The following is a 142,537-nucleotide window of genomic DNA, read 5'->3' on the forward strand; positions in this document are numbered from 1 at the left end:
ACCCCGCAGCCGCCCGGGCCAGCTCCGCCGGCTCTGATAACTGCGCCTGCGCCGCGGCACCCGGAACCGCCTCCCGCCGATCCGCCCGTGTTGCCAGGCAGCGCGATCAACAACAGTGATTCCCCGGCTGTGCTGCTGCTCCCGCGAGCTGCAGGAGCTGCCTCCGTGTCTTCTTTCTCTGCATCCCAGCCGGCAACTGAATTCGCAACGGTGCAGGCGGCGCCTGCGCGGGCCGACCCCGCTCCGAGCCCGCCGCCCCCGCCTGTCCCGCCGCTCCCTGCCGATCCAATTGCAGTGCAAGAGCTTGCTGAGAATAGTGCTGAGCCCACGAGACCGCCTCAAAAGTCGACACCAGCGCCCGTGCTGCCTGCACCACCCACCCCAGTTGTCCCGCAGGTTTCCGAAACTCCATCATTCACATCAAACCCTGCGAAAAGCCTATCCTTCCGTAAAAAAAGCATAACCCTCCAGCTGACTGCAGGAGCAGTTCGGCTGGCTGTGTTCAAAATCAATATAGTTTTTAAATCACTTCGCGTATAGTCGAGAGCTTCTCCCTAGAAGTTAAAGTGCCTGCCTTCCCCCGAGCGCCCCTGCGGCGTGGGGGAGTTGGCTCCTGTAACATCTACCTCTAGTTCCCAACCCAGTAGAGATAAAAGTAGTGCCAAAAAGCAAAAAGCAGAAAAAATAACATTTACCTTACAAAAACAAGAGACACAGAGCAAAGCAAGCACTGCTCGCTTGCTCTGGAGACAAGAAACCCTCAAATCTAAAATAACAATTCCTGAGAAAACTTCTCTTCTCCAGCTGCCAGTGTGCACCAGTGCTTCTAAAAAAAAAAAAAACATTTCGTCATTTCTACTCTCAAAACACTAGCAGCATAGTCCTACCAAGTTCTGAGCGTGCAGAGCCCGCCTCACAAGCTAGTTCTAAGCCGTTTAACTCATTTCCCTGGGCCGGGGCCATCGCCCCGTCCAGTGCTGAGTTCAAAAACTTTGCTTTCCCCACAAGAACCTAGGCCACCATTCTGTGAGCCAAGTCTGAGTTCTCTGGTCCGCCCACCAGGACCAGAGCCACCCAAGGGTCCTAGAGACACTCTGCTGCTGCTACTCTTCTTCTAATGAAAAAAAAATAAATAATAATAATAAAGAAAAGTGGAAAGAGCTAGCAGCTCAAAAGCATTGAAAAGCCAAAAATTAGCCTCAGCCCAAGCGGTTCAATGAAGGGCTGTGGCCAGGGCATTCCAGAAATTTTCTCTGAATTGTTTCATGACTGTCAATGAATTGTTTGCTAATTCTTGTTTTCTTTAGCAGTTCTTTGTTTCAGAATTCTGCAAGCCTGTTTCAGGACCAAAGGGGACTTCCAGAGATGTCAAAAAAGAACATCTTCAGTCCATGGACTCTGTCCTGAAATTCAGCTGCTTGGACTTGAAACAATGAACTTTCCTTGCATGAGTTTTTGCATTTTCTTATTTTTTAAGATTGTTTTAGTGATATGATATAATTAGATGTTTGATAAGTGAAGAATTTCCCTGAATGTTCTACAGGTGAAGAATTTCCCTGACCATTCCACATCAGCAAATGATTGAGATTTTGATTGGCAACAGATCAACCTCAAGAGGTGTTGTTCTCTCTTCTACAAAGCCCTAGTAGAAGAAATTGCAAACATTTCTTTTTCTATTTAATTTAATAATTTAAAAGGGTGAGATGTTGCCATGATAATTTAGGGAAAAAGCCTCTGCTAGGACTTTTCCTGTCCTGAGGAGCTGAGAGCCTCAGGAAAGAAATGTAAACAATGGCTATCTGCTGCTGTGGAATGCCACGGGTGCATCTTCCATTAGTTCATGTAGATTGTTTTCAATCAGTGACCAATCACAGCCACCTGTGCCAAGGCTGTGAGCAGTCACAGGTTTTTGTTATTGATTCCTATTCTATTCTTGTCTTGGTATCCTTCTGATCTTCTTCTCTCTGTCCTTTTAGTATAGTTGTAATGTAGTATTTTAGTATAATATATAACATAATAAATCAGCCTTCTGATGAAAATGGAGTCAAGCCTCGTGTCCTCGTCCAAAGGGTCGCAGTTTAAACAAGAGAGCCTCACACTGTTTTTGCTTTCAAACTAGGACACAAATCCATCTCTTTATTTGAACACAGGAATGGGCCATTGCCTACCCTGCAAGCGGGAGTTGGAGGGGCGGGGAGGGTGGGGTGGGGTGTCACCTTCTGTGGTAATCGGCGGAAGAAATGCAGCACTCAATATGAGTGATCAGCAAATCTCAAAACTTTATTGATAGGCACATACATTTATATTGGTGTTAATGAGGCTAATACATATTGCAAAAAGCGAGCTCATTATTGGTTAGTTACTTATCAGCTAACTACGCCTACCTTATCATTCTTGAGGCTACTATGCTGCAGCTGTTTACATATTTTCTTCATGTTTCTAACTAACGATCCTCTCCCCCATCCTGATGTTGCACCAAGGGCACAGTGCCCTTGCCAGGTTTGGACACTGACTGCTGACTCCTATCCTCGTCTCCTTCTTGCTTAATTAACGGTATTATGTCAGTGTGACCTTTGTTAGCTAGCCAGCTGTTCACAAAATCCTCCACACTTCCCCTGTTTTTCTGTTGCACAAGCATAGTCTGATTAGATGCAGCAAATATCATTCTTTGAACCATGTTCTGTAAGCACATGCAAAAACAAGGCAAAACTAACACTACTAACAAAGCCATAATGCCTACTATAATAATGACTCTAACAATAGAGCGTAACCATAATCCCAAGCCTAATGATTTGAGCCACTCATCAATGCCAGAGTCCGATTCTACCTGTAAGTTTCCAGTTAACCTTCGCAGCTCAGAGAGCTGGGAGTGAATGGACTGGGAATGATCAGAGAGGTTCATGCAACACATGCCCTCAAAATCTTCACACGCATGGCCCTGTGCCAGTAAAAGGAAATCAATTGCAGCTCTATTCTGAAGCGTTGCATGGCGAATAGAATCAACATCAAGCAAAAGGCTAGAAAGTGCTAAAGAGGTGGCATTAGTTTGTTTAGCCAGCCAGCATCCTAGCTTGTTTAAAATGGCATGGGCACCTGCTGCCGATACCCCTGGAGCTAAAAAGGATGCTGCCACTATGACCCCTGGGGACCAAAATTTTACATCATCTTTGCAGTCAGCAGTAAACGAATGGGCCATTCTTTTAATTCTGTGATAGCGGCGGCTCATATTAAGGATCATTGACGCATTGGGTGTGAGGAGAGACAACTCTCCAATTGTACATGGCCCCCCGCTCAGCATCGATGGGACACCGGGCCACGCACGATCCCCACATATTAAAAAGTAACCTGCTGGTAATTGAATAGGGTCGTTTGATGAGATCGACACCCTCTTTGTGGTATAATTGCACCAGGTTGTTGCCTTACGGTAAATGGCCATGCTGGAGGTTACAATAGTAGAATAGTTTTTGGCCGGCAGCTGACTTTTATGCTTAAACCTAAGGCAAGCATCCGCCATCACTGAGCCTAACAGTTCCAACTCTTGGGGTTCCTGCGGTGCTATAGGAAAATGAGAAATCCATTGGTCCCAGTTATTTACACTGACCCTGGCGTCATTGGTTTTGCAGGTGGGTATTTTCGATGGGCATGGCCAGGGATCTGCCGGCAGTCCAACCAAACAGGTTGTAAATGGATTACTGGGAGAAGATAACGACAAGCAAATAGCCTCCTGGTTAGTTAAATTTGCCATGGTGATCCAAATATTAGTCTTGGGCTGAGGTGGGGCCCATGCTTGGTGGGTTCCCACTCCTTTGGCAATGTCTGGGCTGTCTATTAAGAGGGCAAATATGAGTAAAACAGCAGCATAAGTCTGCCACATCACCCTGATCTTCCCGGATGCTGTTTTGAACCATCCAGACATTTAGGGAATTAACAGGTTGCCCACAAACCGTTAAGAATGTCTCTTCCTTCCTCTCCCCTTTTTCTTTCTTGAGTCACCCAGACTTAATCTTTTTAGAGCCCTTAAACAATCGTCCCACGCTTGGTTAGGATCTTGATCCCTCAGAATCGGACCTACTACATCTAGCTGGGAGAGGGGAATGCCCCGACCACACTTAGACTGTAAGATACACGACTGAGATTGCCCTAAAGCGCATCTGGCAAAGTGCTGGGTTTCCCACCTAAACCATGCGAGAATTTTCTGTTCTGGGGACTCATACAACTGTAACCCTTGGCGGCCAGGTAATCCTGTAAAGGTCTGAAGTTCTGCTTGCCAGGAGTCCCGCTGCCAATAAAATGCACAGCTTCTGCACCACAGTTCAGGTAACTGTGACTGATGCACCCACTTAGTTTGCTGACACCCCCCGCAAAAGAACAATATCCATGCAGCACACTGAGTATTTTGACACTTAATACAAGCTAATCTCTTAGGCCCTCTATAATAAAATGTATGGAGCGCCGGAATCAGGCTTAGTATACTGTCCAGAGATTGACACCGATCAATCGCTTGGTCAATGGCAAAGCTACAGTGTCCTTTCAGCTTGAGAACTATCAGTCAAATGGTGATCAGCAGCTTTGCCTCCACTCGCCGACGGTCCTCTTCGCTCAGTTGTCTTGGGTCTGGTTCCATCTAACACGGCTGGTGGGGTCCATTTAGCAGCTACCCACAAGGATCCTGTAGGGGTAGAAACACAAAGATACCCGCGGCCCCAGTATAATACCTTAGCAGGACCTTGCCATTGTCCTGTCTTGGGGTCTCTATACTTTACCCATACGTCCTGCCTCACACTATCTTTCTCTGTTACATAATGACGAATTACAGCAGGAACTTTGCTTTCCCCAAAAACACACAGGTGATTTAAGACAAATAGACACTTTAGCAACCTTTCTTGCGGCTCTCTAATATCTTTGTATTTACCTAGATATTTTTTCAAAGTACCATTAGCTCTCTCTACAATCGCTTGTCCTGTCGGAGAATTAGGGATGCCTGTCACGTGTTCAATCCCCCACATTTGCATGAACTGTTTTATTCTTTTGCTGCAGTAGGCAGGCCCATTGTCTGTCTTAATATGTCGTGGCACTCCCATTACAGCAAAGCAGCTACTGAGATGCCTCTCCACGTGCCCTGCTTTCTCACCAGTTTGTGCTGTGGCCCATATAAAATGACTGTAGGTGTCTATAGTAACATGCACATACTTTATCCTTCCAAACTCAGCAACACGTGTGACATCCATTTGCCAGGTCTCATTTGTATTCAGCCCTCTGGGGTTAACTCCTAGACCTAACCCGCAGCCCCCGTTATGATGACTACATGTGGGACAGGCTTTGACTATTGCCCGTGCCTCTTCTAGAGATATTTGAAATTCCCTATGGAGGCCTTTTGCATTTTGGTGAAACATGGAGTGTGCCTCTCTGGCCAAAGTCTGCCTGGGAATTGGAGTCACATGTGTGATTGAAACTAGCTTATCTGCTTGTGCATTACCCTCTCCCAGACCAATATCCCACTTATGACTTCTGATATGAATGACAGAGAAAGGATACTTCCTCAGTTTAATTGCCCTCTGTAACTGTATAAACAGCTCATGTAACCTCCTGTTTTGAACCTCTTTTATAGAGGCATCTTCTATTCGCTCGCATACTCCAGCGACATATAAAGAATCTGTCACTATATTGAGGGGCCCAGAAAAATGCATCATGGCCCAAACAACAGCCAATAACTCCATCGTTTGTAAAGTATCCAACTCGGAGGCCTGGAGAATCTGATGGTGCCATTGTCCCTTTTCCTGCCAGGTCACTGCAGCAATTCTGGATTTTCTTCCCGCATCCCTGTAGGCTGTTACAGCATCCGACAGGGGTTTCTGTGACCTTTTTGGGCATTGAATCCAACCCCGTTGCCCTATCCAATTCAACGGTATATTGGGGATATCATCAGTGGCAATCACACTTCCAGCTCCCAACAGTGCCTCTTGTAATTCCACACTGTTTAACAGGTACCAGGTCAATGTATCTTTCTTCATTGGTACCCGTATCTGATCAGGCTCCTTTCCCATGATCTGTAGTGTCCGTTCACGACCCTTTTTGAGCAACTCAGCCAAAATTTCAATTTTTTGAAGAAGGGTTTTATGCTGTTGAAGTGGAGGAGATATCCATTCCAAAGCCCACACCTCCCCCGTTTTTCTGTTTTGCTGAGTAAGTGCACCTAGTAAGTATTTAGTTCCACACCAAACTGTCAGCTGTATATGGAGGTAAAGGTCTCGTCTCCGGACACTGCCTTGTGTCACACAGTCCAGTATCTGTTGTAATGTCCTAACCTGCTCAGAGGTTATATGAACAGGCTGTGCCGGATCAGTTCCTTTTAGTAAGGGTCGAAGTTTATCTAATAGCTCATTCGGGATGCCCACAATAGGACGCAGCCATTGTAAATCACCAAGTAACCTTTGGGCATCATTCAATGTACGTATTTCAACGTTTAATTGCAGTTTCTGGGGGGTAACAACCTGACCAGTAAGTGTCCATCCTAGATACTTCCAGGGTGCAGATAGTTGAATTTTTTCAGGAGCTACAACCAACCCATGTAGTTTCAGAGCATCATGTATTTTTTGAATTTGTTGACCTGTAAGAGGTTGCTGCTGAGCAAATAGAATATCGTCCATATAATGATAAATGATGGTTTCGGACCAGGCTTGCCGTAAGGGTTGTAAAGCATTGTCAACAGACAATTGACATAAGGTGGCGCTGTTTCTCATACCCTGTGGAAGATTAACCCATTCAAACCTCTTATCTGGCTCTTCCCTATTTAATGCCGGTAAAGTAAAAGCAAACCTTCGGGTATCTCTAGGGTGAAGAGCAATAGTAAAGAAGCAGTCCTTAAGATCTACAATTAACAATGGCCAGTCCTTTGGCAACATTGCTGGGTTAGGTAAGCCTGGTTGTAAGGCTCCCATAGGTTCCATTTGTTCATTTACAGCCCGTAAATCATGTAGCAAGCGATACTTTCCTGATTTCTTTTTAATGACAAAAATAGGTGTATTCCATGGGCTGGTCGACAACTTCAAATGACCTTGCTTATATTGTTCTTGTACTAGCATATGTGCTTGCTCCAGACTTTCCCTTTTTAGTGGCCATTGCTTAACCCATACTGGGACATCCGTGGTCCAGGTCAGCGGGATCGGGAAAGTCCACGCAATGGCCACTAGCCCAAAGGGTGCTCATTTGTCAACACTATTCCCAGTTGAGCCAGAATGTCCCGACCAATGAGGCACTGCACTGTAGGGGGTAAGGGTACAATTGAAAAAACATTCCGTAAAGTTTTTCCATCAATAGTTACAGACAACATGGGTGACTTTCTAGCAAGTGTCAGGCCCCCAACCCCGGTAACTGTCATTGTGGTTGGCTGTAATGGCCAGTTGTGAGGCCAGTAATCTGGACTAATAATGCTGGAGTCCGCACCAGTATCTAATAAACCTTCCAAGGTTTGTCTCCCCCCCAGATGCTCTATTGTTACAGTGCGCTTAGGCCGATCATTCAAATTCATTGTTAATAAAGTAAGTCCTCCAGTGGAACCAAAGCCTCGTTCTCCCCTCGACTGTAATTGACAAGGGGGCAATGTTTTAGCAATCTGCTCCAATGGAACCAATTGGGCTATCCTCTGCCCTTTCTCGATTTGTATCGGTGGAAAAGGAGTATGTACCATGACGTAGATTTCTCCCGTATAATCAGCATCTATTACTCCAGGTAAAACAAATAATCCCATCATGGTGGCCGACGATCGTCCCAGAAGCAAAGCTCCCATAGGTTGTCCATTAATGATGCTTGGTCCCTTTATTCCAGTCGGCACCTTTTCCGGTTGGGTGGTCATCAGTGTTATCGCTACTGAGGCTGCCACGTCCAGCCCGAGGCTCCCGGCAGTGGCTGGCTGGAGTGCAGCTGGGCCGAGGTGTTGGCAGCGGCTACTTGTGTCTGGGCGCGGCGGCTGTTGAACGCGCTCGTCTTTATGTTTCCCGAGCGGTATCGGCAAGCTCCGGTGCTGTGGGTATCCGAGCGACAACTCTGGCACCAGACGCCAGCTGTCTGACAGTCTCGTCGCGTATGTCCCATGTCTCCGCACCGGTAACATTTAAATCGGCCAGTAGATGGAGCCCGTGGCTTATTTATAGCCGCCGCTTGTAGGGGTGCAAGAGCAGCTAATACCTTACTCTGCGAAGCTGCCGCTTGTTTTTGCAATCCTACACCTAACTCCTTAATAGCTTCTACTAACATCAGCTGATTCCCTATGGGCATATTTGCCAATCGTTCTAACGCTTCCTCTATAGACCAATTAGCTCCTAAGGTATTTAATACGTTCCTTGTAGCCTGGTTACTATTCTGGAGTGCACATTGTTTCAGTAAAGCACCTGTCATAAAGTCAGGGACTCCCGCCCCTTCGATAGCAGCGGCTGCCTTATCTATAAAAGATCCAAATGATTCATCTCTTCCTTGCTTTATTCCCATATAAGAGGGGACCCCGCCTGGCTCTTTTATCCTGTCTATGGCCATTCGTACTAAGCGCATAGCCTCCCGACATTTTTCAGGACCAATTAATGCCTGCTGCTCTGTACGAAGAAAAGGTCCTGAACCCATTAGCTCATCCAGGGTTATTCCGTGTAACGGGTCGCCTTGCTGCCGTTGTGTCGCTACATATTCCTGGCAAAGTGCCTGCCAGTGTGCATTAAACAAGAGCTGCTGATGCTGAGTGAAGATAAGCTTCGCTACTCCTCTGCAATCAGCCGGCAGTAATACCTGAGTCCCCCAGATGTAATCAAGTATCTCTTTTGTGGGCTCACCGGTCACCCCAAACTGACTAACTGTGGACCGTAATTGTGACAGCAGCTTCCAGTCCAGCGCTGTAATTGTGGCTTCATATCTGTTCCCCTGCACAGGCGAAAATACCACCGGACAAGCAACCTCCACCGCTGCAGCTATAGCTCCACTATCCCCCGAATCCATGATCTCTTTTGCTACCGCCGCCCATGCCTCCCTTCGCTCCCTTGCGACAGCCCCCGCTAGGTCACTTTTTGCCCCAGGGATCGGCTCATTACAAGGAGGAGGAAACGGAGGGTCTGGCCATGGCACAGGCGGTGCGGACGGTGCTGTTACAGCATCCGCGGGGGGTGAGCTGCTGCTTGAAGGAGGAGCCGATGTTGGTGGCAAAACGACTGTAGATGTGGTAGGGGGTAACGGACAGTCGTAGCAGTCCCCATGACTCTTATTCTTATCATATGCTACGCTAGCTTGCTGCGCCGCTTTCTTTTCTACCTGATGTTGTAATAACTCATTGTGCACGACTCGCCATAGCTTTCCTAACTTCCTTGCAGTTTTATCCTCATCTATAGCTGCCTCCCACAACTTGTCCCCGAGCTTACGCCACTCTGTTAATTCATGCACTGTATGAGGATTTTGAAAAACTCCTTGTGCATACCCATAGGCTAACAACTGTGGGAGCTCTTTCTGCAAATCTATGCCCTTAACCTGACGCTTTTTTAAAAAGCAAGTAAATAAATCATATGCTGCTTGCCTTTCCATTTCCATTTTTGAGAAGGTCAGCGCTGTTGCAGCCCTTCAAGTTTTCGGCAGCACGTATCAGCCGGGCTCTTCTATAAGGTCACCCAGGGCACGGCGCTTTTCGCTTTTTCAGCAGTGCTTATTCGCCGTCCTTGCTGCTGTAGGACCCGAACTCGTTCACCGATCCACCGTGGTTGCCATTACCGATATCACGTCCGGGGTCACCATTTGTGGTAATCGGCGGAAGAAATGCGGCACTCAATATGAGTGATCAGCAAATCTCAAAACTTTATTGATAGGCACATACATTTATATTGGTGTTAATGAGGCTAATACATATTGCAAAAAGCGAGCTCATTATTGGTTAGTTACTTATCAGCTAACTACGCCTACCTTATCATTCTTGAGGCTACTATGCTGCAGCTGTTTACATATTTTCTTCATGTTTCTAACTAACGATCCTCTCCCCCATCCTGATGTTGCACCAAGGGCACAGTGCCCTTGCCAGATTTGGACACTGACTGCTGACTCCTATCCTCGTCTCCTTCTTGCTTAATTAACGGTGTTATGTCAGTGTGACCTTTGTTAGCTAGCCAGCTCTTCACAAAATCCTCCACAACCTTCAGTTTTGCCCAGAGGGCAAGGCCAGGGGGCTCAGGGGCAGAGGAAGGGATGTGTTGGTCTCAGGAGGTGCTGGAAGGTGCTGGGCTGGTCCTGGGGTCCCTAGCGGAACTCGGGTTGGCTGGGATGGGACAGACGGAGAGAAAAAAAGGAATAAAGGAAGCTTGGGGAGGCCCATGGGGAGAGCAGGTGGCAGTGGGATCTACGGGGCAATAAGAGGCTTCCTTGTCGACGGTTGTTCTGGGGTCCTCTTCACAGAACACTTGAGAGGGCTGTCCGGGCCGTTCCTGCTGCTGGAGGAGCTGCTCAAGCTCTCTGGGTGTGAGGTGCAGCCACCGTCTTTCAACTCCTGTCCCGAGGTGCTCCTGTGCAGAGAGGAGGTGGCTGAGGCCCCAGCTGCCAGGGGCACACAGGGACCCTCGTGCACAGCAGGGCCCAGAGCTGGCAAGGCTCCCCAGCACAGCTGGAGCTGCTGGCACAGCTGGGGCCAGCTGGACAGCTGCCCCTCAAGGCCCCGGCCAGCAGGGCCCGGCTCTGGGCAGGGTCCCTGGCCAGGAGCGGGCCCCAGAGCGCCTCTGCCTTTCAAGGGCAACCTCGGCCCTGCTCTTTCTCCTCCCCACCTCCCTCTGCCTCTGCCCCGTGCCCCTGGGGCTGCTCTTGGCCAGGCAGCCTCAGTGGGAGCCAGCACTGGCTGCAGCCCCAGCGGGGCCCCCAGGACAAGGCCCAGCAATTGAGAGGCCAATGGAAGCACTGGGCAGCAGCAGAACCCTCAGCAGAGTTATTTGGACAATCATGGACTGGCCACAACCCCACTGCAGTCTCAATGGGAATGTTCCCTGACCACGTTAGACATTCAAAAGAAGCTGTTGGAGGGGGAGAGCAACAAAACACTCACTGTTTTCTCTTCCCGATTCCAAATACCCAATTCCAAACAAGCACAACACGAAGACAAGCTCCAAACAAAGCAGAAATGCCAGTAACGCTAGCCAGCAGCCGGTTCCCTGACAGAAACCCCTTCCGAGGCCATCCTGGGCATTGGGAACAGGTCTTGTGGTGCCGGCTGCATCTGTGGGAGCAATGGGGAGCGTGAGCCCGTGCTGTGCTGCACTGCTGAGCTGGCAGCACGGTGGATACGGGCAGGACGTTCTCTGTTTCCCCCAGAGCTGGGGCCTGCAGGCACCTTGCCGGCCCTTGGCACAGGCTGTGCCAGCCAACAAAGCCCAGCAGGCCGGGAGGAGAGCCCGGGGGCAGCGCAGCTGCTTGGGCAGCGGCTGCTGCCAGGGACACGGGCCAAAGCCATCCCTGAGCAGCCACTGCCAGCCCTGGCCCTCCCTGCCCCGTGACAGCTCCCCCAGCCCCAGGGGACAGGCTCAGGCCCTGTCAGGACCCAGCGCAGCCCCTGCCCAGTCGGGAGCCAGGGCTGGCTCTGGCCCTGGGCTGGCGGCAGGGCTCCCGCTCGGGGCTGCTCCTGTGCCTTGGGCCTCTGGGCACTCAGGGCCAGCTCCGCAGCAGCTGCAGCGCCAGGGACGTTGCTGCACCAGTCCCGTTTCCCTGGGGCTCTGAACGAGCTCCAGAGGCCTGGAAGCCAGGCGCCTCCAGCTTTGGCTGCTGCCGGGCCGGGCAAGGGCAGGCCCTGGGGGAAGAGCTGCTGCCACACAGCCCCGGCCAGGGCTGAGCCCGGCACAGCAATTACCTGCTGTGCCTGTGCCCGTGTCTGGCATTGCCTTCCTTCCTGCAGCTGAGGCTGCCAATGAGCCACTGCTTCTCCCTGAGTGTTCCTCCTCCTGAACAGCCTTTTGTTCCATCACTTGAAAAAGGAAAAAAGGGACAACTGGATCAAATGGAAATATTCCCCACTGGGGAGGTGGCACCTTCATGAGGCAATGCTTGTCTAAGTCACAGGTAAAGATCAAGAAAAAGCCCAGGTAATTGGGGCTGGGCCAGTGCACTCCCTTGTGCAAACAGCTGCACCTCCTGATCTTCTCAGAGACTGGGAAATGGCAGGTGATCTCAGGCCCACAGTACAGTTGGGGCACCCTATCAGCTAATGCCAAATTCCATCCTGCAGAGGCTGGGGAGGAATTGCAGCCAGGCCAGGGTGGGAAACAGCCCTGCAGGGTGTGAAAGCAGCAGCGGGGCAGCGAGGCTGCCATGGATCCCTTCCTGCTGCGCCGGGCACGGCATGTCCAGATGTGCAGCCAAAGGCACCGGCTGCTGAGTCCCAGGGGAAGCATGAGGGAAACGCACCCACCTTGTCCTCCGGGTGCTTCCTTCTGTGTTTGTCTCCAGAATTCATCTGAGTCATGAGACGTTTTGGCGGCAAAAAATTGGGTCTTTCCTTTTGGAGGACCTTAAGAGAAAGTAGTTCCATTTCCCAGGAATGGATCCCACAAAAGTGGGACTCAGCCTGTGGGGTCAGCAGGGTCACACTACTCACCCATGCCATGGGAGCTGGGTTGGGGCCAAGCATCCAGCCCTGGAGCTGGAGAAGTCCTCCCTGCAGACACACCTGTAACTCAACAGCCACAGAAGCTTCTGCCATCTCTGCTGATCTGCACGGGCACCACTGAGCCGCAGCAGCGGTGAGGGGATCGTGCAGGGCGCGGGCACACACGTGCATGGTTCTGTGCTGGCACCTGCAGCGCTGCCTCCCTGGCCCAGCTTTGGGCTCTGAGCTGGCAGCTCTCCCAGGGGAAAGGCCTTGACCTACCCTCAGCATCTCCCAGAGGCTCAGTCCTGGATGTGGGGCCTTCACCGGCAGGTTCAGCTGCAAAGAAAGGCAGGACAGAAGAGCTCCTGTGGCACTGCAGGAGATCCTCAGGCTGCCCACAAGGCTCAGCCCCGGGGCACAGCCCTGGGCCTGGCCCCTTCCCTCTCTGCTCTTCACTGTGGCTGCACAGAGCACACGGAAGGACACACTGGCACAGCACATGGGAGGAGGACTGAAAGCTAAATGCTCCTTCCTCCCACTGACAGTGATCCTGTGGGATCCCTCAGGGATGCAGAAGGGAGCAGGGAAAGATTCTCAGAATCCTTCAGCCCTTACATAATGTTAAGGGAAATGGTTTATAAATGAGCTTTGGTTGCATTGATCCTGATTATTCACTCAGGAAAGGCAGAATGAAAACTTGCCTCCAGCATCCTCCAGGAACTTCAAACCATCCTTCATCAGGACTTCCTGAAAACCCATGTCACGACTCCAGTCTAAAAGGGAGCAGAGATCAGAACCATATCTGTGGCATGCTGGGATCCCCTAATGCGACAGGGAAAAGGGCACTGCAAGGGGGTCGGGTAAGGCTATGGGACCCAGATGGGAATAGACATGGCCAAAGGTGCACAGGGGCCTGGGGAGCTCTGGGCTGGCTCCTCATCACTCTCCACACTCTTTCACTGCCCTCAGCAAAATCCCAGGGAGGGGTGGCTGGAGTAGCCCAGGGCCCTGGGGCTCTCTCCCTCAAACTCACAGAAAATCCTCCCTAAAGCATGGGGGAAAACTGCAGCAGGCAGTGCCACAGCTATCCCTCCCTCCTACACTCCCTCCTGCCCTACTTCTGCTGGGACAGCTCCCAGATCCCAAGGGCAAACAGCCAGGCCCTTTCAGGACACACTGGAGCCTTGCTCTCCCCCTCTGTCCTTTCCCCACCATGGGCACCCCGTGCAGTCGCTCCCAGGTTTCAGGACATGTCTCCCATGGAGGGACCCCAGCAGGACTGCTCAGTGCCCTGAGCCTGCTCGGGATAATTCCCCTGGGCTGTGCTGCACTAGTCCAGGCTGTGCCCGCACTGCCAAGCAGCAGAGAGGGCAGCTCAAGCCTCAGCAGGGCTCAGGCCCAGAGGCACAGCAATTACCTCCTGTGCCTGTGCCTGGCATGGCCTCCCTTCCTGCAGCCGAGGCTGGCACGGAACCACTGCTTCCTCCGGGAAATGCTTCCTTCTGCACAGGCTCTCCTTTCATTTCTGGAGAATGCAAAAGAGACAGCTGGATCAGATGGAAACATTCCTCACTGGGAATGGGGAAGGTGAGGCGTCACTTGTGAAAGGAATGGATAAGGATCAGGAAAACACCCAGGATTTTGGGACAACCTAAGGCTGCTTCCTTCCTCAAACAGCCCCAACATCTGATCTGCCTGGACATCAGGAAATTGCAGGGGATCAGAGGGTGGGCATGGACTGTGGTGCAACGGGGCTGTCTGTCAGCTGATGCCAAATGCCTTCCTGCAGAGGCTGGGCAGAAGCTGCAGCCAGGCCAGGCTGGGAAACAGCCCTGCAGGGTGTGAAAGCAGCAGCGGGGCAGTGAGGCTGCCATGGATCCCTTCCTGCTGTGCCGGGCACGGCGTGTCCAGATGTGCAGCCAAAGCCCCTGGCTGCTGAGTCCCAGGCGAAGCATGAGGGAAATGCACCCACCTTGTCTTCTCTGCAGACATTCCTTCAGCATTTGCCACATGATTTCTAATGGGTCCTGGAATTTCTTGCCTACCATGTCTTTGGTCTCTCCTGTTGGAAGACCTTAAGAGAAAGTAGTTCCATTTCCCAGGAATGGACCCCACAAAAGCAGGGCTCAGCCTGAGGGGTCAGCAGGGTCACACTACTCACCCCTGCCATGGGAGCTGGCCTTTTGTGCAGCATCCAAGGTAGGAGTTGGTGAGGTCGTCCCTGCAGACACATCTGTAACACAACAGCCACAGAAGCTTCTGTCACCTGCTACTTACCAATCAGTCAAACATTACGCCTTGGTGGGACAGTGAGAACATACCTGCAGAATGCTCAGAGGGCTTCACAACTTCAGAGCGCCAGGCTAATGGAGAATCCTTCCCAGCATCCCAGTCTGGAAGCAAACCAAGATGAGAACTGTTTCCATTGTGTGCCAGGGCTGGCTCTGGCCCTGGGCTGGCGGCAGGGCTCCCGCTCGGGGCTGCTCCTGTGCCTTGGGCCTCTGGGCACTCAGGGCCAGCTCCGCAGCAGCTGCAGCGCCAGGGACGTTGCTGCACCAGTCCCGTTTCCCCGGGGCTCTGAACCAGCTCCAGAGGCCTGGAAGCCGAGGCGCCTCCAGCTTTGGCTGCTGCCGGGATGGGCAAGGGCAGGCCCTGGGGGAAGAGCTGCTGCCACACAGCCCCGGCCAGGCCTGAGCCCGGCACAGCAATTACCTGCTGTGCCTGTGCCCGTGTCTGGCTTTGCCTTCCTTCCTGCAGCAGGGGCTGGCACCGAAGATGGAGTGCTTCCTTCAAGAAATGCCACCTTCCACTGAAGCACTATGTCCATCTCTTGACAAAGGAAGGGAGACAGCTGCATCAGATGGAGCTGTTCCCCACTTGGGTGGTGGCATCAGAGGTAATATTTGTGAAATTTATGGAGCAGGAAAATGGCCAGAGTCCAGTGGCATAATGAGAGCACTTCCACCTCCAAACAGCCACCCTTTTCCTAATCTGCAGGGCTGGATATAGTGGGGGATCTCAGGGTGTGTTACAGTTTGGGCATGGCCTGTCAGCTGATGCCAAATGCCTTCCGGCAGAGGCTGGGCAGAAGCTGCAGCCAGGCCAGGCTGGGAAACAGCCCTGCAGGGCGTGAAAGCAGCAGCGGGGCAGCGAGGCTGCCATGGATCCCTTCCCGCTGTGCTGGGCATGGCGTGTCCAGATGTGCAGCCAAAGCCCCCGGCTGCTGACTCCCAGGGGAAGCATGAGAGAAATGCACCCACCTTCTCTTCTCTGCAGGGGTTCCTTCAGCTCTTTCCTCATCTGTTTGGATGGTTGCAGGGACATCTTATCTGTTGTATCTTGGATTTTCCCTGTTGGAGTACCTTAGAGAAAAATTTTTCCATTTCCCAGGAATGGATCCTACAAAAGCAAGGCTCAGCCTTTGAGGTCAGCAGGGACACACTACTCACCCCTGAGATGGGAGCTGGGCTTGCGTATAGCATCCAAGGTAGGAGCTGGAGAAGCTGGAGAAGTCCTCCCTGTAGACACATCTGTAACACAACAGCCACAGAAGCTTCTGTCACCTGGTTCCTGCCCGCTTGTCTACAATTCTTCCTTGGTGGCACACTGACAACATACCTGCAGGAGGCTCCAAAGGCTTCAAAACTTTCTTCATCCAAGCTGATGGAGAAGCCTTCCCAGCACCCTCATCTAGAACGGAGCACAGATGAGAACACTTTCCAGGGTGTGCTGGGATCCCCTTCTGCCACAGGGAACTGGGCACTACAAGGGGGGTCGGGTAAGGCCGTGGGAGCCAGATGTGAATAGACATGGCCAAAGGTGCACAGGGGCCTGGGGAGCTCTGGGCTGGCTCCTGGTCTCACTCTCCACACTCTTTCCCTGCCCTCAGCAACATCCCTGGGAGGGGTGGCTGGAGCAGCACAGGGCCCTGGGGCTCTCTCCCTCAGACACAGAGGAAATCCTCCCTAAAGCACGGGGGAAAACTGCAGCAGGCAGTGCCACAGCTATCCACCCTGCTCTCCCTCTGTCCCTCCTGCCCTCCTTCTGTGGGGAAACCCCCCAGATCCCAAGGGCAAACAGCCAGGCCCTCTCAGAACACACTGGAACCTTGCTCTCCCCCTCTGTCCTTTCCCCACCGTGGGCACCCCGTGCAGTCACTGCCAGGTTTCAGGACATGTCTCCCATGGAGGGACCCCAGCAGGACTGCTCAGGACCCGAGTGCCCTGAGCCTGCTCGGGAACAATCCACAAAAACTGAGGAGTTTTTGGCTTAACACTGTCCTCAAATAATGGGATGTGTGTACTGAAATCCTTCCATTTAATGTAGGATTTGGAGTGTCTTCTAATAAGGTAGCTGTGGCTGCCACAGCTTGAATACAGGCTGGCCACCCTCTTGCAACCACATCCAATAATTTTGACAGATAAGCCACCAGCTTCCTGCTTCCCCCCCAGCCTTGGGTTATAACTCCATATGCTATCCATTCATTAACATTAACAAACAGATCAAATGGTTTTCTTCAATTAGGCAGACTCAAAACTGGGGTTTTCGTCAATCGAGCCTTTAAGTCTTGGAACCGTTCGGTATCCTCCAGAGTCCAGACTACAGGTTCTGTGCTTGTTAATTTTTCATACAAAAATTTTACAGCTTGAGTATACTGATCAATCCATAATATACAAGAGCCCATTAGACCTATTAGCTTTCTTACATCTTTTTTAGTCTTGAGTGGTGGTATTGACAGGATCCCCACAACTCTTTCAGGACTGAGCTTTTTCTACCCTTTTCCAATTAGATGTCCCAGGTACTTTATGTCTTCTTCTACAAATTGGAGGTTTTTCTTTGATCCTTTTAATTCTTTATCTCCCAGAAAGTTTAGTAAACTTATACTGGCCTGTTTGACTTGTTCTTGATCTTTGCCTGATATTAGCAGGTCATCCACATATTGTAGAATTTGTATTTCTTCCCCAGGTACAGAGGATTTTAAAGGATCCTCTAAGGCTCGTCCAAATAGGTTAGGGGACTCTGTGAATCCCTGTGGGAGGCAGGTCCACCTGTGTTGTTGTTTACATTTGCAGTGTGGGTCTTCCCGTTCAAAGGCAAACAAATTCCTGCTCCCCACCTCTAATGGACGGGCCCAGAAGGCATCCTTCAAATCTATTACTGAGAACCATGCATGCTCTTGTGGAATTTGACTAAGAAGAGGATATGGATTTGATACTATTGGCTATCTGGAAATTGTTTGTTAATTTCCCCCAAATCCTGCACCAATTCATAGGTTCCGTCAGCCTTCTTGACAGCTAACATTGGTGTATTATGTGGTGACATGCATGGTTCTAGTATGCCTTCTTCCATGAGTCCCTGTATCACAGCTGTTAGTCCTCTCTGGCCTTCAGGGGAGATGGGGTATTGTTTATCCTGAGCAGGGGGAATTTCTGACTGCATTTCTGTCTTAATTGGTGGGATGTTTAACAACCCTGGCCCTCCTCCTTCCGCCCAGACTACTGGGTTAATTTCTCCCAAATCCTGTCCAGTTAATAACATTATTTGGGGTACCAAATACTCCCCTCTTTTGGCACTACTGCAATTCCCATCTTTACTTGCAAGCCTCGCCCCAGTAAGTTACAAGTTATTTTTGGGATATAAAGGAAATCATCCCTACATTCCTTTGAATTGCCTTTTATAATTATGCTCTCTGTAACCTGGGCTCTGAACGGTTCCCCTTTTGCTCCCCACATTTGGCAGATCTTTTTGCTTAGCTGAGCCCCTCTGGGAAGCTTTGTCACACAGGATCGATCAGCACCCGTGTCCACTAAAAACTCATATTCTTCACTCTGGGGACCAATTTCTAAGTTTATCAGGGGCTCTATCTAGTGTCCAATCTCATCCCCCACAGCGTCAACCTCTGACACCCCTAATCATCATCTCCTCTCAGAATCTTCTCTAGGATGTGACATTCATATTTTCTGAAAAATCCCTTTGCCCAGGGTTTTTCTCCTGGGAAGCTGAAAGGTAGTGAGAGAGGCCTCAGAGAAAAGGAAAACAGTTCTTATCTCCTTTGCTGCTCCTGTGTTGTGCTCGTCTGGAATGTGTTTGGACATTGTTTACCCAAGGGTGATTGCCGCTTTGGACTCTGGTGTGAGTTGTTTTGACTCATTGGCCAATTAGTGCCAAGCTGTGTTGGGATTCTGGAAAGAGTCACGAGTTTTCATTATTATCTTTTTAGCATTGAGTAAGTATCTTTTCCGTATTCTTTAGTATAGTACAGTATAGTATTCTTTAACATAATATAGTATTATAAAGTAATAAATTTGCTTTTGGAGAACATGGAGTCCTCCACGTCATCCCTGCCTACATTGGGGCCCTTTGTTTACAATACTAGTGTGTCCTGTTCTTTCTCAATTGCTTCATCCATTTGTAATTTTTCTACAGGACTGCTTAACATGCTTTCTTTAGCCACAGTAATAGCAATACACATAATCTAATGGTGTTTTTTTCCATTTACCCAGCTTCTCTTTATTTTCTGCTCCCCCTTTTGGCTCCCCTCTTCCCACTTCTAGGCTTTCTCTTGTTACTGCCACCATAATTTTTGCTTTTGTTCTGTTCTCCTCATGTCTCCTTAAATAAATTTTCAGAGTTTCCCAGATCCTTAATTCCCCTTTCTTGCCAGTCTTCCAATTTTTCCAGTCTTTTAATTTTTCTAATTTCTGCCTGATGTCAGGCCAACCTTTGGTAACAAACCATACTTTTAATAATACTTGGCCCTCTGGTCCATCAGGATCAATGCTGGAATGTAACTGAAAATTTTGTTTTAATCGATTTAGCCATGCCCCCGGGGACTCATCCTTTTCTTGACTCCCATCAAATGCTAATTGCTGCTTTTGGGTACAGAATCTTTTATGCCTCTTATAATTAGGTTCCTGTAGTCTTGCATGTTTCCCTGGCCCTCTTCCTGGATGGGATTCCAATTTGGGTCCACTACAGGGAGTTTTTGCTCACCTGGGGGTCTGGTGCAGTTTTCCTTCTCCCAGATCTTAACCCTGCTGGCCTAATGAGGCATATTTCCTCTGGGGAGAAGAGGATGTTCATAACAGAATCCAGCTCCCCCCAGGTATATATATTGGGACCCAGGAACTGATCTCATTGCTGTGCTGTCCCAATGGGATCTTCTACCAGGTTACCCAGTTCCTTTTTCAAGGTTCTTTCTTCAGAGGCTGTCAGGGGTGCATTTACAAACCTATTCCTCCCACGCCCCCTCCTAGAGGGACTTCCCTCAGGGGAAACAGCTTGTCCAGATTTACCTCTGGCCTTACACCCCTTTTTGATCTGGTATTACAGTAAGGGCCAGCATCTGAAGGGTTATTCGACTGGCTCACTAATTCTTTGTTATCATTTTCGGAAAGGTGCAGTTGTTAGGTTGGAGGATATATGCAGAGGCTTTTTCTCAGGGAAAAGTGTTGTATTCTGACTTAGAGGTTGAGCATGCTGCAGGTTAGTGGGTGTAGGGGGCAGCAGAGGAAAAGCATCAAGGGGTGGATATATATGGGGGAGTGGAGTTGTTGGAGGGGGTAAAAATGACATGGAGATTCCCTGAGGAGACAGAGGAGAGGCGGGGATCACTGGAGGGGGTAAAGGTTGGTTTTGAGAAGCAGGAGGCTGGGTGTTAAGCAGGGGGGGGTGGCTTGATAGTTGGGAGGAAGAGTTGGTGGGGCTACATAATCAAGGGGATCCCACCTCTTTTGAATAACTCTCTTGTTTTCTTTATCCTTTCCCTCAGATTTCTGCTCTTTATCTTTTTTTTACTTTGTATACCTTTGAATCTCCTTCTAAGAATTTGACCCAGCAAGTAACTAACTCTACTTCTGCATTAGGGCTTTCTTGGTTACACACTTGCTGATATAATAAATTACATAACCACTTGCGAAAAATGCCAGTCACTTGTTCTAAAATTTTAGAAGTTTAATAGTAAATAAAATAGTTTTAAAATGAGTAATAAAAATTAGAGCAATATTAATTTGGACAATCAGAGTTAGGACAATAAAGGAGAATAAAAAGCAATTTTTTTCTTTTTATTCTCATTTATTGTCCTAACTCTGATTGTCCAGATGCTTCTTGGGCACCAAGGCCCAAAAAGCATGGCTTGCTAACAAAGGATTAACCCTTAAAAGCAATACCCTGTTGTATATTCATATATCTCATACATGATTCAAAAATTCTTTTCAAACAAAAGGTGTCTTCTGCTTAACTTCTGCTCCCCCCTCATCTTGTAAATCAATTCCTCTGCCTCTTTTGAGTCTGGAAGAAGTCTGGTTCTTCCCGATAAGAAGTTAATAATTCTTCTCGTGGAATTTTGGTGTCTTGGAGCTGTTATATCTATGCGCAGAATTTCTTCATTCTCTCACAGATTCCTTGAGCTAGTTACAAAACATATCTTACATCATATAGGGTCTATTTTAATATTATGCTGTAGATGAAAAACTTTATTTACCACACTACTTAAAAGGATTAATACAACATAACTTTCTAACATAACACATATAGCATTCATTTTAATAATTGCTGTGAAAAACGCCAACCACTTGTTTTTAAAATTTTTAAAAGTTTAATCATAATAAAATGGTTATAACAATAGTAATATAATTAGAGTAATAAAAATTTGGACAATTTGGATTCAGATAATATGAGACAATAAAAACAAAGAGTTACAGACTTCCGTGTACCTTTTTCTGGGCAACACAAGCCCGAAAAAGGACACCTGTTAACAGAGGATCAACCCTTAAAAACAACAGCCTATTGCATATTCATACATCTCATACATGATGCATAAATTCTATTCAAACACAGGATTCTGTCTGTTCATCGTCAACTTCTTTGTCTTAATGCTAATGCCAGCTTCATGTCTGAGTGAGACAGGAAGAAGTTAGTTTACTGCTGATAAGGGAACAATAAATTCTCTTTCTCGGAAAGTTGTAGGTGTCCTGTGGCTGCTACCTGGTGCAAGTCCTTTCTTTAAAAAAATGTCATACATAGGAATAAACCGTGGCAGGGGTGACTCCCACAGCCCCTCGGCCAGGCAAAGCGGATCTGGAGCCCCCCTTGGCAGACCCCGCTGAACAACTTCAGAACAAGATCCAACCACAACTTGTTTGGAAGAGGAACAGGGCGCAGAAACAGCAGCCCTTGTTTTGCAAACCTTCCCCAAACTCTCATCTCTCACACCCGTTTGACTCCCAATCTCCCCAGAACACGACTCCTGACCCCCCAAATTCTCGCAGCACAACGAAAATCCCGAATGCTTTCCCGGGAAATCCAGGGGTGGATGATTTTGCGGAGGAATGGAGGATGCCTGGTCGCAGCATCAGAGACACAGGGAATCCTGGAAGAAACAGAGGACACGACCGAAGCTGGAAGCTGATCTGATGCCCCCTTCGCGGGGATTGGGATGCTGTTCACACTGCCTGGGGAAACCCCAGACATGCCAGGAGAAGGGAAAGAGCTACAAACAAAACCCGAGATCCTCCCAGAGATGGACAAAGACCTAGCACCACTCGGAGTTAACATCTTAGAACTAAGTGTTCTGTTTTGGTGTTTGAGAAAGTCTCTGTTACGATCATTCTGTTTAAAGCTCTATGATAAAGCTCTGGAAACAGGTTTGATTAAAGTCTCTTCCTTTTCAGAGAGACTAGATTGTACATTTTCCAGTTTATCCAGTCCCAGAAATCAAAGGTAAAAGCAGACTTCAAGTCTATATTTTGAGTATTCACTTTTACCCAGATTAATAAGTCTTTTAGTTCATGTTTTGAGCTGTCTGAATGTCCTTTTTCCTGTAAAATTGTCTGAAGCCGGTAAAAGACATCCCCTCCTGTTTTAGATAGATGGTTTCCCATCTCGTTGCCCAGGAGCCCCTAAAGTTGCTACTTGTTACTTACAAGGATACCAGCTACAGACAACAAAGGGCATGATCCATTCCTCCTTTTAACAGCCTGGGCCTCAGGCAATAGCACTGTCCACGGTTTTCTTTTTTATTTTTTATATTCCTCTAGTCTACAAATCCTCCTCACTGAGGAGCACCATTTATTGCCGGACGGGGGGGTCTACGTACAAATCACGAATGGGATGGGACTGCTGGGGAATGGGTCTCGAGCTGTTTCTTTTCCAGCATCAGTTCCATTACATGGCTATGACAATGGGAAGATGCCAGCAGCTCACATCCCTGGCAGCAGACCAACAACTTAATATTACAACTTACTTTAAAAGTTTTTTGACCAATCACACAAAGCAAAAGCATATTGACAGTAGTTCTATCTGTGAGAAACAACTGCTCACTTTGAAAATTTAAAAAAGGTTTATTAAACCTTAACAAAAATACAACAAAGGACTATATAAGGAAAAATTTGCAGCGCTGGGAACTGGCCTTGTGGAGACCACGTTGCTGGTTCTTTTTCAAGATTGGTGCTCAGCCTGTTCTACCCCTGAGTGTTGCATCAGACAGCCCTGGGCCCTGCCAAAGTCTGTCAGTCAGCTCTTCTTTGCCATTTATCGGTGGAGATTGCTTTCTTGTAACTTGATGGGAGATCAGGTATTGCCATGCTGCACCCCCTTGGCAACAAGCTTCTCCATTCCCAACTGCCCCAGGTAAGGGACACGTGCACGCCTTTTTCTACCCGGCCTTGACAACCCCGGCTGCCTGATGGTAACAATACATGGGGGGAAAGGGAACTATGGGGAGAACAGAGGACATCTAAACTACAATAACATAACTACACATCACTGTTGCTTGGCCCAGCTGGATGGTGACAGGGGGGCAACAATCCCCCTCCCCCGAGCTCCACTAAATCCCAGCTGCCAGTGATGGCACAGCATGAAACGAAGGAACAGCAACACGGGTCCCAGAGTAACTTTATTTGATGGTAAAAGTTCCCCTCTTCATCATCCCAGGACCCTGAACTGAGGGCAAACAGTAACTTATAGACAGGGGCAGGTCCCAGCGGGAGGATACAATCTTTAACAAATCAGGAAAATTGGGAGTAAAAACAAGGCGGGAAATACAATGTATAAACCTATAAAGAAGTTCAAGGGAGGAAAACAGTTTCAGTGAACAAATAAAGTTTGAAGAAATACAAAACTGAAAATTCTCAAGGGGAGGCAAGCTCCGGGAGAAACCAGCATCTAATAACATTAAAGGAAAAATGCTGAAAGTTCTGGGAAAAGGGCAGGGACAAAAGGAACAGCATAAGGAAACCACAAAATTACAAATCAAACTAATAAAAGAAAAAACACATCACAATACACAGAGCTCCATTATTAAGCTTCAGACTTCCTAATATTCAACTAGATGTAATTTTCCATTCCTTTAATATTCGTTGGTCTCAGGTCACATAGTTCTTAGTATTTGTTTTTCTCCTGAAGCCAGATTTCTTGGCCTCTGATGTTAATAAAGTCCACCCTCCTTGATTCTCTTCTCAACCTCTTCCAGACCAGGTGTCTCCAACTATGCCAGGGGGCAGTGTCTGGGGCAGATGTTCCTTGATGTTTGCTGATGGTCATTGATGTGTTCTTGATGGTCATTATCTTTTTGGGGACCTTTTGGGTTATTCCCAGTTCATTGAGATGTTCAGCTCATTTCCCTTGAGAGTGGTGCAAGATCCCTTAAAAAAGCCATGAGAATTCCTTTCCCTAAGGCAAAGGCAAACCAAGCCTGACTGGAGACATGAAACAAAAATTCAACTTGGTATATTATCCAACACACGTGTGCAGCGCAAGTGCCCAGCTGCTGAGGGAAATGCACCCACTACGCCCCCTCTGCAGCTCACTCAGCGTCTGGTGCAGAAGTTTGGATGCCTGCAGGGGTTGCTTGTCTCCTCTGGGTTTGTTCTTCCCTCTGGGAGGGCCCCAATGGAAATTAGTTCCATTTCCCCTGCAGACCAGAGTGGCAGTGAGTCACTGCAGGCTGCTGATAGTCTGATACAAGGAAACAGGTGTGCATAAAAATCACGCTGTGAAAAGCCAGTGTCCATAAAGGAGCCAGAGGAGTCCTGTAGCTTTGTTTGAACATAGGGAGCGAGTCCATTGGGACATCCGCTTGTGGGGTTGTCTCTCTCAGCTAGTGGGGAACACAGCCTCCTTTTAAACCCCCGGCCACATATTGCCCTCTTCCTTTCCTGGGGCAGGGGACTCCAGGGACCTTTGTACCCTCTTTTCCTTTTGCCAGCTATTAGTTCTGGTCTCCATTCAAACCCAGTCCAAAGGTGGGATGAGCGTGTTAGTCCTGACAAGGATGGGCTCCCTGCACTCCCAGCCCCTCTGCAGCCTGTGCTTTTCCGTGCCCCACTTGGCTCTTCAGGTGGCAGATGGCTTGGGGCAGGTTACTCCAGGCACACAGCGGTGCCCGTGGAGGCCCAGTCCCTAAAGCTCTCCCAGAGCTGTGCTTGGCTCCAAATCTCGTCTGCATCCACCTGATTTTAAAGACTGTAGCACATCTGCAGTTTCAGGAGGTAGTACAGCCAGTGCTGCACTCTGAGAAGTAAGTCCACAGTCTGAGATGTTGATATAATTTAACTAATTTGTGGCTCATTGTGATGATGATGATGATGATGATGATTGTATCCCAGAACATTTCCTTTTTTTTCCTCCCCCAAATGAAATGGTGCCATTCAGCTTCTGGAGGAAAGAACTGTCAAAGGTGCTGTTTGTCAGTCATGGAGGGGGAGGTGCGGGGGAGTAAATTATGGCCTGGAAGGATGCTCTGGTGGGCTCCAGCATTTTAAAAAGTTCCTTTGATACACAGACTGGGTAATTTTCAGTACTAAATGGCTGCATTAAAAGGTTTTCCAGGCTGTATGCTGGCCAGAAAGCATTGAAAGCCCATGGGAGATTAGGCTCCATGAGAAAGGTAGCAGCAGTTCCTTTGCCAGGTGAAACACAGCATTCAGAAGCTCAGCTTGTGTTTCGAGAAGCCACCAGCCTAATGTAAGCAGGGCCAGAAAGCTTCTCCAATCCAGCTGAGCGGCTGTGGCAGAGCTGTTGTGTTTTACAGCAGCTCCATGGCAGTGCAGCAGCTGCAGGAGAGGGCTCAGGACAGGCTTGGGGGGAGCGGGGCGGCAGGAAGCTGAGAGAATCCTCTGCTCTAGAACTGAGGCAGTTCTTGGCAGAAACAAACAAAGATGATGACTTGAGGAGATTCCTACTGTGCTCAAAGTTTGCCTCTGGAGACTAAGAGGTGAGCATGTCAGAAATCCCAGAAAATATGAGGGAAAAGGTTCTTGGTTAGTTGTGAGAAGATATAAATCTGCCCTGGGCAATGAGCCTCTCCAGTAGACTATGTTTCTTCAGTGAACTTAGTTCTTCCAGGAATAAAGATTACCAATTCAATGCAATTTTTTTTTTTTATTTTATTCTAGAAGTGTGAAAATATTCTGGTTTTCCAACTACTAAAACTACGCTGAGAAATATAGAACTGTTGTGGGAAAGGGGAAGAACTATTAGGGGAATATTCTATGACAAATGTTCCTAAATTTTGCAAAATTAAAAATAAATATATTAGATCCTAGTGTCAGGAGACACATGCCCGGCTCCTGTCTGCACAAACCTGGCGGTGCCCAGAAAATCAGCACAGGCAGGGCTGATGCTACCACCCAGAGAGCAGAGGTAAAAGACGTTGATCAAGCCCTTCCCTGGCAGGAGGGTCCCACCTTCAGTCCTGACTGGACACCAATGCCAGCACGTTTAGGGCCAGAGGCTCCTGTTCTGGGTGGTGGCAGCATGTCCCTAGCAACAAGCTGGTAATGCAGCCGTGGCAGGGACTTTGGACACTGGCATAGAGAAGGCTGATGAGAGGCGCAGGTGCAGGTGGCAGTCTCCCTGATGGAACTCTTTGGCCGGTCTTGTGAAGCTGCAGAGGCGCTCCTGTGAAGAGAGGAGGTGGCCGAGGCCCCAGCTGCCAGTGGCACACAGGGACCCTCGTGCACAGCAGGGCCCAGAGCTGGCAAGGCTCCCCAGCACGGCTGGAGCTGCTGGCACAGCTGGGCCCAGCTGGACAGCTGCCCCTCAAGGCCCCGGCCAGCAGGGCACGGCTCTGGGCAGGGTCCCTGGCCAGGAGCGGGCCCCAGAGCACCTCTGCCTTTCAAGGGCAATCTCGGCCCTGCTCTTTCTCCTCCCCACCTCCCTCTGCCTCTGCCCCGTGCCCCTGGGGCTGCTCTCGGCCACAATTGTTAATCTGTGATTGTTCTGTCAGCAAAGGGACATGGAGAAGTTGCCTCCAGCATCCAGCATGATCTTCACACTGTGACTGGCCAGGACTTCCAGTCAATCCATCTCTCGATCCCAGTGTCCATGGGAGCACAGTTCAGAAGTGTCTCCATGCCGTGCTGGCTTGCCCACGTGCTTTAGGGAAGTGGGCATTGCAAGGAGCTCCTTCCTCAGTGGGAGCAGGCACGGCCTCAGCTGCAGCTCCGGTGCCGCCTGTGGCGCAGGGAGCGGCCGTGGCTGTCCCTGTGCTCGGCTGCAGCACAGGGCCAGGCCGGAGCGGGGCCCTTGTTGTGCCTCCGCCGCTGCTCGGCAGCGCCGCCAAAGCCCGGGGCCGCGGCCCTTCCCCGCCGGGGCCGGGACCTGCCCGACAAGGGCGCGGCGGCTCCAGAGGCCCCACCCGACCCCCAAGGATGGGCTCCGCCCGCCCGCCGGCCGCAAGGCTTGGCAGGAAGCTTTCTGCCCACTTTGCACAGCCTCCACCCAGAGTGGCCCTTTGCTGCGCTGAGGAGACTGACAAACCCCGCTGTACATCTCATGAGGGATCCCTGCACACCTTCGTAGAGATCATCAATACTCCTTTGTGCCTCCTGAGGGATCCCTGCACCCCTCAGCAGAGACCCCAAAATATCCCTGTGTGCCTCACAGAGAATCCGTGCTCACCAATGCAGAGACCCCAGGGCAGCCTTGTGTGCCTCACAAAAGAGCCCAGCCTCCTGCCCACCTTAGGAAGGACTCAGCTCCTCTCCAGGCCTTGACGGCAAGCACTAAACCACCACGTTAATCACGAGGTACTCAAGCCCCTGCCAGCCTTACAGATATCTCCAGTCCCCTGTACGCCACAGAAGAGATCTCAAATCCCCTAAGAACCTCACGAGGAACCCCAGCCCCGTGCACCACTTACAAAGGACGCAAAGCCCTGCATGCCTTCCTGCAAAACCCAACACCTACAAAACCCCCCCTCCAGTTCGTGTGCCACATGAGGGACCCCGGCCAAGTGCCATCCTTACAGGGGTCCCCCAATCCCCTGCATGCAATAGGAAAGCCAGGCTTGGCATTAACTCTAGCCAGCAGTGTGTTCCCTGGCAGAAACCAATTCCCTTCTGGGCATCGGGAAGACGTGTTGTGGTGCCGGCTGCATCTGTGGGAGCGATGGGGAGCGTGAGCCCGTGCTGTGCTGCACTGCTGAGCTGGCAGCACGGTGGATACGGGCAGGACGTTCTCTGTTTCCCCCAGAGCTGGGGCCTGCAGGCACCTTGCCGGCCCTTGGCACAGGCTGTGCCAGCCAACAAAGTCCAGCAGGCCGGGAGGAGAGCCCGGGGGCAGCAGGAAGCTGCGAGAAGCCCCTGCTCTGGAACTGAGGCAGTTCTTGCAGAAGCAAACAAAGATGGTGACTTGAAGAGATTCCCACTGTGCTCAAAGTTTGCCTCTGAAGACTAAGAGGTGAGCTTGTCAAGAATCCCAGGAAACATCTGGGAAAAGGTTTTACATAACGTGGTTGTGACTAGGTACAAAGTTCCTGTGGGAAAAGATCTTTGCCTCTGCAGCAGGCTGGGTGTCTTAGGGTGCCTTACTTCTTTGCAGAGTAAATATTACCACTGAAATGCCACTTTATTTTTTATTGTATAAGTGTAAAAAATTTTCCAGAACTGTAAAACTACTTTCAAAAATAGAAACATAATGTGGAAAAAGGGATGAACCAGCTGGTGAACTGTCTCTACAAGAAGCATTTCTAAATATTTCTAAAAATTAGAAGTGAAGATAAAATAGGGTTGCTTTTTCAGGATTCTAAAACTGCTTTAGGAGTGAAGTCCTTAGTCCTTGAAAAATCCTTAAATTCTGTAGTACTCAGGAATAAATATTTCAGGAAATCTCTCTACAGTAAATACATTTAAAAATATTTCTAAAACTTTCTCATTTCTAAAAATTAAAAACAAAGGCAAAATGGGGTGGCTTGTTCTTAGGAGCCCCATGCTGCTGCCTGCCCCCTGGGCTCCCCCATCCCCTCGGGGCCCCGCCGCTGGGCACAGCAGCCCCTGCCTGGCTCCTGCCTGCCCACACCGTGGCCATCCCCAGCTGCCTCTGGGCATGGAGCTCAGCCAGTGCTGGTGCCGGGTGGGCTTTGCTGCTGCTACCTCCCAGACACTGGGGTGACAGCTCCATCTCTCTATTGCAACAGAAGAAGGGGCCATCACCTACCGATTCATAGAATCACAGAATCACAGAATTTCAAGGTTGGAAGAGACCTTTAAGGTCATCGAGTCCAACCCATGTTCTAGCACCTCAACTAGATCATGGCACCAAAGTGCCACATCCAGTCTTTTTTTAAACACATCCAGGGATGATGACTCCACCACCTCCCTGGGCAGATGATTCCAGTGTTTGACCACTCTTGCTGTGAAAAACTCCCTCCTTAAGTCTAGCCTGTATCTCCCTTGGTGCAGCTTGAGACTGTATCCTCTTGTTCTATCTGTTGTTGCCCGGAGAAAGAGACCGACCCCCAGCTCACCACAGCCACCCTTCAGGAAGTTGAAGAGAGTGGTAAGGTCACCTCTGAGTCTCCTTTTCTCCAGGCTAAACAATCCCAGCTCCCTCAGCCGTTCCTCGTATGGCTTGTGTTCCAAGCCCCTCATCAGCCTTGTTGCTCTTCTTTGGACACACTCAAGCATCTCAACATCCCTCCTAAACTGAGGGGCCCAGAACTGGACACAGTACTCAAGGTGTGGCCTCACCAGTGCCGAGTACAGGGGAAGAACGACCTCCCTGCTCCTGCTGGCCACACTATTCCTGATACTGGCCAGGATGCCATTAGCCTTCTTGGCCACCTGGGCACACTGGTGGCTCATGTTCAGCCGACTGTCAACCAGCACCCCCAGGTCCCTTTCCACCTGAGCACTGTCCAGCCACACCGTCCCCAGCCTATAACGTTGCAGGGGGTTATTGTGGCAAACGTGCAGGACTCGGCACTTGGATTTATTGAACTTCATCCCAGAAGATTCTGCCCATCCATCCAACCGTTCCAAGTCCCTCTGCAAAGCCTTCCCTCCCTCTACCAGATCCACACATGCTCCCAGCTTAGTGTCATCTGCAAATTTACTAATAAAAGACTTTAAACCCTCATCCATATCATCAATAAAAATATTAAACAGAACTGGCCCCAGCACTGACCTCTGAGGGACACCCCTGGTGGCTGGCCGCCAGCTGGATGCAGCACCATTCACAACCACTGTCTGGGCCCGGCCATACAGCCAGCTCCTAACCCAGCACAGAGTGCTCTTGTCCAAGCCACGGGCTGCCAGTTTATCAAGGAGTATGCTGTGGGAGACAGTGTCAAAGGCCTTGCTGAAATCCAAATAAACAACATCTACAGCCTTCCCTGCATCCACTAGGCGGGTTACCTGGTCATAGAAGGTGACCAGGTTGGTTAAACATGACCTACTCCTCCTAAACCCATGCTGACTGGGCCTGATACCCTGGCCATCCTGTAAATTCTGTGTGATGGCACTTGATATAAACTATTCCATTATTTTGCCAGGTACTGAGGTCAGGCTGACCGGTCTATAATTACCAGGATCCTCCTTTGCACCCTTTTTGTGAATGGGTGTCACATTGGCCAGCTTCCCGTCATCTGGAACCTCACCAGTGAGCCAGGACTGTTGGTAAATGATGGAGAGTGGCTTTATAAGCTCATGTGGCAGCTCTCCCATTACCCTGGGGTGGATCCCGTCAGGTCCCATAGATTTATGAACATCCAAGCATTTCAGTAGTTCTTTGACTGCCTCCTCTTGGATAATGGGGGGGACCATTCTGCTCCCTGACACCATCAACCAGCCGAAGCGGACAGGTGTCTTGAAGGCAAGTCCTCTTCCCACTAAAAACTGAGGCAAAGTAGGCATTAAGCACTTCTGCCCTCTCCTCATCTGCAGATACTGAGTTCCCTCCCTTGTCCAATAAAGAACAAAGGCTGGTCTTACCCTTCCTTCTAGCATTAATGTATTTGTAAAAATATTTTTTATTATCCTTTACAGAAGTCGCCATTCTATGTTCAAACTGAGCTTTGGTCTCCCTAATTTTTTTCCTGCATGCTCTAGCAGCCCTCTTGAATACTTCCTTAGAGACCTGACCCTCCTTCCAAAGCTGATACATCCTCTTTTTATTCTTAAGTTCCTCCTAAACCTCCTTGCCCAGCCAGGCTGGACGTTTACCCCACTGACTTATCTTTCGGCACACAGGGACAGTCTGTTCCTGTGCCCTCAAGATCTCTGTTTTGAGGCATGCCCACCCTTCCTGGATCCTTTGTTTTTAAGGGCTGCCTCCCAAGGGACACTCTGAATAAGTCTCCTAAACAGGCCAAAGTCTGCTCTCTGGAAGTCCAGTGCAAGAGTCTTACTGGTGCTCCTCCTGACTTCACCAAATGTTGAGAACTCTATTATGTCATGATCACTCTGCCCCAAGCGACCTCCAACCACCACATCTCCCACCAGCCCATCTCTATTTGCAAACAGCAGATCTAACATAGTCCCTCTCCTGGTGGGTTCACCCACCAGCTGCGACAAAAAGTTGTCCTCCATACACTCTAAGAATTTCCTGGACTGCCTCTTTACTGCTCTATTAAGTTCCCAGCAGATGTCTGGTAGGTTGAAGTCACCCACAAGAACAAGGGCTGATGATCCTGAAACATTACCTAGCTGCTTATAGAATAAGTCATCTACCTCTTCTTCCTGCTTGGGTGGACGATAACAGACTCCCAGTAGGGTGTCAGCCTTGTTGGCCTTCCCCTTAATTCTTACCCATAGACATTCAACTCCAGCTTCCTTAGTTTCAATTTCTATGGCATCAAAAGTCTGCTTAATATAAAGGGCCACCCCTCCACCTCTTCTTCCTTTCCCGTCTCTTCTGAAGAGCTTGTAGCCATCCAGTGCAGCACTCCAGCCATGTGGGGCATCCCACCATGTTTCCGTGATGGCAGCTACATCCTAGCTCTGCAGCTGCACCATGGCCTCCAGCTCATCATGTTTGTTGCCCAAGCTGCGTGCATTGGTATACACGCATCTCAGCTGGGCTACTGACTTCATCCCTAACTTAGCCTTGCAACCCTTGGGCCTGCTTCCAGACAGCCCAGCTGCATCCCCTTCCCCCTTCAAACCTAGTTCAAAGCCCTCTCAATGAGCTCTGCCAGTTCATGAGCTAAAAACCTTTTGCCCTTAACAGAGAGATGTACCCCATCTGGTTCCAGCAGAGCAGATGCTGTAAAAGTTTCCCCATCATCAAAGAATCCAAAATGTTGCCGATGACACCAACCCTTAAGCCATTTGTTGGTGATGCGGATTCTCCTGTTTCTTTCATCATTTTCCTCCGCCACCAAAGGGACTGAGCAGAACACTACCTGTGCTCCTGCCCTATCAACTACCTGACCCAGTACCCTAAAGTCCTTTCTAATTGCCTTGACACTCCTCTTTTCAATCTCATCATTGCCAGCCTGGAGTATCAGCAGTGGATAATAATCAGAGGGCTGAATCAGCCCAGGAAGTCTCTCAGTGATATTTTGTACCCGGGCCCCAGGGAGGCAACAGACCTCCCTGTGGGATGGGTCTGATCGACATACGGGGCCCTCAGTTCCCTTCAGAAGGGAATCACCTACTACGATTACCCTTCTTTTCTTCTTGATGTTAGAGGTAGTGATCCATCTTACAGATGAATCATAATTGGGGGGCTCACTGGGCAGACAGTTTTCTTCTAAATCATCTAGTTGGGTCTTTAGTTCCAGGACCTCATACCTATTCTGTAGTGGGACCTGCCAGGATGATGGGGATGGGGAGGAGTTTTTGTTATTACCTCCCCAAATGGGGACCCATTTCCACTCCTCTTCATCCACCAGGTGCCCTTCTATGGCCTGACAGCGGGAGGCATAGAAGTCCTCAGTCTCTCGGTCAGAGGCCTCCCTTAAAGATGGAAGGGCCCAGCTCCACCAACCTATTTCCATTTCACTTTCCCTGATACTCCTTAACCTTTCAACTTCCTCCCTAAGCTCAGCCACCAGTGAAAGGAGGTCGTTCACCTGTTCACACCGCAGGCAGGTCTCCTCCACAACACTCCCTGAAGCCACCGATAAGCTCAAACATTCTGGGCTCGGATGGGTCTGTACAGACACATCCTTTTTGGAGGGCTCAACTCACTTACACTTATACCAGCCACAGTTTGTGACCGTGTAGAAACCATTACTAACAGACACCTCAAACACAAGCAGGCAGCAGAAAAACCTCAAACAACACAGAGGACTCCTTACTAGCAAGAAAGTTGGCAACCCTGCCTGTTTGCCCTGCCTGTGGGAACTGCCGTGCAAACTGCCTTGTATAAGCCCCAGAGACTCACCACACCCCTGTTTGCTCGCTCCTGTTCGCCCCGCTCCCCAGACACCTCTTATAATCAGCCACTCAGCAGCAGCTCAGGTAGCTGCACCCCTTGCTCCTCACTGACTCACAATGGCCCAATGGCGGGGCAGCAGGGCTTAACTCCAGTGTTGTTTAGAGGGCAAGGCCAGGGAGCTCAGGGGCAGAGGAAGGGATGCGTTGGTCTCAGGAGGGGCTGGAGGCTGCTCGGCTAGTCTTGGGGTCTCTAGAAGAACTTGAGAAATGGCTGGGACAGGATACAGGGAGACCAAAAAAGGGATGAAGGCATCTTGGGGAGACCTATGGGGAGAGCAGGTGGCAGTGGGATCTACAGGGTAGGAGGAGGTTCCCTTGCAGATGGCTGTTCTGGGGTCCCTTTCACAGAGCACTTGAGAGGGCTGTCCAGGCCCTTATTACTGCTGGAGGAGCTGCTCACGCTGTCTGGGTGTGAAGTGCAGCCACCGTCTTTCAACTCCTGTCCCGAACTGCCCCTGTGGTGAGAGGAGGTGGCTGAGGCCCCAGCTGCCAGTGGCACACAGGGACCCTCCGGCACAGCAGGGTCCAGAGCTGGCAAGGCTCCCCAGCACGGCTGGAGCTGCTGGCACAGCTGGGCTCAGCTGGACAGCTGCCCCTTATTGCTGGATCTGGATCTATGTAGAAATCACAAACAGGACAGTACTACTCAGGAATGCGCCTTGAGCCGTTTCATTTTCCAGCATCAGTCTCATTATATAGTTATGACAATGGGAAGATGCAAGCATTTCACATCCCAAGCAGCAGACCAAGAACTTAATGTTGCAACTTACTTTAAAAGTTTCCCGGCCAGTCACAAAACCCAAAACCTATTGACAGTAGTTCCATCCAATTAATGTAAGCACACATTCCTTTGGTTAAAGCAATGCTTGCTTATTTCAAATACAATATCTGCTTAAAATACAACGCACAGAGCTCCATTATTAAGCTTAGAACTTCCTCACGTTCAACTAGATAGACTTTTCTGCAGGTTAGGGAGTTGTTTTAGACAAGTGTTAATACATAGACCATTGCTCTCTAAGTCTTTACTTGCCTACCTCTTATACAATTTTTCTGCTGACAAATCTTATGATTACTTTTTAGCTCTAATTGCAGTTCTGCTGTCACTGAGGCTTGCCTTTTGCAGCTTTCCCAAAACCCTCAGATTCTATGGATTCCCACAATTCCCCCTCTTGGTTCAACTAAAAAGAAACTTTCCTAACTGTCTCCTTTATTAACTCCCTTGCGTTTTGTAGATTTCCTATAATATATCTGCTTGTTACTTGCTTAAAGCTTCCTTTTTGCTCACATTAAGTATTGCTATACTAAAACACAGCAATTTTAATGCTGTGAAAGTCCAGTCAGTTCAAAGGGCATAAGTCATGTCTGATAATAATTACAAGTCATTGTTCAAAAAATCTCGCCTGTTCTAAGTTTAATTCAAAACATTTTTCTATGGCTATACCTTCATCTACCATCTCTGTAAGATTTTGACAACTTTCTGTGAATCTATTTCCTACTTTTCTCTCTTGTATGACAAAAACTTCTTTGATAGTTTTCTCCATCATTTGTCGCACCAAAGTCTGCAAGGTGTCACTACTAGTATGGCCACCAAAACACTCTGCACATATAGACCTATCTTACAGAGTTCCCTTAGCCAAGGTGCAAAGCTCCATTCTTGGAACAAATCATCTAACTATGACAGACCATCTTCTTTAATTTGAGCTGTCAAATCTTTCAGCTTTTGTATGCTGTTTGGATGGATTCAGAATGCTCTGACAGGATCATGCAACAGAATCCTTCAAATTCCTCACAACCGTGTCCATGTGCCAGTAAAAGAAAATCTACTGCTGCCCTGTTTTGAAGGGTAGCATGTCTAACACTAGTAACATCTGTCAGCATATCACTGATTGCAGTGGATGTGGCATTAGTTTCTTTACTCAGCCAACATCCAACTCAATCTCATTGTTTCAATGCCCTTGCTGAAGCCACTTGGGGTAAAAACAAACCTGGCAGCCTGGGCAGCCCTGGCAGGCAGGGCCACGGCCAGGAGGAGCAGGAGTAGGAGGCGCAGAGCAAGGGCCATGGTGCCTTGCCCTCTGCCAGTCCCGCAGCTCTTGCTGCCACCGCTGTCTCGACACCGCTGTCCCAACGTCAGCACCGCTGCTGCCACCGCCGCTGCTGCCGCAACAGTTGTGCTCAGGGACTGACTGCTGGCTCCTTGTGCTGCTGTGCAACCACGGGGCTCTGGGACCTCAGAGCCTGCTCTGACATCATGGCCAGGGTGGAATTGTTTGGGAAGGTGGATCTGCCTTCTTCAGGAGCGAGCTCATCCTGCCCAGCTGCTCTGCCCAAGGGCTGTGACACAGTCCCAGCTCAGCTGATCTCACAGGCTGGGACATGAAGGGATGCAGAGCAGCTCTGCCAGGATGGACTTGGGGTTGCTGCTAGAAGAGAGGCTGGATGTGAGGCAGCCATGTGCATCCAAAGGAGAGTGCCCAGCAGGTTGAAGGAGGTGATTCCACCTCTCTGCTCTGGTGAGACCCCACCTGGAGTACTGTGGAGGAGGTTTTACAGTGGCCTCTGTGAGCCATCAGGATGTTTGATAAGAGGATCCACGTTAACCCTGGAAATAATTTTCTGCCAATTTTCTATGTCATTGACATAGAAACCAAGAAAGAAAGAAGGATAAATTAGAGAAACCTGCAATGGCCTATTCCAAGAAGAGCTTTGTAAGAATGTAGAAAAGGCATGCAGGCTAGAATAAAAACAGGGTTTGAAGCCTTCTGGAAATGGAGTGTGTTGCTTTGTAGTGTCTCGGTCTCTACCACAACAGAGTACTGCATCCTGCTGTGGGTCCCCAAGACAGGAAGGATCAAGTCCAGAGGAGGGACAAAATGCTCTGAGGGCTGGAGCCCTTCTGCTTTGGAGACAGGCTAGGAGAGCTGGCAGTGCTCAGCCTGGAAGAGAGAAGACTCCAGGGACACCTGATTGCTGCCTTTCAGTGCCTTCTGGGGGCTTGTAAACAGATGGGACAGAATTTTTAGTAGAGACTTTTGTGACCAGACCGAGGGTCTTTTAATCTAAAAGATGGTCAATTCAGACTAGATGAAAGAAGCACATATTTTACACTATTGCTTTTGAAACCCTGGCACAGGTTACCCATAGAGGTGGACATCCATCCCTGCAGACATTCAAGCTCCTGCTCTGAGCAACCTGACCTAGTTCAAGGTGTCCCTGCTCACTTCAGGCCATTGGGACTAGATGGCCTTTAAATGTCCCTTCCAACCCAAGCCATTCTGTGCTGCTGTGCACCATCAAAGCAGTGCTGCATTAGTGCTGGGCTGATTATGCTGGCACCTGTATTTTGGTACTTGTGCCATTTAGCAATTGGCCACGAGAGGATTGATGGGCTGGACAGTGAAGTTTGCAAATAACACACAGTGTGCTCAAGGAGAAACAGGAGAGGAACACGGCTTCCACTTCAGATAAATGTCAGCATTTTGCTGCCCATTTCAGTTAAGAAATATAGGAATGTCCTGAAGATCCCTTCATGTGGGTGCATTATTGGCCATATCAGTACTTGTGTTCTGTAAAACAGGTTAAGTTGTTACAGCTTCTTGCCCCATTTATCCCTGGATAAAACCCAAATACTGCATTGCTCCTTGTCTACTTTCTTCCAAGTCAAGGCAAATTTTGTTCATTACTGAGTGGGACATAGTCATCTCTTCACAAGCAAATTCCTCTTGCCATTCACACAATGGCTAGACTGCTTTGTTGATTTGCTCCAATTGGACTGTAATTAAGGCCTACCTCTCACTAGAATTAAAGCTGATGCATTGGGAGGCAAAGTGTTCAGTCATTTCTCCCGGAGTCTGACACTGTAGAGAGTTGTTCTGTAAGTAAATGACATCTGAAGACAGGTGTAGTCTACCATACTTCTGGCATACTAGAAGTGAGAAAAACCCTTTGAATCAGGATTTTATCCTTTCTTCCTCCACCTACTCCTCCCAGGAATTTTAATCTCTGAGGTCTAAGCTCTTCAGCTGCCTCACAAACATTGTTTTAATTCAGACAGGCATCCATGCATTGAGCCACAAATCAGGACCATGGTGTGAACCTTGAAGCAATGTAGGTTTATAGCACTGAAAATAATAATCCAATACCCAGGTTAAGCCTAGCCTATTGGTTATTTCCCAAATAACTCTACCTATCCTCAGTGATGTTTCAAAAATGATCATTGTAAAGGCTAGGAGCGGGGAGAGAGAATGTTATCAAAATTAAAAATAGAGCTTTCTGAGCTCTTTATATTCCTATAAAAAGAGAGTCCAAACCGTTCATCTATGGAACATTAACTGAGAAGTGAACAAAAGACTGTCAAAATAATTGCTTGGGGAACAAAAAACGCATAAATAAATACAAGCTTAAATGTAGTGTTGCAGTGTTGGTCTGCCCCTGATTGCCTGTAGAATAATCACCTTTGGAAAACATAGAGCAGACCTCACCCCGTTCCTTGTCCCTACCCTCAGTGCAGTCCTACCCCCAAGGCAGTCCACCTGTGCTGTAGAGCAGCTGTGCCCTGCAGCCACAGCCCAGATTCGACAGTTTTCTGGGGGCGGCCCAGTGAAACTGTGGGTGTGGGCAGCTAGTGGGGCTGAAGAAATGGGGCAACACAGCACTTCCCAAATCAGCTCTTCTGCTGCAATAAAGAGATGCAGCTGTGACCCAGTGTCCTGGTGGTAGCACAAGCAAAGCCCAACTGGCAAAAGCACTGGCTGAGCTCCATGCCCAGGAGCAGGCGTGGATGCCAGGACTGAGCCCAGCTGTGCACGAGGGTCCCTGTTTGCCACTGGCAACTGGGACCTCAGCCACCTCCTCTCTACACAGGTGCTCCTGTGCATATTCAGAAGACAAGCCGAAAAGCAGAAGCAATGAGAAGTTGACAGTTTATGCCAGGTCTTCGCTTCTGCCCCTATCTGCCCTGCTGTGGCTGCACCCCTGCCATGAGGCCGTCCCAAAACCCACCCCTCCACAACGAGACCCTCTGCCCCTGAGTCCCCTGGTCCTGTTCCCCGGCCAGGACTGAAGGTGGGCAGCCCTTGTCTGGCAGGGCAGGGCTTGTCCCACATTTTATGTTCAAATAAAGAGATGGAGTTGTCGCAACTATGTCCGAGTGGTAGCAGCAGCAAAGCCCACCAGGCACCAGCAGTGGCTGAGCTCCGTGCCCAGGAGCAGCCGTGGATGGCCACGGTGTGGGCAGGCAGGAGCCAGGCAGGGGCTGCTGTGCCCAGCGGCGGGGCCCCGAGGGGATGGGGGAGCCCATGCTGAGCGTCCCTGGGCTGAGGGCACATTTCCTTCTTTGGCATCATCTCGGCCTGGACCCCGTCCAGGGGCATGCCCAGGAAAAGAGGGAAACCACCTAGAAAGTGCTTGCCTTGAGATCAATGGAATGAGGCTGGACTCTGAAGGAAGTCCTTCATAGCCTGAGGGGTGAGCTCAGAGCCCAGAGACAGAGACTGAGCCTGTGGCACCCGCAGATCTCTTATGAGCAGAGTGGCCATTTGCCCCCAAGCCTCATCTGTTCACCCAGGGACACGTGGTGAGCACACACCGAAGATGGCTCAGCCCTGTTGCTGCTCCCTGAGTGTTATGTTTGGCTCCCTCTAAAAGGCACGCAGGGGCTTTAGGTCATCTCGGTGCTGTGCAAGGGGCTGGGGGCACCCAAAATTGTGCAGGGAATTTACTGTACGTGGAAAGGTGTGCAGGGGTCAAGGGACACCTGTAAATAGAGCAGGGGTCTGGGGTCTCTTGTGAGGCACACAGGGGGATTTTAGGGTGGCTGAGGGTATAGCCATAAGATGTGCAGTGGGTTTGGGTGTCCCCTAAAGTGTGCAGCTCCCCTGATGGCCTGTGTTGCATTACTTTTGTAAGCTATGGCATCAAGTCCTCCACTTTTGAAATAGGGGTCAAAGGCCAGCACAGCGCACAGCACGGACTTGGTGGGAGCGGGGCAGGGCTGGGGCTGCCTGCAATAGTGGGAATGGCCAACGTGAGATGAATTTTGGACATGACATTGCTTTGGCATGTAGAACCATGAAATGTCTCACATGCCCAATATTGTCTAACTCACTTCTGGTGAAAAAGAGCTAGATTGCACATAACTACCAGCTGGGACACACTCTCCTTGCTGGAAGGGCACCTCTTGAAATCCTTTGCCACAAAAACCTGCCCCGGCCATGAGGTCACAGCAGGCTCACGGGTCACAGCAGGCTGAGCTCTCAGCAGGCTCTGAGGTCACAGAGGTGCCAGAGCCCCGTGGCTGCACAGCAGCACAAGGACCCAGCAGTCAGTCCCTGAGCACAACTGTTGCGGCAGCAGCGGCGGTGGCAGCAGCGGTGCTGACGTTGGGACAGCGGTGTCGGGACAGTGGTGGCAGCAAGAGCTGCGGGACTGACGGAGGGCAAGGCAGCATGGCCCTTGCTCTGCGCCTCTTCCTCCTGCTCCTCCTGGCCGTGGCCCTGCCTGCCAGGGCTGCCCAGGCTGCTCCGCTGCAAGCGCGGCGAGCAGGTGAGCCGGCAGCCTGGCTGCCCTTTCCCGGGACAGCGCTCCCTGCTCCCAGGAAGCGCTGGGGATGGTTTTGGCCAGGGCTTTAGGGAGGGTTTCCTCTGTGGGAGGGACAGAGCCCCCACAGGGCCTGGGCATCTCCAGCCATCACTCCAGGGATGTTGCACAGGGCCTGCAAAGAGGGTGGAGAGTGACCAGGAGCCAGTCCAGAGCTCCCCAGGCCCCTGTGCACCTCTGGCCTTGTCCACTGACATCTGGCTCCCACAGCCTTACCCGACCCCCTTGCAGTACCCAGTTCTCTAAGGCAGAGGGGGATCCCAGCACACCATGGAAATGGGTCTGATCAGATCTTGCTCCCCTCTAGATGAGCATGCTAGGAAGGCTTCTCCAGCAGCTTGGCTCCATGAAGACTTCCAGCCTCTTAACCCTCCAGCAGGTATGTTGTCAATGTTCCTAAAAGAATAATCATGGACAGCCTGGTAGGCACCAGGTGACAGGAGCTCCTGTGGCTGTTGAGTTACAGGTGTGTCCACAGCAAAGACTTTTCAGGCTCCTTTCCTGGTTGCTGCACACAAGCCCCGCTCCCATGGCAGGGGTGAGTAGTGTGTGCCTGCGGGCCCCACAGGCTGAGCCCTTGTTCTGTGGGATCCCTCCCGGGGAAAATGCAAATGCTTCTCTTAAGGTCCTCAAAGAGGGAGGAACAAACCAAGAGGAGACAGGAAGTCCCTGGAGGCATCCAAACACATAGGGTTTCGATAGGGTCCTGAGTGAGGTGGACAGGCAGCGTGGTGGGTGCATTTCCCTCAGCCTTCCCCTGGGACTCATCACCCGCGGGCTTTGGCTGCACATCTGGACACGCCGTGCCCGGCACAGCGGGAAGGGATCCATGGCAGCCTCGCTGCTGCTGCTGCTGCTGCTTTCATGCCCTGCAGGGCTGTTTCCCAGCCTGGCCTGGCTGCAGCTTCTGCCCAGCCTCTGCAGGAAGGCATTTGGCATCAGCTGCGAGGGAGCCCAAACTGCACCATGGGCCATGCCCACCCTGAGATCCTTTGCAATTTCCCTTCACTGGGGAGCTCCGGAGGGGTGGTGGTTTGGAGGAGGGAGGGCCCTGGTCCCGCTCCAAAGCTTGGATGACTTCCTGAACCTTATTAATATCTTCAACTAGCATTGCCTCCTGAAGATGCCGCCTTCCCATTGGGGAAGAGCCCCACCTGATTCATCTGTCCCTTCTCCTTTATGCAGAGATGGAAGGAAAGCCTGTGCTGAAGGCTGAGTTTCCCAGAGGAAGCAGTGGCTCATTGGCAGCCTCTGCTGCAGGAAGGGAGGCGATGCCAGGCACAGGCCCAGGAGGTAATTGCTGTGCCTCTGGGCCTGAGCCCTGCTGAGGCTTCAGCTGCCCTCTCTGCTGCTTGGCAGTGCGGAAAGAGCCCGGAGAGGACCAGCACAGCCCAGGGGAATTATCCTGAGCAGGCTCAGGGGCACTCGGGTACTGAGCAGTCCTGCTGGGGTCCCTGCATGGGGGACACGAACTGAAACTTGGGAGCCACTGCACAGGGTGTCCATGGTGGGGAAAGGGCCGAGGGGGAGAGCAAGGCTCCAGTGTGTCCTGAGAGGGCCTGGATATGTCCACGTGGGCTGGGGAAGCTGTCGCCGCAGAAGGAGGGACAGAGGTGGGGAGGGACACTTGTGGCACTGCCTGCTGCAGTCTTCCCCAAGGATTTAGTGTGGATTTCCTTTGTGGGAGGGACAGAGCCCCCACGGGCCCTGGGCTACTCCTGCCGCCCCTCCAGGGATGTTGCACAGGGCCTGCAAAGAGGGTGGAGAGTGACCAGGAGCCAGTCCAGAGCTCCCCAGGCCCCTGTGCACCTTTGGCCTTGTCCACTGACATCTGGCAGCCAAGACCTTACCCGACCCCCTTGCAGTGCCCACTTCCCTAAGGCAGAGGGGGATCCCAGCACACCATGGAAATGGGTCTGATCAGATCTGTGCTCCCCTCTAGATGAGCATGCTAGGAAGGCTTCTCCAGCAGCTTGGCTCCATGAAGATTTTCAGCCTCTTAAGCCTCCTGCTGGTATGTTGTCAATGTTCCTAAAAGAATAATCATGGACAGCCTGGTAGGCACCAGGTGACAGGAGCTCCTGTGGCTGTTGAGTTACAGGTGTGTCTGCAAGAAAGACTTTTCAGGCTCCTTTCTTGGTTGCTGCACACAAGCCCCGCTCCCATGGCAGGGGTGAGTAGTGTGTGCCTGCTGACCCCACAGGCTGAGCCCTTGTTCTGTGGGATCCCTCCCAGGGAAAATGCAAATAATTCTCTTAAAGTCCTCCAAGAGGGAGGAACAAACCTATAGGAGACAGGAAGTCCCTGGAGGCATCCAAACACATGGATAGGGTCCTGAGTGAGGTGGACAGGCAGCGTGGTGGGTGCATTTCCCTCATGCTTCCCCTGGGACTCATCACCCGCGGGCTTTGGCTGCACATCTGGACACGCCGTGCCCGGCACAGCGGGAAGGGATCCATGGCAGCCTCGCTGCCCCGCTGCTGCTGCTGCTTTGACGCCCTGCAAGGCTGTTTCCCAGCCTGGCCTGGCTGCAGCTTCTGCCCAGCCTCTGCAGGAAGGCATTTGGCATCAGCTGCGAGGGAGCCCAAACTGCACCATGGGCCATGCCCACCCTGACATCCCCTGCAATTTCCCAGTGTCTGAGCACATCTGGAGGGGCCGCTCTTTGGAGGAGGGAGGGCCCTGGAGCAGCCCCAGTAACCTGGTGACAAGCATTGCCTCCTGAAGATGCCACATTCCCACTGGGGAAGAGCCACACCTGATTCAGCTGTCCCTTTTCCTTTCTGCAGAGATGGAAAGAAAGCCTGTGCTGAAGGCAGCATTTCCCAGAGGAAGCAGTGGCTCCATGGCAGCCTCTGCTCCAGGAAGGGAGGCGATGCCAGGCACAGGCCCAGGAGGTAATTGCTGTGCCTCTGGGCCTGAGCCCTGCTGAGGTTTCAGCTGCCCTCTCTGCTCCTTGGCAGTGCGGGCACACAGCATTACCTGACCCCTTGCAGTGCTCGGTTCCCTATACAAGGGGATCCCAGCACAGCATGGAACAGTTCCCATCTGTGCTCCTTTCTAGACTGGGAACGTGACTTCCGTCATTTGTTAAAGCACAGTTTAAGGATCTTGGAGCTTGGTGAAGGTAGGTTATCAGCAACCCTTCGCTAACAGAATAATCATTGTCTAAGTGTAATCATTGTCCAGAGTAATATTCCTCTGTCACTTTCCTTAAGATCCTCCAAAGTTTGATGGATTCTGTAAATCCTAGCCTCCAAATTTTTACTCTTGTACCCAACAATGATCCCACAGGATTGCCGTCAGTGGGAGGAAGGAGCATTTAGCTGTCCATCTTCCTCCCGTGGGCAATGCCAGTCTGTCCTTCCGTGTGCTCTGTGCAGCCAGGGCGAAGAGCAGAGAGGGAAGGGGCCGGGCCCAGGGCTGTGCCCCGGGGCTGAGCCTTTGGCAGCTCCTTTACCGACCCCAGGGAGCCTGAGCTGCTCCTGTTGCCACTGCCAAGCCCTGGCCCTGCCCGTGGCTGGGTTTAGAGCTGCTGGCAGCTCCCGGGAGTCCTTTCTGCCCCGACTGCCCCACAAGGGACTCCTTCCATCCCAGTGTGGGGCCACTGCAGGAACGTGCTCCCACTGCTCCTGCTCCTGAGTGGGAGGCAGAGCTGAGGGAGTGCCTTGGAGGGCACCAAGAATCCAGGTGCCCTCATTGCCACTTGGGCTTGAAGGAGAATCTTCAACAGTGTCACAGGAGCTCTTCAGTCCTGCCTTTCTTTGCAGATGAACCTGATAATGATCCTGATGATGAATATGAGCCTGTTGACGAAGACTATCCTGTGAATGGAGATGACTTGGATTCCCAACGCATATCCATTACTGAGCCTCTGGGCGATGCTGAGGGTAGGTCAAGGCCTTTCCCCTGGGAGAGCTGCCAGCTCAGAGCCCAAAGCTGGGCCAGGGGGGCATTGCTGCAAGTACCAGCACAGAACCAGGCACGTGTGTGCCCTCTCCCTGCGCAATCTCCTCCCTGCTCCTGCGGCTCAGTGGTGCCCGTGCAGATCAGCAGAGATGGCAGAAGCTGTTTTGTTACAGGTGTGTCTGCAGGGAGGACTTTCCCAAGTCCTTTGGTGGATGTTGCACGCAAGCCCAGCTCCCATCACAGGGGTGAGTAGTTTGTTCCTGCTGACCCCACAGGCTGAGCCCTCGTTTTGTGGGATCCTTTCCTGGGAAACGGAAATATTTCTCTTAAGGTCCTCCAAGAAGGAAGAAGAAACCTACAGGAGCTCGTACATCCCTGGAGGAATCCAAATATCTGGAAAAACTCCTGAGTGATGTGGACAGCCAGCGTGGTGGGTGCATTTCCCTCATGCTTCCCCTGGGACTCAGCAGCCGGGGGCATTGGCTGCACATGTGGACACACCGTGCCCGGCACAGCGCGAAGGCATCCATGCACCACAGGCCATGCACACCCTAAGATCCCCTGCAATTTCCCAGTCTCTGCGCACATCTGGAGGGGCCGCTCTGTGCAGGAGGGAGGGCCCTGGAGCAGCTCCAAAACCCTGGCCATTCTCCTTATCCATGTCTTTGACAACTGTTGCCTGGAGCAGAAGGGCACAACACAGAGGAATTATGGCATGCAGGCTCAGGGGGTTTGGGTACTGAGCAGGCCTGTGCCAAGGGGCAGCAAGGTGCCTGCAGGCCCCAGCTGTGGGGTAAACAGGGAGTGAGAACATCCTGCCCGTATCCACAGTGCTGCCAGCTCAGCAGTGCAGCACAGCACGGGCTCACGCTCCCCATTGCTCCAACAGATGCAGACAGCACCTCAACACATTCTGACATCATCTGGAAAAGCATGAGAAGAGTTTTCTGCTGGGGAACACCTTGTTTGATTAAGTTGATGGCCATTGTGGCTGGTGCGGCACTGTGCCTGATGATGTGCTGTGCAGGAATCTGGTATTGCTGGAAGAGAAAATCGTGAGTGTTTTGCGATTCTCCACCTCAAACAGCTTCCTTTAAATGCTGCTCATAGTCAGGGAACATTCCCAGAGAGTCTGCAGTGGAGCTGTGGCCAGTCCATGATTTTCCAAAGAACTCTGCTGAGGGTTCTGCTGCTGCCCAGTGCTTCCATTGGCCTCTCAATTGCTGGGCCGTGTCCTGGGGGCCCCGCTGGGGCTGCAGCCAGAGCTGGCTCCCACTGAGGCTGCCTGGCCAAGAGCAGCCCCAGAGGCACGGGGCAGAGGCAGAGGGAGGTGGGAAGGAGAAAGAGCAGGGCCAAGATTGCCCTTGAAAGGCAGAGGCGCTCTGGGGCCCGCTCCTGGCCAGGGACCCTGCCCAGAGCCGTGCCCTGCTGGCCGGGGCCTTGAGGGGCAGCTGTCCAGCTGGGCCCAGCTGTGCCAGCAGCTCCAGCCGTGCTGGGGAGCCTTGCCAGCTCTGGGCCCTGCTGTGCAGGAGGCTCCCTGTGTGCCACTGGCAGCTGGGGCCTCAGCCACCTCCTCTCTTCACAGGTGCTCCTGTGCATGTTCAGAAGACGCAACTAAAAACAGAGAAAATAAGAACCTGAAACTTTATCCCAGCTCTTCACTTCTGCCCCTATCTGCCCTGCCATGGCTGCATCCCCGCCATGAGGCCTTCCCAAAACCCACCCCTCCTCAACAAGACCCTCTGCCCCCGAGCCCTCTGGTCCTGTTCCCTGGCAAGGAATGAAGGTGGGCAGCCCTTGTCTGGCAGGACAGAGCTTGTCCCACATTTTATATTTAAATAAAGAAATAGAGTTTTCACAACCATGTCCGGTTGGTAGCACCAACAAAGCCCACCCGGCAGCAGCAGCAGTGGCTGAGCTCCATGCCCAGGAGCAGCCGTGGATGCCCACGGTGTGGGCAGGCAGGAGCCAGGCAGGAGCTGCTGTGCCCAGCGGCGGGGCCCCGAGGGGATGGGGGAGCCCATGCTGAGCGTCCCTGGGCTGAGGGCACATTTCCTTCCATGGCATCATCTGGGCCTGGACCTGAAGAGGCTCAAAGGGATATTTTGAGGTCCCTGCTGAGGGGTGCAGGAATCCCTCATGAGGCACAAAGGAGTATTGATGGCCTCTCCTAAGGTGTGCAGGTATCCCTCATGCGTTGGGCAGCAGGGTTAAATTTGAGGGGGTTTTTTACTCTTCTCAGCACAGCACAGGGACACTTGGCCGAGGTTTTGCCAAGCTGGGAGAAAGCCTCTTGCAAAGGCTTGGGCCCAGCCTGTGGGCACAGCGGGCGGGCGCAGCCCATCCCCTGGGCCAGTCCGGGCTGCTCAGGCCAGGCCGGGCCGGGCCAGGCTCGGGCCCCGGCAGGGAAGGGCCGCGGCCCTGGGCTCTGCTGAGGCTGCTGAGCTCCGGCCTGCCCTGTGCTGCAGCCCAACACATTGACAGCCATGGCCGTGCCCTGGGCCACCGCAGGCACCCGGGGCTACAGCTGAGGCCGCGCCTTCTCCCACTGAAGGGAGGCTGGCTCTGTTCCCTCGCAGGGCACAGCTTAGCTCCCAGCACCTTTGTGAACCTGCCTGCCGGGGAAGTGCTGGGGGACAGAGTGTTCCAACCCTTCTCATTGGGAAGTGTGTCTGGTGGTGTGGGGATTTTAAATTTTTTTCCCTCTAAATTTGTGTCCTGGCAGAGGTTTAAGTTTGGTTGCTCTCAGTAGGGTGCTTTTCTTCTTGGCAGTCAGTGGGGCTTCAATGCAGCCAGGGTTGAAGGAGGATCTCTGGCTGCTTGGGCTGTGGTTGTGGGACACCTTGGCTTCATCCTCCCTTTGGCTGTGATGTGCACTGGTGCTTATGCAGGCATTTTATGGCAAGTGGCTTCAGTTCGTTCCTATGCCACCAAAAACCGAGAATAAACCACTTTTACCCCACTGTAGTATTAAGAGGCAGGCCTTACTTTCTTGTCTTGCTGGATGCACAGGCCATTGGCATCACAGGGCCTTCTTGGTGGGGTCTTCAGATACCCTGGTGGTCACTAAAGAAGGAAGCTGATTTTTCTGGGAAAAAGATTGTTTCCCATGTGTGGAAAAGAATAACCTCTCACTTCCCCATCCCTTTCTATATAAAGTGATTCATCTATCTCTATCTGCCTTGTCTATCTATCTATCCATCCATCCATCTATCTATCTATCTATCTATCTATCTATCTATCTATCTATCTATCTATCTATTTATCTATCTCTATCTATCATCTATCTATCATCTATCATCTATGTTACTAATCTATTGTGATGTTGCATTTTATTCAAATGGTATGCTCTGTCTCAAAAATGTACCCCTCAAAAATATATGGTTTATTCCAATCTGTGTTCCTCCCCTGAAGTCCCATGAATCTGCAATCCCATTGGTCCAAATGTTATTTCGCACCCACTTTGAATTTCCCTCTTAAGCTGTGTGAGGAAGACCAGATTCTCTCATGGCCCATCTCTCCCCTGGGCTCCCCCTCTCTCCCCCTCCCTTTCCCTTTCCCCCTTCTCCCTCAGAAACCATGTTACTCCTGGGGCTGGGTCCCCAATAAGCCCTCATCTAATCAGCACCCTCAGAAGCCGTGTGGAGTCTCCTTGCGTGCCTGCTGCTGCCAGCGAACTCACAGCCCAGGGAGCCCTCCGGGGACTCCCCGGAGAGCTCCTCGCAAAGAAACTGCTACAATCTGTGAAATATTTCTATGCATGATATTTTGTTTATTTGGAAATTATGACACATCTCTTGAGAGCTGGAAAAGAATACCATCCATCTTTGATACAGCAAAGCTTGGGTGGAGGAGCAGACATGATCTGTGATTTCCTTCTTGCTAGACACATGCGGGCTTGTTTAGATTGACTTTGAACTGAAATCCGGCAAAGCTGGAAAATGACTGGTGGCCATCACTCTGATTTCCTTAAAAGCCCTTTTTTAATTTTAATTTTTTTCATCTATGGTGGCTGGTAAATACCTTTCTTCCTTAAGCTATGTGCTGGCAATACTGGAGGTAGAAAATAACATAATACTGCATAGTTTAGATAATGAATAGTTTTCTTGTGAAATTTTATGGCAGTATCTCCTGCCCCAAAACTAAAGCAGCAGGTCAGCTACTAAGCACAATTTAGTGCATAGCTGCAGCTCATGTTTCTACAGTGGAATTGGCTTTTTGTTCTTCTGCATGGGTATGAAACACTACCAATTGAAAGGCTTCTTACAGAGCAAAGAGCCTTTTTTAGGGTAGCCTGGACTTTGGGATGCTGGTAGCTGTTTGATCAATACCCAGCAAACTACCTAAATTATTTTTCGTGACTACTCCCTCGTGATTTTGGCCTGGCTTCTTTAGGAGATTCAATTTTCATTTAGAAATGGCACAGTGGAGCCAGTGCTGCCTCAGGACAGGTGGAGCTGGGACAAATGGCTCATTGATTTGGGTCTCAACAAAAAGCCACCTGAGCTCCTCATGACAGCAACCCCACGGACTGGTAATGGATCCATTAAAATTATCTCATCACAGAGCTTTTAACTTGAGGCTCTGACATATGGTGCTTGTTCAGTTCTGCCATGGAGGAAGGGAGTTTGAAGACAAAGAGGTTTAGCAAGGAGATCCATGTACAACAAAAGTGCTTCTATTTCAGCAAATGAAGTATCTTAGGATGTAAAACTTCATCCGTACTCCAGTCTTATCCCTCCATTTACCCAAATTCTTGGTCTTAATTCCTTTGTCAGTAGGAAAATATGACAGGGAAGTGTACATCCTCCTTTCCTTCTTCAGCTGGACAGCTTGTAATCTTGTCTTCTTCCACAAACAGGAGCAGCCAAACAGGAATCTTGTCATGAAAGCACACTTGGGAAAGTTTGCCCTGTGTTTCTTTTTGCCCTGAAGCAACTGAGATTCACTGGAGTCTTTACAAGCCATAAATGATGGATTTATTTGGGTTGCTAGAATCTTTCATATTTTATGACTTTTCTGCTGCACAAGAGCCTGGCACTTGCAGAACTCTTGCCCCATGCACTTCTCCAGTGCTTCTTGCAGAGAAGCTTTGGGAAGCACTCAGGAAAAGTGCCATGTTCTTGTGTGGTTTATGGAGCCCACAGGACAGGGAAATGTCTTTGCAGTGGGCACTGCCTTTTATTCCAAGGTGTAGAAGGATTCTTGGCTGAACAAGGCCATGATATTCTCCTGCGGGAATGGGACAGCCCTGGTCTGCAGATTACAGAGTTACTCTGAAAACCATGTACCGTCCTCGAACAGGAACAAGATAGACCATGCACTGTCCTCAAATAGATACAACAAGGAAGAATGAGCATTGTGCCAGGATGAAACCAAATGCGCCAAGCTCGTCGTGGGAGCTGCTCATTTGGCACACCTTAGCTAAAGATGCTTATAGCGTGACAACCAATCAGTAATTAAGATGTATGTGTGAATATAGCTACTTAACCAATGAGCATTAAGCATTAGTGGCGTGCGACAGTGTATAGAGAAGGATAAATATGCCAAAGTTGCTTAATAAAGGAGGATGACATGTAGCCACATTGGCTGTGAGTGTCGTTACTCAGCCGACTCTCCAAGGAATTGGGACCCTCCTCACCAAGGAATTGTCATTGCTGTGGGCACTGGCTGTTATTCCAACACCTGTGTCATTTGTTCTACTGGAATCCTTGTGAGAAAGGTTGTTCTTCACCACCGAGATTTTTAGTTGACATTTTTGATCTCAAACAGCCCAAAGTTTTCCATCTCTCAGGTTTCTGATGCTGTTTTTTCCTTTCCAGTCTGTTGTTGGCCAAGGAAGATGCTGCTTAGATTCTGCAGGCCCCCATACATGGATACTGTTATAGGTAAAAATCGATCCAGCCAATTGAATAAAAATAAAATGTAAATTTATTCACAACCGATATACAGTACCGACAGCCAACAATCAAGGACAGCACTGACCCCGGGATGGAAGCTGGGTGAACACAGATCCGCCTTCTATCGCACCCAATCCCCCCTGTTCACCAATGCTGCTTGGCAGAATCCCTTCTTATACGCTTTTTCTAGCCCGTGGCAGAGTCCCTTTGTCTTTCCTCAGGGTTCTTCACATTCATGATGCCTCTATTCTCCGTCCTGTGCTGGACAGAACCTTGTCCGGGAACTGATGTGTATCCACTCTTTGGTTACCGGAATCCCGTATGCAGATGTATGTCCTTGATGGTCCCCTCTGTCTAAGATGAACATCTCCATGGGCCATCATCGCTGGGCCTCCTCCTGTTCACACCAGTGAGAACGACAATCTCCTGTGCCGGCTGGGTTCACTTCCTATGTTAATGACACTCCTCCTACCCGACTGCCAGCTGCGGTTTCCTCACCCTGTGAAGCAATCCTCTCTTCCCTTGCTACTGTGATTTCAAGGTTTGATATTTTATTCTTTTATATATATATATTTGTGTTCTATCAGTACGAATTACCATAATATACATAACAGGAACCAAGCTGAAAGTTCTCCAGTGCTCCACAGCAACCCAGTTATCCACAGGAGGGCCAAGAGCAGCTCCAGAAGCTCCAAGGGATTCTAACAGATGAATTTCTGTCCCTCAGGAAAGCAGGGCTGTGTCTGAAGTTAAGGGTCTGACCCTGCACCCACGTTTGCATGGCAGCAGCTGTCCCATACTTTGTGCAAGACACATAACATGTTCCACTCTTAATTCAGCACTGGCTCAGTCAGTCTTATAAAGTTCTAAAAAAAGCTTTGACTGGTCAAAAAATTATTTGTATTTTAGCTGTTTGGGTTTTTTTGTTGTTGTAGTTGTTGTTGTTGTTTGTTTTGGTTTTTTGGGTTTTTTTTGTGGTTCTTTGCTTTGGTGCTCAGAAATCATGGAGGAAGAGGCAGATTTTCTGTTCAACTTGCCTGGCAGTGTGCAGGGGGCAAGAAAAGGAGATGACTTTTTCACCAGCTGGTTAAGGAGCTCTAAAAGCAATTGTGCTGTCCCTAATCAGGGGGTGGGGGCACTGCTAACAGCCTGGATTGCCCCCACCTGTGTTCCCCTCCTTACCAAAGTGCTGTGTAGATCCACAGCCTTGTGCCTTGGCCCAATGGTGCAAAAATCCTCCCAACATCCCTTCGTTGGCAAAAATAAAGGCTTTGTGCTCATTAAGGTGAAAAGCTGTATGGGTGGCCTGAAGCTTATGTTCTTTTGTTGCCTGGACCCCAGTCAGTACTGACATCTAAATGACTGACCAGCCCCAAGCTGCTCTTAAGACTGATTTGATCAAAGGCACTGAAGCTCTGTTGAGTGCAAATTCTCCAGGAAAACAAGCATAGGAACTTGGATAATGTTGGTGGCAAAAGCATATTAAAGAATGGTACCAATTCTAGGCTTTATTTTGCCTTCTTTTGCTACCATGCATCAAACTGTGTCAGACTCATCACTGACCTGGGTTCTTCCAGGATGGGGTGTGCAAGGACGATCCCACAGCTCATGTGTGGACCTGGTGTGCACCAGGCCAGAGACGTGACTGTCATCCATAGCCAGCCCCTGTCTGCCAAGAGAACAGGGAGCTGCAGCTCTGAGGAACTCAGGGGTGAGGCAGCAAACAGCCCAAATGCCTAGTTTATATCAGTTACTGGTCAGGAGTATTAACTGCTGAGAGATTTTTATCTTCCTGCTTAGAGCTGGAATAAAAGAACCCTGGCAGTTTGCTTTAGCTGTGAAGAGACTCTCTTCAACAGGTTCCAGCTCTGCTGCTTGTTTCAATTAAAAGCAGAGCCAAACTCTTCTGTTGGTCACATCAAACCAACATAAGTTTCAGGAGTCTGTGAAAGACCTAAGAGTGTCAACATTATTTCATTTTATAATACTTACAGTCTTCTAATTCAGCCATGGGATACCTTGGCCATCACTGACTATATCAAATAACTGGAAAAAGCACTGGGAAAGAAGTTTTATTACAATTAAGTTTTAAAAACTAATGAAGGAATTTCATAACAAAAGCCATGTAGTAAGAATACAGTAATTTAAACATCTCAACACTCTTTGATAATGGAGCCTTGAACACCAGTCATGTGCAGTGCAGCCTCAGCTGTCCCTTTGAGGCCAGAGAACTGCCAAGGCTCAGGGCTGGGATGAGCCTTCGCCCAAAACCAGCTCCAAGATTGACTGGGAATCACTCCAGAGCAGGGCTCACACAAAGAGCAAAGTCTCAAGGCCAAAGCCAAACCTTCATCACGTTGGATTTGTTTTAACACTGATCTGGAGCAAATTTGCTTGACCTGCAACACCACTCTTACTGTAAAACTTTACATGAGCTACTAAATAAGCACTGTCCTTTCCTGTCCTGAGCTGTGCTGCCCAAATACTGTGGAGAACTTGCTCTGCCTCTGCCCTGTGCCCCTGGGGCTGCTCTTGGCCAGGCAGCCTCAGTGGGAGCCAGCACTGGCTGCAGCCCCAGCGGGCCACCAGGACAAGGCCCAGCAACTGAGAGGCCAATGGAAGCACTGGGCAGCAGCAGAACCCTCAGCAGAGTTATTTGGACAACAATGGACTGGCCACAACTCCACAGTAGCATGACTCCCAGTCATGCTACCAATGCCAGAAGTAGAGTTATAAGAAAACTGTGGAGAAAAATCAACAACTGACCGTCTGAGCTCGTACAGCTTACGAATGCCAAGATAGCAGCCTATCAGCACAAGTGGCACAGTGAACACTGTCAACACCGTGCCTATCGTGCAGGTCCTGAACACATCCTGGGGGCAGACAATTCTTGGGAAGCGCACTGGATCCGGGGCATATATTCCTGTTTCATTGATAACGTCTGTGGGAGCAATGGGGAGCGTGAGCCCGTGCTGTGCTGCACTGCTGAGCTGGCAGCACAGTGGATACAGGCAGGACGTTCTCTGTTTCCCCCAGAGCTGGGGCCTGCAGGCACCTTGCCGGCCCTTGGCACAGGCTGTGCCAGCCAACAAAGCCCAGCAGGCCGGGAGGAGAGCCTGGGGGCAGCGCAGCTGCTTGGGCAGTGGCTGCTGCCAGGGACACGGGCCAAAGCCATCCCTGAGCAGCCACTGCCACCCCTGGCCCTCCCTGCCCCGTGACAGTTCCCCCAGCCCCAGGGGACAGGCTCAGGCCCTCTCAAGAGACACTGGAGCTATCACCTGCTGTGCCAGTGCCTGGAACTGCCTGTTCTCCTGCAGAAGAGGCTGCCACTGAGCCGCTGCTTCTTCCTGGAACAGCCACCTTCTGTGCCAGATTTTGGGTCATCGCTGGAGAAAGAAAAGGGACAGATGGATCAGATGGGACAGTTCCCCATTGGGGAGGTGTCATCTTCAGAAGCTAACACTGGTGAAAGTCATGGACAAGGATCACGAAATCAGATGAGCTTTTGGGATTGGACAGGCCCCTCCCTTCTCCAAAGCACCACCTCTTGTGATCTGCCTGGAGACTGGGAAATTGCAAGGGATCTCAGGGTGGGCATGGCCCATGGTGCAGTTTGGGCTCCCTGTCAGCAGATGCCAAATGCCTTCCTGCAGAGGCTGGGCAGAAGCTGCAGCCAGGCCAGGCTGGGAAACAGCCCTGCAGGGCGTGAAAGCAGCAGCGGGGCAGCGAGGCTGCCATGGATCCCTTCCCGCTGTGCCGGGCACGGCGTGTCCAGATGTGCAGCCAAAGGCCCTGGCTGCTGAGTCCCAGGGGAAGCATGAGGGAAATGCACCCACCACAGCATCTCTCCAGGTCACTCAGCATCTGGCCCAGATGTTTTCCTGACTCCAGGAACTTGCTGTCTCCTCTTTGGTACTGACTGTTGGAGGACCTTAAAAGTACTTCCAGTTCATGTGGATGGATCCCACAAAAATAGGACTCAGCCTGCGGTGTCAGCAGGGACACACTACTCACCCCTGCCATGGGAGCTGGGATTGTGTGCAGCATCCAGCCCTGGGGCTTGAAAAGTCCTCCCTGCAGACACACCTGTAACTCAACAGCCAGAGAAGCTTCTGTCACCTTGTTCTTCCAGGCTTACAATAATTATTCTCTCAGGGAAACTGGTGAACTAACCTGCAGAAATTCCCAAGGGCTCCAAATCATCTTCCATCCCCACTGCTGGAGAAGCCATCCCAGCAGCCTCACCTAGAAGGGAGCACAGATCAGAAGTGTTTCCATGGTGTACTGGAATCTCCTTCTGCCTTAGGGATCTGGGCACTGCAAGGGAGGGAAATGCACTGACCATGGCGTCTCACCTGTGCACTCATCATCTGGTCCAGATGTTTGGCTGCCTCCAGGGATTTTTTGTCTTCTGTGTCTTGGGTCTTATCTCTTCGAGGACATTAGAGAAAGGTAGTTCCTCTTCATGAGGATGGGTCGGATAAGGCCATGGGAGCCAGATGTCAATGGCCATGACCAAAGCAGTACCGGGGGATGGGGAGCTATGGCCTTGCCCCGGTCACTCTCCACACTATTTCCGAGCTCTGTGAAACATCCTTGGAGTGGAAACTGAGGAAGCCCCAGACCTCTGGGGTCTCCCTCCCACAGAGGAAACCCTCCCAAAAGCCCTGAGCAAAACCATCCCCAGCACTTCCCGGGGAGCAGGGAGCGCTGTCCCGGGAAAGGGCAGCCAGGCTGCCGGCTCACCTGCTCGCCGCGCTTGCAGCGGAGCAGCCTGGGCAGCCCTGGCAGGCAGGGCCACGGCCAGGAGCAGCAGGAGTAGGAGGCGCAGAGCAAGGGCCATGGTGCCTTGTCCTCCGCCAGTCCCGCAGCTCTTGCTGCCACCGCTGTCCCGACACCGCTGTCCCAACGTCAGCACCGCTGCTGCCACCGCCGCTGCTGCCGCAACAGTTGTGCTCAGGGACTGACTGCTGGCTCCTTGTGCTGCTGTGCAACCATGGGGCTCTGGCACCTCTGGGACCTCAGAGCCTGCTGTGAGCTCATGGCCAGGGTGCAGTTGTTTCGGGAGCTGGATCTGCCTTCTTCGGGAGGGAGCTCATCCTGCCCAGCTGCTCTGCCCAAGGGCTGTGACACAGTCCCAGCTCAGCTGATCTCACAGGCTGGGGCATGAAGGGATGGAGAGCAGCTCCAGCAAGGACTTGGGGTTGCTGCTAGAAGAGAGGCTGGACATGAGGCAGCCATGTGCATCCAAGGGAGAGTGCCCAGCAGGTTGAAGGAGGTGATTCCACCTCTCTGCTCTGGTGAGACCCCACCTGGAGTACTGTGGAAGAGGTTTTACAGTGATTTCTGTGAGCCATTGAGAAGTTTGATAAGAGGATCCGTGCTAACCCCTGAAAGAACTTTCTACTAAGGTTGTTGACATAGAAACCAAGAAAGAAACATGGATAAATAAGAGAAACCTACAACTCCCTATTTCAATGAGTATTTTGTTTGTATCTCGTGACCAATGAGTAAAGTATAAACTTAAGAGCTTTGTAAAAATGGAGAAAAAGCATGCAGGCTAGAATAAAAACAGGGTTTGAAGTCTTCTGGAAATGGAGTGTGTTGCTTTGTAGTGTCTCGGTCTCTCCCACGACAGAGTACTGCATACTGCTCTGGGTCCCCAAGACAGGAAGGACATGGACCTGTTGGATCAAATCCAGAGGAGGGACAAAATGCTCTGAGGGCTGGAGCCCTTCTGCTTTGGAGACAGGCTGGGAGAGCTGGCAGTGTTCAGCCTGGAAGAGAGAAGACTCCAGGGACACCTGATTGCTGCCTTTCAGTGCCTTATGGGGGCTTGTAAACAGATGGGACAGAATTTTAACAGAGCCTTTCATGACCAGACCTAGGGGGAATGGTTTTAATCTAAAAGATGGTCAATTCAGACTAGATGAAAGAAACACATTTTTTACACTGTTTGTTATGAAAACCTGGCACAGGTTGCCCAGAGAGGTGGACATCCATCTCTGCAGACATTCAAGCTCCTGCTCTGAGTAACCTGACCTAGTTCAAGGTGTCCCTGCTCACTCCAGGCCATTGGGACTAGATGGCCTTTAAATGTCCCTTCCAAGCCAAGCCATTCTGTGCTCCTGTGCACCATCAAAGCAGTGCTGCATTAGTGCTGGGCTGATTATGCTGGCACCTGTATTTTGGTACTTGTGCCATTTAGCAATTGGCCACGAGAGGATTGATGGGCTGGACAGTGAAGTCTGCAAATAACACACAGTGTGCTCAAGGAGAAACAGGAGAGGAACACGGCTTCCAGTTCTGATAAATGCCAGCATTTTGCTGCCCATTCCTGGTTAGAGAAATAAAGGAATGTCCTGAAGATCTTTTCTTGTGGGTGCATTATTGGCCATATCAGTACTTGTGTTCTGTAAAACAGGTAAGTTGTTACAGCTTCTTGCCCCATTTATCCCTGGATAAACCCCAAATACTGCATTGCTCCTTGTCTACTTTCTTCCAAGTCAGGGCAAATTTTGTTCATTACTGAGTGGGACATATTCATCTGTTCACAAGCAAATTCCTCTTGCCACTCACACAACGGCAAGACTGCTTTGTTGATTTGCTCTAATCAGACTGTAATTAAGGCCTACCTCTCACTAGAATTAAAGCTGATGCATTGGGAGGCAAAGTGTTGAGTCATTTCTCCTGGAGTCTGGCACTGTAGAGAGTTGTTCTGTAAGTAAATGACATTTGAAGATAGGTGTAATCTACCATACTTCTGGCATACTAGAAGTGAGAAAACAGCTTTTGAAACAGGATTTTATCCTTTCTTCCTCCACCTCCTCCTCCCAGGAATTTTAATCGCTGAGGTCTAAGCTCTTCAGCTGCCTCACAAACATTGTTTTAATTCAGGCAGGTATCCATGCATTGAGCCACAAATCAGGACCGTGGTGTGAACCTTGAAGCAATGTAGGTTTATAGCACTGAAAATAGTAACCCATTACCCAGGTTAAGCCAAGCATTTCCCAAATAACTCCACATGTCCTCAGAGATGTTTCAAAAGGGATCACTGTTATAGGTGGGAGTGGGAAGAAAGAGTGTCCTCAAAATTAAAAATACAGCTTTCTGAGATCTTTATATTTCTATAGAAAGAGAGTCCAAATTGTTCTTCTACGGAACATTAACTATGAAGTGAATGACAGATTGTCAAAATAATTCCTTGGGGAACCAAAAAAAACCATAAATAAAAACAAGTTTACATGTAGATAATAAGTAAACCATCATGCTGAGGAAAAACCCAGACCTGCAAAAACTAAAATGAATTAGGCTGTATCGTCTGTCTCAATACAAAAAAACCCAAATACTGAAAAGAATCAGAGATCCTCAAGGGCATTACTAAATATAGAAACTTCCAGGTACTGGGAAAAATGAAGGAAACTGTAGTGTGCAATTCACAGATGTAACCTCGAATTTATTGGTGGATTTGTTGCAAAATTTCTGAGAGCAGAGTGGAAAAGCATAGGGGCTGATCAGACCACGTGTGGGCATTTACAGCAGTCTGAGGGATTTACAACTGGAGGGAGGAAAAGCAGCACACAATTCCTGGGACAATCTCTTTGCTGGCTGTGGACTTTTTGACAGTCTGTCCCCTGGGGTTGGGGGAGCTGTCATGGGGCAGGGAGGGCCAGGGGTGGCAGTGGCTGCTCAGGGCTGGCTTTGGCCCGTGTCCCTGGCAGCAGCCACTGCCCAAGCAGCTGCGCTGCCCCCGGGCTCTCCTCCCGGCCTGCTGGGCTTTGTTGGCTGGCACAGCCTGTGCCATGGGCCGGCAAGGTGCCTGCAGGCCCCAGCTCTGGGGGAAACAGAGAACGTCCTGCCCGTATCCACCGTGCTGCCAGCTCAGCAGTGCAGCACAGCACGGGCTCACGCTCCCCATCACTCCCACAGATGCAGCCGGCACCACAACACGTGTTCCCGATGCCCAGAAGGGCCTCAGAATGGTTGCTGTTGGGGAACCCTTTATTTCCATGTGATAAGGGCAAGTTGGGCCATCTGTTTCTGCCAGGAAATAATTTGGAAGTGCTCAACTGAACCTTGAATCAGAGCTTCCCCACTGCAGTTCATGTCTTTGATTGTAATTCGGTCCTAACAGACAGTTTTATAAACCCCTCCCCTTATTTTGTATTGTTATAGCATATTTTATTACTAATGGGTTGCTCCTTTCCCACTGTGTTGTTGGTTTTGCCCCACTCGTCCATCTCTCCAAAGACCTGCCCTTTTGTTCACTGTTCCTCCTCCCATTGCATGTCAGTCCCTCTCCAAGCCTGCCCCTTGCTCTAGAGACTTCCCTATCAATTTTGTATCCTTCGGAACCCCATTGGTTTGTTTAAGTTCTTCCCCTCCCCTGTAATCCCCAATTGGTTTAAACCTTGTATTCCCCGCCTGGTGTTCCACCCTCAGTTTCTCCCAATTGGCTAAAGATTGGATCCTGCCCTGGGACCCTGCCAAGTTTGTAAGTTGGTGTATGCCTTTAATGCAGTGTTGTTCTGGCCCTGATCGTCTGTAGAATAATCACCTTCGGAAAACATAGAGCAGACCTCACCCCGTTCCTTGTCCCTACCCTCAGGGCAGACCTACCCCCAAGGCAGTCCACCTGTGCTGTAGAGCAGCTGTGCCCTGCAGCCACAGCCCAGATTCGACAGTTTTCTGGGGGCAGCCCAGTGCCACTGTGGGAGTGGGCAGCTAGTGGGGCTGAAGAAATGGGGCAACACAGCACTTCCCAAATCAGCTCTTCTGCTGCAATAAAGAGATGGAGCTGTGACCCAGTGTCCTGGTGGTAGCACCAGCAAAGCCCACCCGGCACCAGCACTGGCTGAGCTCCATGCCCAGGAGCAGCCGTGGATGGCCACGGTGTGGGCAGGCAGGAGCCAGGCAGGGGCTGCTGTGCCCAGCGGCGGGGCCCCGAGGGGATGGGGGAGCCCATGCTGAGCGTCCCTGGGCTGAGGGCACATTTCCTTCCGTGGCATCATCTGGGCCTGTTCTTCCTCCAGGGGCATGCCTAGGAAAAGAGGGAAACCACCTAGAAAGTGCATGCCTTGAGATCAATGGAATGAGGCTGGACTCTGAAGGAAGTCCTTCATAGCCTGAGGGGTGAGCTCAGAGCCCGACAGAGACTGAACCTGTGGCACTCCCAGATCTCTTATGAGCAGAGAGGCCATTTGCCCCCAAGCCTCATCTGTTCCCCCAGGGACACATGGTGAGCACACACAGAAGGTGGCTCAGCCCTGTTGCTGCTCCCTGAGTGTTATGTTTGGCTCCCTCTAAAGGCACACAGCAGCTTTGGATCATCTCTGTGCTGTGCAAGGGGCTGGGGGCCCCCAAAAATTGTGCAGGGAATTTATTGTATGTGGAAAGGTGTGCAGGGGCCGAGGGACACCTGTAAATTGAGCAGGGTTCTGGGGTCTCCTGTGAGGCACACAGGGGGATTTTAGGGTGGCTGAGGGTATAGCCATAAGATGTACAGAGGGTTTGGGTGTCCCCTAAAGTTTGCAGCTCCCCTGATGGCCTGTGTTGCATTACTTTTGTAAGCTATGGCATCAAGCCCTTCACTTTTGAAATAGGGGTCAAAGGCCAGCACAGCGCACAGCACGGACTCGGTGGGAGCGGGGCAGGGCTGGGGCTGCCTGCAATAGCGGGAATGGCCAACGTGAGATGAATTTTGGACATGACATTGCTTTGGCATGTAGAACCATGAAATGTCTCACGTGTCCAATATTGTATAGCTCGGTTCTTGTGAAAAAGAGCTAGATTGCACATAGCTACCAGCAGGGACACACTCTCCTTGCTGGAAGGGCACCTCTTGAGATCCATTCCCACAAAAACCTGCCCCGGCCATGAGGTCACAGCAGGCTCTGGGGTCACAGCAGGCTGAGCTCTCAGCAGGCCCTGAGGTCACAGAGGTGCCAGAGGTGCCAGAGCCCCGTGGTTGCACAGCAGCACAAGGAGCCAGCAGTCAGTCCCTGAGCACAACTGTTGCGGCAGCAGCGGCGGTGGCAGCAGCGGTGCTGACATTGGGACAGCGGTGTCGGGACAGCGGTGGCAGCAAGAGCTGCGGGACTGGCAGAGGGCAAGGCACCATGGCCCTTGCTCTGCGCCTCTTCCTCCTACTACTCCTGGCCGTGGCCCTGCCTGCCAGGGCTGCCCAGGCTGCTCCGCTGCAAGCGCGGCGAGCAGGTGAGCCGGCAGCCTGGCTGCCCTTTCCCGGGACAGCGCTCCCTGCTCCCCGGGAAGTGCTGGGGATGGTTTTGCCCAGGGCTTTAGGGAGGGTTTCCTCTGTGGGAGGGACAGAGCCCCCACAGGGCCTGGGCATCTCCAGCCACCCTTCCAGGGATGTTACACAGGGCCTGCAAAGAGGGTGGAGAGTGACCAGAGCCAGTCCAGAGCTCCCCAGGCCCCTGTGCAGCTTTGGCCTTGTCCACTGACATCTGGCAGCCAAGACCTTACCCGACCCCCGTGCAGTGCCCAGTTCCCTAAAGCAGAGGGGGATCCCAGCACACCATGGAAATGGGTTCTGATGTGATCTGTGCTCCCCTCTAGACGAGCATGCTAGGAAGGATTCTCCAGCAGCTTGGCTCCATGAAGACTTCCAGCCTCTTAAGCCTCCTGAAGGTATGTTGTCAATGTTCCTAAAAGAATAATCATGGACAGCCTGGTAGGCACCAGGTGACAGGAGCTCCTGTGGCTGTTGAGTTACAGGTGTGTCTGCAGCAAAGACTTTTCAGGCTCCTTTCCTGGTTGCTGCACACAAGCCCCGCTCCCATGGCAGGGGTGAGTAGTGTGTGCCTGCTGACCCCATAGGCTGAGCCCTGGTTCTGTGGGATCCTTCCCGGGGAAAATGCAAATACTTCTCTTAAGGTCCTCCAAGAGGGAGGAACAAACCTATAGGAGACAGGAAGTCCCTGGAGGCATCCAAACACATGAATAGGGTCCTGAGTGATGTGGACAGGCAGCGTGGTGGGTGCATTTCCCTCATGCTTCCCCTGGGACTCAGCAGCCGCGGGCTTTGGCTGCACATCTGGACACTTCGTGCCCGGCACAGTGGGAAGGGATCCATGGCAGCCTCGCTGCCCCGCTGCTGCTGCTGCTTTCACGCCCTGCAGGGCTGTTTCCCAGCCTGGCCTGGTTGCATCTTCTGCCCAGCCTCTGCAGGAAGGCATTTGGCATCTGCTGACTGGCTGCCCAAACTGCACCATGGGCCATGCCCACCCTGAGATCCCTTGCAACTTCCCGGTCACAGGGCATTTCCAGAGGGGTGGTGATTTGGAGGAGGGAGGGCCCTGGTCCCGCTCCAAAGCTTGGATGACTTCCTGAACCTTATTAATGTGTTTGACAAGCATTGCCTCCTGAAGATGCCGCCTTCCCATTGGGGAACAGCCCCACCTGATTCATCTGTCCCTTTTCCTTTCTACAGAGATGGAAGCAAAGCCTGTGGTGAAGATTGAGTTTCCCGGAGGAAGCAGTGGTTCTGTGCCAGCCTCTGCTGCAGGAAGGGAGGCCATGCCAGGCACAGGCCCAGGAGGTAATTGCTGTGCCTCTGGGCCTGAGCCCTGCTGAGGCTTGAGCTGCCCTCTCTGCTGCTTGGCAGTGCAGGCACAGCCCCGACAAGACTGGCACAGCCCAGGGGAATTATCCCGAGCAGGCTCAGGGCACTCGGGTACTGAGCAGTCCTGCTGGGGCCCCTGCGTGGGAAACACTTCCTGAAACCTGGGAGTGACTGCACGGAGTGCGCATGGTGGGGAAAGGACAGAGGGGGAGAGCAAGGCTCCAGTGTGTCCTGAGAGAGCCTGGATATGTGCCCTTGGGCTGCGGAAGCTGTCCCAGCAGAAGGAGGGACGGAGGTGGGGAGGGACACTTGTGGCACTGCCTGCTGCAGTTTCCCCCAAGGATTTAGTGTGGATTTCCTCTGTGGGAGGGAGAGAGCCCCCACGGGCTCTGGGCTCCTCCAGCCACCACTCCAGAGATGTTGCACAGGGCCTGCAAAGAGGGAGGAGAGTGACCAGAGCCAGTCCAGAGCTCCCCAGGCCCCTGTGCAGCTTTGGCCTTGTCCATTGATATCTGGCTCCCACGGCCTTACCCGACCCCCTTGCAGTGCCCAGTTCCCTCAGGCAGAGGGAGATCCCAGCACACCATGGAAATGGGTCTGATCAGATCTGTGCTCCCCTCTAGATGAGCATGCTAGGAAGGCTTCTCCAGCAGCTTGGCTCCATGAAGACTTCCAACCTCTTAAGCCTCCTGAAGGTATGTTGTCAATGTTCCTAAAAGAATAATCATGGACAGCCTGGTAGGCACCAGGTGACAGGAGCTCCTGTGGCTGTTGAGTTACAGGTGTGTCTGCAGCAAAGACTTTTCAGGCTCCTTTCCTGGTTGCTGCACACAAGCCCCACTCCCATGGCAGGGGTGAGTAGTGTGTGCCTGCTGACCCCACAGGCTGAGCCCTTGTTCTGTGGGATCCATTCACCTGAAATGCAAATACTTCTCTTAAGGTCCTCCGAGAAGGAGGAACAAACCTATAGGAGACAGGAAGTCCCTGGAGGCATCCAAACACATGAATAGGGTCCTGAGTGATGTGGACAGGCAGCGTGGTGGGTGCATTTCCCTCATGCTTCCCCTGGGACTCAGCAGCCGCGGGCTTTGGCTGCACATCTGGACACTTCGTGCCCGGCACAGTGGGAAGGGATCCATGGCAGCCTTGCTGCCCCGCTGCTGCTGCTGCTTTCATGCCCTGCAGGGCTGTTTCCCAGCCTGGCCTGGCTGCATCTTCTGCCCAGCCCCTGCAGGAAGGCATTTGGCATCAGCTGACTGGCTGCCCAAACTGCACCATGGGCCATGCCCACCCTGACATCCCCTGCAATTTCCCAGTCTCTGAGCACATCTGGAGGGGCAGCTCCTTGGAGGAGGGAGGGCCCTGGAGCGGCCCCAATAACCTGGTCTTTCTCCTGAATCTTGTCCATTACTGAGACAAGCATTGCCTCCTGAAGATGCCACATTCCCATTGGTGAACAGCCTCACCTGATGGAGCATTCCCTTCTCCTTTCTGCAGAGATGGAAGGAGAGCCTGTGCTGAAGGCAGCATTTCCCAGAGGAAGCAGTGCCTCCATGGCAGCCTCTGCTGCAGGAAGGGAGGCGATGCCAGGCAAAGGCCCCGGAGGTAATTGCTGTGCCTCTGGGCCTGAGCCCTGCTGAGGCTTCAGCTGCCCTCTCTGCTGTCTGGCAGTGCGGGCACACAGCATTACCTGACCCCCTTGCAGTGCTCGGTTCCCTATACAAGGGGATCCCAGCACAGCATGGAACAGTTCCCATCTGTGCTCCTTTCTAGACTGGGAACGTGACTTCCGTCATTTGTTAAAGCACAGTTTAAGGATCTTGGAGCTTGGTGGTGGTAGGTTATCAGCAACCCTTTGCTAACAGAGCAATCACAATCCAAGTGTAATCATTGTCCAGAGTAATATTCCTTTGTGATTTCCCTTAAGATCCTCCAAAGTTTGATGGATTCTGGAAATCCTGGCCTCCAAATTTGTACTCTTGTACCCAACAATGATCTCACAGGATTGCTGCCCGTGGGAGGAAGGAGCATTTAGCTGTCCATCTTCCTCCCGTGAGCAATGCCAGTGTGTCCTTCCATGTGCTCTGTGCAGCCAGGGAGAAGAGCAGAGAGGGAAGGGGCCGGGCCCAGGGCTGTGCCCCGGGGCTGAGCCTTTGGCAGCTCCTTTGCCAGCCCCAGGGAGCCTGAGCTGCTCCTGCTGCCACTGCCAAGCCCTGGCCCTGCCCGGGGCTGGCTTTAGAGCTGCTGGCAGCTCCAGGGAATCCTTTCTGCCCTGACTGCCCTGCAAGGGGCTCCTTCCATCCCAGTGTGGGGCCACTGCAGGCACGAGGTCCCCCTGCCCCTGCCCCTGCTCCTGAGTGGGAGGCAGAGCTGAGGGAGTGCCTTGGAGGGCAGCAATCACCCAGGTGCCCTCACTGCCACTCAGGCCTGAAGGAGAACCTTCAGCAGGGTCAAAGGAACTGTTCTGTCCTGCCTTTCTTTGCAGATGACCCTGATGATGATCCTGATGATGAAGATGAGCCTGTTGACAAAGATGATCCTGTGGACGAAGACTATCCTGTGAATGGAGACGATCTGGATTCCCTACGCATACCCATTACTGAGCCTCTGGGAGATGCTGAGGGTAGGTCAAGGCCTTTCTCCTGGGAGAGCTGCCAGCTCAGAGCCCAAAGCTGGGCCAGGGGGGCATTGCTGCAGGTGCCAGCACAGAACCATGCACGTGTGTGCCCTCACCCTGCGCGATCCCCTCACCGCTGCTGCGGCTCAGTGGTGCCCGTGCAGATCAGCAGAGATGGCAGAAGCTTCTGTGGCTGTTGTGTTACAGGTGTGTCTGCAGGGAGGACTTTGGTGGATGTTGCACGCAGGCCCAGCTCCCATGGCAGGGGTGAGTAGCATGTGCCTGCTGACCCCACAGGCTGAGCCCTCGTTTTGTGGGATCCATTCCTGGGAAACGGAAATATTTCTCTTAAGGTCCTCCAAGAAGGAAGAAGAAACCTATAGGAGCTAGTACATCCCTGGAGGAATCCAAACATCTGGAAAAACTCCTGAGTGGTGTGGACAGCCAGCATGGTGGGTGCATTTCCCTCAGCCTTCCCCTGGGACTCAGCAGCCGGGGGCATTGGCTGCACATCTGGACACGCCATGCCCGGCACAGTGGGAAGGCATCCATGCATCACAGGCCATGCACACCCTAAGATCCCCTGCAATTTCCCAGTCTCTGCGCACATCTGGAGGGGCCGCTCTGTGCAGGAGGGAGGGCCCTGGAGCAGCTCCAAAATGCTGGCCATTTTCCTTCTCCTTATCCATGTCTTCAACAAGTGTTGCCTGGAGCAGAATGGCACAGCACAGAGGAATTACGGTGTGCAGGCTCAGGGGTTCGGGTACTGAGCAGGCCTGTGCCAAAGGGCAGCAAGGTGCCTGCAGGCCCCAGCTCTGGGGGAAACAGAGAACATCCTGCCTGTATCCACCGTGCTGCCAGCTCAGCAGTGCAGCACAGCACGGGCTCACGCTCCCCATTGCTCCCACAGATGCAGCCAGCACCTCAACACATTCTGACATCATCTGGAAAAGCATGAGAAGAGTTTTCTGCTGGGGAACACCTTGTTTGATTAAGTTGATGGCCATTGTGGCTGGTGCGGCACTGTGCCTGATGATGTGCTGTGCAGCAATCTGGTATTGCTGGAAGAGAAAATCGTGAGTGTTTTGCGATTCTCTGCCTCAAACAGCTTCCTTTAAATGCTGCTCATAGTCAGGGAACATTCCCAGAGAGTCTCCAGTGGAGCTGTGGCCAGTCCATGATTCTACAAATAGCTCTGCGGAGCTTCCATTGGCCTCTCAATTGCTGGGCCTTGTCCTTGGGGCCCTCTGGGGCAGCAGCCAGAGCTGGCTCCCACTGAGGCTGCCTGGCCAAGAGCAGCCCCAGGGGCACGGGGCAGAGGCAGAGGGAGGTGGGGAGGAGAAAGAGTAGGGCCGAGGTTGCCCTTGAAAGGCAGAGGCGCTCTGGGGCCCGCTCCTGGCCAGGGACCCTGCCCAGAGCCGTGCCCTGCTGGCCGGGGCCTTGAGGGGCAGCTGTCCAGCTGGGCCCAGCTGTGCCAGCAGCTCCAGCCGTGCTGGGGAGCCTTGCCAGCTCTGGGCCCTGCTGTGCAGGAGGCTCCCTGTGTGCCACTGGCAGCTGGGGCCTCAGCCACCTCCTCTCTTCACAGGTGCTCCTGTGCATCTTCAGAAAATTATCCTAAAAATAGAGACAACGACAACTTGACAATATAACCCAGCTCTTCACTTCTGCCCCTATCTGCCCTGCCGTGGCTGCACCACCATAATGAAGGCATCCCCAAATCCATCCCTCCTCAACGAGACCCTCTGCCCCGGAGTCCCCTGGTCCTGTTCCCCGGCCAGGACTGAAGGTGGGCAGCCCTTGTCTGGCAGGGCAGGGCTTGGCCCCTATTTTATGTTTAAATAAAGAAATAGAGTTTTCACAGCTATGTCCATGTGGTAGCACCAGCAAAGGCCCCCCGGCACCAGCACTGACTGAGCTCCATGCCCAGGAGCAGCCGTGGAAGGCCACGGTGTGGGCAGGCAGGAGCCAGGCAGGGGCTGCTGTGCCCAGCGCAGGGCCCCGAGGGGAAGGGGGAGCCCATGCTGAGCGTCCCTGGGCTGAGGGCACATTTCCTTCTGGGGGATCATCTGGGCCTGGACCTTACGAGGCACAAAGGGATATTTTGGGGTCCCTGCAGAGGCGTGCAGGGATCTCTCATGAGGCACAAAGGAGTATTGATGACCTCTCCTAAGGTGTGCAGGGATCCCTCATGCGGTGGGCAGTAGGGTTAAATTTGAGGGGGTTTTTTACTCTTCTCAGCACAGCACAGGGACACTTGGCCGAGGTTTTGCCAAGCTGGGAGAAAGCCTCTTGCAAAGGCTTGGGCCCAGCCTGTGGGCACAGCGGGCGGGCGCAGCCCATCCCCTGGGCCAGTCCGGGCTGCTCAGGCCGGGCCGGGCCGGGCCAGGCTCGGGCCCCGGCAGGGAAGGGCCGCGGCCCTGGGCTCTGCTGAGGCTGCTGAGCTCCGGCCTGCCCTGTGCTGCAGCCCAACACATTGACAGCCATGGCCGTGCCCTGGGCCACCGCAGGCACCCGGGGCTACAGCTGAGGCCGCGCCTTCTCCCACTGAAGGGAGGCTGGCTCTGTTCCCTCGCAGGGCACAGCTTAGCTCCCAGCACCTTTGTGAACCTGCCTGCCGGGGAAGTGCTGGGGGGCAGAGAGTTCCAACCCTTCTCACTGGGAAGTGTGTCTGATTTTTTTCCCTCTAAATTTGTGTCCTGGCAGAGGGTTAAGTTTGCTTGCTCTCAGTAGGGCGCTTTTCTTCTTGGCAGTCAGTGGGGCTTCAATGCAGCCAGGGTTGAAGGAGGATCTCTGGCTGCTTGGGCTGTGGTTGTGGGACTGGCTTCAGCCTTCCTTTGGCTGTGATTTGCACCGGTGCTTGTGCAGGCATTTTACAGTAACTGGCTTCAGTTCTTTCCTCTTGCCCCCAAAAACCGAGAATAAACCTGTTTAGCACCAATGTTTGGGCTCCTAAACAGAACTGTTCTCATTCTACGAGTGTCACAGACACATTTTATGAAAAATCCTTTTTCCAGGGTCTTTTCTCCTGTGAAGCTGGGAAGCTTCAGCTTCTCCATGTTTTGTTGCTTTGGAATGTGATTTGGAGAATTGTTACCCAGCATGTGAAATTGTTTTTACTTGATGAGCAATGACAGCCACCTGTGTTAAAGCTGTGAACAGTCACAAGATTTGTTATTCATTCCTTTGCTTTCCCTTCCAGCTTTTTGATGAATTCTTTCTCTCTATTTAGTATAGTTGTAGTGTAGTACTTTAATATAATATCCTCATATATCAGCCTTCTGAAACATGGAGTCAAGATTCTCATCTCTTCCCTCATCCTGGAATCCTCAAACACAGGTATACCCAAGTCTTTCAGGCTTGCTCAGTGAATGAGCAGCTGATTGAAGTACAAAAATACTGAGAAACCCCACAGTCCCTTCCTAGGAAGAAACATCTCCCCATCTAAACCTCACCTGTCTTTATCCAGTTACAGGGGAAACAGACATATATATATATATATATATATATATATATATGTATGTCTGTAATAAAATAACTTCAGCTTTAAATGAAATCTCTGTATTTATCCTTTTCCTATGAAATTTTGGTTAGAAAGAAGTTTTATTTTACACAGTTACATTTAGTAAAGACATTAAATAACAGATGCTTTTAAGATGCCAAATACTGGAACTGCAGCAAATTCCTCCCTGACTGACATTCATGAGTGCCTGCTCTCAGGGAGGAATCAGAAGGTCCTGTCCAGAGGGTGAGAGCAGATGTATGCCCTCTTCTCCAGGATCTGCTTTGCAGCTTTTTTAATGGAATCATCCAGGTTTTCATCAGCATCTGTGGAGAAAGAGAGAAAAGTCAACTAAGGGACCACAAAGAGCTGTTGTAAATTTCTTTCAAGAAGTGTTTTTGAACACAAATGCAAGAGTGTGAGGGCCAGGAAGAAACTGAACATTCTCTATTGAAAAAGATTGGTTATTACAGACTGAGCTTCAGAGACCCAATGCCCAGCTGGTCAGTACTTCCCAAAGAGTCCAAATCCCTCATTTCTATCAGCTACTTGTCAGAAGTATATACATGAAATGTAGATATTATATTCCTCAATAAGGAACGCTGGCAGTTGGCTTTAGCTATGAAGTGAAGAGACTCTTTTCAACAGGTTCCAGCTCTGCTGCTTGTTTCAATTAAAAGCGGAGCCAAACTCTTTTGTTGGTCACATCAAACTCACCTTTTTTTGATTACAGTCTGAAAGACAGAAGAGCGTAAGAACTATTTTATAGTACTTACATTTTTCTAATTGAGCCATGGCATAATTATTCTTGAAATAGGCTTCTGTGCAGAAGATATTTGTAAGAAGCACCTGGAAAAGGAGTAAAACTGAGTTTAAAAATAGTGAATGAATTTCATAACAAAAACCATGTAGTAAGAATACAGTAATTGAAACATCTCAAAGCTCTTTGATGATGGTGCCCTGAACCCCAGTCATGTGCAGTGCAGCCTCAGCTGTCCCTTTGAGGCCAGAGAACTGCCAAGGCTCAGGGCTGGGATGAGCCTTCGCCCAGAAGCTACTCCAAGACTGATTGGGAATCAATCCAGAGCAGGGCTCACACAAAGAGCAAAGTCTCAAGGCCAAAGCCAAACCTTCATCACGTTGGATTTGTTTTCACACTGATCTGGAGCAAATTTTTCTTGTGCTGCAACACCACTGTTACCATGAAACTTTACATGAGCTACTAAATAAGCACTGTCCTGTCCTGACCTGAGCTGTGCTGCCCAAATACTGTTGTGCTTATGTGTTTTTATTAATGATTATATGGAAAGAGCTTGGGAAGAACTGCATGGTGTTAACAGATTTGAGAGAACGTGCAGAGTTGTGGTGAGGTTCTAAATGTCTGTGTATGTGTTAAAGAAGTATTTTAAACATGTTGAAAGTGTGCAGCTCAACAAGCAGAGCCCCTGAGAGGCTCCTGCACTCTGGCAGGTTTAGCCACGTTCTGCTGCACTTTTATGGGAGAGTTTGCTGTAATTCCCCAGAGATGCAGCCTGCCTGCTGCCAGGAGCACAGCCTGAGTGGGAATGGTTGGTGCTGAGGGACACTCACCTCGTGGTCATGGTTCCTGAGCCCGATGCTGATGGAGCGGCTGGCCCGGGAGATGGCTGCAGTCATTGCATACAAATTAATCACCACATCTGCCACTCTCTTCAGCACCAGCTGCTCATCCACTATTGTCTGGGAGAGAGAAAATCATTATCTGCTTGTGGTTTGCCAATTTAAAACTTTAACCAAATATCACTGTCCATACTTCATGTTTAGGTCCAGCTTTATTTCGCATAAACCCGTTCTAGCCTAGGTCAGAAATTATCATTGTTAGTTTTGGGTTTACTAAGCTGCACCTTTTAAATTCTACTTGTAAAATTGTAATATTGATGTGTGCCTTAAACCACTTTGTTAAATGCCTGTAGCAGCAGGATTTGTGCTTACACAAGAAGAAAACAACCAATTCACTGAGGGTGCTGGTACTTTGGTTTTGGTTCTAACAATGTAACTTGCCCATTACACTGAGTACCTAATGTCAGTGTGTTTTCTCACACCCAGTGAGAAGGTGTCATGTGAAGGAAGTGCTGGTCCTGCCACACTCAGTCCCCTGCAGGTTCCAGTGGGGCCCTGAGCATAAACTATTCAGTAACAAAGACAACAGACAAAATAAATAGTTACCTTGCCAAACCTACTTAGCAGGCCCCTGACTGTAGTTCCAAAATAATAAACGTTTTCTTCAAGTTTCTTGGCATTCTCCTATAAAACAAAACACAAAATAGAACAATTTGAGTAGTCTTATAACAGAAAAGCAACATACCCCCACCCCCTTTAAAGAGGATACTGGATTTTCTCTTTTTTAACATTCATCCACCTTGCTGCTAAAAGCCAGACAGGCGCATTTCTTTCTCTCAAAGATCCATTACAATTTTCTGGAGTTTACCCTCAGTAACTTTTAGTATAGGCTTATGATAACAAAAGTAACTAACAGAACGCCCCATGAAAAATATACCTTATCTTTTTCCTATTAACAGAACATTCATTTTTGGTCATAAAAACCTTTTCCTAAGTGATTAAGCAAGTATGTGTATGTGTAATTCACAGTCATTCTGACCTGAAACTCTGTTCCAATTAAACAGGAAAAACTCCTGTTTTGTAACTAACCTTATAACAAAGGGCAGCTATTAAAAACGCTTTCATATGGTGAAGGCTCAATTTATACAAATTATCCAAATGGATCTAAAACTGGATTTGGTATAAACACAGGCTTAGAGCAGCCTTCATCCTCCCTTGATACCTGGACAATAACTGTAACTTCTTACCCTGTCATGGTGCCAACATCTGCTTACCCTGGAAAATCTCACTGCCCCTAGGTATACATTTTGGTTTGCAAAAACAGGAGATGAAATTGTGGCAAGCAGCAAAGGGAACAAACACAAGAGCTCAGCAGAGAGGCCCTTACCTGGAGGCTGGGATGCACCACCCCACTGTCACCTACAAGCCCCAGATCCACCTTCCTGCCCAGGGTGTCCTGTAACCTGGTCAGGAACTCCCCCAGCACCACTCCCACGTTTCCTTTCTTGATTGCTCTGAAATGTTGGGGAAAGAATGGCTGTTAAAAAAAATTCCAAGAGGTTCAGACACAACCAGTTGGAATTCCAAATACTTTAGCACCAAGTCCTGATCCACTGCTGTGAAGTCTGGAGAACAACTGTGGAGCCTTAAGAGTCATCAGCTGCTCTCCAAGACACCCACAAGGAATTCCAGAGACCAGTACTCAATATGCACAATGCAGCTGTTGTGTCAATACAACTTCATTCAGATACAAAATATTAATTACTGGTCTTGAAAGAAATAATTACAGCTTGTGTAAAAGTCCAAGATAAAATGCATTAAATGCTACAATTCCTAAATCTATGAACCATCCCATTAAAAACACAGAGTCCCTGTAACAGTGAACTTTTACAGACAATAAATAGAAATACTGCAGGTATTCCCTGCAGTTTGTCCTCTTATCTATAAAGTTATCTGATTCTGTTTAGTTTATTTAAAACTATTAAGAATAAATAAGAACATACTTAATTTTGTCAGTTAAGATCTTCCCTGCATGCTGCATCCCTGTCAGTGCAATGTACATTCTCAGGATTTCATTGGTGCCCTGGAAAAAGCAGAAGAGAAAGTGAGAAGGTGGGTAACCAGAGTTTACAATAGTGTTTTCCAAGCAGGTCTGTTGTGCCCCTGTGCTCTTCCCACTGCTCCAGTACCACATGATGACTCTCCCCACACATAAACTGCCGCCTTTTGCTTTATCTCAGTTTTAATTCTGATTTCATGGGGCATTGCAGAAGTTGAGCCCCTCATCATTAAACACACAAATATACCCCAATGCAAAAGAAAACAGACAAAATGCATTTTGATTAAAAATGCTCTGCACTGTTCCAGTGAAGGAATATTTGAATAGTTGTAGAACTGCTCAAAATGAGCTGAGTTAAAATCAAGTCTGACAGTGACTCTGATGTGCACATGATGGGTCACTGACAATCCAGCTTGGAAAGAGAACAAGCTTCAGAACCAACCTTTCTTTTAATTTAAATAGCCATCAATAAGTTAATTAAATGTCTAAGTTGATCTTTTATGAGTTTCTCTGCTTCTCTTGTGAGAAGCACACAAGAGGAAAGGTTACTGCTGTAACTCACACTGTGGTCAGTCTGTAAAAGCCATCATAGCTTATTTTATTATAGGGAACTACTATTGATATTCCAAAGAAAACAAGGTTAGTCCTGCAGTTTTACTGTTAGAGACTTTGCAGCTGAAGGAACAAGATCCTGGTCAATCAAACCTTCAGGTTTCTACTCCCCTTTATAGGAGGTGTGAACTGCAGTTTGCAGAAAAAGGGGATCCTGGTACTTGCCTCAAAGATGAGCAGGATCCTGGTGTCTCTGAGGTAGCGTTCATAAGGATAATCCTTCATGTAGCCAAGGCCTCCAAGGATCTGCAGAGCCTCACTCACACATGCCCAGGCACCTTCAGAGCTGAACACCTGCCATGGAACAGGGTTTGATCAGCAGAGAGTAGATAATAAATCAGCAATAAACACAGGATGCCCTGCTCTGGGGTTGTATCCACAGGACACTGCTGCAGCGTTTTCTGTGTGTTACACCGGTCCTGGAGCAGTATCCCTGTGGCTCAGGGGTTTGTCAAATTTAGTGATGCAATGCACAGGGCACTCTCCACATTCCAGGGACAGGGGCAGCCCCACACAGGGAGAGCAGCTGCAGCTGCTTGGCTGGAGCCCAGAGCAGGAGTTTTCTGCAGTGACCATGAGGGACACCCTGACAGCCACAGCCTGGATATTCCACAGGGTTTGTTGTGCCATCAGCTCCCTGGGAAAGCTGGCACAGCAGCAGCTTGGCCAGGATGGCAGCTGGAGTGTGACTGAGTGTCCCAGTGCTCATGTGAGGCCTCCTCAGACGCCAGCTCAGCGGCTGTGACATTCTCAACCTGTTCCCTGCAGGTTTTATTTTGCACGAGTCTGAGCTTGTGGGGTACAGACAGAACAGTATCTGTCATTCCACCTGGCTGCAGTGCTTCTCTCCTCTAAATGCAGCCCTGAGTTCTCAGCCCTCTGCAGGCTGAACACTGAGCCTTTTCCCAGCCCTGGTTACCTTGACCATGGCAGCCTCGACGGAGCAGTCAGGGAAGCCTGGCCTGTCCATCATCCCTGCAGTCAGGTAAGCCATGCTCTCCATCACGTAGGCTTTCACAGCCATCAAACAAAACTTCTCCTGCCACACAGCAACAGGAGGAATCGTACAGAAATTCAGATGCAAAAGTCCACAATCAACCCTCAAACTTAAAAAGACCTGCAGTTCTTATATGTTTTACATCATCAAATTAATCAATCAATAAAAAGTACCACTTTGAAACAACAATAAATAAAAAATACTTTTATACATTTATCATTCTGGACATTTAAAAGATCAGTGTACAGAAGTCAGCACCAGGTTCACACAAATTTCTAGCAAATCCTTTAAACCAGTACAGCCAAAATACACCCAATGCAATCTATGTCCTGGCACTTCGCACAGAGATTTAGGTGTTTCATGTTTTGTTACCTGAATTAATCCAAACTGGCTGAGTTTCTTATTGAATTGTTTCCTGGTGCAAGCATACTCTGATGTCAGTTCTTCAAAGAAAGAAAAACAAGTCATTCTCAGAAGGGCTGTGACAGACCATTCCAGCAGCTGGTGTCCTTCCCTGGGCGGTGACATTCCAGTCTGTGCCCAGGAGCCCCCTGGCTGTTCCAGAAGCAGCACTTTGTGAAAATCACCCTCACACTGATGTTGTTGACCAAGTGTGGGACCAGCCTGTCAAAGGCTTTTGAACCAGAGGTATGAACCTGTACTCTTAAGAGAAGTGATCAGGTTTGGTGCTAATTGGTTAGAGAGACTTCTGTTACTGTTTTGGCTAATAATTGGCAGAAAGCAGTTTTAGCCCTAGTTACTGTGTGCAGCTTTGAGCCAGTTATTCAGGTGGGAGGTTCCAGGGGAGATTACACCTTCTAAAATCAATAGTACAGAGGTTTTTTTGTTGGGAATAACATTTTACCTCAGGGAAGTCCAACAGAGGCAATAACCTCCCACTCTATGAACTGAATCTACACTGTACAAAAGGAAAAAGACCTTTATTTCAAAACCTCTGCAAGCAGGCTTTTAATTTAATTTTTCAAAACCATATTTTCGTGTTTTAAAGATATCAAAGCCTGTTATGACAAGGTCAAGACTCCTGCTCCCACTCTGAATGTCTTGCATGATCTGCCTCAGGCAGAGCAGTTTCTGCTGGCACCCAGCCATGCAGAGCTCCCAATTCACCCACCTATCAACTTCTTAATCATTCCAGCAGATGCACTGCCCATGCTAAATCTTCCACTGTTGAGGATATTCATGGCAACCTGTGAAGAAACAGATGGGGTTTAGGCCACATTCTCCTTAGGTCACTGCTTCCTGCTTCTGTGTTCCCTGGATTTCACTCCTCACTGGGACACACTGCCAGTCCTGGAGAGTGCCCTCACATCAGCCACCACAGCTCTCAGCATCCCAAGGAAAATGCTTCAAAACTGGGCTTTTCCTGCCACCCATTACATCCAATTTTGTATCTGAAGTAGATGATCCGGTGACTTGGAAATAATCTCTAATTAGATGAAGGTAAAATGTAGATAAAAATGCATTTATCTGCAGCTGGTAAACAACATTCCAGCTGGACAGCACGGCTCCAGTTTATCAGATGAAGAAAACCACAGTATTTCTCCTTGCAGCTGACCTGTGATGGCTGCTCTCTGCCTCAGGTGGCTTTCAGCAACACATCACAGAAGGGATAAGAAAGGAGGTATAGAAATGAAATACAGACCAATAACGTAAAAAAAATAGATTTTGGAGTCTGGTGTCTGTAGTGTTGTTTCTCAACATGGGTGACTCATGTCAAAGCCTGTTAGGAAAGAAGTCACTGTCCTACATTTTAACTTGTCAGGAAGGCACCATAACAATCTTCTTTTAATCTCTACTACATTAAGGAAAATAATTTCTTTTAGCACTTAGGCCTGGACTTGCCTGCTACAGCAGGAATAAGAAATGGAGAAGGAGTAAGAGCAGGTTAGCAACTCCCCAGGTCACACTCTCAGAGAAAGGTTACACTGCAAGGCCACCTGTGGTTTTCTTTCCTGGGGTCCTGCCAGCATTTCCCTGTGCAACAGGGCAGCCCTGGAGAAGCACCTGACAGCCAGGGCACCTTGGAGCTGGGCATGCCTCCAGCACTCCCTGTGACATCCACACAGCCTGTGCCAGGGTGTCTCCCTTCCCACATTCTGCTCTGGAACCAGCAGAGGACATGTCCTCCATTCAGGGCAGAAGGGCAGCTGAAGTCACTCCCTCTTCTGAGGGGACACCACAACAAACAACCAAAAGCCCAACAAGAAGAGAAGAAACACAGAAATCTGAGATGATGGCACACTGTGCACTGTCCAGTGACACCAATTTACAGATCAATGGGGGAATCTCTCTTCCTGTACCCTAGAGTGTGGCAGTGCTCACACCACCCACAAGGAAACTTCAGCACGGGGGGAAACAGCCTCCTTCAGACTTCTATAAATCACCAGTAGTTATTCTCCACTGCTTACCTTAAATCCCCCTCCAACTTCTCCAATTACATTCTCTATAGGCACTTTGGTGTTTTCAAAATGTACTTCACAGGCTGAAACACAGAATTAACACTTGATCAAATATGACACAGAAATACTTAAAAGACATTCAGGAACTTAAGTCACTATTTGTAGCAGGAAATGAAGTCTTCCTAATGCATTGTTTATGACAGAATTATACATGCTTCGCCAAAGAAGTGAGAATTTGGGAAAAGGCTGTAGTTGACATCAGTTATTGATGTAAAATATTTAAAATATTATGAATATACACTGTGTAAACAGAGAACTACAGTTTGGTCTTTATTTCTAGTTCTAAGGAACTGACTGAACAGTCACCAAGATGGTGAAAAGATGCAATCATTACAAAGCTTAGAAGAGCTGAAGAACGTGGACTTCTAGATTAAACCTATTGGCCACTGAGTCTCCTGAATGATTTCTTTCACTGCACAGTGAATGAACTCCACAAATTGGATTTCTTATTTCAGACCCTGCGTCAGGAAGGGCTCCTGGGAAAAGCCAGCTAAAGAAACATGAAACTTATACTGTAACATGGAATACGTATTGATTTGCCCCTGAATTCAGATGATCCAACCAAAATAAAACCTTAAACTATGAAAACAAGTTCTGCTAACAGTTTTAGGTGGCTCTTACTGTTGGAGCCTCGAATGCCCAGTTTATCCTCGGGTTTCCCATGGGTGACGCCCCCGAAGTCCCGCTCCACGATGAAAGCAGTGATTTTATCCTTCACCTGCCCGTCCTTGTCCACAATCTCTGTCCTGGCAAACACTGTGAAAATACTGGCCAGGCCACCATTGGAGATCCAGACCTGTTTTGAGAGAGGGAAGATGTGTAAGAAAGGTAAATGTGCTGATTTTGTGGGCACAGCCCTCCAGGGTTTTGTAACAGGCTGGGAAAAGAACAGAGTGCTGAAAAATTGCTGTTCCTTCCCTTCAGTTCTAATGAGGGTCTGCTCCCAGGGAGAGCACATTTCTGAGGAGAGCTGACCACATGTGCTCAGTTTAGAGCAACTTTAAAACCAGAATGTAGTATCAATATGCATTAAATTAAAATCCACAGTGCATTTCCACAAAAGCTGGTCCATCCTGCTGCTGCTGGCACCTGAGAGATACAGGGGCAATGCAGACTGGACAAACCCTGTGGCCAAAAATTAACTCTGATGAGAAATTCTCTGATCAGCCTCTCCCCCAGGGTGGGTCTCTTCACACCACAAATGGATCAACAACTACAGACCAAGTCTGCAACGCATCCAATACTGCTGAAACCAGGACATCTCTGATTTCTTCAAGACTGGCTTTTGTCACGGTTTCTTTTAACAGAAAGGTTCCAGGCAGACCTATTTCTAATTAAATATCAAGTTGTATTTTAAAATCTAGCCTGCAGAATGAAGAGATGTCAAATACAGGTTCAGGTTTCCTTTTACCTAAGCCGTCATGGAAGGGGCTGATTTACTAAGAAACCAACCCGCCCTGAAGCTGAACACACAAATGGCCAACAGAGAAAGAACCCAGGGTAGTTTTCCATTTTCCTTACCAGGAGTTTAATGCAGTAATTCTCTAACAATAATTTTCTATTCCCTTTGTGCCTAATCTTTTTGACAGGGTCATTCTCCTCTAGCTTGGAAACCTCCCAGTTCCAGACTGATGCAAAAGACAAGAACACTTCCTACATTTGTAAGAAACCCCTTTCCTGTTCCCAGTCTGTGAGTAGGTACCTTGGAGCCATTTAACAGGAAGTGTTTCCCATCTTCACTCAGGGTTGCCCTTGTCTGGATGGATGCAGCATCACTCCCACTAGAAAACAAACAAGTTACTAATGTTTAAAGAAGTAAACATGCTTTAAAAAAACAAAACTGCATATTCCCCCTCTTCCTATTCTGTAAAAAGGAGGGGGTCTCAAATAGCAGTATATAAATTTTAGGTTTTAACTAACAAGGAAGCTCACTAGATTGAACAGTTCTAAAAGTTACCTGAGGGGACATTTCTTCTCATTACCATGTTATCAGGATTATAACCTGACCAGACTGTGTAGAATGCCACAAAAGCAACATTTTGGAGCTACACTTTGAGCTATGTGAACACACAATGAGCCTCTCACTTAAGTGACAACAAAAATTCTTCCTTTTAGTTTTGGTAGCTCCTTCAAAACAGGCTTTTATATTTTGAATAAGAACTGAAAGCATCCCAGAACAGTCACAGCACATTATTTCTGACGTAGCACAAAGCATCCTTTCAAGTAAATGAATTCCTGGGATGAGAACAAGAATCAAGGATTTCATGGACACTGCCAAAAGCAGCATGCTGGGGAAAGAGTAATTGGAGTGTTCCTTGAAATACCAAAACTAAGCCACAGATGTATATACTGAAGCCATGGGCCCCAGATAAAGAAGCCTGAAGGTATGAAGCAATGCAGCTAAGGCAGTGAGCCCCTGTGGGGCTGTGGGGCAGCAGCACCTGCCGGGCTCGGTGAGGCAGAAGGCAGCAATGTGCTCCCCCGAGGCCAGGCGGGGCAGGTACTTGGCCTTCTGCTCCTCGGTGCCAGCAATGAGGATCCCCTGCAGAAACAAGCACAGGAAACTTTGCAGCATCACCCTGTGGGAAAAGAGAGGGAGCTGACAAGCTCCAGCATGTTTAGAAAGCTTCATCTGCAAGTTTTATGGCATAGCAAGAGACAGTTTAATCAACAAGACTGTATTATTTGTCAGTCATTAAAATATTTTTTCATTAGCATTCTCTGCTCAATTCCACAAGGAATCTTCTCTTGCTATAACAAACTGAGTGTGGTTTCAAGCTTCTTTCTGCCATCCACCCAGCACTAAAAAGGTAAATACCTATGGCTATATTCAAGTTCAAAACTGACACACTTTCTCTCAGATGAGTTATCTCCTCTAGGCCCCCCAACATGCAGCCCCAGCCAGCCAAAGTTCCTCTTTTCTGAATTCTTTCCTTCCTCATCACCTGAGCCCCCCTGATACTGTTTCAATTCTATTTATTCTAGGTACTTTAGACAAGTTTAGCCAATTTAAAAAAAAACAACTTGGACTCATTCACCTAAGAACAATTATCCTAATAGTAACTTCCTTGTGTACTTCCTATGCAGCCTTTCTGTCTCACACTGAACCAGTGGCAGAGGCTGCTGCAGACACCAACAACCTGATTTATGCTTTGCCAGTAATTCTGATTTGCTCCCCCTAAGCCCCACATTTTTCACTTCACCTTTTCCATGCAATTTGTGCAGAAGCCCTGGCCCCAGAGCAGCAGCATTACCTTCAGCCCAATGGCCTGGTGAGCTGCCAGGGTCACTGCAATGGAGCCATCCAGGGAGCTGATTTCTCCCAGACGTGCATACATGGTGTTTGACAGGCCCAGCCCACCTGGAACAGGCACCAGGTTTTATTTCAGTACATTTTTTGTGCCACTTCCCCGCTCCCCCAAAAATCCATTTCAAGTACAGAAATACAGGAATGTAGCAGCTTTAACTGGAGAGGTACAAAAGCGGCACAAAATGCACCCCTAGATGTTCTTCTGTGGCATTTACTCACCATATTCCTCTGGAATCTGCATGCCAAAGAGACCCAGGTCCTTCAGTCCTTGTAAGGTTTCGGGTGGGATTTTTGCATCTTGATCGATTTTCTTCGAGTCCACTACAAATACAGAATTTTTTCTCATTTGACACTGTGTTTCTCAGTGCCCAGAGCAGCTGGGAGGCTACAGAATTCCCCCACCAGGGCCACAGTCACTCATGACCCTTCTCATTCCCAGCTTCACAAGAATTTCTTCTTTCTAGCTGCAGCCTGACCATCCTGTTTGTCCTCATGACATATTCAGGAAAAAGACTTGGAAATGGGAAAAATGCAGCATTTATTTCATTTTCTCAAACATTTCTACTGGTTCTGCATGCCAGCAGATTCCAAGACTGGAATAAGCAAAGTATTTTCAGGATTCTCTATCTGAACTAAGTCTAGGTCGTGAATACAAGAAAAAAAAAAGTACATAAATGAGGAAATTAGAAAATCTTGTTCTTAGGAGATTTTAGATTCTTGGGGGATTAAGAGAGCTGTTCTGTACCATGGCAGTGAAAACAAACAGGAATCATACTTTCTCCAGACTCCATAATTTGACCCTTTTATTCCTTCCCTAAACATCAGGCTGTTTACTCCATGAACCATGTTCCCCCCCACAGAGCAAAGAGTTAAAAAATGTAATTTGAATAAATCCCTTATTTACTGTCAGTGAGCAACACTACAATTTTACAGTTTAAATCACCTGGATCTCGCTAATTGTGATGTGTGACAATCACTGGCTTCTCCAAACTCCTACAGAGTTTGGAAAACCTCTGTCAATGGGAAGGCTGAGACAGTGCTGTTTAACTGCCCCAGAAATTGCTGTCTGTGCAAACCACTATTCTGCAATTGCTCTGGAATTGGCTTATCCAAGGCAGCACGAATGGAAGAACACCCTGCAATGCTCTCTGGAATGCAGACGGGTAATAAGGCCTTTCCCAAATGGAATTATTACTCTAATACTGAAAAAACAGAAATGCTTTTGATTTTTCATAACTCCTCAACGAGCCAGCATTTCTGAGTATCTCTGCTGCATTTTGCCACGGTCAGTTTTAGCAGAGTAGGACAGCTATAAAGTTCTAGGAACTAGAACTAGGAAAAAAAAAATCACAATGTATGAAGTAGTTAGAAGCACAATTCAGCTGAGCTAAAACCAATTTCAAATCCTATCTTTATCCCAGAATTCTTTTACATCCTTGGTTTTTCCCGTTTTGGAGATTTAATTCTTCTGATCAGCACCCAAATACTTCCCAAAAAAGCCACAAATGGACATGCTACAGAATCAGCATCACTGTGTGAGCAGCAATAAATGCATAAACTAAATTAAATGTTTGAAACACCTTATAGAACTGCTATAGTGAAATAATTTTGTAATCACTAAATCACTTGCATGGATAAAACCACAATAATATACCTTCTTCATTGAAGAACTTTTCAACAGGTCCCACAAACTGGTTGATTTCTGCCAGTTCTTCATTGCTAATTTCTGGGTAAGGAAAAACTTCTTCCTAAAATAGGAGAATAGGAGAATTATTTAATAATTTTTAATACACGAACCATGCAGTTAAAATAAAAATCATGGGAGATATGCCTTGCAAAGACTCTAAAACACTGTGCAAATTAAGAATTGTGGAAAATGTCCCGAAACAGAAATAGGGCTCCACAGGACCCAACTTTATTTCACATCAAAACCAGACCAGAGGGTGTTAACTGAACAACAGAAACATGAGGGAGAAATCAAGAGATCTTTTAAGAACCACGAGGATGCAAAAGTTCTTCATCACCCATGAGTTTTAACCCTATTCAGGGACTGATAAAAATGAGTTTGATGTTTCCAAAGCTCAGCCCATGAGCACTGTCCCTTGCGAACACCCAGCACATTTCACCTGCTAATGCCTCGAGGACAAAGGTGAGTGAGCCCCACCACTCCTTATCATCCCCAGGGTGTTCTGGCCATGAACTGGAAGCAGCACAGCCTGACAGGTTGGAATTGGTAAAAAATACAAACAAGGAACACAAGGAGTGGGAGGCTACGTGAGAAGAACACTTCTGATTTTTACTGCCTTTCCCCTTTTAAACAGAAGAATTTATCTCTGTCCACACAAATCTGTTCATGGTACTCTGAGCAATATATCAGCATCAAAAATTCAGGACCTGTGAAATGTTAGAGGTTTTCAGAAAGCTGCTGTGTTGAAACTTGAGGGAAGAAACACCCGAGACACATCTGTAGAGGGGTTTAACACAGTGGAGCCTGAGTGCTGCCTGTTTTAACACCTTATCTGACAAGCTCCATTGCAGGAGACTTTATTGCTCAACTTATTTCAGTGGATTTGAGTTATTCCTTCTTTCCGTTTACTTCACCCTGCAATCTCTGATAAATGCACACTCTAAGCCCTGCAGTAACAAACTCTGCTAAATACAGCGTTCCATCTCAGATTTTAACTTCTTTGTCCAGTGGCATCTCAAGGCACCACAAGAACACCAATCTTTCCTACCAAAACTGTAGGCAGAGATTTACAAGAAGCCTCCATCCTTGAAGAACAACCAGAGGACGAAGCCATCCAAGTTCAGCGGCATGCCCAGAGGGGGAGCACGGCGACAGGCAGCGCCCAGGGGACCCGCGGGGCTGGCAGGCACAGGGGCTCTCGGCGTTGTTTGGGTCACTCTGAGCCCCATCGCCTGTTCTGTGTGCAAAGGCTCCCTTCAGTTACCCGGCTGCAGCTGAGGGGCACACAGAGCCAGGGCAGGGAGCTCCGCAGGGCTGGACCCGGGGGCTGCGGGGCAGCCGGGCCGGGCCGGGCCCTGCCGAGGGCTCACAGCAACGCCCGCAGCCCGGGCTGGGATGAGCAGCGGGGAAAGGCCCTGGCGCTGCTGCGGACGAGCCCCCGGTGCGTGCCAGCCCCGCTGTCCGCCGGTGAAAGGGCAGCGACCCCCGGGCGCGGCCGGCCCCCACCGCCCCCCGCGGACCCACCTTGCGCAGCGTGCCGAGGAACAGCTCCTTGGCGAAGGCGCGGCGGGGCGCGGCCGTGCGCAGGCCGCGGGGCCGGCCCGGGGCTGGGGCTGGGGCTGGGGCCGGGGCCGGGCGGAGCGCAGGGCCCGCAGCAGCAGCAGCACCGCGCTCATGGCCGCGCTCGGCGCTCCGCTGACGGCACCGCCGAGCGCCCGGCCCCGCCGGGGCGGGGCACGGCCCGCAGCCCCACAGCCCCGCGGCCTCACCGCCTCACGGGGCGGCGCTTCGCTCGCAGGAGCCGCGGGGATGTGCTCCATCCGGGTGACCTGCGGCGGGCACGGCCCCACAGCCCCGCGGCGCCGCGCTTCGCTCGCAGGGCCCGCAGTAACGCCGCTCACGGCTTCCTCACGGCTTCCTCACGGCTTCCTCACGGCTTCCCTGGTGCCCTCCCCTCCCCGGCCCGGCAGCTCTTGCCCGAGCCGCACGGTCCCGCCGAGAAGCAGCTCTTGGTGCAGCCTTTGAATCGCCCTCATGAAGCGAAAGCCGCGGCGCAGGCCAGCCCGCGAGCAGCACCGCAGGCAGGGATCGCTGCTTCCCCTCCTGGAGCTGCGGGACACGCTGGGCTGCAGCGTGGAAATCGCCCCCGAATCTCCCAAATCCAAGCCTAACTCCCCCTGCTCCGTGTGTCGGGAGCCGGGGCAGGATGGTGTGGGCAGCTCCAACCTCCCCTGAGCGGCCCCGCACTCCTGCAGCCCTTCCCGCACATAAACAAGTGTCAAAGACCTGTCTGCTCGCTGTGCCCTGCGAGAGCGCTGCCCTGCACCGAGCATCCCCCTCCTCCTTCACTTTCCCTGCCATCCCTCTGGCAGCAGGTTTTGTCTTTTTTTAAAAAACCCAGGTGCCAAACCTGTGTGAAATTACTGATATTCACTGAAATCTGGCTGAGAAGCACTCAGTGCTCCCCTTCTGTACGGGAGGTCACGGTCAGTTTTGTGGCACCATCACCCCCCAGCCGCTGCCTCACCTGCAGGTGGCTGGGGCTGCTCACCGACACAGAAGGGCTGTTAAAGGCGTGTTGAGCTTCATTTACTCAAGGGTAGAATTAATTTGTTTGAACTATTTATTTCAGATAAAATAATCCCTTTAAAGGCTGCTGCTACTCTGTCATTTTAGGCATCTCCATGTCCACCTGCCTTGACTTTGCTTTGGTCTGTGTGGAACTGCAGAATGTTACAAAATGGCATTTGCAAAAAGAACAAGTAAACACAGGCTTAATGAACTCACTTATTTTGCTTCCTTTACTTATGACTCATAAAATGAAAATCCTTTAATGTTGTAGCACAAATAAATTGCCATGTTGGTTGCCTCTCGACTGTACTGCAAGTAGGGAACAAGAAGGGCTGAGAGTGAGGGATCAGGAAAAGGTGAGGATGTGCTCAGCTCTCATTAAGTAACATTATCCTGCTTCTTTTGCTTTTGAAGGGTGGAAAAGCAAGAGGTGATGTCTAATGCTCCCGGGCAGCAAACAATGGGTGGGGAACGCTGAGCTGGGTGCAGCACTTGGCAATCTTTGAGGTGCAGTGATGAGGTGCCAGTGCTTGATGGTATGGATAGAAGGGGACACGCCTCAGCCTTGTGACACGTGGGGTTAATGGGGCAGAGCCACACCATGTCCCTCTGAGGGGACCTGGGTGGCACTGCCACACCAGTGCCACATCCCAGCTCTGGGCAGGAGAGGTAAAAAATGATAAAAAAATTAGTTTTTTATCTTCCTGGGCAGGAGAGGTGCAGGTCCCACAACACCTGCCAGACTGAATATCAGGAATGAAAGGGTTAAACTGAGGCCACCCTCTCCTGAGACAAGTCAGGCAGGTTCTGGTGATGTAGGGGTGATGTGGCAGCTTGAAAGAAAGGATAAACAGAGCGTGGTACAAACTGCTTGAAGAAAATGATCCAAAGAGTGAAAACAAGGCTGGGCAGTTGGGAAGCACAGGGAAAAGATGCCTCATCATGAAGTTCACAAGAACTGAGGCAGCAGCCAGCACACCCCACCCTGTGTGTTCACTCAGCAAGCATGAGGATGGCATTGTGGGGATATCCTGAATAAATAAACACCTGGGGTTTTCCAGTCACAGGGGGTGATATCACACCCACAGCACGAAACTGCAGGTGGACCATCACTGGCACGGAGAATGCTCTGTCCCTGCGCTGGCACCAGTGGTGCCACACCACAGATCTTCTCCCATCCAGTGCTGTGTGTAACCACAGCTGAAATCACACTGCTGGCAGCTGCAGTTCTCTGCAGAATCCCTCCACCCTGACCTGACACATCTTCAAACTGCCTTGCACAGAACTGCACCATCTACTAAAAAAAAAGTTAAAACAGTATTTTTCTCTTTTGCTTCAGCAATATGCCCAACCTTTTCCTTTCCCCACTTTTATTTATGACTCCTCTCTGCTGTCTCTGCCACTGAGGTATTCATCCACATGTTCCCATCATTTCAGGTTCCCTTCCTGGGCCATCCAATCCCTCAGCTGTTACAGCTCCTCATAACCCACATTTTGTGAACAACCACAACTCCCACAGTGATGTCCATTTCAGCCCATTCCACACAGAAGCGGAAAAATTTCTTCCTGAGAAGGAATTAATGCAAGAGAAGTGGAGATCAGTAAATGACTACAATAAAAATACCCTTCAGCTTTCCTTTTTATTCTTCCATATTTTTCCAGCAGCTGCTTAAAAACTGGTATTCAGCAATAAAATGACCTGATAACATTTAGGTCTTTGAGACATAGATATTTTATTTACTGAAAAAGTGTTACTAAACCACTTTACAAAAACATTCACCAGGCTTTGCAGCATTTCCAGGAAAATGCATACAATTCCTCCTCTCTTTATGCAATCATTGTTTGCTCCTGTTCAAGCTGACAGATGGTATGAAAGTTTTGCACTTGACATCCATAATTGTCTTTCCCACAGGCGTGTGCTCATCGATGATGTGCTCATTGCATCACCTCCTGACTTGGAACATTTTTTTAAAAAGCTGTTTCACATATGAAATCCTGGGAAAGGTGAGGGCAGGAACGGGTATTTCCACTTTTGCTCCTGGTTGTGGGCTGTGCAAGTGATGTGATGTGTTTGAAACCCAGATGTTAACATGGTCACTGTATAAATACATCAATAAATTCGTCCAGGCTCTTGTCCATTCACACTGACTGGACTGTGGCCATCTAAGAAACCACCTGAAAAATAAAGACACATTCTGTTAGTCAAAGGGACTCTCACAACGTCAGGTGGCACTTGCAGGGAAATTGTCCATCAGCTCTGCCATGTTAGATTAAAAGGAAGCACTAAATTGCCTCATGTTTTGAAGTATTTTATATTTTATTTCACGCTATAATTTTTTTTAACAGCCAAATAAGATTTAGTTTCTCAAGCAAGGGAAAATGTGCCGGAGAGTGTATTGAAATCAAGTTTCTGGCTCAGCGAGGGGAGGTGACCTGAGCTCAGTGCAGGAAAGAAGCTGTTGCTGTGGGATTGCACCCAAGGAGCTGTGGGCCAGCCTGGAGAGTGCTGCCTTTATGTCACACACAGGGGACAGTGATGAGTGAGAGGCCAAGGCTGGCTATAAAAAGACCTTGCAGCAACTGGTTAAAGCACATCTTGGCACTATTAATGGATACAGAAGGGACATGGGTCAAGAAGCTCTTTGCCAAAATAACCTTCATTGCACTGTAATGTCAGAGACAAGGGAAGAGCTCCATGAACTCAAGAACATTTCATTAATAATTATTAGTACAATATTAATAAACTATTATTTACATTATTTATATTAAATAATTTAAGTATTTCTATTAAATAATTTATTTATATATTTATGTTAAATATTTCTATTATTAATTTAATTTATTATTTATTTATTAGTTCAATGAGGCATCTGTTTCTCCCTTTTCTCATCTGGGAAGAGAAACAGATGACCCAAAATGCCAGTGCTTTTTCACCAGCTTTTTTTCAAAGGCATTTCAAATTCCTGCAGTCAGAGGAATTGCTGAGGACATGTCCCCTGTGGTTCACTACTAATATATAGACAGGTTGGGTTTGTGGGGTTTTTTTTGTTTTTGGTTTTTTTTTTTTTTTGTTTTTTTTTTTTTTTTGTTGTTGTTGTTATTGTTTGTTTGGGTTTTTTGTGGGTTTTTTTGCATGAAGCTATGCTGGCAGTCTGGAAATTTGTGAGGAGGGTAATGGAATATTGCAACAGCCCAGGAAACTGCATATTGTACTAGTAGAAAAAAAATAGGAAGAGCAGAAACAAAGTTTCCTCCTCCTTTAGGCACAAAATACACAAACAAAAGATTTTGAAAATGTACAGATTGGCATAGCAGAGGAGTTAGCACATAATCAAGGACATTTTTAAAACCTGCTGAAATGCCATGAAAATTCAGGGCTATAAACACGTGGAATGCTCCAAGTCTGAATTGGAATATTCAGCGCATTCGTCACTGGGCTGGAAAATGTTGCTGCTCTTCCAATTTCAGGGGTTGAAGGACAACAGAAGCATCTCAAACTCTGCTGATTGCAGGGGTGTGTTTGGTTGGTTGGTTTTTTGGGGTTTGGTTGGGGTTTTTTTGGATGTTATTTTTAATTACAGCAGAGTCATTTTTTGGAGCCTGGTGTAAGGGCTGAGGCAGAATGAGAGACACGAGACTACCAGAAAGATGGCAAGGACAATATACAGGATGAATCATTAAATAAAAATGTTCTTCCTTGTTGGAGATGGGCATAAAGAAATATTAGCCAGCAAGTGAAGGAATATCAGCCAAGAGAACACGGGGAGCTGGTGGAGGGGGAAGATGCTCAGGGGGTGGGCACCTCCCTTCAGGGCCCCACACTCAGCTGAGCTCTGCTCCTATAAAAAATCACTACAAAGTCAGACTGGCAATGGTTAAATGAACTAATTTCCAGCCTTGGTTCACTCTGATCCCACTGCTGAGTCACAGAACTCCTGCACCGTCCCTGCTTCTCCCACTTCCCTGGACACTCACCCAGGGCCCATCTCCTCATCAGAAACCAGGCACTGTGCTGTGGCAGAGCTGAGAAACTGCAGAGAAAAGACATTTCCATCATGCCCTCCTAATATTTCATTTGCCTTGGAATGAATTTCCTCTGCTCATCTTGTTAAAGACAGATTATTTTTGCTTTGCTCATTACACAGACCTGTCTAAAGCACTGTGTCCAAGGATGAAAAATAAATGAAAGCTCCAGTGGTGCCGTTACCCAGCAGAGCTGATGGATTGCACTCTCCTGTGGCTGCTTTCAGCTGCTGTGTCTCGTGAACCATGCTGCTAATTTCACATCTCAGTTACTGCAAAAATGCTAAATAAAGGTTTTGTTGTTGTTTTTTTTTTCCATTTTATCCCTAAAAATGTGTGATTATTCACATGGCAAAAATGATAAATCTAAAGATTTGAAAAAGTGAAGAAGTGATGGCTTCAAGTCAGCATCATGCACACACAACTTTCATTTAAGTCTTGCTTAGCTGAGGAAGTACTTCCAGCAGAAATATTAATTTAAGATTTTCCTAACTTTCATGACCAGCCTCATCCTGAAGTTGATTTACTTTTGCTGAGTAATACAGGATTTGTCTTTAATTCTTGAAATAATAGGAAACAGAAAGAAGGCTTACTTAAAAAAACTACACCTAACATGAATTTTTTGTGTGGTTCAGATATTTCTATTAAATTGGTTGTGCTATGTTCCCTTCCAGGAATTTTACATCAACAAAATATGGCACCAAAATCACTAAGCAGGGTAAAAATCCAGAAAGATTCCTTTGGAAAAGGTGTATTTAATGCAGCTGTAACACAGGGTGGAGATGAATAAAACACTACACAACTATTAAAATAAATATATGCTAAAATACCATACCTGTTTTTATGAAACTCTGAATCAAAATCAATCATTAAGGCCAACTGGAAAAAAACAAAGTTAAATAGAATTCATTGATTGTTAAGTCAACAAAAATCTGAAGAAAGATACAGATAAAACATTTGAAGATCTTTATTTTGTTTTTCTGTCCTTTTAATCTTGCATTTCTTTATTTCAACAAAAAAAAAAAAGGCAAAAATTCTTGGGAAAGAACCTGTTTTTAAAAAGTTGCTATTTAGAAGAGCTTGAGAAGTTGTTTATTGCATGACGACTCATTCCCACAATCTGTGAGTGCACTGCCACGTGCAAACCTCTTGTCTTCTCAAAATCTGCTAAAGTTCTACAAATCCTAATTTCTAAACCAGGAATAGAAGCATCAGTGAAGAACAGCTCTGCAAATTCTTCTACTTCCACTAGAGGATGTTTCACTGGTCACCTTCAAAGGGCTCCCACAGCTCAGAGTGGCACAGAGGATGATGGTAAGTGGGAACTTACCTACCAAAAAAAAAAAATTGATGAAGATGTGCATCCTGAAATTACAGCCCTCCAGAAAGAGGTCATAGTTGACTATTCCCACAAAATAATTCAAGAATGTCCTAAAATTTGTAGAAAACAGAAGCAAACATAGTGTTTAGTTTAACTGACAGCTGAGCATTAGCTTGGCCAGGCTTTCCAGAACACACTACAATCTCCTGGAAAGGCTGGAAATGCACCAAGTTCAGGGCACAATGGAATATCCACTGGTGATTATCAAAGTGTAACTGCAATTCAAACACTGGGAAGGTCACGTGTGGCAAAGGATCCTTCAGGGCTGGAAACTGAGACACACAAACAGAGGACAAGGAGTAACTGGGCAGTACTTACTCGGTGCTGGGCTGAGGGGTCCGGGGCTCCCTGCCCGTGGCCACGAGGCACTGCCAGCTCCTGGGGGTTCCACGGAGCAGCCCAGGACTTGACCCTGGAAAGGACAAACGGGGCCCTGCCCAGGCAGGGCACAAGTGCCCTGGACAGTAGCTCCTGAGGCTGCCTGGGGTCAGCTGGACACACAGCCCCTGGGACAGAAGGTCTCAAAGCTGCCAGCACTCTCCGGGGCTCGAGGGGTTTAGGAATTGTCCACCAGGACCTCTGCCGTGCTTCCCTGTCTGCACATCTGGGTGCTGGAGTCACTCTCTCCCTGTCTGCACATCTGGCTGTTGGATTCATTGCTCTTTAGTGACTCTAGAACTCAATTTATTTCAGCACTACCCCACCAAGCTGAGTGAGGACGGGTCACAGACTCCACTCACCACCTCCTCCACCTGATCCTCAGTTCCTGGCCCCTCTGAAGTGAGCAGCACAAATCCCACTGCCTCAGCAGGGCCAGGATACCATTGGAAGGAATTTCCTTAATTTCAAATATGAGGAGTTGAAGCTCTTGGATTGCATTAAATGAGAAACAAAGAGTTTTAAATGATTTATTTGATTTCTCCACATGATCACAGTTAGTTTTACATCAATAGGGTCTGTTACTACTTACAAACAGAATGCATATTAAAATGAAAGCACTCCTTTCTTCCCCAGAGTTACAAAAGGGGTCTCGAGCCTCCCCAGAACAGAAGCTTCTTGTAAGCATAATGATTTTTGAAGTCTTTAAGAGTCTGCATTCAAGACCTAATTCTAACAGTTTAATACAACTCAAAGCTGATTTAAGTTCCTAGCAGGAGATAGGCAACCTCAAAGTGACTGCAGACTTATAGTAATGCTAATTTACACACTATGTACAATTTAGATAATTCTCTATTCCCCCTACTGGTCCCATTTTCACCACCCCCTTTTCTCTTTTCCAAATTGAATCTTGTTATTGGTTCCACTTTTCTTTGAAATATATACACGAGAATCCATTTTTCAGTCAAGAAGTGTGATGGTATTTTACAAGGGAACAGCAAAATGCATGCTTAACTGCAGAAAACACACAGCTTCATATGGAACAGCAAGTCAACATCTAGAGATTCAGTGTTTAAATATCTGCTGACTGTCTTTCAGCTCATTTTATCAAGAAACAAGAGGCTTCTGCTGTATGCAGTACATGATGGGAAAATCATTCTACACTGTATGTTAGACTCTTTTTTTTAGCAATACAAGACGCACATTATATTAGGATGAACTTTGATTTTTTGTTTCTTTACATTGTTTTACATTTCATTCTTAACTTAAAAAAATAAAAACCCCAAATATATATTTGATTGTTGTCCCAGAAAAGATTTTTTTTGTTGTTGCCACACCTTCATTCTTTACGTTTCCCTTTCATTTGTCCAAATCAACATTACTGCTTTGCCACATCGTTTATGGGAAGAGAGAATCACGGTCAGTCTATGCAGTTCTGTACCAGTTTGTAATTGGCAATGGTATCTGATAAAAAACCCTCTCCATTCTACTCCTGTCTGCAGGCTGAAGAATTCATTTTAATTCATTTTCTTAACCCCAGGCAGTGTTAAGTGCTGGAATTCTCCTATTCTAGGCACGACCCACACTGCTCTAAGCAACTGTTGATCAAGGATGGAGTCAGAGAGGTTTTACTATGACCCTATACAAGCAGCAAAGGTCTGGAGACTTGTGCTGACACCAAGACACTTTTGTTTGGTTGGAGTACATAGAAACACATAGTCTAAGAAACAAAACAGAACAAAACTAGGAAAAAAAAAAAAGTAAAGTCCACTGTTTCTCCTCCCTGGCTTGAAAGAGCAAGAACAGAGTTTCCAAATCCCGTGCTCTCAGGTTACCAGTTTTGGTTTCTAACCAGCCTCCAAGTGATCTGTGATTTCACACTCCCTGCAGGCCCAGGGCAGGCACATTCTCCTCCCCAGTGTCCATGGAACCATGTGGAAATGTTTCTGTGCATGCACATTTGTGACATCTCCTCAACACTTTGGTTCACAAATACATTGACTGCACATGGAAAATCAGTGGGCAGGCATTAAACTGTGGCTCACTGTTTAAGCACAGAATATATGTAACTCTAATTTAAATGAATGAAAGGGTTTTTTAAACACAAAGCAAATGCAGATCTGGGAGATTTAACACCTTCAGCGTTAATCAACACAGTGAGTCAGATTTTCCTCTCCACTGCTACTGCATATTCTGCCTTTATTCCATCTACAGAATTTTACTTCCATTATGCCTCTGCATCTGAAACAAGTACAGACTCCATCACCCAGTGAAGAGGAGCTTTCTTACCTCTGTTTTAATTAAAAGATGCAGTTTCTCAGAGATATTTGCACCTAAATGGTTCTTCATCTTTTCTGGAACAACCTATAAATTACAGTTAGACTCTACTATTGGTACAGATGTATGAAGAAAAGTCTACATATTGAAACATGTTATCACTTTACTTCAACTAATATCAACAGTAACACTGATATATTTTGCAATTATACAATATGTAGAGTGTAGCCTCACACTAATAACATTAGATGACATGCAGACAGTTCTACTTTCCCTTATAAGAACAGTATATATTTTTTAAACTGCAAGGAACAGAGCCTCAGGGGACCCAGGTGAGCCCTCTTAAGGTAAGCCGCAGAATTTAGAATAGAATGAGTGACACAGAAAAATAATAATAATCACTTGTTTTCTTTTCATGGAGATCATTCTGAGGAGAAGGAGCAGAAGGGGAAAACATATTGCACATGTGTGAAACAAACGTGGACTGCTGGAAACAAAAGGCTAAACTCTAGATTGCTGTATTTGCTCTCTGTGGAGGTGAACAAAGTGCTCAGTTTGCAGTTCTGCTGGTATTGTGGTATCCATGGTATGAAAGGGAAAAAATGACTGAACCTCTCCCATCCTCCCCACACTAGAGATGCCATGAGCAAGCCAACAGGACAAGTCACTCTGTTGCTCCCATGTCCTCCCGATTTGGGACGCTTTTATTACTGTTTGTTTTCTGTTACACAGAAACCCGACTGGTTGGAGCTGTGATTACTTTTACCCATCTCTCACTGGAACTTTTTGCTCATCCTCTTCAAGGTTTGCTTTTAGGCTGGTACAGTTTTGCAGTTGTGATTCCTTTGTCTCTACTGTTTAGGTGTTAAGTCCTTGCAGTGGCTCAAAGTGCTGAAACTACAAAGTAGGTGCCATGGATAACTTTGTACAGGATTTTGGGATACAAATTGTAGAGAAATTTGCAAATTGTTTGGTTACAACACATAAGCAACAACAGCACAGCCTATTTTTATGTGATGTCTTGCAACTAACTGGACTATGGAAGTGAAGGTTTGAGCATAAACTCAGCCTGCTGAGTGCTGGGTGTTTCAAACTAACAAATGTGATGAGTAAAAATGGTAAAGCCACTTCATTGCTAGCACATGGCTACATGGAATTACAGATTTTGAATTTTTTTTAATATATATATATATATATAAAAAAACCCTATACTAAATTCTAAAGCAAACCTTCAAGTTTTAGAGCACTTCCACTGGAAACACTCTGGACTAGAATTCAGCTTCGCTGGGGGTAAAAATGAGCAATTATGGTAAACAGGAACCAAAGTAGCTGAGAAGGATGGAGGTTTGCCATTTTCATGTTTGAGATGAATGTTTTTGCAGTGTTTACATGCACCTGGCGGAACTCTTCCCATGTGCTCGTTCAATCCATATGCTTACAAAAGAAATGTGGATCATGTAAATTCACAGTTATCACAGCCTTTAAAGTGTCTAAAAACTTGTGTGACCAATGCTCGGAGGTGCCCCCTGGTAGGTGGGCACCCTCCATTGCTACGGAATAATTACTGCATCTTAACGAGTTTGCTTACCTGAAATAGCAGAGCAGCTCTAATACTGATTACGTATGATATCATCGTGTGAATAAAATAAGGATTTATACAAAGCAGTATTGGACTATAACATTTAAATGCTATGTTACTTGGCACATTTAGTAATGATTGCTTAGAAATCTTAACAAGTCCAGGGGACTTGTGATGAAAATACTGAAATGTTTGAAATTGGTTTCTAACGTTTAATGGTTTTGGTCTACTTTCATATGCTATTCATCTATTATACTGTCCTATCAAGTAAGTGGAATTCCTTGTAAAGTCTATATTGCTAGTTTTGTGGACTGAAAAAATTTCTTTCCAAGCACAAATGTTAACTATACAGTATATATATATATATATATATATATATATATTTATATGTATATATTTATATTATATAAAGTTTACTTACGTACTTTCATCAACCATATCAGGTCTACTTATTTTTTTTGCCCATTGAGAGTAAAAGAGCAAGAATGCAACACTTGGTTCTGTCTGACTTTTTTCCCTGTTTTTTTTCCATAGGCTAGCTTTTCATTATGTGTGTAAAATTGTCCAGGGGTTTGGTGTAAAAGGTAGCTTTCCTCAGATTCAGCAAGCAGCACGTTGTCAAGGCAAGTTTGGAAATAAGAACTAACCAGATGGTGGTGAACATCTATCCAGTAGATAAGTAAAACCAGTATGGCCTGGGCTAACTGGAATTATTTTATTTAGTAACAGCAAGCCTTTAAGCTCATTAAACGGCCTGGGTAAAAACTGACGGTGTGATTTTGTTGCTTCCTCTAAGTGCCTTTGCAGCTGGGTTTGGAACTAGAGTCACGAGGAGGGTCTTTAGGCCTAGACTATGGTGCTGATGCCACTGTGTTTGGGCTTGGTGCTGGCGGCGGCGGGCGGCGGGGGCGGCCCGTGGTGGTGCGGGCCGTGGTGCGGGCCGTGGTGCGGGGCGTGCGGCAGGTAGGGGCCGTGCCCGTGGCCGTGCCCGTGCTGGTGGTACTGGTGCGGGTGCGGGTGCGGGTGCGGGGGCGGGTGGTAGTGGTGGTGGTGGTGGTAGGGCGGCGGGTTCTGGTGGCAGAACTGCGCGTGGTGCGGGTGCGGCGCGGCGGCCGCGCCCTCCGCGTGGTGCGGGGTCTGCGCGGCCGCGTGGCTCTGCGAGGGGGGCTTGCCCCTCTTGCTACCGAACAGGGACCCTAGGAGTGAGGAGGAGTTGGGCATAGTCTGGTGAGGGCGAGATGGACACTCTCGGGTTGATGTAGCTCTTCGGCGCATGTGAGGACTGCTAATGATGGACCCCTAAAAAGAAATTAATAGAAAATAAAAATTAAAAAAAATATATCTTGAAATGTTCGGAAAGGGAAAAAAAAAAAAAAAAAAAAAAAGAAAAAGTTCACACTGACCCACAAACTCCTCCTTTAGGGTTAACATGGGTGGATTATGTTAGAGAGCTCTAGGGGAAATTTTATCTCCACCTTCCCTAAGTGGCCAGTGGGGCACTCATGCCTTTCTTAGAGGATGTTAAGCATTGGGTGATTTTCTCTCAATATTTTGACATAAAGTGATATGACTTCAAATTAAAAAAAAAAATGTCACGGAAATGTAACATGATATAAGACCTACGAGTGTGTTTTTAAAGGAAAAATACATTTTAAAATACTGCAAAAAATACCATACTTGCTTTTTTACCACAAAAAAAAAGTGCTAGATTAAATGCAACCTAAATAGTTAAACATACAGCAGCAAATATTACAGTTACAGCTCAGATTTTAAAATGGTATTTAAATATTTATTTATAGCAGTTTTCCACTACTATATATGACAGTGCTGCTTCTCAGGCCTACCTCTGCATTTTGTGTTAAATGGAACCATACCATTTTTGCCACTAACATTTCTATGTGCTTATATTTTTCTGACCTATGGTCCAACATTCTCTATTATTTAGCCTGGAATTTAGTTGCTGAAGTTGAGGGTTTGTATTTTTAAAGAGTTATGGGACACAAGAGTAGTTAGGCAAAGTATGCTAGATTTAAACTGTAATCTACCTAAAGCAAACACAAAAAAAAAAAAAGAAAAAAAAAAAAATCTGCAAGCTGAATTCAGAGACATGAACAGTATATATAAATGGTTTGAAGATGAATGAAATCTCATGAAATCCACATTGAATTCACCTATCTGAATAATTTTTTTTGTCCTCCCATGCCCTATCTGTGCAATTCCATGGTGTCATGACTGCATACATTTAGCAATTGAACTCGAAAATAAGCAATGGGGATGGTTGAGCATGACAGTCAATAGTTGTAGCTAAATATCAAACAGCAAGAACAGTGTACTTGGTAACAAAGAGCAAGGTGGGCTTTTAAGCTGGGACCAGACTGAAATGGTGGCAAAAGGACACATCATATCCATTTAACCATGCTGGCAGGAACAAAGGGAACAAGGTTAGCTCAAACCAAAAATGGCATTGCTCTAAAACAAGCTGTCAGTGCTTTGTAAGCTGGAAGAATACAGAGTGAATAGCCTAGGCATGCATTTTACTCTGGCAGGCAGGTTATATATATGTGTATATATATATATGTTAGAAGAAAAAAGAGCAAAAAAATATGTATGTATATAAAAGAAAGGTTTGAAATGCACATCATCACATCCAGCTAGACATCAGGAACTTCCTACTTACTTCCATATTGCTGTCTAGCGATCCTGCACTGCTGCGTCGCCCACGCTTGCCTGCCCAGGACATGCAACAGCAGAGATTAGAGACTGCGACACGACCGGCGCCAGGAGCCGCGGCCCCACAGCCCCACAGCTTCAGGGCCGGCAGGGACAGCAACTCCCTGCACCTGCCTGCGTTTCTAGGGGATCAGTGGAAATTTGGAGAGCTGCTGGTGCTGGGGATCGGCTCACACGAGCGGGGGGTGATTATTTTGTTGGTAATTTGCACAACTTTTGAAGTAGAGGTGTTTGGGCAGCTGGGTTTAGTGCTGCGCTTGTGATGCTGAGCAGCAATGATTTTAAAGGGTTTGGTTTACTGGAAGCTAATCGGCCATGGAGGTTTTTTTGTCTTTAAATATTGAGATATAATTGTGGGGTGGCATTAACTTAAATGCAAAATTTAACGTTGAAATATTCTGAACTTCATTGTGGGGCACTGTGAGGGCCATCGGTTTTATCAATTAATCCGTTTTATCACTTCATCGGTTTTATCATTTTATCGAATTTATAATTTCAATTTCAGCTTTGAACCTCAGTGGATTTCATACAATATTCTTTCATGAGGTTTAAAAAAACCCCTAAACTTAATTTTTGATCAGTAAATCTGGAATCTGTCTTGACATTATGGCTAGATTTTGTTTGTTTAGCTGTGCAGTGCTTTATCTTTAAGCATGTTGGATTTGTACTCCAACAGTCTCAAACTGCAAAAACTTTTGCCTAAACCCACACATGAAACTCCAGACAGTTTGCCTAAAGAGCCAGAAGACCTCAGTGGCTGGATAGGACACAGGATCTCAGATTTTCTTTCTCACTTCACAGCAGAGAAAATAGCATCTGGCTGCAGTGGAAATAGAGATTTTTAGAAGATAACTTGTGGAGCTTTGCTTTGCAAAGTTTCAGAATACTTTCCTGGCAGGGTGCAGAAACAAAGCTGAGCTTTGAGGAGCCCTCCTGGTGCTCAGAGCTTCCCTAAAATCTGCAGGGCTTTCGAAACCAAAGCTTTCTCAGCACTCTCTCCTTGTTTTCCTGCAAGGCCAAATATCAGTCTCCACCCTGCATTGGCTGCATTCAGAGTTTTCTACACGGAGAGGTAGTTTTGGCAGAGAATGTGAGGATTTCAGCATCACTTAACCAATTAATGATGTACCCTCATCACAGACACCCCAAAAGCACCTGTGATCAGAACTAGAGAGCAGTGGAACTGCTCATAGGGCAATTCAGACTACCCAAAGGATCAGGATGACCAAAAACTACCACCTGCTGGATTTATAAGCATAGTATTGACCTGGTTGGTCACAGAACACTGCCCTGAAACAAGTTTCTTGTAAGAGCTACAGTTCCAGGCTACTGGAACATTCTCCCCTCTTAAAAATGGTTGCTCCCCAGTACAACCCCTCTGCAGTGACATTAAATTGAGGGGAAGGCGTTTGTGGTCAAGGTGTTGTGTTTGACTTGAGAAATTCATTGGGATTTGGAACAATTTCCCTGGATGGGCTCTTTGTCAAAAGCTCACTGCTTCATCTCCTGCTGCAGTTTTAGCCTCAGCCAAACTCTACTATCTTATGAGTCCCCCAAGAAAAACTGGGTTTGTTCATCCCTTATGTTGACTCCTAGTCAGGTTTGATATTTTTCTGCTCTGATAACGGGATTAGTACTGATTAACACTCCAACCCCTCTTGCTTGCTGATGCAAACACACTGCGGCAGCCACCTCGGAACTTAGCAGTCAGGGTTGCAAATAAGACTGAGAGCTGACACGGGGCATTAAACGTGGCCAAAAATGAAGGAAAACACAACAATCCAATGCCTTTTGCATATGGCAGGAGTCACAGTCTGATCAAATAACCACGGACACAGTAAATACGGACAGAGAGCGACAGATGGAATTTTGCTCAGAATAACTCCAGGGCAAAGTAGTACTTGCAAAGCCAAGAACAAACAGAAAATCCACCTTAAATGCCTGTAATTTCCCTCAGATAGGCACTACTGCCGTACAGAGGCTTAGTTCTTTTTCTTAAAAACAAATTGATCCCGATTCCGTGCTGACATGCAGTGTGGTGGGTTTACTCAGTAAATCCCCTGGAGCATTCCCCCTGCCAATGTGTGTTTATTCCAGACTGTTCCCTGGTCTTTGGGATAGCATCCCATCGCAGAAATGCCTCCCTGGAGCTCCAGCCTTCACATGCATCTCAGGGAAATTCTAAACTAGAACTGCACCCAAGCATGTACTGGCAGGATAATTAGTAGCTGTGGTACAAAGCAAGGTGGTATTTATCAAATCTGAAGATTAGTTTTGCTTAATATATTAAGCTTACTTTAATATTTTAAGGCTGTTAGAGTGGACTTTAATTTATAAAAATAAATTTTCAATTAATTTAACCTTATCTGTTAGATATGAATATTCCTTGCAAGAAATATCTTGAACTTACACAAGTGTATGCCTCATATATGAACATGCACTATATAGGGCCAAGAACATTTCAAATTTATAGTAGAGATATGAAGTGATTACAAGATTTTTACAAACTTAACCATGCCAAAAGAATATTGAGCTTCATTAATAAAGGCCACTGCACCTTGCAGAATGGATGTGTGCAGGACACATCACAGGATGTGTGGTGATCTCACAGTTTAGGCTACAGATCAGCTCAGTACATGGAAATATTTCTCACTCCTGCTCTGTAGTTCTTGAAACTCTTCTGGGCCAGTGAGATAACTGATAGCTAAAGACTATCAATGATTTGATATTATGATTTAGTATTATGATTTGGCTTTGAGTGTCTTGGGGGAGAAAGCTTGGAAAAAAGTTTTAAGTTAAATTACTCTCTCCAATGACTGGAGAGACCACTTTTGAGGGGGAAAGTACTGTTTGCCACCTTTACATTTTCAGCTTGTTTCTGTGTGAAACAGGTACAATCTTAAGATTTCACACTGAAACAGAACTATTTTAACCCTGGAAATACCTTTGGTTTTGTTTTGATTTTGCAGTAATCTTTTTTGGCCTGTGGCTGTTTTAGACAAGCCCAGCTCTCAGTAACAGGAACCACTGCACCACCCTCACCTGGTCAGTACTACCTGGCTGTGCCAGTTGTGGAGTACTGGGGCAAACAAGAAAACTGCAATTTTTAAACCAGTTCAGTGTGTAAATACTACTCCCACCTTACAGATTAGTGATGTGGGAATAAAGTTTGAATTCCTCTGTAAACTCAATGTAAAAGCGCTGGGTCCCCCAGCAATTCAAAGTGGCTGGAATTCAAATTGAAGAACCTAAAATCAGTGCAATGGGACTGTTTCTGGGAGAAACAGAATGGGAAACACAGCCAGTCCAACTCTTTCTGCTCTGCTTTAGTGACCAAATCATTCTTCCTGTGGAACAGTGGCCATGAGGGGACATCACACTTTTCCCATCTTTCTGTAAACTCATAAAACTCAGCTTTAGATTCATTAAAATTTGCCTGGCTCTAATATTTTTGTATAAATTAAGAATTTCAAGGTCTGGAAAAAATAAATTCAGTTCTTCCAGCTCAAGAATGTGCAATAAAAATTATACATTTATCTTTAGAGAAAAATAAAGCCCTAAATATTTTTGACATATTCGCATCTTGGAACACTTGGATGTCACATTCTGTTTTATATTCCATGGAAAGAACTGTCAAGGCACAAGGAACAACAGCATCTCCCAGTGAAGAGATCCTCAGCACATCCTTCCCACAGCTGGGAGTTGAGCTGCTGTGGCCAAGGCATGGAAACACTCTCAGGAAAGGATACCTGATGGACACATCCTGCTTTTCTGTGCATGCCCAGCCTAGGAGGCAGAATCAGTCAGGGTATTTGCTAGATCTCAGAAGCTGCTGAATTGTCACTCAGAGAAATTTAGTAATTTCCACAGCCTCCATTTACTGGGATGTCTGGGGGACAGCAATGGATTTTTTTCCTAAATAGTTCTGTCAAGTACCTGTGCAGCCAAATGCTGTTCAGTCACATTTCCCTTCACTGAATAAACAGTTAAAATTTTGAGTTTGCAATGTTCACTGGACATTTACCTGCCTTCCTGCATAAATATGAAATCAGGCCATTTTCTCTTGTTTGTTAGATTTATTTTTGATTCAAGGTAGAAAGGTCTCTCTAAAAATCTACTTTCCTACAGGCCCACACACTCCTGTTCCTCCTCCTTGTTCATCCTGTGCTTCATCCACAGAAGGATTTGAGGGAACCTAACTCAGGCCTGTTTTAGAGAAGCAATTTAATATGGGATAATCACTGAGGGGCAGTATCTTCCTAACTGAAAGAGATTTCTTTGCTTTTCTGTGGATCACTTCTCCCACATTAAAAATAAAATTAGCCTCACATGCAAGCTATTCCCTGAGAGAAGGCAGAATGATATGGATCATCTCCCTTAAGTCATTCCACCAAATAACACAGCAAATAACAGGCTGGTTGTTTCTCAAGTCAGTTGCACTGCACAAGACCAAACAGAAGCTCTCCATAATTCTCAGTTATTTCAGGTTAAAATTAAGTTTAGTTGGGTTTAACAAACTCATTGATAAACCCTGCAGTCTGTGAGTGATTTCTACTTTTTGTCATGGAAAAAGGTTATTTTCAGTAAGAAGCATGCCAGTTGTAGGCATGCCCTGTGAAATGTGTTTGTGATTACAAATGTTGGTTTGTTGAATTAAACCCATAATATGAATTCAAATACATGGCAGTGTTTGAAAGAGAGGGATGAGTAATTCTAATGGAATGAAAAAATTAATCAGAAATCACATTTAGGGGTACAGATACCCACTGAACTCACATATTAACAATATGGTAGTTCTCATTCTAATGAAATAAAACCAAAACAACAGAAAAAAGATGAAGTATCTTCAAATCTGAGAGATAAGAGTGGTGAAGACTAGGGCTTGATCTAAAATCCGCTGGAGCCAAGCAAGCACCAATAGTCAACTTCAGCCTGATTTTGGATCAAGGGCCTAAGTCTTTTTAATGAAGCACATGGAGATGTGAGTATGAAAGCCTAAACAGAGAAGAAAAGAATTGAAAGAGCTCACTCTCTACATATTTGTATGCACATACATATACCCACAAAACACAGGCTATCATTTCAGTTTACAACAATTTTATTTATTGCAGCATAGCTAATGTCTCCTCTTTAGTTAAAAAAAAAGGAAATAGGTAAGTAGTGTCTACTACCAAAGATATACAGAATATTGAAATTATGACTACACTGGACATCATCACTGCAATTGAAAGAACAAAGCAGAGTATGCAACACAGCCTATGAACTAAAAACCAAATAACTAAAAAAAATAGAGTTGCTACTATCTATGGAAGTACTTTCTGAATAGTGGACATGGTGTTCAGATAAGAGTTCTTGTCAGTGACAGGAATCTTTAACACTGAAAGATTACATGGCTATGCCAGGTGTGAGGCAAACCATCAAATAAAAACATGCCCAACTTCCCCTGGCTTGCTTTGGCTAAAAAATTGTATCACCACTGCTTTCCAGTCTTTAACCAGTTAATAAAACTTAAGACACATCAGTGGCTTTGTTGGTTATCAGCATCCTTGTCCAATAGGGCTTCTTTGGTTCTGTTGCAAAGAGTACTTCACAACAACCTCTTTTTGCAAGAATTAGGAACTGTGTCTGAGTTACAGAACCAGAAAAGAGCATCAGGGGCACACTGGTGTTACACAGCTCTAGAGAGAATTTAGTAGGGCTTCACTCAGTTTCATTCATCGAGGTGGTGACACAGGTATACTTGAGCACAGAGTACACAGAAAGCGCTCGTCACACAGAGACCAGGAGCTTTCCTTCCCTTTCCAGGCCTAGTCTATGAGGGGGAAAAAGCAAAGGCAATGAAAAAAAAAGAAAGGAAAACCAAGTGAATTGCTCCTAGCACAAGTCAGTCACTTCTGTTTTATTAAAAACTTACAATTTTTCCTCTGTCTTCACTGTCCTTTAAAAGTTTCTATAGCAACCTACAACGGCTTTAATACTTTCAAACAGCAGCCGCTTAACAGAACAAAGGTAAAAAAAAAAACCCAAAACAAACAGAAATTAACCACGAGCTGAGGAGGGGGGAGTAAGGAGCTACTTGGAAGTGTAAGATTCCACCACTGCTATTTGTGGAGGCATGCAGCGAGCCGGGGAGGAGAGGCAGCTCTTACCTGCTTCGGACAGGTCGCGCAGGGAGGAGCTGAGCGCGCTCCGCTTCAGCCCCTCGCCGCCGGCGTAGCTGTCGTCCAGGCACGCCCGGGGCAGGGTCCCGTTCCCGGAGTCCTTCTTCAGGCTGGAGCGCTGCGACATGCTGGGACGCACCACCCCCTTCTGCTTCTCCAGCTCGGCTGCAACACACACGGGGGCTTTTACAGGGGTGTTTGTGGGCATGAAACAACCCAGAACGTCCCACAGGGAGTTTCACCCCTCTACCCACAGCTGGATTTCTCTTTTGGGAAAATGGGATAAAATTTCATCTTCAGACACTCACGGGACTACCAGCAAAATGTATCGGTTTGGACCATGACTTCCTTACTGACCACAGGAATTGCAACCCGGAAATGAAGAAAAATTCAATGAAGCTTATTGGAAGAGCCATCATTGGGAATTTCAGTGTGAGGTAAATTGCCCTTAAAATTCCTGCTGTAATTTGTGATACAAATCACAGAGCCAGCTCTCCTCTGTCCACATTATCCCTAAAATTCTTACAGGAATTTATAGTACAAATCACGGATCCATCTTTCTTCTCCACATTATCCCTAAAAATTCCTGCAGTAATTTATACTACAAATCACAGACCCAGCTCTCTTCTGTCCAAATTATCCCTAAAATTCTTCCTGTAATTTATGCTACAAATCACAGACCCAGCTCTCCTCTGCCCATTGTTATTTGCAACTTATCCAAGATGAATTCCACTGCAGCTACACTGCAGTAAATAGTAGTCAATGAACTCATCCGGGGCTTAAGGCATTATTGGCTTTTTCCTTCTTCTCAAGATAAAGTCACAGAAAAACCCACATTATTTTGAACTTTTACAGAGTTCTAATGTGTTATACTCTTATACTTTTTATTAATGGTAATTTTTAATTTAAAATTTAAATTTTCCAAGGGTAATATTACTTTTTATTATTTTGATTAGCTGGAAAATGCTCCATTATATGTACCTTTGTACTTACACTCTATTCTGTGCTTTTCCATTTCTTGAACTTCTGCAATTGATTCCCTCAAATCATCTGTAAACTTCTTCCTGTCCTGAGAATTTGGTGCATTGAAATTTATGAGTACTTTGATATCTGCTCCTGGAACAGCTGACGTGAGCCGAATGCCATTGGGATAATCTGGAAGAAAAAGGCAAGAAAAACTAAGCTCTGATTAATACAATTACTTTTCTTTTAATAAAGATACCCACAAAACCGGAAAGCTTTTAGTAATATTACCACAGAGGATACAAAGTCAGAGAAATAAAAGTCTGACAGCATAAAATTAGAATAAAAATCCCTAAGGTACATTGGAACAGCCTAACTGTCAAATACTGAACAAATACTGAGAGATATCTTTATGTAGCTGCTGCCCTTAAGGCACAATATGCAATATATATCAAAAACAGTAGGAAAAAAAAAAATCTAAGGGGATATTTTTTTTTCATGGAACAGATCCCATGATCACCTTATCCACTTGTGACCAAAGTTTTGCTGAGTGTAAAGGCTACTTGAAGACATTTCAAATGCTACAAATTATCTTTTAACTCACCATTTGCGGGTGAGTTGACACACAAACAGGTACAGATTTAGTATTTCCTATTGGATTGTTCTCCCTGTACATGCTACTTTCCTTTTTTTCTTTAAAATGAAATTAAAAGTATCTGTGAAATCACATACTGAAGAAGTAAAAGGACTGATTTGGTTTTTTCACCCTTCTTTTGACCCATATGATGGACTTTTAATAAAAGGCAGATGTTTCAGGAAACTGTCTTTGCCTCTTTTCTAGGTGTACTTCTGAAGTTTTAACAGCTGGTCAAAAATACCTCCTGGTTGAGACAGAATGTTCATTTACAGAAAGATACTCAGAATGAAAATATGTTCTGTGTTGAGAGCTTTGTAACAAGCTAGCTCCGAGCTAAAGCTCACAGTGAGATTAATTTGACCAAGATAGAAAATGAGGGGAGTTGCCTTCCAATTAAACTGTGTCCTTGGCCCGCGGATGAAGTAATGCACCGAGCAGGTGGTGGAGAAAAACAGCCTGGGAAAGTAATAAGTAGTTATACCAAAATAGCACGTAAATAGCTGATAGCTAGTTAGCCAATGGTGAGCTGGGATTTTGCACTATGCATGAGCTAATTAAAAGATGTATAATAATCGGTAATTCGGGAATAAAGACGAGACTTGTCGATCATCATATGGTGAGCAAGTCTTCCTTCTCCATCAAATGGTGACCCCGACGTCGACGACTACGGACAGACACGGCTGCCACGGATGGGGAAGTAGGAGCGGGTCCTTCTGAAGCAAGGGGGGGGACGGCAAACGACCACTGCGGGTCGCGGCCCTAGGAGCTATAAATATAGTCCTAGCCTACGTGCTGCCGAAGTCTGTAAGCCTTGCAACAGCGCTGATTAGAAATGGAAAGGCAAGCAGCATATGATTATTTATTTGCTTTTTAAAAAAGCGGCAGATTAAAGACATGGACTTGCAGAGAGAGCTCCCACAGTTGTTAGATTACGGGTACGCTACAGGGTTGTTTTTCAACCCCCATACAGTCCATGAGCTAACAGAGTGGCGTAAGTTCGGGACCAGGAGGGCGGTTACGCGCACCGCGGGACAGCCCGGGGCAGACGCGGAGGCGAAAACGCGTATGCCGGCGGCGCTCCCGGTGCTGCGGTGGCGGAATGGACCGAGCGCTGCGGAGGCGGCGTACTCGGTGCCGGCGGCGGTTACGCGCACCGCGGGTCCAGTGACACGCGCGGTGACAAAAACTCGCACGGCAGCTGTCCGTGGGGAAAGCGCACAGATCGTGAGGGAAGTGCCGGCCAGGGCCAAGCCGGCCAAAGCGAGACGCGGCAGCCGAATAGGTGCTAGCAGCGGCAGACGCGCACCAGTAACGCGAAACCCGAAAGCTGGAGCTAGGAGAGCTTTTTCACTTTTTGCAAGCGCACAAAAGCACCAGCGGTGTGGGACATTCTCCTGCTGGCTGCGGGTGTTGGCGCAGAGCCAGGGGGAACCAGCCCGAGCAGAGATCCAGGCAGAGCGGAGCCCAAAGGAGATCGGGGCTGCGCGGGTCCGGGCGAGAGCGTTCCTTTCCGCACCCCCGGGATAGCGCAGACTGAGGCTCTGCTGGAGCACACAGGAGACGGGCGCGGGCAGACATTCCTCAAGCACCGCCCTGCCACAGCTGCCTAGCAACCACAGCAGACAGCCCATCGCAGCAATTCAAACAAGTGTCTGAGAAAAAACAGGTCAGGAATTTCCTTCAAGATCAGGATAGAAAACTTCTGAAAATTCACACAGTGCTTCATCCAGATGTTATACGGGGCATTTCACCCAACTGTTCCACAGACTTTACAGTTTGTTTACCAGTTTTTTTTGTAAATGTGTTTGCTTTTCTAAAAGTGATTGAGTATTTGGGTTTGATGGCTTTGAGTTTGATGACTTCATTTCCTTTCCCTTGCCTGAGGCGAGAACAACCTTTTAGGGGGGCAGAGTCTAAGTAAACTTCCTAGTTTCTGTTTGGACTACATATGAGAAGATTTAAACTGTAATATTTCTGTATACTATGGGCTTTATAGTCTTTGCTTTCTTCTATTCATTAAGAGATGGCATTAGATAAATGGATGTAAATGTGCTAATTATTTTGACTATCCTTAATTTAAGTGAAATTATTTGTGTTTAAGATTATCTGTCATCTTTTTCAGTTTTGTTTTAAAATATCTATCCAAGATTCAAAGTTTTAAGAATTATTGATATTAAGTTTATAATCTTTGTTATTTTTAGTTTTTGTAAGTAATGCTGATAGATAGTGACTGTTGTTAATACCAGATGAATACTTTAGGAAGGTTGTCTTAACCCCTTCAAGCACTTCTTGTTAAGGAGTTTTCAGATTTTTGTGATAAGAATTATTATTAAGATATTGTTGCAGTATTTACAGCCAGCTTTCATGTGTTTTTCTATTTTTTTGTGTGATCACCTACAAGACACGTGTCTCTTTAAGATCCTGTCTTTTTATTTCCTAACTATTTTGATGTTTCTGAGGGTTTTTATCCAAATTGCCAGTTTTGTAGTTCTTTTAATTATTATTACAGGAATACTCCGGCAGAGAATTCAAGAAGTTTGCTGTGTTTGGAAAATCTCTGTCTTGACAGAAACTTCAGAAGGATTCAATTATTTGCTGGTTTGATTGGTTTGTAACCCTAAGGTTTCTTGTTTATAACAGTTGTTTTTAAAAGCCCTGTTTAAAAAATGTGTTAAGTGACACTCACCAATTAGAGTTTGGGCTCTGGCCAAGCTCTAGCTCTATTTGGATGGAGTGACTGACAATCAACCCAGATGTTTTCTGCATCAAAAAGTATTCAAGTCCTTTTGACTTGGCAATTTGACCATCTATGACAGCTGAGCCATTTTCAGAGGTGATTTGGAGAAACATGAATCCGGACATGGTTTCTCCAATTCTCTGTCATTTTAAGGTTTGTCAGCTGTTGCAGACTCTGGGATAAGAGTTCAGTGTTACAGTGTTTAGTAATTTTTTTATTTTGTATGTGTTGTTGACTGTGTGTATTATCTAAATTAATTCCTAATTACTTTTATTTTAACATTTCTTTATGTAACATTGCAAAATGAAACCAGGACCCATTTTTCACCTCCAAGATTTTGAGAAGATTCTTCAGTCCTGCAGGGATGTGGGATTTGTTTGTGTTTTAACAGGTGCCCTGTCTCAGCTTGAAAAGAAAACGGGGGAGCTCAGGGTATTGGAGTGGCTCTCTCCACCGCTACAGCAACAGAAAACTGTGAGACTGAAAATTGAAATGATTGCATCCCTCATAAAGAAAGGACGTTTTAGGGCAATCCAAGTTACAGGAGCAGAGCCTTCCACAATACCATTGCCCATTAAAAAGGACACGCTTGACTGGTATTTGGTGAACTCTGGGGAGCTCCAGGAAGCCCTTTTAGGAGCTGGAGCTGTCGTGGAGACTGGGAAAATGCATCCTAGTCCCCTCCAGTGGATGACAGAATGGGACTGGATAACAAAGCCCATTCGGAGTCTGTCACCATTAAGGGGGGCTATCACGGCCTTTACGGATGCTGGTAAAAAGTCCAGGAGAGCAGCCGTGACATGGAAACAGCAAAGACAGTGGTGACAACATTTGTTAGATGCAGATGCCAGGGACAGTCTACAGACATTGGAACTTTTAGCTGTAGTATGGGCAATGATGAATTTAAAAGGTCCTTTGAATATTGTGACTGACTCCCTTTATGTAGCAGGAGTAGCTGCCAGGGTACTATACTGGGGGAGGGGATATCTTTGTGTTTCCTCTCCAACAGGACCCTTGTGGATCCCCGCGAAGTGGACTCGAGCTGTACCAGATGTTGAGGACTGTCGCGGCCTTGTCACCGGAGGACAAAGAGAGGGTGCACAACAAACTGACGCTGATATTGCGACCCTATTTGCAACGCCTCCAACCCTACTCTAACGACGCGCGACGTGCCTGCGTTCATCTTCCTGACGATTGGATCGAGTGGTGTCAGGACCTTACGGTAGAAGTAAAAGCCCCTCAATCACAACCATGCTTGGACTGTGGGGACAATAAATGTGCTGCATGGATCGCTCTAGACTGTGGAGGCTGTAATAAGGTGTTTTGGTTGGAGCAATCGACCGTTAGGCAGAACTGGTGCCCAAGCTGCCGATTCTCCTGGAACTTGCAGAACTCGTGGCAGCGAGCACTAAGGGATTTTACAGGGCTTGATTTGGGAGGATCGTTAGGCTTATATGAAGCCCCGGAGCAAATTATTTTGGCATATGTTACTTGGCAACTTAAGACCTTGTGTGAGCGAGTAGAAAAGCAAGCGCGTACTCACATAATAGCTTCGCGCTGTCGAAAGCTTGTGGCCCTCACACAGACATCCATTGTTGGACTGATTAAAAAAGACTGTGGAGTTGAGGAGGCACTAGACGACTGCATCAAGCAACTTAAGTCCTGTTCTTTTCGCTCCAGAGGGACTGCCAAATAGGGCAACCCACATTCTGGAGCGAGCTGAAACAGGTAGTAGTAGCCACACTTTTACCTGGAGGGGCAGCGAATAAGGCCATGAATTTGGCCAAGCAATTAGGCTGCTGGGCCAAAGACGAGCTGAACGCCACCTCCCAGGTATTGGACATGCTGTCTCAAGATGTACAAAGTGTAAATCACGCAGTATTGCAAAATAGAGCAGCAATCGATTTCTTATTATTAGCTCAAGGCCATGGTTGTGAGGAATTTGAGGGCATGTGTTGTATGAATTTATTGGATCATTCTGTATCAATACATGCAAAAATTAAAGAGCTCCAGAAAGGGTTACATGCCCTGAAAGAGGATGATGGATTGGGATCAGAAGGATGGTTAAAGAGCCTGGGACTGGGCCCTTGGCTGAGAACAATGATCATGTATGCTATAGGGATATTAGGTGTGATAGTATTGTTAATGCTTGTATTACCATGTTTGCTTAATTGCATACAAAGAATGGTGAGTCAGACGATAGAAAAGGCTTGGAAAACAACACTTCTAGCCCAAAAAGAAAACGGGGGAAATGTTGAGAGCTTTGTAACAAGCTGGCTCCGAGCTAAAGCTCACAGTGAGATTAATTTGACCAAGATAGAAAATGAGGGGAGTTGCCATTCTAATTAAACTGTGTCCTTGGCCCACAGATGAAGTAATGCACAGACACAGGTGGTGGAGCGGGATAGCCTGGGAAAGTGGTGATAGTTATACCAAAAACAGTGCGTAGGTAGCTGATAGCTAGTTAGCCAATGGTGAGCTGGGATTTTGCACTATGCATGAGCTAATTGAAGGGTGTATAATAATCGGTGATTCGGGAATAAAGATGAGACTTGTCGATCATCATATGGTGAGCGAGTCTTCCTTCTCCATCACCAAGTCACCAGTCAGAGGTCCCAGGAACAATGAAAACGACAAAGAGGAGAGCTCCAGAACACTCCCAGCTGCTCCCTGCTCCTTTCTCATGAACACAACTTCATTGGAAATATCTTTTTCAGAAGACTACTTAACTCCTGATTAGAGACCACAGTAATGACATTAAAGCTATACAGAAACTTGTGCAATAACATGATAGTGTGTAGTTTGAAAATTAAATGCATAGCTAGGTATTAAAAAATACTTTCCAGAGATTGTTTTCTTGTCTCTGTATCTGGCAGAGGTCAAGTAGCTTTAGTTGCTGATCAACTCTATGTGATTAAAAAAAAAAAACTAAAAAAAACCAAAAACAAAAACAAAGCACAGTCCAGCCACTTTCAGTCTTCAGTAAACCCCATCAATTTCTCCCTGCTTTGTGCTCCTGGTCATTACAGGTGGGACTGCGGAAGAGCTGTGCCAGCCATAGAGAAGAAGGATCCTGCTTCACAGGGAGGAAGAGAGCGTTAACACAGAAGCACTCCCAGTCCAAGTATCTCCAAAGTGTCCTGGAGGAGATGGAGCTCATCCGGAGCTCCGGGGATGGGGAGGTTGAAGAAGCCATCCTGTTCAGTCAGGAGCTGGAGAAGGAGCTGGAGAGCTCTCAGGAAGCTCTGGTCAGCCTGGAAGATTGCAACCGTCACCTGAAGAGGGAGCAGGCAGAGATGAGGAGGAAAGTGGAAGAGGCCAGACAGGCTGTCCTGAACAGTCTTGGCAAAGTGAAGGAGCTGGAAGTGAGAGCTAACGAGGTGCCACATCTGCAAATACACATCCAGCAGCTGGAATCACAACTGCAGCACTACAGGTAGGTTGGAGTCTGACAAAAAGTGCCTATAAAATCACTGGCTTGGGGCACAAGTGAGTTTGAGAATCTCTGGCTGGGGCTTATTAGATGTCTCCAAAACACCTTGTGAAATCTGGCCAGAGGGAAATGAGAAGCTGCTCATGCATTTTCTTGGTAGGGGTCTTTAGGAGATGTGGGAGTCTTCCAGGCAAAAGTCAGGGTGCAGATCTACAGAGAGCTGAAGTTACTCTTCAGACACACAATGACAGAACTCAGCATGGTAATGCTTCAAGAAAGCCTCAAAACAAATTGCTTACAGTCCTTCAGAAACCATTTCCAGCACACTTACTTTTTTTGCTGCCTTTCCTGGTCCTTAGGTCCCATCCCAAGCCAGCTGTAATCAGATGGCTGAGTCTCCATTTCATATAAAAGCTCTTCAGCTTGTCCTAGGAATTGGGGAAAAGCACACAAGGACAACTTCTGGCCAGTGGTTTGAAACTTGCTGTGACTTCATTGCTTCTTCACTGACAGAACAGGTGATAGAGGAGAGAAGCTGAAACGTTCCTAAACCCACAAGAAAATAGAGTGGGAATCTGAAACAAAAACCACTAGCCAACTAAACCCCACTTTTGCCACAGCATAAATAAATGCTTGCAGAAGTCAGAAAGTTGGTCACAAATGTAATAGTCCACTGCTCTTGTTGCTTTTGTTGAGGGGAAGAGATGGGTTGGCTGAGGCGGGGAGAGGGAGGGACAGCTGGGAACACACAGGGTTCTGTCACTTGACAAAAGTGTCACTTGTCCTGTTGCTTAAGTCTGGCTGGGTTTCAGTTGCTGTTACCCGCCCTGTTGAAGTCTGGCTGCGTTTCAGTCACCACTCCAGTGAACAGTTTTCCCCCTTGCCAGGTGCCACACAGAGTTTGTGAGCAGGGTCTGGATTTGGCCAGAACTAATGCTGCAAGGTAGGGCTGGAGAGGAATGGGGGGGATTTGGGTGTTCTGCAGGAAGCACTGCCAATTGGAGATATCTCTCCTGAGAATTCACCTTAACTGGCTTGGTGAGCCACAGGTTTCCTCCAGCTAAAGTCCACTTTCTTCCAGAGAGGATCATATTCAAGAAAGAGTCCAACCTGTAAGCTTTACACACTGCTCATGTTTATAGTTTCATATTTATCAAGGAAATGCTTTCTCCTTTTAGGCTCAGATTTTAAAAGCTCTTTTAGCATCTAAATCCCTCTTCTAGACCTTCATCTGAGACCTACTTGCTATCACTTAGATCTGAAATCCCAGCCATGACCTGAAGTTATAATCCCTAATGCAGGAAACAAGAGTTTGCATTTAGTCAAGTGTTTAAGTACCTGCAAGTGATTAAATGTTGTCCTGAATTGGAGTGTGTAATTATAATCACCTATTCCTGATTTCATATTCCAGACTCATATTCCTGCAATCTGTATGACTTAAACATGAACTTCTTCTGAGAGCACAAGTTCCTGTGCCAGGGTTTGAACTGCCCCTGTCATGTCACTGGGTTCCTAAACCAGCCTAGTTGACCAAATAGTTCATAGTTCTTTTCTTCAGGTGCCCATCCTGATCTTCCTACTCTGATGAGTGTGCCAGGTTTGTGTCTGGACTATCTTTCAGCTTTTACTTTTTAATCCCTGTCAAGTTAGTGAGTCAGCTCAACTTTAAAGGTACATTTCAATAAATTCCTTCCTGAAAAGCTTGAGTTCAGTTCATTTCAGTGCAAAAGACATCACAAGAAATTGTATACTTACCATTGGTGTTGTATCAAGAGTGTGTAGTTGCCAGTGCCTGATGACAGGAGAGTTTAGGAAGTCAGGCAAGTCCCATTTTTATGCAGTGCCCAGGGATTTATTCTCACAGGACAAATCATTGGTCACTATTCCCTGAACTCCCTTTTTCCCCCGCTTTAAGTTCTGCTGCAGCACAAGGTGACATCTTCCATGTTCTAATGGAATCCTATGATTTTTAAGTGTTGTTTCTAAAAATACCACACATTAAAATATTACTACAGTACAAATGTCACATCTACTGCTTCTTTCACCCATTGAGCCATTTGCCCTGTCAGAAAAGGAAACTGGATTGGTTTGACATGAATTGTTCTTGCCAAATATGAGTTGGCTTTGTTTTCTGTACTAGATTGGAGGTGGCTTAGAAATCAATTACTTAATAAAGTGTCCATATTCTTTTTCTCTGTAAGAGCATTGGAGGTGTCTTGGTGGGAAAAGACAGCTTTTGCTAAGGAAGGCGTGAGCCTTCCGTGAAATGGACAATGTCAACCCCCTCCCTTCAAATTGCTGTAATTTTGAAATTAAAAAGTTCTCAGTTAAAGATATGGGAATAGGAATAACAGTTCTTTACTAGGAAAACTGAAAATACAAATGCAACAGTACAAACAAAAAAAAACCAAAACCCACAGCCAGAGTCAGAGCAGGACCTGACACCCTGTGGGTCAGTGTAGCAGGCCCAGGGCCTGCACGGCCTCCTTGGCGGTCAGAGGCCTGAGCTAGGAAATGCCAGGTCAGCATGACTGGACCCTAGCAGCCCCTCTCTTCCGCCTTTCGGACCCTGCTTATCTCTCTGTAAGCCCATAGGTCACTTTCCCCTGACCCTTTCTCTTGGACAGTTTTCAAAACCCCTGTAGGGTATAAAACCCCCCGATTCTGCCCGGTTCAGCAGAAGAGCTGTCACTGGGAACCTTCGTGGCACACCTGCATAAAGAATCCTGTGGAACCTCACACGGCCTTCTCCTCTCTCTCCCTGCGTCTGCTGCTGCAGCACCTAGCAAGCCATGAGCTGACATCACTGAGCTGATAATCACTAAGAGCTCCAATCACTATAGCTTGCCTAGGCTGCTTGAGCCTCCACTGAGTTATCCTGGCTCCGGCACCCTGCTGGGCATCAGCCTGTCGGGAAACTGCCGTGATAAACTGGCACCCAAACTGAATGCTGGACCTGGCATTTCAGAGGAGCAGCATTTCTTCTTGAAATTGTCACTGCCTTTGCTCACCAGACGTCCTGGAAGAAGAAGCCCTCCATTTTAGCAGGACTCTTCTGAAAGGCTGTCAGTCGACCCACAAACCGCTGACATCTGGGCACAAAAAGTGCTCGAGGAGACTGATTCAGCAGACTACCTGCTGGCAGACCTTTGACCCACATCTGGCTGAAGAAGTGTAAGTTTTAAAACAGCCTTTCTTGCACGCAAAAAACTTTTTCCTTGGGTCCTTTTTTTGTTTGTTTTTTTTTTCTCTTTTTTTCTGCTGGCAGGGAACGGGAACATGGGATCGAAGCTCAGTATGTTAAAACAATCCCAGAACGAGAGAGATTTATATTTACTAATCCTAGAAATCCTATCTTCTAACAACTTTTCTTTTTCTAAAGGTAACCTTTCAAAAACTAACCTGAAAAAATTTATAAAATGGATTCTTTCCCACTTTCCAGATACTAACACACACACTACCACTTTAGACTCCTTTTGGGATACAATTGGGACCACGATATATAAGTTTCAAACTAACCAAGATTTTTCTGTAACTCAGTTTATCCCTATATTTCACATTATAACCAAAGCCATAGAAACAACTAACAAAAGACCTGTAACTTCAGTGCGAGCCTTTTATGAACAAAGTGCTAACTTATCTGTTTCACCAGAACCCTTTCCATCAAATGCTAATTGTGCTGATAACATTCCTTCACCCTCCACTCTTCCCCTGGTTCCTAGTGTCCTGCCGTCCCCCCCTCCCCTTGTGCCGCCTCCCCCACCCCTGCCGTGCCCGAGGCTCCTGCCTGTGTCCCCTCCTCCCCCTTGGACGTGAATTCCACTGTGCAGCCCGTGGCATCCTGCGAGCGACTTTGCTCTGCGTTATCTCCGAGTGCAACTGCGCCTGTTTCCGTTTTGGCTCAGAGAATTACTGCCTTTCCAGTAGATTATAAAAAGGAAAAAAGGGGCCGTGCTACTACTAGAAAGACATGGGAACCTATTACAAATAAAGAACTTGTACAAAAGAACATGGTAGAAGTTCACATAGTTTTAGAAATTCCCTAGAATCTACGTTCTCAGCACATGTTCTGGTACCCCACGATATTAAAAATATTGCCCAGTGCCTCCTTTCTCCCGCCGAGTACATGCTTTGGGAAAGGCATTGGAAAAAGCAATTAAAAACATTATCAGATAACTACGCTGCAGATGCTGATAAGTCAAACTTTACAGTCGAACAGCTGGCTGGTGAAGGGGATTTGCAGAAACCCTCTCACCAAGCTGATACCTTACCTAAGACGACACTACAAGACATGGTACTTGCAGCAGAAACCTCCTTACTTCTTACCCCTGATGACTCTATTTCTACCCAACACTTTTCTAGTATTAAACAAGGAATAGATGAAAGCTTTATCAAATTTGTGGATAGAATTAAGGATGCTCTGGAAAAACAGATAGAGAGCACAGAGGCAAGGAAAGAACTGTTGTGTAAGCTTGCCATGAGTAATTCAAAAGAAAAATGTAAAGCAATTCTGAGAGTCTTACCCTTAGACACAGAACCTACCATAGAGCAAATGCTGGAAAGCTGCACACGCCACTTGTCCACTGAAGACACAGTGGCCCAAGCAGTTACTAAGGGTGTTGCAGAAGGAGTTTCTGGTGCATATGCAATAATAGCTTCTAAAGACGAGGTCCGCTGCTACCACTGCGGAGACTTTGGACATTTTATAAAGGACTGTCCAGAGAGGTCACCTCCCAGGTACCCTCGCAATTTCTACCAAAGGTCCCAGAATCAGCAGTACTATCAGCCGCGTCCGGGAAACTTCCAGTGGAGCGTGGTGGGGCCCCAGGCAAGGACAGCAAATCAAAGGCCATCCAGAGCCAGTCACGCACCATCCCAGGAGATTCCAGACCACATGAGGAGGACCCAACACACAGAGCAATACCGAGGGGAACCTGCCAGCTACTGGTAACTGCACTGTCCATTGACTTTAAAAATGACAATGTTTATCGTGTTCCCACAGGCAAACGTGGGCCAAAAGGTGGTCCTTCTAACATCCTAATTATAGGTGATACTCTCCGTAGCCCAAAGGAAATATTTGTTGTTCCAGAAGTACAAACAGTGTACTCGGGACAAGAAATCTCTGTCCAGATGTACTGCACAGACTTACCATTTTTTCTTCCAAAGGGTACTCCGTTTGCACAAGCCTTTTTACTCCCTAAGAATCACAGGGAACAGCTTCCTCTCAACCCCACAGCAATGTGGACACAAGCTGTGGGACCGAGTAAGCCTGTCATCGAGTGCGGTCTTACCTGCAGAGGAGAGAAGTTCCACCTACCAGGGATGCTGGACACCGGTGCAGACGTGACCATCATTGCTCGCTCAGAATGGCCAGCACACTGGGAGCTACAACCTGTGGGAGGCATGATTACAGGGATCGGTGGAGCTACAGTTTCCATGCGGAGCAAGAACAACATCCTTGTCGAAGGGCCTGAAGGCAAGTTGGCAACCATCCGCCCATTGGTGGTAAGGGCCCCCTTCACCTTGTACGGACGGGACATTTTATGTCAGTGGGGTGCTTCCCTACGTATATTCCCAGTCCGGATTTCTAACTGGGGCCACTGAGGAGCGCGCACTGCCAGACACTCCTCGTCTCACCTGGAAATGCCATAACCCAATCTGGATCGAGCAGTGGCCCCTCTCAAAAGTCAAACTGCGTGCACTGCATGCCCTTGTGGATGAACAGCTCACCAAAGGCCACATCGTAGAGACCACCAGCCCTTGGAATTCTCCAGTCTTCGTACTACAAAAGCCTGGAACGGCCAGGTGGAGGCTCCTCCACAATCTTTGCAAAATCAACGAGGTCATCGAGGACATGGGTCACCTCCAGCCTGGCCTGCCCTCACCATCGATGCTGCCTAGAGACTGGACACTTGCTATCATTGATATTAAAGACTGTTTCTTCAGCATCCCGCTGCATCCCCAGGACGCCCCACGGTTTGCCTTCTCCGTCCCCTCTCTTAACAGAGAGGCTCCACTCAAAAGATATCATTGGCTTTTTCTTCCTATAGGTCTCAAGTGCAGTCCCACTCTATGCCAGTGGTATGTTGCTCACATCCTGTCTCCTGTTCGGAACCTATTCCCAGACGCAATCATCCATCACTATATGGACGATATCCTGGTCTGTGCACCAGAAAAAACGTACTTGGACAAAGCAGTTAAAAGGACTATTGAAACCATAGAAAAGGCAGGATTCGAGATCCGTGAGGACAAAATACAGTACACCAACCCATGGACTTGGACTCCAGATCCGGGAAAGGACCATCGTACCCCAGCAGCTCGCCATCCGAGACAACCCAAAAACTCTGAGAGACTTACACAGTCTGTGCGGATCCATCAGCTGGGTACGTCCACTGCTAGGAATTACAACAGAGGACCTCGCTCCACTGTTCAACCTTCTTCGGGGCAAGGAGGATCTGGACTCTCCATGCACTCTTACAGCAGAGGCCCGAGATGCCGTCACCAAGGTCCAAGAAGCCCTGTCTTCACTCAAAGCCCATCGCTTCGAGTGCAGCCTGCCTTTCCAGTTCGTCATTCTGGGAAAAGCACCTTGGTTCTATGGACTGATCTTCCAATGGGACACTCAACTTCGTGACCCTTTACTAATACTGGAATGGATCTTTACAAATAACCAACCCACAAAGACAATTACCACCTTCCAAGAAATTATGGCACATTTAAAAAAAAAGCTACAATTTGCCTCCGCTCCCCTGCAGGGTGTGAGTTCACATGCATATATTTGCCAGTGACCACTGGGGACGTGGAACATTTGCTCCAGACCAATGAAAATCTCCAGTATGCCTTAGACAGCTATACAGGCCAAATTTCAGTACATATCCCAAAACATAAGCTTTTTAATCGTGATGTAACATTTCATCTGACCCCAAAATTAATCCAAAGTAGAACACCTCTCAAAGCTCTAACCATCTTTACAGATGGCTCAGGGTCATCCCACAAGTCAGTAATGACATGGAAAGACCCTAAGACCCAAAACTGGGAATCTGACACGGAAATAGTGGAGCGATCTCCACAGATTGCAGAATTAGCAGCTGTTATCAGAGCCTTTGAGAAATTCAAAAACGAACCTTTTAATCTGGTCACAGATTCAGCTTATGTTGCTGGCATAGCTATGAGAGCAGAACATGCTCTTCTCAAAGAGGTTTCCAATCCAAAGTTATACCAATTGATTTCTACATTAACACGCTTAATTTCCCACAGAAAACAACCTTACCATATAATGCACATGAGGTCACACACTGACCTCCCAGGTTTCATTCCAGAAGGGAACAGGAAAGCAGACACCTTAGCCATGGCAATAGAGACTGCTAATGTCCCTAACATCTTTGCCCAGGCAAAGTTGTCACATGCGTTTTTTCATCAAAATGTGCCTGCCCTTATGAGAATGTTCAAGCATTCAAAAGATCAAGCAGAAGCTACTGTTGCCATGTGCCCGAACTGTAAAAACTACCAGATACCATCTATGGGGACGGGAGTCAATCCCAGAGGTTTAAACAGCTGCCAGCTGTGGCAGACAGATGTAACCCACTTTGCACCTTTTGGAAAGTCAAAATACTTGCATGTATCGGTCGATACATTTTCAGGAACAGTACTTGGATCAACACAACCAGGAAAAACTGCGCAGCACACCATAAAACATTTTTTCCTGGCCTTTGCTACCCTGGGAGTACCAAAGGAGATCAAAACAGACAATGGACCTGCCTATACCTCTCACAAGTTGAAAGAGTTCTTCAGTGACTGGGGAATAGAACATAAGACAAGTATACCTGCAAACCCCACAAGACAATCCATCCTAGAAAGGACGCATCAAACCCTCAAAAGAGTCCTCAATCAGCAATAGAGAGAAACAAAAATCATTTCTCCAGTTAAAAGACTTTGCAAGGCTCTCTATGTCATCAGCTTCTTGAACTGTACAACATCAGAGCCCGATCCACCAATAATTCACCACTTTGCACATACCACCCCAGCAAAGCTCACTGAGAAACCACCTGTGCTCCTGAGTGGGAGGCAGAGCTGAGGGAGTGCCTTGGAGGGCACCAGTCACCCAGGTGCCCTCACTGCCACTCAGGCCTGAAGGAGAAATTGAATCACTTTCCATTAAGGTCCTCCTAGATGGAAGAACCAAGACACAGGAGATGGAAGAACCAAGACACAGGAGACAGCAAGTCTCTGGAGGCAGCCAAATCTCTGAACAAGATGCTGAGTGATCTGGAGAGGTGCCATGGTGAGTGCATTTCCCTCATGCTTCCCCTGGGACTCAGCAGCTGGGGGCTTTGGCTGCACATCTGGACACGCCGTGCCCGGCACAGCAGGAAGGGATCCATGGCAGCCTCGCTGCCCCGCTGCTGCTTTCACGCCCTGCAGGGCTGTTTCCCAGCCTGGCCTGGCTGCAGCTTCTGCCCAGCCTCTGCAGGAAGGCATTTGGCATCTGCCACCAGGGAGCCCAAACTGCACCATGGGCTATGCCCACCCTGAGATCCCCTGCAATTTCCCAGTCTCCAGGCAGATCACGAGAGGTGGTGGTTTGGAGAAGGGAGGGGCCTGTCCAATCCCAAAAGCTCATCTGATTTCCTCATCCTTGTCCATGACTTTCACCAGTGTTAGCTTCTGAAGACGACACCTCCCCATGGGGAACTGTCCCATCTGATCCATCTGTCCCTTTTCTTTCTCCAGCGATGACCCAAAAGCTGGCAGAGAAGGTGGCTGTTCCAGGATGAAGCAGCGGCTAAGTGGCAGCCTCTTCTGCAGGAGAACAGGCAGTTCCAGGCACTGGCACAGCAGGTGATTGCTCCAGTGTCTCTTGAGAGGGCCTGAGCCTGTCCCCTGGGGCTGGGGTAGCTGTCACGGGGCAGGGAGGGCCAGGGGTGGCAGTGGCTGCTCAGGGATGGCTTTGGCCCCTGTCCCTGGCAGCAGCCACTGCCCAAGCAGCTGCGCTGCCCCCGGGCTCTCCTCCTGGCCTGCTGGGCTTTGTTGGCTGGCACAGCCTGTGCCAAGGGCCGGCAAGGTGCCTGCAGGCCCCAGCTCTGGGGGAAACAGAGAATGTCCTGCCCGTTTCCACCGTGCTGCCAGCTCAGCAGTGCAGCACAGCACAGGCTCACACTCCCCATTGCTCCCACAGATGCAGCCGGCACCACAACACGTGTTCCCAATGCCCAGAAGGGCCTCGGAAGGTGTTGCTATTTTTGGAACCCTCTGTTTGCATGTGATAAGGGCAAGTTTGGCTATCTGTTTCTGCCAGGAAATTATTTGAAGAGCTCATCCAAGCCTTTACTCAGAGCTTCTCCATTGCAGTTCATGTTGTAATAAATAGGTGTGATTCCTGCTGATAAAATTGTAAAGTAATTAATATTGATATAATAATTAATATTTGGAAACAGTAGAACAGTTAGAAGGTGTAATGCCAAGGAAGAAAGGGAGAGGAGGGGCTCCCCCCCTTCTTCTGCAGATGTTCAGAACAGGAAGAAGAAAGAGATAAGTATTACTGAATTTAGTTGGAAGAGAGGAAAGTTTGGTTGGACATCCAGGAAAATGTTAATTATAGGAGATTTATTGCTTTGATGCTAGAACATAGTATTGGCTTGTATGATATTAGCTTTGACTTACATTATACCAGCTTGTTGCGCATGTGTAATCCAAAAGGTGAATCAAAGGACATCGAGGAAGAGGAGAGGCCTTCATCAGAGATGACCCCAAAGAACACTGCAACCACCTAAAAAACGGTGGAGCATGCTTGGTAAAAGTGATAATGAAGGTGGAGATACAAGTGTGACAAATTGAAAATGGGAGGAGATGGTGATGATGTACAGTGTAAAAAGGAGAATTTTAGGCTTGGCAATTTGTATGTGAGGGGACAGGGGTCAAGCCCTGCCCTCCGTACCCCCCGTGTACCCCGCACGGTTATTTTTCCTTATGCGCTATTATAAGAACCAAATTATCCCTTATCATAACCAAATTATATTGTCAATATTTTGAGTGGATTCAATTTCATATACTTTTCAGCTACTTCATTAAAATTGCTGCAACATTTAATTTGCTTGGTTTTCTTTCATGATACAGTAATTGGAGAAATATAACAAAATTTTTGACTGTAATTCAGTCCTAGCAGTCAGTTTTATACCCCTCCCCTTATTTTCTATTGTTATAGCATATTTTATTAGCAATGGGTTGCTCCTTTCCCCCCTGTGATGTTGGTTTTGCCCCACTTGTCCATCTCTCCAAAGACCTGCCCTTTTGTTCACTGTTCCTCCTCCCATTGCATGTCAGTCCCTCTCCAAGCCTGCCCCTTGCTCTAAAAACTTCCCTATCAATTTTGTATCCTTCGGAATCCCATTGGTTTGTTTAAGTTCTTCCCCTCCCCTGTAATCCCCAATTGGTTTAAACCTTGTATTCCCCGCCTGGTGTTCCACCCTCAGTTTCTCCCAATTGGCTAAAGATTGTATCCTCCCCTGGGACCCTGCCAAGTTTGTAAGTTGATGTATGCCTTTAATGCAGTGTTGGCCTGCCCCTGATGGTCTGTAGAATAATCACCTTTGGAAAACATAGAGCAGACCTCACCCTGTTCCTTGTCCCTACCCTCAGGGCAGTCCTACCCCCAAGGCAGTCCACCTGTGCTGTAGAGCAGCTGTGCCCTGCAGCCACAGCCCAGATTCGACAGTTTTCTGGGGGCGGCCCAGTCCCACTGTGGGTGTGGGCAGCTAGTGGGGCTGAAGAAATGGGGCAGCACAGCACTTCCCAAATCAGCTCTTCTGTTGCAGTAGAGAGATGCAGCTGTGACCAGATTGTCCTGGTGGTAGCAGCAGCAAAGCCCACCCGGCAGCAGCACTGCCTGAGCTCCATGCCCAGGAGCAGCCGTGGATGGCCACGGTGTGGGCAGGCAGGAGCCAGGCAGGGGCTGCTGTGCCCAGCGGCGGGGCCCCGAGGGGATGGGGGAGCCCATGCTGAGTGTCCCTGGGCTGAGGGCACATTTCCTTCCATGGCATCATCTGGGCCTGGACCTGAAGAGGCACAAAGGGATATTTTTGGGGTCCCTGATGAGGGTCCCAGGAGTCCCGCATGTTTTAAATAATTAGCTTTTTTTGATTAATAAGGAGAATTTATTTCATAATTAAAATACAGTCTTAGAATGTCTAGAAGCAAATATCAGATTGGCCCTGAAGCAGGCTGACAGCGTCAGGTGAGACAGGTGGGGCATTTCTCTCCCCTGTGCATCACGAAGGGACAGCTTTCACAAAGATTTTTGTACATTTCCAAGCTCCAAGGGTTGTTGGGGGCAGCCGTTTTTCTGCTTTCTTATGGTTGATCTTATCCTTTTTGCATTTTCATGTAGTTTTTCCTTTCTTGCTGCAGCTCTTGCTGAGAGTTTCCCAAAAACTGGTAAATAATTCACATTGTTAGAAGAAAATCTCCTGGAATATGCGTTCTAGGAGGCACACATTTATCTTATAGATGATGCATGTCGAATGCATATTGCTGAGATTTGGTCAGACAAATAATCTTCTGGAATCAGCATTTCCGGGGATGAATATTCAGGCTAGGATTTTGGTGCATATTGATTGCCCTGAACCCTCTTTTGGTATGCTAGGATTTTCATTAGGCGAGATTACTGTAGTCTCAGCATGAATTTGTACATACAATCTATCAGAATCCCTCCCTTTCTCTATTAATTTATTAATTTTGTACTTTTAGGATACACTTTGACAAAGCTTACTTATTTTCTAATTTTATGTTTAGTATTTATAAAACTTAACAACTACACTTTTATACTACTAGTCAGGGTATAAAATTAACAGCTCTTCTCATAAGGTAGATTCTTCTAAATCTTTAATTTCTTTTCTTTGAATTGTCAATTATATTTTTTTATATCAATGCATGTGCTTATTGTACTTTAGATATATTTTGACTCCATAGTCGTTTAAGGCTGGTAATATTTGTAAAATAAATTTTTCATGTTTTCTTATATTGCCTGCTAAAATGTGTCTTTATAACTGTCTCATGTTCTTGTTTTCTAATTCTTGAGCAATTTGCTTTATTCTACTCTCAGGATTTATTTCTTCTCTATCTCTTCCAGAATAAAAAGTTTTAATATATTGCTTACAAATTTTGCCATTTTCTTCTTTTTGCTCTATTTCACATTTTCTTTATTCCAGTGTCTTTTACTACTCATAGTGCACCTTCTGAATTTGTTAAAATTATAGCGTACTGCACTAACTTGGGAGTGTGCATATGGCTCATTCTTTTTGGGCTTGGATGACTAATACAGTGACAATAATCCTCTGCAGTTTTAACACTCTAGCTCTCTCAAAGCCCCTTTGGGTTGCAGCCAAAGGGCCAAGATGTGTATCTTCTTGGTAGCAGAGCTTACACCTTGGGATCTAGTCACTGGTGTCATTCGTCTCATTCTCAGTATTTACTTCATAAGATTTATAAGAGCCTTTTAAATTGTTTTTCAGGATTTAGGATAGCATCTGCTTATTTCTAATTGTTATAGTTTTATTTCTTTGACATTTTAGCTGTAAAGTTGTAATTAGTCTGTACACTTCTCTTTCTTTCAGCTCTACTTGGCTTTTTTCCTTTATTTTAATTTGATCCTTATTAAATATCTAACGGCTTTTGTTATACCCTATCTGATTTAATGTTACTTTTAGTGTTTCTTGGAACTTAAATCTGGTTTGTATCTTATATACTTTTTTTTTTTTCCAATTTTTCACGAATCATATTATTGTTCTAATATATTCTTTACAGTGTTTCATTAGCTTTTACTTCTATTTCTTTTGTCTGTTATAACAAAAGCACAAAAATATTTTATTTTTTGAAATAAATTTGCATATCACACCTTAAATATTCAGTTCACTTAAAACAACCTCATGAATAATACACTTTAAAATAAAATATTTTACTTCTCATAACAATGGGTTTTACAGCTTACAAGCTTAGGTATTAACATGCATCAGTCTATTTTACTTCAAGGAGTAGTGGTGACATTTTAGTGAGGTTTGGCTGGTGTTTCTGTTGGTGGATTTACAGGTCTTCTGTCCTGTCTTTCTTTGCAGCTGAACCTGCTGGTGAAGGTGGTGCAGCTTCCCAAGCCACGTCCAGGATTGAGGCTCTGGGAGATGCTGAGGGTAGGTCAAGGCCTTTCCCCTGGGAGAGCTGCCAGCTCAGAGCCCAAAGCTGGGCCAGGGGGGCATCGCTGCAGGTGCCAGCACAGAACCATGCACGTGTGTGCCCGTGCCCTGCACGATCCCCTCACCGCTCCTGCAGCTCAGTGGTGCCCGTGCAGATCAGCAGAGATGGCAGAAGCTTCTGTGGCTGTTGAGTTACAGGTGTGTCTGCAGGGAGGACTTCTCCAGCTCCTTTGCTGATTCCTACAGAGAAGCCTGGCAACCATCGCAGGGGTGAGTAGTGTGTCCCTGCTGACCCCTCTGGCTGAGCCCTGCTTTTGTGGGATCTGTTCCTGGGAAATGGAATTCTGTTGCTCTAAGGTCCTCCAAGGGGGAAGGACCAAGCCACAGGACACCACAAACCCCATGATCCATCCGAAAACATGAGGCAAATGCTGAAGGAAATGCAGCAGGCAGGAGAAGGTGGGTGCATTTCCCTCATGCTTCCCCTGGGACTCAGCAGCCGGGAGCTTTGGCTGCACATCTGGACACGCTGTGTCTGGCACAGCGGGAAGGCATCCATGGCAGCCTCTCTGCCCCACAGCTGCTGCTGCTGCTTTGACGCCCTGCAGGGCTGTTTCCCAGCCTGGCCTGGCTGCAGCTTCTGCCCAGCCCCTGCAGGAAGGCATTTGGCATCAGCTGACAGGCCGCCTAATTGCACCACAGGCCTGAGATCCCCTGCAATTTTCCAGTCGCCGGGTAGAACAGAAAGCTCAGCAGTTTGGAGAAGGGAGGGCCCTGGCCTTCCCAAAATGTTTATAGGGATTTCCTGATTCTTAGCCATGTCTTTGACAAGCATTCCCTTCTGAAGGCGCCACCTCCCCAGTGGGGAACAGCCCCACCTGATCCAGCTGTCCCTCTTCCTTTCTCCAGAAGTGGATGCAGAGGCTGGGCATGAGGCGGCGTTTCCCAGAGGAAGCAGTGGTTCCGTGCCAGCCTCTGCTGCAGGAAGAGAGGCGATGCCAGGCACAGGCACAGGAGGTAATTGTTGTGCCTGTGGGCCTGAGCCCGTCTGAGGCTTGAGCTGCTCTCTCTGCTGCCTGACAGTGCAGGGACAGCTTGGACAAGTCAGGCACAGCCCAGGGGAAGTATCCCGAGCAGGCTCAGGGCACTCGGGTACTGAGCAGTCCTGCTGGGGTCCCTCCATGGGAGACATGTCCTGTTATGAATAGAAAATTGTATTTTTTTTAAGTTTCAGAGTTAAAAAAAACCAAGCCAGACCAAGTCAGACTCCTTTGGTTTCGCTGCCGAAGGAAAGCTCTTCAAATGCCTGTTAATGGCAGGTGATTAACTGATTGTTTCCCTGATGCTGGCCGCATGCCAAGAAGATACCAAGGGAAACCCTCCAGGGTAAAGAGAATGGGCAGTGACACCAGAGACAACATGCAAATAAGAAATGCAGTGCACCCTGGGTTTTTACAGTTTTACAGTTTTTACAAGAAAAAAACCCCTAAAATCATGAGCTAACAAGTGACTTAAGTGGTCTAAGAATGGGAGCATAGTCCCGTACCTGCTTGGACCTTTTTATTTTCTCACCCTAACCTGAAAAGACACTGATTAAAGAGACCCCCCGGGTTTGTAAACAAAACAAACCAAGGACTCAACGACTCTCCCGTGAGGACAGAGTCCCCAGTTCTGTCTGCAGACCAGCGGACAAACTGCATCATCCTCCTCCTTCGTGCCACGCCTGGGAGCAGCGGCGGCGAGGGCTCAACCCGTCAATTTCTCCCCACCTGAGCTGATTCTTCTTAATAAAGGCATTAAAAAGGAGAAAGATCTCCTGCCCATTTATTTCATGTCCTGAAACCTGGGAGCGACTGCAATGGTGCCCACGGTGCGGAAAGGACAGAGGGGGAGAGGAAGCCTCCAGTGTGTCCTGAGCGGGCCTGGCTGTTTGCCCTTGGGATCTGGGAGCTGTCCCAGCAGAAGAAGGACGGGAGGGACAGAGGGAGGGATGGATAGCTGTGTCACTGCCTGCTGCAGTTTTCCCTGGGGTTTTAGAGAGGATTTCCTCTGTGTCTGAGGGAGAGAACCCGGGGGCCCTGCGCTGCTCCAGCCACCCCTCCCAGGGATGTTGCTGAGAGCAGGGAAAGAGTGTGGAGAGTGACCAGGAGCCAGCCCAGAGCTCCCCAGGCCCCTGGGCAGCTTTGGCCATGTCTATTCACATCTGGCTCCCAGGGCCTTACCCGACCCCCTGGCAGTGCCCAGTTCCCTGTGGCAGAAAGAGATCCCAGCACACACTGGAAAATGTTCTCATCTGTACTGCATTGTAGATGAGGGTGCTGGGAAGGCTTCTCCATCAGCTTGGATGAATAAAGTTTTGAAGCCCTTGGAGCCTCCTGCAGGTATGTTCTCAGTGTGCCACCAAGGAAGAATTGTAGACAAGCGGGCAGGCACCAGGTGACAGAAGCTTCTGTGGCTGTTGTGTTACAGATGTGTCTACAGGGAAGACTTCTCCAGCTTCTCCAGCTGCTACCTTGGATGCTGCACTCAAGCCCAGCTCCCATCTCAGGGGTGAGTAGTGTGTCCCTGCTGACCCCACAGGCTGAGCCCTGCTTTTCTGGGATCCATTCCTGGGAAATGGAAATATTTTTCTCTAAGGTACTCCAACAGGGAAAATCCAAGATACAACAGATAAGATATCCCTGGAACCATCCAAACAGATGAGGCAAGAGCTGAAGGAACCCCTGCAGACAAGAGAAGGTGGGTGCATTTCCCTCATGCTTCCCCTGGGAGTCAGCAGCCGGGGGCTTTGGCTGCACATCTGGACACGCCGTGCCCGGCACAGTGGGAAGGGATCCATGGCAGCATTGCTGCCCCGCTGCTGCTTTCACGCCCTGCAGGGCTGTTTCCCAGCCTGGCCTGGTTGCAGCTTCTGCCCAGCCTCTGTAGGAAGTTATTGGGCATCAGCTGACAGGCCATGCCCTAACTGTAACACACCCTGAGATCCCCCACTATATCCAGCCCTGCAGATTAGGAAAAGGTGGCTGTTTGGTGGTGGAAGTGCTCTCATCATGCCACTGTAACCTGGCCATTTTCCTGCTCCATAAATTTCACAAATATTACCTCTGATGCCACCGCCCAAGTGGGAAACAGCCCCATCTGATGCAGCTGTCTCCCTTCCTTTGTCAAGAGATGGACATAGTGCTTCAGTGGAAGGTGGTATTTCTTGAAGGAAGCACTCCATCTTCGGTGCCAGCCCCTGCTGCAGGAAGGAAGGCGATGCCAGACACGGGCACAGGCACAGCAGGTAATTGCTCTGCCGGGCTCAGCCCTGGCCGGGGCTGTGTGGCTGCAGCTCTTCCCCCAGGGCCTGCCCTTGCTCGGCCCGGCAGCAGCCAAAGCTGGAGGCGCCTCGGCTTCCAGGCCTCTGGAGCTGGTTCAGAGCCCCGGGGAAACAGGACTGGTGCAGCAACGTCCCTGGCGCTGCAGCTGCTGCGGAGCTGGCCCTGAGTGCCCAGAGGCCCAAGGCACAGGAGCAGCCCCGAGCGGGAGCCCTGCCGCCAGCCCAGGGCCAGAGCCAGCCCTAGCACACAATGGAAACAGTTCTCATCTTGGTTTGCTTCCAGACTGGGATGCTGGGAAGGATTCTCCATTAGCCTGGCGCTCTGAAGTTGTGAAGCCCTCTGAGCATTCTGCAGGTATGTTCTCACTGTGCCACCAAGGCGTAATGTTTGACTGACTGGTAAGAACCAGGTGACAGAAGCTTCTGTGGCTGTTGTGTTACAGGCGTGTCTGCAGGGACGGCCTCACCAACTCCTACCTTGGATGCTGCACAAAAGGCCAGCTCCCATGGCAGGGGTGAGTAGTGTGTCCCTGCTGACCCCTCAGGCTGAGCCCTGCTTTTGTGGGGTCCATTCCTGGGAAATGGAACTACTTTCTCTTAAGGTCCTCTGACAGGAGAGACCAAAGACATGGCAGGCAGGAAATTCCAGGACCCATTAGAAATCATGTGGCAAATGCTGAAGGAACGTCTGCAGAGAAGGCAAGGTGGGTGCATTTCCCTCATGCTTCCCCTGGGACTCAGCAGCCGGGGGCTTTGGCTGCACATCTGGACACGCAGTGCCCGGCACAGCGGGAAGGGATCCATGGCAGCCTCGCTGCCCCGCTGCTGCTTTCACGCCCTGCAGGGCTGTTTCCCAGCCTGGCCTGGCTGCAGCTTCTGCCCAGCCTCTGCAGGAAGGCATTTGGCATCAGCTGGCAGACAGCCCCAAATGCACCACAGGCCATGCCCACCCTCAGATCCCCTGCAATTTCCTGGTGTCCAGGCAGATCAGATGTTGGGGCTGTTTGGGGAAGGAAGCAGCCTTGGGTTGTCCCAAAATCCTGGGTGTTTTCTGATCCTTATGCATTCCTTTCACAAGTGATGCCTCCTGAAATTGTCCCCTTCCCCATTCCCAGTCAGGAATGTTTTCATCTGATCCAGCTGTCTCTTTTCCATTCTCCAGAAATGAAAGGAGAGCCTGCGGAGAAAGAAGCATTTCCCGGAGGAAGCAGTGGTTGCATGCCAGCCTCAGCTCCAGGAAGGGAGGCCATGCCAGGCACAGGCACAGGAGGTAATTGCTGTGCCTCTGGGCCTGAGCCCTGCTGAGGCTTGAGCTGCCCTCTCTGCTGCTTGGCAGTGCGGGCACAGCCTGGACTAGAGCAGCACAGCCCAGGGGAATTATCCCGAGCAGGCGCAGGGCACTGAGCAGTCCTGCTGGGGTCCCTCCATGGGAGACATGTCCTGAAACCTGGGAGTGACTGCACGGGGTGCCCACGGTGGGGAAAGGACAGAGGGGGAGAGCAAGGCTCCAGTGTGTCCTGAGAGGGCCTGGCTGTTTGCCCTTGGGATCTGGGGGGTTTCCCCACAGAAGGAGGGCAGGAGGGACAGAGGGAGGGCAGGATGGATAGCTGTGGCACTGCCTGCTGCAGTTTTCCCCCATGCTTTAGGGAGGATTTCTTCTGTGTGGGAGGGGGAGAGTCCCAGGTCCCTGCACTGCTGCAGCCACCCCTCCCAGGGATGTTGCTGAGGGCAGGGAAAGAGTGTGGAGAGTGACCAGGAGCCAGCCCAGAGCTCCCCAGGCCCCTGGGCAGCTTTGGCCATGTCTATTCACATCTGGCTCCCATGGCCTTACCCGACTCCCTGGCAGTGCCCAGTTCCCTGTGGCAGAAAGAGATCCCAGCACACACTGGAAAATGTTCTCATCTGTGCTGCATTGTAGATGAGGGTGCTGGGAAGGCTTCTCCATCAGCTTGGATGAATAAAGTTTTGAAGCCCTTGGAGCCTTCTGCAGGTATGTTCTCAGTGTGCCACCAAGGAAGAATTGTAGACAAGCGGGCAGGCACCAGGTGACAGAAGCTTCTGTGGCTGTTGTGTTACAGATGTGTCTACAGGGAAGACTTCTCCAGCTTCTCCAGCTGCTACCTTGGATGCTGCACTCAAGCCCAGCTCCCATCTCAGGGGTGAGTAGTGTGTCCCTGCTGACCCCACAGGCTGAACCCTGCTTTTCTGGGATCCATTCCTGGGAAATGGAAATATTTTTCTCTAAGGTACTCCAACAGGGAAAATCCAAGATACAACAGATAAGATATCCCTGGAACCATCCAAACAGATGAGGCAAGAGCTGAAGGAACCCCTGCAGACAAGAGAAGGTGGGTGCATTTCCCTCATGCTTCCCCTGGGAGTCAGCAGCCGGGGGCTTTGGCTGCACATCTGGACACGCCGTGCCCGGCACAGTGGGAAGGGATCCATGGCAGCCTTGCTGCCCCGCTGCTGCTTTCACGCCCTGCAGGGCTGTTTCCCAGCCTGGCCTTGCTGCAGCTTCTGCCTAGCCTCTGCAGGAAGGCATTTGGCATCAGCTGACAGGCCATGCCCAAACTGTAACACACCCTGAGATCCCCCACTATATCCAGCCCTGCAGATTAGGAAAAGGGTGGCTGTTTGGTGGTGGAAGTGCTCTCATCATGCCACTGTAACCTGGCCATTTTCCTGCTCCATAAATTTCACAAATATTACCTCTGATGCCACCAGCCAAGTGGGAAACAGCTCCATCTGATGCAGCTGTCTCCCTTCCTTTGTCAAGAGATGGACATAGTGCTTCAGTGGAAGGTGGTATTACTTGAAGGAAGCACTCCATCTTCGGTGCCAGCCCCTGCTGCAGGAAGGAAGGCGATGCCAGACACGGGCACAGGCACAGCAGGTAATTGCTGTGCCGGGCTCAGGCCTGGCCGGGGCTGTGTGGCAGCAGCTCTTCCCCCAGGGCCTGCCCTTGCCCGGCCCGGCAGCAGCCAAAGCTGGAGGCGCCTCGGCTTCCAGGCCTCTGGAGCTGGTTCAGAGCCCCGGGGAAACGGGACTGGTGCAGCAACGTCCCTGGCGCTGCAGCTGCTGCGGAGCTGGCCCTGAGTGCCCAGAGGCCCAAGGCACAGGAGCAGCCCCGAGCGAGAGCCCTGCCGCCAGCCCAGGGCCAGAGCCAGCCCTGGCACACAATGGAAACAGTTCTCATCTTGGTTTGCTTCCAGACTGGGATGCTGGGAAGGATTCTCCATTAGCCTGGCGCTCTGAAGTTGTGAAGCACTCTGGGCATTCTGCAGGTATGTTCTCACTGTCCCACCAAGGCGTAATGTTTGACTGACTGGTAAGAAGCAGGTGACAGAAGCTTCTGTGGCTGTTGTGTTACAGGCGTGTCTGCAGGGACGACCTCACCAACTCCTACCTTGGATGCTGCACAAAAGGCCAGCTCCCATGGCAGGGGTGAGTAGTGTGTCCCTGCTGACCCCTCAGGCTGAGCCCTGCTTATGTGGGGTCCATTGCTGGGAAATGGAACTACTTTCTCTTAAGGTCCTCTGACAGGAGAGACCAAAGACATGGCAGGCAGGAAATTCCAGGACCCATTAGAAATCATGTGGCAAATGCTGAAGGAACGTCTGCAGAGAAGGCAAGGTGGGTGCATTTCCCCCATGCTTCCCCTGGGACTCAGCAGCCGGGGGCTTTGGCTGCACATCTGGACACGTCGTGCCCGGCACAGCGGGAAGGGATCCATGGCAGCCTCGCTGCCCCACTGCTGCTTTCACGCCCTGCAGGGCTGTTTGCCAGCCTGGCCTGGCTGCAGCTTCTGCCCAGCCTCTGCAGGAAGGCATTTGGCATCAGCTGGCAGACAGCCCCAAATGCACCACAGGCCATGCCCACTCTCAGATCCCCTGCAATTTCCTGGTGTCCAGGCAGATCAGATGTTGGGGCTGTTTGGGGAAGGAAGCAGCCTTGGGTTGTCCCAAAATCCTGGGTGTTTTCTGATCCTTATGCATTCCTTTCACAAGTGATGCCTCCTGAAATTGTCCCCTTCCCCATTCCCAGTCAGGAATGTTTTCATCTGATCCAGCTGTCTCTTTTCCATTCTCCAGAAATGAAAGGAGAGCCTGCGGAGAAAGAAGCATTTCCCGGAGGAAGCAGTGGTTGCATGCCAGCCTCATCTCCAGGAAGGGAGGCCATGCCAGGCACAGGCACAGGAGGTAATTGCTGTGCCTCTGGGCCTGAGCCCTGCTGAGGCTTGAGCTGCCCTCTCTGCTGCTTGACAGTGCGGGCACAGCCTGGACTAGAGCAGCACAGCCCAGGGGAATTATCCCGAGCAGGCGCAGGGCACTGAGCAGTCCTGCTGGGGTCCCTCCATGGGAGACATGTCCTGAAACCTGGGAGTGACTGCACGGGGTGCCCACGGTGGGGAAAGGACAGAGGGGGAGAGCAAGGCTCCAGTGTGTCCTGAGAGGGCCTGGCTGTTTGCCCTTGGGATCTGGGGGGTTTCCCCACAGAAGGAGGGCAGGAGGGACAGAGGGAGGGCAGGATGGATAGCTGTGGCACTGCCTGCTGCAGTTTTCCCCCATGCTTTAGGGAGGATTTCTTCTGTGTGGGAGGGGGAGAGTCCCAGGTCCCTGCACTGCTGCAGCCACCCCTCCCAGGGATGTTGCTGAGGGCAGGGAAAGAGTGTGGAGAGTGACCAGGAGCCAGCCCAGAGCTCCCCAGGCCCCTGGGCAGCTTTGGCCATGTCTATTCACATCTGGCTCCCATGGCCTTAGCCGACTCCCTGGCAGTGCCCAGTTCCCTGTGGCAGAAAGAGATCCCAGCACACACTGGAAAATGTTCTCATCTGTGCTGCATTGTAGATGAGGGTGCTGGGAAGGCTTCTCCATCAGCTTGGATGAAGGAAGTTTTGAAGCCCTTGGAGCCTCCTGCAGGTATGTTCTCAGTGTGCCACCAAGGAAGAATTGTAGACAAGCGGGCAGGCACCAGGTGACAGAAGCTTCTGTGGCTGTTGTGTTACAGATGTGTCTGCAGGGAAGACTTCTCCAGCTTCTCCAGCTGCTACCTTGGATGCTGCACTCAAGCCCAGCTCCCATCTCAGGGGTGAGTAGTGTGTCCCTGCTGACCCCACAGGCTGAGCCCTGCTTTTCTGGGATCCATTCCTGGGAAATGGAAATATTTTTCTCTAAGGTACTCCAACAGGGAAAATCCAAGATACAACAGATAAGATATCCCTGGAACCATCCAAACAGATGAGGCAAGAGCTGAAGGAACCCCTGCAGACAAGAGAAGGTGGGTGCATTTCCCTCATGCTTCCCCTGGGAGTCAGCAGCCGGGGGCTTTGGCTGCACATCTGGACACGCCGTGCCCGGCACAGTGGGAAGGGATCCATGGCAGCCTCGCTGCCCCGCTGCTGCTTTCACGCCCTGCAGGGCTGTTTCCCAGCCTGGCCTGGCTGCAGCTTCTGCCTAGCCTCTGCAGGAAGGCATTTGGCATCAGCTGACAGGCCATGCCCAAACTGTAACACACCCTGAGATCCCCCACTATATCCAGCCCTGCAGCTTAGGAAAAGGGTGGCTGTTTGGTGGTGCAAGTGCTCTCATCATGCCACTGTAACCTGGCCATTTTCCTGCTCCATAAATTTCACAAATATTACCTCTGATGCCACCGCCCAAGTGGGGAACAGCCCCATCTGATGCAGCTGTCTCCCTTCCTTTGTCAAGAGATGGACATAGTGCTTCAGTGGAAGGTGGCATTTCTTGAAGGAAGCACTCCATCTTCGGTGCCAGCCCCTGCTGCAGGAAGGAAGGCGATGGCAGACACGGGCACAGGCACAGCAGGTAATTGCTGTGCCGGGCTCAGGCCTGGCCGGGGCTGTGTGGCAGCAGCTCTTCTCCCAGGGCCTGCCCTTGCCCGGCCCGGCAGCAGCCAAAGCTGGAGGCGCCTCGGCTTCCAGGCCTCTGGAGCTGGTTCAGAGCCCCGGGGAAACGGGACTGGTGCAGCAACGTCCCTGGCGCTGCAGCTGCTGCAGAGCTGGCCCTGAGTGCCCAGAGGCCCAAGGCACAGGAGCAGCCCCGAGTGGGAGCCCTGCCGCCAGCCCAGGGCCAGAGCCAGCCCTGGCACACAATGGAAACAGTTCTCATCTTGGTTTGCTTCCAGACTGGGATGCTGGGAAGGATTCTCCATTAGCCTGGCGCTCTGAAGTTGTGAAGCCCTCTGAGCATTCTGCAGGTATGTTCTCACTGTCCCACCAAGGCGTAATGTTTGACTGACTGGTAAGAACCAGGTGACAGAAGCTTCTGTGGCTGTTGTGTTACAGGCGTGTCTGCAGGGACGACCTCACCAACTCCTAGCTTGGATGCTGCACAAAAGGCCAGCTCCCATGGCAGGGGTGAGTAGTGTGTCCCTGCTGACCCCTCAGGCTGAGCCGTGCTTTTGTGGGGTCCATTGCTGGGAAATGGAACTACTTTCTCTTAAGGTCCTCTGACAGGAAAGACCAAAGACATGGCAGGCAGGAAATTCCAGGACCCATTAGAAATCATGTGGCAAATGCTGAAGGAACGTCTGCAGAGAGGACAAGTTGGGTGCATTTCCCTCATGCTGCTCCTGGGACTCAGCAGCCGGGGGCTTTGGCTGCACATCTGGACACGCCGTGCCCGGCACAGCAGGAAGGGATCCATGGCAGCCTCGCTGCCCCGCTGCTGCTTTCACGCCCTGCAGGGCTGTTTCCCAGCCTGGCCTGGCTGCAGCTTCTGCCCAGTCTCTGCAGGAAGGCATTTGGCATCAGCTGGCAGACAGCCCCAAATGCACCACAGGCCATGCCCACCCTCAGATGCCCTGCAATTTCCTGGTGTCCAGGCAGTTCAGATGTTGGGGCTGTTTGGGGAAGGAAGCAGCCTTGGGTTGTCCCAAAATCCTGGGTGTTTTCTGATCCTTATGCATTCCTTTCACAAGTGATGCCTCCTGAAATTGTCCCCTTCCCCATTCCCAGTCAGGAATGTTTTCATCTGATGCAGCTGTCTCTTTTCCATTCTCCAGAAATGAAAGGAGAGCCTGCGGAGAAAGAAGCATTTCCCGGAGGAAGCAGTGGTTGCATGCCAGCCTCAGCTCCAGGAAGGGAGGCCATGCCAGGCACAGGCACAGGAGGTAATTGCTGTGCCTCTGGGCCTGAGCCCTGCTGAGGCTTGAGCTGCCCTCTCTGCTGTTTGGCAGTGCGGGCACAGCCTGGACTAGAGCAGCACAGCCCAGGGGAATTATCCCGAGCAGGCTCAGGGCACTGAGCAGTCCTGCTGGGGTCCCTCCATGGGAGACATGTCCTGAAACCTGACAGCGACTGCACGGGGTGCCCACGGTGGGGAAAGGACAGAGGGGGAGAGCAAGGCTCCAGTGTGTCCTGAGAGGGCCTGGCTGTTTGCCCTTGGGATCTGGGGGGTTTCCCCACAGAAGGAGGGCAGGAGGGACAGAGGGAGGGCAGGATGGATAGCTGTGGCACTGCCTGCTGCAGTTTTCCCCCATGCTTTAGGGAGGATTTCTTCTGTGTGGGAGGGGGAGAGTCCCAGGTCCCTGCACTGCTGCAGCCACCCCTCCCAGGGATGTTGCTGAGGGCAGGGAAAGAGTGTGGAGAGTGACCAGGAGCCAGCCCAGAGCTCCCCAGGCCCCTGGGCAGCTTTGGCCATGTCTATTCACATCTGGCTCCCATGGCCTTACCCGACTCCCTGGCAGTGCCCAGTTCCCTGTGGCAGAAAGAGATCCCAGCACACACTGGAAAATGTTCTCATCTGTGCTGCATTGTAGATGAGGGTGCTGGGAAGGCTTCTCCATCAGCTTGGATGAAGAAAGTTTTGAAGCCCTTGGAGCCTCCTGCAGGTATGTTCTCAGTGTGCCACCAAGGAAGAATTGTAGACAAGCGGGCAGGCACCAGGTGACAGAAGCTTCTGTGGCTGTTGTGTTACAGATGTGTCTGCAGGGAAGACTTCTCCAGCTTCTCCAGCTGCTACCTTGGATGCTGCACTCAAGCCCAGCTCCCATCTCAGGGGTGAGTAGTGTGTCCCTGCTGACCCCACAGGCTGAGCCCTGCTTTTCTGGGATCCATTCCTGGGAAATGGAAATATTTTTCTCTAAGGTACTCCAACAGGGAAAATCCAAGATACAACAGATAAGATATCCCTGGAACCATCCAAACAGATGAGGCAAGAGCTGAAGGAACCCCTGCAGACAAGAGAAGGTGGGTGCATTTCCCTCATGCTTCCCTTGGGAGTCAGCAGCCGGGGGCTTTGGCTGCACATCTGGACACGCCGTGCCCGGCACAGTGGGAAGGGATCCATGGGAGCATTGCTGCCCCGCTGCTGCTTTCACGCCCTGCAGGGCTGTTTCCCAGCCTGGCCTGGCTGCAGCTTCTGCCTAGCCTCTGCAGGAAGGCATTTGGCATCAGCTGACAGGCCATGCCCAAACTGTAACACACCCTGAGATCGCCCACTATATCCAGCCCTGCAGCTTAGGAAAAGGGTGGCTGTTTGGTGGTGGAAGTGCTCTCATCATGCCACTGTAACCTGGCCATTTTCCTGCTCCATAAATTTCACAAATATTACCTCTGATGCCACCGCCCAAGTGGGGAACAGCCCCATCTGATGCAGCTGTCTCCCTTCCTTTGTCAAGAGATGGACATAGTGCTTCAGTGGAAGGTGGCATTTCTTGAAGGAAGCACTCCATCTTCGGTGCCAGCCCCTGCTGCAGGAAGGAAGGCGATGGCAGACACGGGCACAGGCACAGCAGGTAATTGCTGTGCCGGGCTCAGCCCTGGCCGGGGCTGTGTGGCAGCAGCTCTTCCCCCAGGGCCTGCCCTTGCCCAGCCCGGCAGCAGCCAAAGCTGGAGGCGCCTCGGCTTCCAGGCCTCTGGAGCTGGTTCAGAGCCCCGGGGAAACGGGACTGGTGCAGCAACGTCCCTGGCGCTGCAGCTGCTGCAGAGCTGGCCCTGAGTGCCCAGAGGCCCAAGGCACAGGAGCAGCCCCGAGTGGGAGCCCTGCCGCCAGCCCAGGGCCAGAGCCAGCCCTGGCACACAATGGAAACAGTTCTCATCTTGGTTTGCTTCCAGACTGGGATGCTGGGAAGGATTCTCCATTAGCCTGGCGCTCTGAAGTTGTGAAGCCCTCTGAGCATTCTGCAGGTATGTTCTCACTGTCCCACCAAGGCGTAATGTTTGACTGACTGGTAAGAACGAGGTGACAGAAGCTTCTGTGGCTGTTGTGTTACAGGCGTGTCTGCAGGGACGACCTCACCAACTCCTACCTTGGATGCTGCACAAAAGGCCAGCTCCCATGGCAGGGGTGAGTAGTGTGTCCCTGCTGACCCCTCAGGCTGAGCCCTGCTTTTGTGGGGTCCATTGCTGGGAAATGGAACTACTTTCTCTTAAGGTCCTCTGACAGGAAAGACCAAAGACATGGCAGGCAGGAAATTCCAGGACCCATTAGAAATCATGTGGCAAATGCTGAAGGAACGTCTGCAGTGAGGACAAGGTGGGTGCATTTCCCTCATGCTGCTCCTGGGACTCAGCAGCCGGGGGCTTTGGCTGCACATCTGGACACGCCGTGCCCGGCACAGCAGGAAGGGATCCATGGCAGCCTCGCTGCCCCGCTGCTGCTTTCACGCCCTGCAGGGCTGTTTCCCAGCCTGGCCTGGCTGCAGCTTCTGCCCAGCCTCTGCAGGAAGGCATTTGGCATCAGCTGGCAGACAGCCCCAAATGCACCACAGGCCATGCCCACCCTCAGATGCCCTGCAATTTCCTGGTGTCCAGGCAGATCAGATGTTGGGGCTGTTTGGGGAAGGAAGCAGCCTTGGGTTGTCCCAAAATCCTGGGTGTTTTCTGATCCTCATCCATTCGTTTCACAAGTGATGCCTCCTGAAATTGTCCCCTTCCCCATTCCCAGTCAGGAATGTTTTCATCTGATGCAGCTGTCTCTTTTCCATTCTCCAGAAATGAAAGGAGAGCCTGCGGAGAAAGAAGCATTTCCCGGAGGAAGCAGTGGTTGCATGCCAGCCTCAGCTCCAGGAAGGGAGGCCATGCCAGGCACAGGCACAGGAGGTAATTGCTGTGCCTCTGGGCCTGAGCCCTGCTGAGGCTTGAGCTGCCCTCTCTGCTGTTTGGCAGTGCGGGCACAGCCTGGACTAGAGCAGCACAGCCCAGGGCAATTATCCCAAGCAGGCTCATGGCACTGAGCAGTCCTGCTGGGGTCCCTCCATGGGAGACATGTCCTGAAAGCTGGGAGTGACTGCACGGGGTGCCCACGGTGGGGAAAGGACAGAGGGGGAGAGCAAGGCTCCAGTGTGTCCTGAGAGGGCCTGGCTGTTTTCCCTTGGGATCTGGGGGGTTTCCCCACAGAAGGAGGGCAGGAGGGACAGAGGGAGGGCAGGATGGATAGCTGTGGCACTGCCTGCTGCAGTTTTCCCCCATGCTTTCGGGAGGATTTCTTCTGTGTGTGAGGGGGAGAGTTCCAGGTCCCTGCACTGCTGCAGCCACCCCTCCCAGGGATGTTGCTGAGGGCAGGGAAAGAGTGTGGAGAGTGACCAGGAGCCAGCCCAGAGCTCCCCAGGCCCCTGGGCAGCTTTGGCCATGTCTATTCACATCTGGCTCCCATGGCCTTACCCGACTCCCTGGCAGTGCCCAGTTCCCTGTGGCAGAAAGAGATCCCAGCACACACTGGAAAATGTTCTCATCTGTGCTGCATTGTAGATGAGGGTGCTGGGAAGGCTTCTCCATCAGCTTGGATGAATAAAGTTTTGAAGCCCTTGGAGCCTCCTGCAGGTATGTTCTCAGTGTGCCACCAAGGAAGAATTGTAGACAAGCGGGCAGGCACCAGGTGACAGAAGCTTCTGTGGCTGTTGTGTTACAGATGTGTCTACAGGGAAGACTTCTCCAGCTTCTCCAGCTGCTATCTTGGATGCTGCACTCAAGCCCAGCTGCCATCTCAGGGGTGAGTAGTGTGTCCCTGCTGACCCCACAAGCTGAACCCTGCTTTTCTGGGATCCATTCCTGGGAAATGGAAATATTTTTCTCTAAGGTACTCCAACAGGGAAAATCCAAGATACAACAGATAAGATATCCCTGGAACCATCGAAACAGATGAGGCAAGAGCTGAAGGAACGCCTGCAGACAAGAGAAGGTGGGTGCATTTCCCTCATGCTTCCCCTGGGAGTCAGCAGCCGGGGTCTTTGGCTGCACATCTGGACACGCCGTGACTGGCACAGTGGGAAGGGATCCATGGCAGCCTTGCTGCCCCGCTGCTGCTTTCACGCCCTGCAGGGCTGTTTCCCAGCCTGGCCTGGCTGCAGCTTCTGCCCAGCCTCTGCTGGAAGTTATTTGGCATCAGCTGACAGGCCATGCCCAAACTGTAACACACCCTGAGATCCCCCACTATATCTAGCCCTGCAGATTAGGAAAAGGGTGGCTGTTTGGAGGTGGAAGTGCTCTCATCATGCCACTGTAACCTGGCCATTTTCCTGCTCCATAAATTTCACAAATATTACCTCTGATGCCACCGCCCAAGTGGGGAACAGCCCCATCTGCTGTAGCTGTCTCCCTTCCTTTGTCAAGAGATGGACATAGTGCTTCAGTGGAAGGTGGCATTTCTTGAAGGATGTACTCCATCTTCGGTGCCAGCCCCTGCTGCAGGAAGGAAGGCAAAGCCAGACACAGGCACAGGCACAGCAGGTAATTGCTGTGCCGGGCTCAGCCCTGGCCGGGGCTGTGTGGCAGCAGCTCTTCTCCCAGGGCCTGCCCTTGCCCGGCCTGGCAGCAGCCAAAGCTGGAGGCGCCTCGGCTTCGAGGCCTCTGGAGCTGGTTCAGAGCCCCGGGGAAACAGGACTGGTGCAGCAACGTCCCTGGCGCTGCAGCTGCTGCGGAGCTGGCCCTGTGTGCCCAGAGGCCCAAGGCACAGGAGCAGCCCCGAGCGGGAGCCCTGCCGCCAGCCCAGGGCCAGAGCCAGCCCTGGCACACAATGGAAACAGTTCTCATCTTGGTTTGCTTCCAGACTGGGATGCTGGGAAGGATTCTCCATTAGCCTGGCGCTCTGAAGTTGTGAAGCCCTCTGAGCATTCTGCAGGTATGTTCTCACTGTCCCACAGAGGCGTAATGTTTGACTGACTGGTAAGAACCAGGTGACAGAAGCTTCTGTGGCTGTTGTGTTACAGGCGTGTCTGCAGGGACGACCTCACCAACTCCTACCTTGGATGCTGCACAAAAGGCCAGCTCCCATGGCAGGGGTGAGTAGTGTGTCCCTGCTGACCCCTCAGGCTGAGCCCTGCTTTTGTGGGGTCCATTCCTGGGAAATGGAACTACTTTCTCTTAAGGTCCTCTGACAGGAGAGACCAAAGACATGGCAGGCAGGAAATTCCAGGACCCATTAGAAATCATGTGGCAAATGCTGAAGCAATGTCTGCAGAGAAGACAAGGTGGGTGCATTTCCCTCATGCTGCTCCTGGGACTCAGCAGCCGGGGGCTTTGGCTGCACATCTGGACACGCCGTGCCCGGCACACTGGGAAGGGATCCATGGCAGCCTTGCTGCCCCGCTGCTGCTTTCACGCCCTGCAGGGCTGTTTCCCAGCCTGGCCTGGCTGCAGCTTCTGCCCAGCCTCTGCAGGAAGGCATTTGGCATCAGCTGGCAGACAGCCCCAATTGCACCACAGGCCATGCCAACCCTCAGATCCCCTGCAGTTTCCTGCTGTCCAGGCAGTTCAGATGTTGGGGCTGTTTGGGGAAGGAAGCAGCCTTGGGTTGTCCCAAAATCCTGGGTGTTTTCTGATCCTCATCCATTCGTTTCACAAGTGATGCCTCCTGAAATTGTCCCCTTCCCCATTCCCAGTCAGGAATGTTTTCATCTGATCCAGCTGTCTCTTTTCCATTCTCCAGAAATGAAAGGAGAGCCTGCGGAGAAAGAAGCATTTCCCGGAGGAAGCAGTGGTTGCATGACAGCCTCAGCTCCAGGAAGGGAGGCCATGCCAGGCACAGGCACAGGAGGTAATTGCTGTGCCTCTGGGCCTGAGCCCTGCTGAGGCTTGAGCTGCCCTCTCTGCTGCTTGGCAGTGCGGGCACAGCCTGGACTAGAGCAGCACAGCCCAGGGCAATTATCCCAAGCAGGCTCATGGCACTGAGCAGTCCTGCTGGGGTCCCTCCATGGGAGACATGTCCTGAAAGCTGGGAGTGACTGCACGGGGTGCCCACGGTGGGGAAAGGACAGAGGGGGAGAGCAAGGCTCCAGTGTGTCCTGAGAGGGCCTGGCTGTTTGCCCTTGGGATCTGGGGGGTTTCCCCACAGAAGGAGGGCAGGAGGGACAGAGGGAGAGCAGGATGGATACGTGTGGCACTGCCTGCTGCAGTTTTCCCCCATGCTTTAGGGAGGATTTCTTCTGTGTGTGAGGGGGAGAGTCCCAGGTCCCTGCACTGCTGCAGCCACCCCTCCCAGGGATGTTGCTGAGGGCAGGGAAAGAGTGTGGAGAGTGACCAGGAGCCAGCCCAGAGCTCCCCAGGCCCCTGGGCAGCTTTGGCCATGTCTATTCACATCTGGCTCCCATGGCCTTACCCGACTCCCTGGCAGTGCCCAGTTCCCTGTGGCAGAAAGAGATCCCAGCACACACTGGAAAATGTTCTCATCTGTGCTGCATTGTAGATGAGGGTGCTGGGAAGGCTTCTCCATCAGCTTGGATGAATAAAGTTTTGAAGCCCTTGGAGCCTCCTGCAGGTATGTTCTCAGTGTGCCACCAAGGAAGAATTGTAGACAAGCGGGCAGGCACCAGGTGACAGAAGCTTCTGTGGCTGTTGTGTTACAGATGTGTCTACAGGGAAGACTTCTCCAGCTTCTCCAGCTGCTACCTTGGATGCTGCACTCAAGCCCAGCTCCCATCTCAGGGGTGAGTAGTGTGTCCCTGCTGACCCCACAGGCTGAACCCTGCTTTTCTGGGATCCATTCCTGGGAAATGGAAATATTTTTCTCTAAGGTACTCCAACAGGGAAAATCCAAGATACAACAGATAAGATATCCCTGGAACCATCCAAAAAGATGAGGCAAGAGCTGAAGGAACCCCTGCAGACAAGAGAAGGTGGGTGCATTTCCCTCATGCTTCCCCTGGGTGTCAGCAGCCGGGGGCTTTGGCTGCACATCTGGACACGCGGTGCCCGGCACAGCAGGAAGGGATCCATGGCAGCCTTGCTGCCGCGCTGCTGCTTTCACGCCCTGCAGGGCTGTTTCCCAGCCTAGCCTGGCTGCAGCTTCTGCCCAGCCTCTGTAGGAAGTTATTTGGCATCAGCTGACAGGCCATGCCCAAACTGTAAGACACCCTGAGATCCCCCACTATATCCAGCCCTGCAGATTAGGAAAAGGGTGGCTGTTTGGAGGTGGAAGTGCTCTCATCATGCCACTGTAACCTGGCCATTTTCCTGCTCCATAAATTTTATAAATATTTCCTCTGATGCCACCACCCAAGTGGGAAACAGCTCCATCTGATGCAGCTGTCTCCCTTCCTTTGTCAAGAGATGGACATAGTGCTTCAGTGGAAGGTGGTATTTCTTGAAGGAAGCACTCCATCTTCGGTGCGAGCCCCTGCTGCAGGAAGGAAGGCAAAGCCAGACACGGGCACAGGCACAGCAGGTAATTGCTGTGCCGGGCTCAGCCCTGGCCGGGGCTGTGTGGCAGCAGCTCTTCTCCCAGGGCCTGCCCTTGCCCGGCCCGGCAGCAGCCAAAGCTGGAGGCGCCTTGGCTTCCAGGCCTCTGGAGCTGGTTCAGAGCCCCGGGGAAACAGGACTGGTGCAGCAACGTCCCTGGCGCTGCAGCTGCTGCGGAGCTGGCCCTGTGTGCCCAGAGGCCCAAGGCACAGGAGCAGCCCCGAGCGGGAGCCCTGCCGCCAGCCCAGGGCCAGAGCCAGCCCTGGCACACAATGGAAACAGTTCTCATCTTGGTTTGCTTCCAGACTGGGATGCTGGGAAGGATTCTCCATTAGCCTGGTGCTCTGAAGTTGTGAAGCCCTCTGAGCATTCTGCAGGTATGTTCTCACTGTCCCACCAAGGCGTAATGTTTGACTGACTGGTAAGAACCAGGTGACAGAAGCTTCTGTGGCTGTTGTGTTACAGGCGTGTCTGCAGGGACGACCTCACCAACTCCTAGCTTGGATGCTGCACAAAAGGCCAGCTCCCATGGCAGGGGTGAGTAGTGTGTCCCTGCAGACCCCTCTGGCTGAGCCCTGCTTTTGTGGGGTCCATTCCTGGGAAATGGAACTACTTTCTCTTAAGGTCCTCTGACAGGAGAGACCAAAGACATGGCAGGCAGGAAATTCCAGGACCCATTAGAAATCATGTGGCAAATGCTGAAGGAACGTCTGCAGAGAAGACAAGGTGGGTGCATTTCCCTCATGCTGCTCCTGGGACTCAGCAGCCGGGGGCTTTGGCTGCACATCTGGACACGCCGTGCCCGGCACAGCAGGAAGGGATCCATGGCAGCCTCTCTGCCCCGCTGCTGCTTTCATGCCCTGCAGGGCTCTTTCCCAGCCTGGCCTGGCTGCAGCTTCTGCCCAGCCTCTGCAGGAAGGCATTTGGCATCAGCTGGCAGACAGCCCCAATTGCACCACAGGCCATGCCAACCCTCAGATCCCCTGCAGTTTCCTGCTGTCCAGGCAGTTCAGATGTTGGGGCTGTTTGGGGAAGGAAGCAGCCTTGGGTTGTCCCAAAATCCTGGGTGTTTTCTGATCCTCATCCATTCGTTTCACAAGTGATGCCTCCTCAAATTGTCCCCTTCCCCATTCCCAGTCAGGAATGTTTTCATCTGATGCAGCTGTCTCTTTTCCATTCTCCAGAAATGAAAGGAGAGCCTGCGGAGAAAGAAGCATTTCCCGGAGGAAGCAGTGGTTGCATGACAGCCTCAGCTCCAGGAAGGGAGGCCATGCCAGGCACAGGCACAGGAGGTAATTGCTGTGCCTCTGGGCCTGAGCCCTGCTGAGGCTTGAGCTGCCCTCTCTGCTGTTTGGCAGTGCGGGCACAGCCTGGACTAGAGCAGCACAGCCCAGGGCAATTATCCCAAGCAGGCTCCTGGCACTGAGCAGTCCTGCTGGGGTCCCTCCATGGGAGACATGTCCTGAAAGCTGGGAGTGACTGCACGGGGTGCCCACAGTGGGGAAAGGACAGAGGGGGAGAGCAAGGCTCCAGTGTGTCCTGAGAGGGCCTGGCTGTTTGCCCTTGGGATCTGGGGGGTTTCCCCACAGAAGGAGGGCAGGAGGGACAGAGGGAGAGCAGGATGGATAGGTGTGGCACTGCCTGCTGCAGTTTTCCCCCCTGCTTTAGGGAGGATTTCTTCTGTGTGTGAGGGGGAGAGTCCTAGGTCCCTGCACTGCTGCAGCCACCCCTCCCAGGGATGTTGCTGAGGGCAGGGAAAGAGTGTGGAGAGTGACCAGGAGCCAGCCCAGAGCTCCCCAGGCCCCTGGGCAGCTTTGGCCATGTCTATTCACATCTGGCTCCCATGGCCTTACCCGACTCCCTGGCAGTGCCCAGTTCCCTGTGGCAGAAAGAGATCCCAGCACACACTGGAAAATGTTCTCATCTGTGCTGCATTGTAGATGAGGGTGCTGGGAAGGCTTCTCCATCAGCTTGGATGAATAAAGTTTTGAAGCCCTTGGAGCCTCCTGCAGGTATGTTCTCAGTGTGCCACCAAGGAAGAATTGTAGACAAGCGGGCAGGCACCAGGTGACAGAAGCTTCTGTGGCTGTTGTGTTACAGATGTGTCTACAGGGAAGACTTCTCCAGCTTCTCCAGCTGCTACCTTGGATGCTGCACTCAAGCCCAGCTCCCATCTCAGGGGTGAGTAGTGTGTCCCTGCTGACCCCACAGGCTGAACCCTGCTTTTCTGGGATCCATTCCTGGGAAATGGAAATATTTTTCTCTAAGGTACTCCAACAGGGAAAATCCAAGATACAACAGATAAGATATCCCTGGAACCATCCAAACAGATGAGGCAAGAGCTGAAGGAACCCCTGCAGACAAGAGAAGGTGGGTGCATTTCCCTCATGCTTCCCCTGGGTGTCAGCAGCCGGGGGCTTTGGCTGC

General features: G+C 49.2%; 2 protein-coding genes and 1 long non-coding RNA gene across 3 annotated transcripts; 1 reads left to right on the forward strand and 2 right to left on the reverse strand.

Annotated features, from left to right (window-relative positions):
* The first annotated feature begins 63,646 nt into the window (after window positions 1-63,646).
* On the forward strand, window positions 63,647-65,720 carry LOC135307071 (uncharacterized). Its single transcript, XR_010367807.1, has 4 exons — window positions 63,647-63,862; window positions 64,064-64,123; window positions 64,210-64,932; window positions 65,442-65,720. It is a non-coding gene; the product is annotated as an uncharacterized LOC135307071 (long non-coding RNA).
* Window positions 65,721-67,437: 1,717 nt separating this feature from the next.
* LOC135307568 (complex I assembly factor ACAD9, mitochondrial-like) lies at window positions 67,438-78,458 on the reverse strand. Its single transcript, XM_064431975.1, has 15 exons — window positions 78,357-78,458; window positions 77,544-77,644; window positions 76,805-76,883; window positions 75,724-75,898; window positions 75,052-75,125; window positions 73,755-73,830; window positions 72,995-73,065; window positions 72,545-72,664; window positions 71,791-71,919; window positions 70,958-71,037; window positions 70,342-70,468; window positions 69,561-69,638; window positions 68,946-69,074; window positions 68,132-68,204; window positions 67,438-67,681 (listed from the first exon to the last, which is right to left on the reverse strand). The coding sequence occupies exons 1-15, from the start codon at window positions 78,438-78,440 to the stop codon at window positions 67,581-67,583; spliced, it is 1,497 nt and encodes a 498-aa protein (XP_064288045.1). The 5' UTR covers window positions 78,441-78,458; the 3' UTR covers window positions 67,438-67,580.
* Window positions 78,459-89,883: 11,425 nt separating this feature from the next.
* On the reverse strand, window positions 89,884-101,310 carry LOC135307569 (histidine-rich glycoprotein-like). The gene is made up of 3 exons (XM_064431976.1): window positions 101,188-101,310; window positions 94,986-95,035; window positions 89,884-93,607 (listed from the first exon to the last, which is right to left on the reverse strand). Exons 2-3 carry the CDS (start codon window positions 94,989-94,991, stop codon window positions 93,155-93,157), a joined length of 459 nt encoding a protein of 152 aa, XP_064288046.1. The 5' UTR covers window positions 94,992-95,035; window positions 101,188-101,310; the 3' UTR covers window positions 89,884-93,154.
* Window positions 101,311-142,537: the final 41,227 nt, after the last annotated feature.

This window comes from Passer domesticus, chromosome 9, assembly GCF_036417665.1.
Source record: "Passer domesticus isolate bPasDom1 chromosome 9, bPasDom1.hap1, whole genome shotgun sequence".
Classification (NCBI taxonomy): Eukaryota; Metazoa; Chordata; class Aves; order Passeriformes; family Passeridae; genus Passer; species Passer domesticus.

What these genes read in the sequence shown, in the direction of transcription:
- LOC135307568 (XM_064431975.1), bottom strand. Translation starts at nt 78,440, where the DNA reads ATGTATGCACGTCTGGGAGAAATCAGCTCCCTGGATGGCTCCATTGCA. An exon ending in TGCCTCACCGAGCCCGGCAG is followed by an intron (nt 76,884 to 77,543) that starts GTGCTGCTGCCC and finishes TTTGTTTTCTAG; the next exon opens with TGGGAGTGATGCTGCATCCA. An exon ending in CATGGCTCAATTAGAAAAAT is followed by an intron (nt 67,682 to 68,131) that starts GTAAGTACTATA and finishes CTTTCTCCACAG; the next exon opens with ATGCTGATGAAAACCTGGAT.